The sequence below is a fragment of the Cyprinodon tularosa genome, unplaced genomic scaffold (genome assembly GCF_016077235.1).
Source record: "Cyprinodon tularosa strain WSP-4 unplaced genomic scaffold, ASM1607723v1 ctg770, whole genome shotgun sequence".
Lineage (NCBI taxonomy): Eukaryota > Metazoa > Chordata > Actinopteri > Cyprinodontiformes > Cyprinodontidae > Cyprinodon > Cyprinodon tularosa.
This window is the reverse complement of record NW_024039530.1, coordinates 1-107500: the sequence shown is the minus strand read 5'-3', so window position 1 is coordinate 107500 and position 107500 is coordinate 1. Positions and strand designations below refer to the sequence as shown.

At 38.5% G+C, this 107500-nt stretch overlaps 2 protein-coding genes across 5 annotated transcripts in view; both read right to left on the bottom strand.

Annotated features, from left to right (window-relative positions):
- LOC119773607 (multiple C2 and transmembrane domain-containing protein 2-like) overlaps positions 1-3960 on the bottom strand; it is a 93074-nt gene extending 89114 nt beyond the window's left edge. For both annotated transcript variants that reach the window (XM_038270663.1, XM_038270664.1), the window contains exon 1: positions 3821-3960. The gene's annotated coding sequence lies outside the window, so the exon portion shown is untranslated. The remainder of the gene's footprint in view (positions 1-3820) is intronic.
- A 12386-nt stretch (positions 3961-16346) lies between these two features.
- LOC119773602 (myocyte-specific enhancer factor 2A-like) lies at positions 16347-78990 on the bottom strand. Of its 3 annotated transcripts, none has more exons than XM_038270658.1 (10): positions 78792-78990; positions 78203-78391; positions 61101-61304; positions 30674-30808; positions 30273-30462; positions 28133-28186; positions 25108-25268; positions 22255-22381; positions 19904-20000; positions 16347-16708 (listed from the first exon to the last, which is right to left on the bottom strand). In XM_038270658.1, the coding sequence occupies exons 2-10, from the start codon at positions 78254-78256 to the stop codon at positions 16366-16368; spliced, it is 1365 nt and encodes a 454-aa protein (XP_038126586.1). In that variant the 5' UTR covers positions 78257-78391; positions 78792-78990; the 3' UTR covers positions 16347-16365. The 3 variants fall into 3 exon arrangements, with proteins under 3 accessions (XP_038126586.1, XP_038126585.1, XP_038126583.1); XM_038270657.1 differs by having other exon boundaries at positions 78797-78990; XM_038270655.1 differs by having other exon boundaries at positions 78203-78388; positions 78797-78990.
- Between the last annotated feature and the right edge of the window lie 28510 nt (positions 78991-107500).

Below are 107500 nucleotides of genomic sequence, written 5' to 3'. Positions count from 1 at the left end.
TCAACCGTTGCGTATATTAGCTGCGACATATGAATCAAGATGCTATGACCAAAAAAATTTGATTTACAGATGACCGTTGATATATGATTGGCCAAATTTAGGTGTTCAACCTGTCGTATAACTAACTGGCCTGCAGAAGATGACGGGGGAAAAAAAACACATTTTTTAAATAGAAATTTTCTCAATTTTGAGACAATATGATCTGATAAAGAGTACATTTATATATATTTTCAAGCCAGAATGATTTGACATTAAGTAAGATTTCCCCACAACTTTTAAAGCCTAATGCTTGTTTAACATTAGAAATAAAATGTTAAAAACATTTAAGTCTTTTGTTTTTGAGAAACAATTGTATTGGATCAGATTAGATTAGATTAGATTAGATGAGCTTTATTGATCTCACAGTGGAGAAATTCACTGGTCACATATTAAAGAAGGTGGAAAAAGGTGCATAAACAATATATACACTATATTGCCAAAAGTATTTGCTCACCTGCCTTGACTCACATATGAGCTTAAGTGACATCCCGTTCCTAATCCATAGGGTTCAATATGACGTCGGTCCACCCTTTGCAGCTAGAACAGCTTCAACTCTTCTGGGAAGGCTGTCCACAAGGTTTAGGAGTGTGTTTATGGGAATTTTTGACCATTCTTCCAGAAGCGCATTTGTGAGGTCGCACACTGATGTTGGACGAGAAGGCCTGGCTCTCAGTCTCCGCTCTAATTCATCCCAAAGGTGTTCTATCGGGTTGAGGTCAGGACTCTGTGCAGGCCAGTCAAGTTCATCCACACCAGACTCTGTCATCCATGTCTTTATGGACCTTGCTTTGTGCACTGGTGCACAGTCATGTTGGAAGAGGAAGGGGCCAGCTCCAAACTGTTCCCACAAAGTTGGGAGCATGGAATTGTCCAAAATGTCTTGGTATGCTGAAGCATTCAGAGTTCCTTTCACTGGAACTAAGGGGCCAAGCCCAGCTCCTGAAAAACAACCCCACACCATAATCCCCCCTCCACCAAACTTTACACTTGGCACAATGCAGTCAGACAAGTACCGTTCTCCTGGCAACCGCCAAACCCAGACCCGTCCATCAGATTGCCAGATGGAGAAGCGCGATTCGTCACTCCAGAGAACGCGTCTCCACTGCTCTAGAGTCCAGTGGCGGCGTGCTTTACACCACCGCATCCGACGCTTTGCATTGCACTTGGTGATGTATGGCTTGGATGCAGCTGCTCGCCCATGGAAACCCATTCCATGAAGCTCTCTGCGCACTGTTCTTGAGCTAATCTGAAGGCCACATGAAGTTTGGAGGTCTGTAGTGATTGACTCTGCAGAAAGTTGGCGACCTCTTCGCACTATGCGCGTCAGCATCCGCTGACCCCGCTCCGTCAGTTTACGTGGCCTACCACTTCGTGGCTGAGTTGCTGTCGTTCCCAAACACTTCCATTTTCTTATAATACAGCTGACAGTTGACTGTGGAATATTTAGGAGCGAGGAAATTTCACGACTGGATTTGTTGCACAGGTGGCATCCTATCACAGTTCCACGCTGGAATTCACTGAGCTCCTGAGAGCGACCCATTCTTTCACAAATGTTTGTAAAAACAGTCTGCATGCCTAGGTGCTTGAATTTATACACCTGTGGCCATGGAAGTGATTGGAACACCTGATTCCAATAATTTGGATGGGTGAGCAAATACTTTTGGCAATATAGTGTATATATATACAGTATATCACCGTATATATATTGGATGGGTATAAATGTTTGCACCAGATCAACTGACTTCTGGAAATTCAACACAGATTGTATAATGACAGAGTTTGGGATATTAGCAAACATCATGACATCACCCAAAAAAGAAAAGTAAACACCTTTTAGCCTGGAGAGACTCGCATGGAGAAAAGGAGCCATACGATTGGTTGCAGGTGAGTTTTCGAGAGCTTCATATCCTGATTAAAACTATGATATATTGATGTTTACATTAGGATTGTTGTGATGCAATATTTTCATTTCCAATAGTGCAGCTTTGAGTAATGGTGATAACAATATTGAACAATACAACATCAGCACATATCCTCCATACTTATTTTGAATATCAGGAAAAAAATTCTTGATCAAGTCATATTACCTAAAAAGAGAACGAGTCAAAACAAAACTAACCCGTATTCTATTAAACAATGACTAACATGAACTTAAAGCTTAAACATTAGAATATTTTGCAGCTAGAATAATATTAATAAAATGGAAAAAACTTGTGCATGACATGTTTTTCCCTCAGCTGATGTTGTTGAACTCTGAACGGATACAGGTGTTGATGGATAGAAATGCTGAAGCGGACTAATGACGGCGAGGAATGCTGCTACCAGCTTTGTTGTATCAGAGACTTCAGATGCAGCCCAATTTAATCAGATATCTGTTTGTTTTTGCAGATATCAGACTTATTTCAGGGCATTCCCAGTTTCCTTAAGTGGTTCCGTTTTCTTTAATCAGTGCATTCTCATCTAAGAGGCCTTTTGCAGTAGGACTAATACAATTAAATGCATCTGCTGAAACATGTTATTTGTATTTTTCTACGTTGCTAAGAGGAATCTGACAAAGCAGTTCAAAGGATTTAATACTCCTGCTTCGACATGCAGACATATCTGGTATCGGATTTGCAGGAGAGCCTGAGCGTGTTCTGCTCTCCTTCCTAAATCAGGTCACCGTTATTGGATAAAAAGAACAAAAAAAGCCCCACAGAACACAAAGAAGAAATAACAGCGTTTAAGGATGATAAAAGTACAACAACAAAAATCCCTACAAACCACAAACAACGGATGACAGCGTTTCAGGATGATGCTGGGTTAATCCTCTGCTGAACATCAAAGCATTTCTGTTCATCCGATCAGTTTTAAACTTCTTACTTCATGTTTTATTCCATACTGTGATCACACTGCCTACTATACATTTTAATAAAAGAATGCAGCTCCTACTTAAATTAATTGTTTGCCTATATATTTAGTTTATTTTGTCAAGTTAGACCATTTAAAGTAGATTAAGTTGGGCAAACTTAATCAGATTTATCAAAGTTGGAGCTGTATTCTCTTTTTAGAGAGAATTACAAGCTGCAATACAAAGTCTAGGAAAGCAAGAAGTGAATAATGTGAAGCAAAGACTGGTTTCCCCTCCTTCCAGCCTCTGGGTTGAGAAACTGCATCACCACAGTCTTGTCAGAACAAGACATAAAGCTATTTCCTGAAAGTGTTTCAAAGTCTGTGGTTCCTTCACACTGATATGAAGCGAAACATGTTCACTGATGAGATGATGTGCAGGAAACTGGGACTAAAACAACCAAAGCAACACATGTGAGAAAAATAGGTCTGTCTATGAGTGACATCATTTAAATGCCCAGTGGCACCTTTAAAAAGGTGAAGTCCAGTTTTTATTTTTTATTTTTTCATCCTGTGCTATAAGAAGCTGCTTCTTTCTTTAGATTTAGGACTAATTTAACAGAAAGCAGAGACCATAGAAAACTAAACAGCCTTTTAGTGAATGATTCAAGGAGCAACAAAGGAGAGGAATTACTAAATGTGACCCAAATATTTACGCTAGAGATGAAAAACAGATAAAATGCAGGAAATAAAGTATCTAATAAGGCGATTTGTTTTGTTTGTTTGATAAATGAATGACCTTGTTTTCCTTTAGTGAGTCGTCAGCCCACCCAGCGGGGCGTTTCAGGTAAAGCTCACCTGGCCAAACCCACCGTGACCCACACAGGTGACTTTCCGCGCTATAGAGGAGACCTGAGTGGAGGAAAGTCCGCAGTAATGGTTCGGTTGTTACCTTTTAACGCCGCTCACAGCAGTTCCTGGATCACATAACGCCCGGACAGCATCGTGTTTTCAGCGGGGAGCAGAGCAGCGGCAGGTCAGACATCGACTGATCACACTTCCTCCTCCTCCCGCTGCTGCGGTGCGTAAAGCGCGCGCCGCCGCAGCAGCGGCCCTGAGCGCGAGCTGCTGTAGAAATAAAAGTACTTCCTGTGGCAGGATATTGATCCCTCACAGAGAAGACTTCTTCCTTTTTTAGATCAGTATAGTCGGATAAATCCATTTCCTTTTTCCTTTTTTTTTTTTTAAGAAAGTCAATTAAATTATTTTAAAAGTACCTTTTTATCATAAACTTATCTCTCAAATTTGTTTTTTTGTTTTACTTTCTTTGTTAATTTCAAAATAAATCCATTTGGTATACCAATGACTGAATTAATGAATAGGAATTAAATGAAACACCAATTTCCATATCAACTAAATTCACTTGAACATAAATAGAAGCAAAACCCTCCACCAAATAAACCTGTCTGTATATTCAGCCAGAGAAAATACATCGATTAATGGAAATTTTCTGAAAAGGGGTATGAAGAATCCTGAGCCATCTTAAAAGTTAAGCTGCTATAGGCTTAGATTGCTGGAGGACATAGGGACCCCTATTTCATCATTCTATCTCTATTCAGTTCAATCACTAACGTTCTGCTCTCTCTGCTTTTTCTCATAGTAGCTTCATCTGTTCTGTTCCTGTTTGGCTGTGACTCCATCCTGGAGAGAAATATCAGCTGTGCTGCTGCCATCAACACCTTTGTTTATAGATGTTAAAGATCGCCCTGTTTTTCCAGTGTGGTCCTATTTCTCTGACTGTGACTGACTGGATGTGCTCTCTTCATCCTCTGACATGGGAGCTGGCTCGGAGCTCGTCTGCCTGGCTGTGGCTGTGGCTGTGGCGGCCCGGCTCCTGGACCGGGCCGCCTTTTACAGTTGCTTATTGTTTCTCTGCTTCTGTTTCCTTGAACCCCAGTCGGCCTCAGCAGATGGCCGCTCACACTAAGCCTGGTTCATGTTAAAAGAGAGTTTTTCCTCTCCACTGTCGCTGCAAGCATGCTTAGTGTGAGGGATTGCATCCAAGTCAATTAGTCGATGCAATCAACTGGTTTTCCTTAGATAGAAAACTTTAAATCAATTAGACTGTATGATCTGGTTGAACTGTAAAGTGCCTTGAGATGACATGTGTTGTGAATTGGCGTTATATAAATAAACTGAATTGAATTGAAGAAGTAAAACTTATTTTTCATATCCCCTCTCCCTCTAATTGCACTTAAATTAACATAAGGTGGAGTAACCTTCCTGTTAAACTTCTGTTTTTTTAGCCAATATTCACACACACACACACACCTAAAAAAATTTATTATATATATGATTTATTTTAAGAACAATAATTCTACTTCTTTTGGCAGACCATCTTATTTTCCTGCTCAAATTACGGACAAATGCATTTATTTTAAGAAACGATTGCTTTTTTTTTAGTTCAGTTGTTGCTGTGAATACACTGACAGACAAAAATATAACAGATTACAATTTACTTTAACATTTATTTAGAAAATACTATCAGCTATAGGCCTCGGGCTGTTATGATTGCATTGCAGTTTTCCTCTGTTAGATCAGGAGTTACTAACCATGTGGTTCCCTCAACATACTAAACGATGTTCTCCTGCTCTGATTTTCTTTTTTTTTTTTTTTTTTTTTGCATGTGTTTGTTATTCTTTTGTTCTTTGCCCCCATCATAAACCTTGGCCCCACCCTGGGATATTTCATCTAGAACCACCACTGCCTATGTTCTCTGTATTTATTCTATTGAGATTTATAAGTAATTCTGGTGTTTTAAAGTCTAAAATACAAAAACATTAAACAAATAAGAAAATTAGAGAACAAATTCAGGAAGAAACATTCGATTTTATAAATGCAAAATGTATGAAGCCAATAGAAGTCATTAAAGACTGAGACAGTGAAGACATTCTTTGCAGTTTACTCTCTAAATTAAAGATGCTTTGCATTATTCACAAACCAAAATTTTGAACAATAAACCTAAATCTATGTCCCTGTTACTAATATACTATTTTTTTTTTATTGTAAATTGTATTACTATTTTTTATTTTAAATTTGCTATAGCATTATTACAGAGTTATTTGTATGTTTTGATCAGATCATAATCCTTTATATGTTCTTAGATGAGTGGGCCTTCAAAAACTCAAACAGATCTATCACAGGATAGACATAGGAAAAATAGACAATCTTTGAGCCAGTTGAGTTTATTATTATTATTAGAACTAAAAAAAAAAAAAATTAACAATATTATATACTGCTATAAAGCTGCCATTAGTACCCTAATATCTACTTGACAAATTGATGCTACTATGACAACTAAATGATTGCATCTAACAATATAATTGCATAATTGATATTTTTATTCAATAGATGTGCATTTTTTTGGTAAGACTATGGACAACATCACACATACATAACCCCCCTGTCCCTTTGCTTACCTGGTTAAATGAAAAATGTAATAAAAAACTAATTTAAAAATGTTAAAAGGCTTCTTTTTTTTAAATCATTGTCTGTTTTATGTTAATAGCCGTATAAAAAAAGAAAAACTAAAGTTGCTAGCAGACCAGGGGGAAATAGATACATCCTAACATATCAGTCAAAAAAAACTTAGTCAATTAATAACAGTATGATAAAAAAAAAAAAAAAAACATCCTCCAAATGCATTCAGTCATTTGAACAGAAAGCTTCAGTCTTGCTACAGATTCTCCATGGATTCTTTACTTTTGATTGGACCTCTCCATCACATCATTCTGCCTCTGTTGTCCTGTGTTTAGCTCCATCCACACTCCCATCATCTTTTACTGGTTCCCCTGTGTATTTCAAAGGAAAACATCCTTTAAACCAGGGGTCTTCAACGTTTTCAAAGCCAAGGACCCCCAAACTGATGGCGAGATGGAGCGGGGACCCCCTACTTATATATATTGTATGAAATTGTATTATATCAAACTGGTCCTATAGTCACTCTATTACATATGGAGTAATGTAACCAAAGTAATCCCTCCCTGGGATTATTAAAGTATTTCTGATTCTGATTCCTGGTTGATGGAACAGGTGTTGTGAATAAAACGGTGCCCAGCTTGAAAGAGCTCCTGTGTGTCTCTGAATGTGAGCATTGATGACTGAAAGACATCTTCTGCCTCCAGTTATCTGTTCAATACAGTGTGTTGAATTCATGTTAATGTGGATTTAAAGACATTTTAATTAGTGCAAAAAATTGCTGGAGGGAATATAAAAAAAAGTAATCAACCAAGACTTTCGCGACCCCCATGCAGTACCTCCGCGGACCCCCTAGGGGTTGCGGACCCCCTGTTGAAGACCTCTGCTTTAAACCATTTTTCACAGTAGGGGTGGCGTCTTCATTTTTATTTCACAGCAGCATATTTTACATAACGGCCAATCAGTTCAGCTTTAGCCTCATCTGATTGGAGCATCTTCTTCCTTATGTTTTGTGTTTCCTCTGCAGACCTGTTTGCAAATGTTGAGCATGACTTTAATGGATTTCTATTAACAATTTTTTTCTTACCATCTTCCATAATAGCTAGTTTGTAAATTATGTAGCTAAAAGGTGGCTGCTCACTGTGCTAATCATTGTCTGGCCTGTTAGTTTAGGTGAAAGTGACGTGTTGCTGAGGTTGCAGGAGGTTATGATTATTATTTGGAAAAACCTTTATCATTTGTCTCACATTTTACAGTTATTTTGTGTTCATCTAGGCTATCATATATAATTCCAGTAAAAAACAGTGGTGTAACTCGATAAAGTGTTAAAGATTTCCACAAGTTTTTGCAAAGTTCTGACTGTTAAAGATACATTGACACAGAAATCTGATTAAATAAAGTATGTAAAACTAGGCAAACCCCAGATATTTTGTAGTAAAAGTACAAAAATGCCATATCTAAGATTATTAAGGTGTGTAGTAGGATCACGGGTGTTCAACAGAAAAACATGACTGAAACGTATGAAGATCAGGTAATCAGGAAGGCTGAGTCCATTTTTGGATAATTATACCCATCCCCTACATAACGAATTTCAGTTTCTACCCTCTGGTTCCTGTTTTAAATTCCCACCAGTTCGGACCAACAGATACAAACACTCCTTTATTCCCTCTGCTCAGATAGCCATATGTTGCATGCATTCAGGTCTATGCTCTCATTTGCACATATTTATTTACTTTTTTTTTTTTTTTTTACATTTCTGTCTCTTGTATCCACCATTTAAATATTTATGTGTTTCTTGTGCTTCTTCTTTTATTTTTTATCTGATTTGTGAAATGTGAACATGTGTGTGAAAGGTGAACTACTACTGCACAAAAATTGCCCATACTGGGACAAATAAAAGCTACTGAACTGAACTGGAGGTAAGTAAGCAAATGGTGTTTATAAAGCGCTTTGCACAGATAAATATCTGTAAATGTACGAAAAATAAACAGAATAGACAACATGGTATGAATTACATACCGTAAACAACCTCTCTCAGAGACCTTGTAGCCTTGCAGCTCTGAGGCCTGAAAGGATGAAACTCAGCAACGATAAATCAATGTATGTAAAAGAAAATTAATAGGAGAGAGATTTCTTCCCAACACACTTTGCACAACAGGGTTTTCAGTTGCCTTTGAAAACTGACCACACTGTCAACCATATGTAGAAACAGAGGCAAGTCTTTCCACAGTCTGGGAGCTAAAGCCTGATTTTCTAGAGCGAGTTTGGGTCGAAAACAAGGTTGAAAACACAATGCAACAAAATTATGTACACCACTATTATTTTCCAGCACTTGAGACATACTTGGATGGTCCAACAATTTTAATCTCCCTTATTTTAGTGAATCTAGACTAAGTACTAACAGATTAACCCAATGGCGCCACCCGATGGTGGCAATGCCCTGGCCATCACACTTGCCGGTGTAAATTGTAGTTTAGCATTTCATCCCATTATGCACAGCTAGGGACATGACATTAAAAATCACTCAATAAACCAAGATGTGAGTAGGTGTTTACTTCAGTCAGTTTACCACAGAAGTAGATTCAAACCCTGAAATTATGGCTTTTAGATTTTTATTGGCCCCCGTCTGGCCACCCCTGTGAAACTATCTGTAGGCGGCACTGATTAACCCCTCAGCCTCTGCAGCACTTGTACCTCTGTTTTCAGAAGACGTCTTCTGGATGCAACACTGAACATGTGCAATGTCTCAGGTTAACCATGGATAGGCTTGTTCTGAGGTTTGAAGACAAGTGTAAAATTATTGTGAAAAATAAAGAAAAATCGCTAGAAACGCCTTTAGACACCCTGATTTTTAAATATCAACATTGACTATAAAAAGCCATCGCAACTAAACTATGAAATAGATTGTGATTTATTTCTTTTCTTTTTCTTTTTTGTCAGTTTTACAAAATATGACCAGAAAACTGTAATGCAGGGGTGTCAAACTGATTCCAGAAAGGACTGTCTGGCTGCAGATTTTCGTTCCATGCAAACAATAGCACAGCAGACTTCATTCATCTCATGAAGTCAATGGCTCTGTTCGAAAACCTAGGACGGGTCCTCCAAGGACGCGGTCTACCTAGACTGGATCCTCCGAAGTCCTTGAAAATATGGAGACCGGAAGAGTTTAGGCTGTAAATTCGACCAGGTCTACCCTTTGGCGGGTTTTACCGCCGTATGCTCTGTTGCTTAGCAACCGTGAACGTTGACACACAAAGCAGGAAAAGAATGAACACAGAAGTTTTCAAAACTGTTTATTTATTTCTTTTTTATTGTGAAGTGAACAAAGACTACACTCACAAGAATCCAGAGTGGAATAAAGGTTCCAACCACCGGGAGCAGGAACAAATAAAATCAAATGTAATGATAGAAACCTTAGTCAGTTAAATAACCTGCTGCTGTCATTCTGCACATCTCTGATGTTGCTGCTATTTTCAAATATCCATTACTGTAAAAATGTCCATAGCTGCATATTGGTTATTTATTCCCCAGTTTTATATTGTTAAAACACTTTACAGTATTTTATTGTTTATAATTTAACTCTTCCCTATTATGTTATTCTTATACATTTTTCTAAGGTCCACATTTGTGTGACCACTTTGAATAATCTTTCTGCTGCTGTAAATTTTCCCATTGTGGGAAAATAAAGGGATTTTCTATTCTATTCTATAAAAGGGGTAGAAAGATATAAGTAAATCTAAACAATATATTTACAAAAAATATATCTGCAAAATATCTAATATTCAACAACAAAAAATACAAAGTTAAGCATATTGTGCAAAATAGCAATAAAAAGATAAAAATCCTATCAGATTTATAGTATATATATATATATATATATATATATATATATATATATATATATATATATATATATATATATATATATATATATATATATATATATATATATATATATATATATGAGTCTGCTGTGCTATTGCTTGGATGGAAAGAAAACCTGGAGCCACATGTCCCTTTCTGGAACCAGTTTGACACCTCTGCTGTACTGCATGTGTATGCATATGTACCCCCCCCCAGTGAAACTGGTTGCCGTTTATGTTTTTCCCCTCTGCATCATCCCACAGCAATAAAAATAGTTTTAGTAGAATAAAGAGACGAGCTTCTGTACCTCTTCTGCAGCTTTTGCACCATTTACCACATTTACCACCCTGCATCCTCCCACATTCCTCCAATTTCTCAGTTTGGCTTCAGTTAGATGATGACAAAAACCAAAATATTTCCATAGAGTAAGTGCTGAGTGGGTGTTGGTCTCATTATCGATACATTTAAGGCAAAACAATTGCTCTGTAACAACTTCAGTAAAGAAAACTTTAAAATAAAGTAAAAAAAACTTTTTTTTGCATCTTACAAATCAGAGTTAACCTGAGTAAATTCACATGTTCTTATTTCTTCTAACAACATTAGAGATTCCACTCTATGTAAGATTGTAGAGTTAGATATGAAAGATTAGATTATTTATGTTTAACTTTGAAGCTACTTGTAGCATTTCTACCTGACTTAAAGCACATTTCTTTGCAGACCCAAACCCCTCAAGGATTATTCATTTAGGTATTTGAGTCATGATTCATCCATAAGTACAATGTTTGCTGATAAATAAGTGGAAAACATCTTAAAGTACAGTAAATGTATTTCCTTAAGAGGCATTATCTTACACATTATAAAAATCTAACTTTAGTACAGCACATTTACTCTGTAGGTTTAAGTATTTTTAATTTACTTAAATTTAAAATTGTTTTTCTTTCATTTAAAGCCCTAAATAAGCAAACTTCATCTTATATCTGATTATTTCTTTTGTTCTTAACAGAGGCAGATATTCTAGTTATCAGGCCTCTCTCCTGTGGAACCAACTACCAGTTTTAGTCTGTTTTAGTTTTTTGAGAAAACTTTTAAGGCTAGGCTTAAAGCTTTCCTTTTTGATAAAGCTTCTAGTTAGAGTGGTTCAGGTTATCCTGAGCTATCTCTATAGTTTACTACTATAGGCTTAGACTGCTGGAGGAAATAGGGACAATTTTTCCTCATTCTGCTTCATTCTATCTCTATTCTCCCATTCAGCACATTATGCAGAATTTTTGTAGTTCAACCTCTAACTTTATGCTCTGCTCCTTTTCATCATAGTAGCTTAATTTGGTCTGTTTCTGTTTGGCTTTAACGCCATCCTGGAGGGAGGCATTAGCTGTGCTTCTGTGTCAAACAACTTCCATTACAGGTCATAGGGCCGGATCTATCAAAGGTTTGCGTGTATTAAAACGTGAGCTATTTCACTGCGCACGCTAAAAAATGTACAAACTGATCTATCAACAGCGTGCTAAAAGGATTTGGTCTTTAAAATGTGCTAAATAGCGCCTCTTATCCATTTAGTACTTTTTCTGCAATGAATATGCAATATGGGGCGTTTACACGCAAAAGTGCGTCTTGTGGGAGAACATGTAAATATATTAATTTAGCACTCGCAAAGTGATTTATCAAACCTGAAAGCAATTTTGCTAACGCTATCTGACTCTATATTTAACACGTTTCAAAAGAAGGTGCAAATGGTCTGTATGCGTAATTGCGCACACATGGCAGCGGTTATTGTCGCAAGAAGGAGACATCGAAATGAAGCAAGGAGACGCAGAGAACGCATTTTTTCACTCCGTGTGAATATTTTTGGAATGAACGAGGAAACGATCATCAAAACATATCGTTTATCCAGCATTGCCATTTTGGAGCTGCAATTCCAGTGATTTGCTCCTCACAGAGCGTCAGCTGTACTTGTTCCTCAATGCTGGTCAGAGGCATCTCATCTACTGTGCCCCCTCCTGTTTTGTTCGCAGATGTTTTGTTATATGCCAGTTTTTCTTTGGTTCGCCTTCTAATATCCTGGTATCTTCTTTATACTTCATCCACTGTTCGCAAGGTTTCACCAACAGCGTTTTCTTTATTACAGATTTGTTCACATATATCGTTCCTCTGTGTGACAGTCACAATTTTTTGCTGTAGCTCACTTAAATGTTTGTTGGCTTCATCCACCAACCATAGGCGGATCTACTGGGGTGGCATAGGGTGGCAACTGCCACCCTAAATGACAGCCTTGCCACCCCTGCTGCCACCCTAGTTGGCTGTAGGGGTGGCGAGGCTTATAAATTATGGATCATTTGAGAATTACGGCCGCTAATTTCCAATGTCGGACTGCAGTGAATGCAGCACGAGATGACGCGAGAGCGACTGAGACTGATTGTTTTGAAAACCGAATGGGGCAAAGCGAGGGAGCCAGGGGTCATGGGGAGAGGAGACACGGGATGAAACAGGTAAAAACTGATTAACTATCTATCGAGGAATGAAATCATAATGAAAGCACAATGTTGCTAGCATAGCTGCAATGCTGATTTACAGATGATAAAAATCAGGTTGCAGAACGTTATTTCTCTAACTATGATGTTAGTTAGGCCTGACGTCTCAGGCTCATAAAGACATATTTGCGGTCAACTATGACAGAAAAGAGACGATCAAGTTTGGTTAAACTCAAATCAAAACGCACAAAGGTATTGGATCTAAATAAAGTTGTGAAGCGTTTTGCTGAGCAACATGGAAATCGCCGCATTCAGCTGTTATAGTCATGTTAACTTTATTATGCTCTCTGGTGAGCCTTTACAGAGCTGTTACATTTTGCTTTGGCACCTGAGAAAATCTGATATTTCCTTTAATAAAACCAAAAGTGTTAAAAGTTAAAAATGTGATACTGGTGTAAATCCTGCTTAATATGAAGCAGTGTTGTTGTTTCTTTTTTTGTATATATAGTATGAAACTATCCAGAAATGACCCGTATGAACCTACTCACAAGCAAAATGTATTTGTATGTTGCTTCTTTTCAGATTTGTGGAGATTTTGATGTAACATACAGAACCCGCCTTTTTGTTGATTTGTTGATACAGCAGTATGGAGGACCAACTCTGCCATATTTAAAAATAAATACAGAAATAAATAAATGCTTAATAAATAAATAAGCATACAATTAATTGCCACCAAAAATACAAACAACAAATAAATGTAAGTAGAAATTAAATTATACAGCTAGTCATAAAGGTATATAACTCTTTTAATTGGCTTCTTTATTTCTTTGCCTTTTTAATATTTACCTTATTTATTTTTTTGTCATTTATTATCTTCAACTTAATTTTTTAATTACTTATATTTTTAAGTATTTATTTATGTGCATGTTATCATATTTTTGTCTGTTTTATTCTTCCTTTGTATTTTTTTACCCTAGTTATTTCTTCGCCGCTATTTCTTTCTGCCTGCCCTTTTAACATTTCTGCCTGCCATTATAATATAATTTCTAATTACATTTATTTGTTGATTGTATTTTTGGTGGCAATTAATTGTATGCTTATTTATTTATTGAGCATTTATTTATTTCTGTATTTATTTTTAAATATGGCAGAGTTGGTCCTCCATTTACAGCTCTATCTACAGCATATTTACATGCATGAAATGTCCCTTTCATGTTGCCTTAACTGCTGTATGTCAAGTTACTGAGGAACAAATGGGGTAAATGTGTGTTCAGAGTAAACAATACATGGATGTCTGGTACCTTGTTTGGTGCTTTGACCCTTTTATTTCTACTGTGTAGTTCTGCTCACTTTAGTCCAGCTCAGTCCATAGATCTCTGATGGGGAACTTTTTCTTTCTATCGTTTCTTCTTGGTCAAATGCTGCAAAGCTGCCTCTCTGACAGTCAATCTCACACATCTACTACTCAGCACCTGTGTCTTACCTTAATACCTTTCCTGTCATAATGCCCCCCTAGAAGTAGTGTTATCATTCTTCTATCTCCTATTAGGTGAGATCACATTGTACGATGTATTACTAATATGAACTGTTTCACATGAAACACTAGTACTGTACATACAGTACTATTCTCACCAAACTGTGATAACTGTGATTAAATTAAGTGTAAACAAATGCCATATGTTGCCACCCCTAAAAAATTCCTGCCCCCCTCTTGCCACCCCATAAATATTTTTCTAGATCCGCCCCTGCCACCAACACCTCCATTTCCATGGGGTCGAATTTCCTTTTGCGCCATCTGCTGTCCAAACTTGCCATGCCGCAAACCACCAAACGCGCAAAACCATAATTTAAATAGGGCGTCTCCAACAGTTTTGCACCTGCCACCAGTTACGCAATCGCTCTTGTTAAATCACCCGCAAACCATGGTTCAGCCCCTCGCGCAAAATTCCAGTTTGCGAGCGCAAAAAAACACAATTGCATTGTCTTATTTCAAGTGCATTTTATCTAATTAACTAATTTTAAGAGTAAAATTACTCATTTCATTGGCAAACTAGCTCATTTACCTACTCAAATTAAGGGTGAATACACTTAATTTAAGAAATTTTTCCTTTTTTGTAGGTCGGTTTTTGCAGTGTGTCTTCTGTATTCTGTTCTCCTCTGATCTCATTACGGACTCTGAATAGTTGTCATGGTTGCTGGTTGTAGGGGGGCTGAATATGGAAGTAAATGGGACATTAAATATATCTAATCTGACAGGAAATATACACTGCAAAAAATTGGAATCTACATCAGTCAATTTTTCTTAAAATAAGTGTCCTTTTTCTTAAATTGAGGAGGAACGAGACAATTTACATTTAAAATAAGAAAGAACAATTGTATTGTCTAATTTAAAAACGCATATTATCTAATTATCTTATTCTAAGAGTGAAAATACTCATTAGATTGGCAAACTATCTCATTTACCTACTCAAATTTAGGGTAAATACACTTAATTTAAGAAATTTTTACTTATTTCTAGATCATTTTTCCAGTGTATTGCTGAGGGGCCTCATCGTTAATATTTTGTATTTTCAAATATAGCATAATTTTATACTACAAAATGAAGAAGTTTGCTTTGGAAAGATGATGATGCTTTTCAGAAACAAAGACTTCAGCTCCGTTTAATAAAAAGCAGAGCTGAATTATTTTGTGGAACATCCAAATATTGCCTAAAGTGCGGGATCGTTTTCTTTTCCAAAGGCCCTCACTGGGGAAAATCTTTTTTTCTTAAAATAAGTGAATTTGTTCTTGGATTGAGGAGGTAAACGAGACAGTTTGCCAGTGAAACAAGACAATTGACACTTATAATAAGAAAACACAGTTGCATTGTCTTATTTCAAGTGCATATTATCTAATTATCTTGTTTTAAGAGTAAAAATACTCATTTCATTGGCAAACTGTCTCATTTACCTACTCAAATTAAGGGTAAATACACTTAATTTAAGAAACTTTTACTTATTTCTAGGTCGTTTTCCAGTGAAACCCTTGTTAAAGTGATGACATAAACTGTTGAGAAAACTATACACTGGAAAAACAATCTACAAATAAGTAAAAATTTCTTAAATCAAGTGTTTTTACCCTTAATTTGAGTAGGTAAATGAGACAGTTTGCCAACGGAATGAGTATTTTTACTCTTAAAATAAGATAATTAGATATTATGCACCTGAAATAAGACAAACCAATTTTGTTTTCTTGTTATAAGTCTAAATTATCTCGTTCCATTGGCAAAATGTCTCTTTTACCTCCTCAATTCAAGAACAAATGCATTTATTTTAAGAAAAAAATGACTTATGTAGATGCCGATTTTTTCTAGAGTATGGAAATCCGGTGGGATGTAACTGGTTTCTGATCACTGAGATTATCCCAAATGTGGCTTCATCTATGGAGATATTGTTCACCAGAAACCAGATAAATATTATCTTACCACCTTCCAAGCCTGAGTTTGTTGAGTCACAGGCAGGACCTCTGACTCTGAATGATCTGGACGATCTTTAACATCGGGGATAGCTGTGTTTGTATCATTATGCTGCTGCAATAAGAACGCTTTTTGACACTTCTTGATCAGGGAGGCCATTTAATTTGTCTGTCACCATGTGACTGAGCAGAAGACGGACACAGGAACCATCTTTCAAACTGTCCATGTCGTCTTTTATGTCACCCAGCTGTCCATTCTCATCCGTTTCACCGTGGGGCTTTCCCTGCCCTCTGACCGGCCTGCAGGGAGCAGCAGGAGGTCTGGACGTCGTCTCTGCTGATGCTCCTCTCGGTCGCTGCCGTCCTCGTGGGAGCTGCAGGAGGAGCTGACGCTGCCGGTGGGAGACCTCCCTAAGTCAGCCCGGGTGGATGAAGAGGCAGAAGAAGAAGGAGGGGGAGGAGGAGGTGCGGCGAGGTGGGTCAGGTATCCAGGCTGGGTGAGGTGGTCGCGTGGAGGAGAGATGGGCTCAGCTTTGATGTTGATGTTGGTGTGGACAGAAAGATTGGAGCCTGCTGATCTACGAACACACAGAGATGGAAGAGGCAGTTGTGAGAGCGCCACCTGGTGGCAAACATTGCTACACGTTCTGCCCTGTTTGATCCGACTTGCTGAAACTCTGAATGAATCAAAGCTTTATCTAGTCAGCATAATTTTGCTGTGGCTGCTTCAGAAAATATCAGAAATGTATATTTTGGATAAAGTTCTACATCAACTCTAAACCAAATAGTAAAGCATTTCCAGTGGTGTTAAAAGTTCACACATTTGTTACTTAAGTAAAAGTATAGATACTGCAGTTTAAAAACACTCTGGTAAAAGTTGAAGTATCAACTTGACCTCTTTACTCAGTGTATTCTCATTATCAGTTCGTATGAAATCGTACGAAAAGTTAAGCACAGTAATTTCATACGTTTTTGACGTTTTTTTCGTCGTATTTCGTCGTATTTTTACGTCTTGCCTCGAGACAAGATATCCTTGCGCATGCGCATCTTACGCACCATTCAATAACATAGAATTTAACATAGAATAAACCCTAACCCTAACTCTAAGATACAAAACAGCAAGCAACCTAGTGAGAGACATGATTGCACTGTTTTTCCCAGTTTTACGTCCGTCTGCGGATCTGCTTTTTTGGTCTGTCTGGCTGCGCACGCGCACTGATCTGTTTTTTTTCTAGGAAAAACGTCCAAAACGTACGAAATACTGTGCATAACTTTTCGTACGATTTCATACGAACTGATAATGAGAATATGTCGCTTTACTTCAGTAAAAGTGAAAAAGTATTTGCTCCAAAAACTACTTAAAGTATAAAAGTATAAAGTAACCTTTAAAAAAAACAGCCAGATGCCACTATATGAATTGAAAGCTCAATTTTTCGACTATTTTGAACAATTCTTTGAGATAGGGCCAAGGATGGGGGAGGTCTTGTTGGTCTCCGTCTCCCGATACGCTCTCGCCTGTGTCCGAACTTTCAGACATTTCGACATCTTTTCGTGAATCCCACATTGTAGCATGGCATAGACAATTCACGTTAGCAGTTTGAAGAACACCTGCTTGCTTCTGATGGTTTCCTTTAGCTAACCAATGAGTGTTTGCGTTCTATGACTCATCCAATCACACTAGTTTTCACTAGATGTGGATGGAGCCAATGATCTGCATTGGATGGAGCACATGACGGGAAATAAATATTTATAGACAGTAAACCGAAGCCAAGAGTAACGAATAACGTTTGTTTTAAAAATGTAAGGAATAAAGCAGATATCTGTCCCTTCACTCAAGGAACAGCCTCAGTGTGGAACAACCCAAAAATAAAACTAGAGGGGAAAATGATCTTTTGGAGGAATTGGCATACAAAAGGGATTGACAGTATAAACTGCTTCTTTCAAAATGGCTCCTTAATATCATTTCAACAATTATACAACCTAACTCACACAGATTTCTGGAAGTTTTTACAAATAAGGGACTGCCTCATGAAATAAAGAATCCCGGGGTAACCATATCCATGGAATCACCAATACACACTATGTTTAATAAATTGAAAGACTCTCCAAGACGAGTAAGTCATATTTATAACTACTTGATTGGAAAGAATTGCAACATTAATAAAGGACTTAAGGTGTGGGAATCAGAACTAAACAAAAAGTTCCCAGAGGAACAGTGGAGTGCAATAGTCAAACAAATGTTAAAGCCCATAAGGGATACAGTTCAAAATTCTGAATCGTTTATATTGGACACCAGTTAAACTCTTTAGAGCTAAAATAAGTAACTCGGATATGCTGGCGATGTAAACAAAGTCGGGGAGACATGCTTCATATGTTCCTCACGTGTCCAAACCTGATTTCTTATTGGCAGGCGGTTATGGGAAAAATCAACAGCACCCTTAACTCCAATTTATTTTTGACACCTACATTAGGACTTCTTAACTTCTTAGATTATGAGGTCAAAATAGGAACAAAAAAAACACAATGGTTCAAAATAGCCCTTACCACGGCAAGGCGAGTTATATTAAGACACTGGAAGGATCAAAACACCCCCCTACATATTCAGAATGGTACGCAGCACTAGGCTTGTCCCGATCCGATACGTGGATCGGATCGGGACGCCGATATTGGCAAAAAAATGCGTATCGGCAAAGCATGTAAAATGCCGATCCAGTTTAAAAAAAAAAATCGGGTCCGTATTTTCCAGTTTCGCCGATTGAAACGATCCATTCCACTATTTTGCGCCAGTGTTTCCCTGTTTTGCATTTTTATTAAAACTTACAGTAATACTTGCACCTTTAACTGTTTACGGTTTTACTGTTCACTGTGCAATTTCAGATTGCTATTCATAATTTTGTCCAGTTTGTGTTTATCTCTTAATAAACAGGTAAGTTTGTTGTTACCAATCATTGTGTTTTATTCAATCTCACCTAATTTAGCTGGCTAGATGTTATCAAGAGTACTAAAACCCTTTTCAACATGAGTCTTACAACTAAGGCTAAATACTTTAACTTAAACTTAAATACATGCTCGGATAGGCTGGTATCGGCCAGTGTCGGTATCGGATCGGAAGTCCAAAAACAATATCGGTATCGGATCGGAGGTGCAAAAACCTGGATCGGGACATCTCTACGCAGCACTTTTCGAGACCGCCTCTTATGAACGACTCATACACAAAATAAACGGCCAGATTGAGGCGTATCAAAGTACATGGGAATCGTTTTTAAAACCAGAGAGGAAATACTCAAACACTATTGATCCAGAATAAAGATGCAGTGTGTTTTTTTTCTTCTCTTTAGTCTCATCTGCTGGCGGAGGTGGGGGGAGTACGGGAGGGGTTCATGATTAAATGTTTAAAAACCCAAGTCCTTCTCTGTACAATCACTCAATGTTGAACACTTTACAGTACTGACACTGTCATCACTGGTTGTACTGTATGTTTTTGAATTGTTGAAGGATGTAATAAACATTCAAATTGAAAAAAAAAAATGTAAGGAATAGAAAGTACAGATACTTGTACTGAAAATGTAATGAGTAGAAGTCAGAGGTAGGAAGAATAATAAGTAATGGAATAAAGTACAGATACCTAAAATGTACTTAAGTATTTTTACTTTGTTATTTGACACCTTTGATATTTTCTATTTCTTCATTTCAGCTTAAAGCCAAACAGTTTGCCTCAAAACTGATCTGTTTAAACCAACAGCGGTTCAGGTAGGAAGCTCTGTGTTACTCACCCCAAGGAGCTGAGCTGGTGCTGCTCCCAAGCTGTCATGGAGCCCAGGCCCGCGGCCGAGCTGAAGCCGGCCATGTCTGCACTGCTCAGGGAGTAATCTGGTCAACAGAGGGATAAAATGATAAATACTCTCAGTCAGCCGTTTTATTTTGGTCCAAAAGCTTTTCAGAATATATTTTTACTCCCAGAACTCCTCGTTTTATCCCATTAAAACAACAAACCTTAATGTGTTTTATAATGACTTTATGTAAACAGGACAACACTGAAAAGACAGTAAATGTCAAATATATTTGACATATTACTTTCACAATGGTTTATATAACATCTTTAAAGATGCTAAGTCCATTTCTGTCAACCCCCCTTTTACTCTTATAACCCTAAATAAATTATTCAGAGGGCATCTAACTGGACCAGACAGTGAACCTGTTGGTAAATTAATGTCAGACACAGACACAAGCTTCATGGGGTTCAAAGAATTCAGCAGAGGGTCCAGGGGGGGGGAGAGGAGAAGTCTAAAGCAGGGTGAGATCCATCAGAGCCAACTTACAGTACAATCTATCATCTGGAGGAGGAAAGAAAAATGGCACAAATGCAAACTGACTTGGATATGGTTATTTCTCTAAACTAAGAGGCGAGGCAGGAGCATAGTTAATCAGAGAATCAGAGGTTCCTTGTTACTCTGGAGGAGCTGTAAAGATCCGGAGCTCAGATGCAAGAATGTAACCATACGAAAATCGTCAGTTTTACAAATTTTTTTAAATTAAGTGTATTCATTCTTAATTTGAGTAGGTAAATTTGATAGTTTGCCAATGGAATGAGTATTTTTACTCTTAAAATAAGATAATTAGATAATATGCACTTGAAATACGAGAATTCAACTGTGTTTTCTTATTTTAAGTGTAAATTGTCTTGTGCCATTGGCAAAATGTATCTTTTACCTCCTCAATTCAAGAACAAATGCACTTATTTTAAGAAAAAAATGACTTATCTAGATTTAGATTTTTTGCAGTGCACTCCACAAATCTGGGCTTTATGGGCGAGTGGTGAAGGGAAGCCATTGTTGAAAACAAGCAGGGTTTACAGCCATCATGTTATCCTTGCTGTAACATGATGGTGGCAGCATCATGCTTTGAAATATTTTTTGTTTTTTGGAAGAGACAAGAAATGAGTCTGAGATAATAAAAAAATGGAAGGAGCTCAATACAGCGCAGTCCTGAATGACAAACAGAAATATTGACATAACCCTTTAAACAACTTTAAACAGCCGGATCAGACCATGTGTTTGGATGGATCTAGACTTTCCACTTAACGGTTCCTATAAATGAATCTGTTTAAGTTGCTTTCTAAAGAAGATGGGAACAAATTTCCGCCTTTAGACGTTCAAAGCTAGTAGAGAACTACTCAAACAGACCAGCTGCAGTCAAAGATGGTTCTTAAAAAGTACTGAATATTTCATTGTTGACCAAAAAGAGTTGGAAAACATACAAGAGTTTCTGGTATTTTATGATCATGAGCTGCTTTATATAGGTCTATCAATAAAAATATTTAAAATATAACAATAAAGATTGTGGAAACCTTTTCAGCATGTCTACGTCTAAGGGTAGGCTGAAAACTTTCCTTTTTGATAAAGCTTTTAGTTAGAGTGGCTCAGGCTATTATTAGCTATCTGTTCTGCTGCTATAGGCTTAGACTGCTGGAGGACATAGGGACCCCTTTTTCATCATTCTACTACATTCTATCTCTATTCTCCCATAGTAGCTTCATCTGGTCTGTTCCTGTTTGCCTGTGACTCCATCCTGGAGAGAAAATCAGCTGTGCTGCTGCCATCAACACCTTTGCTTCTAGATGTTGGAGATTGGCCTGTTTTTCAGTGTAGTCCTGTTTCTCTGACTGTAACTGCTCTCTTTTATCCTGCGATATGGTGGCTCTGAGTTTTTGCAGTTGCTTTTTGTATCTATGCTTCTGTCTCCTTGAACCCCAGTCGGCCTCAGCAGATGGCCGCTCACACTGAGCCTGGTTCTGATGGAGGTTTCTTCCAGTTAAAAAGGAGTTTTTCCTCTCCACTGTCGCTACAAGCATGCTTAGTGTGAGTCGATGCAAACAACTGTTCTTTTTTTTTTTTTGGTAGAAATGTTTCAACCAATCTGACTGTTTGATCTGGTTGAATTGTCTCTGTAAAGTGCCTTGAGATGACGAGTGGTTTGAATAGGCGCTTATATAGATAAACTGAATTTAATTTAACAACTTAAGTAACCTTTAATAATGTATAAAAGTGAAGGTAGCCTACATAAATGATTATTACTACCAGTAGGAGGCACAAATGAAAAATGAAAAACCCAAACAAACAGGTACCGCTGTTGTAGGCAGAGCTGATGCTGGAGTAACCCAGACCCTCATGGGCCAGACTGGGAGTGGTGATGGAGACCACTGGGGTGGACAGAGGCTGAGTGGTCTGACTGCTGCTCAGCCGCTGATTATTCTGGGGGAAAAAAGAATGAGTTGGTTCCACATGTTTCTGTTTACATCCTTGCTATGCAAAGTTTAGCCACAGTATGCAATGCCCTTTTTCAACCACATGGTGTCAGTATAAACCTATGTTTAAGTACAATCATGCCTGCTGGCCTCCAGTCAAACTTCTGTTAGCTTGTTTAATGGCATGTGTGGCAGGTTCTTCAAAGCCAAACTGGCTTACAGACCACTTCATAATGTTCAGTTGTTCCTCCCTGAGCTGCTGGCCTCCCAGCCTGATAATGTGACCAATGACATCATCCCAAATGATCTCCTTCTCTGCTAAATAAACATACCGGTACACACACATACACTACAGAAACATTTAATAAAAATACAGCGTTATTAAATGTAACCCAGAGGTATTTGCTGGAGACTGAGGTGTTTTCTGCTGCATCTGACCTCAACTGACAGCGAATAACCGGTTTATCAAACATTGTCATGAATCAGTCACACATATGAAGTAAGAGAGCTCAGTTCTCTCTGTGCATTGCTTCGGTGAACCGATAGCAGCTCTAGTCTGTGCAGAACATGCATGCATGCATAAAGGAGGGAAGTGAGAAGCAGCTTGAAGATGATCTAATCAAGGAGCCGCTTCTTAAATCAGTAAAAAATTTCCATCCTGTTTGTTATCGCAGCGTTGCACCAGAGTCAAGCCAATAAAGCTGGCATTTAACCACTAAGCTGTGTAAATTAGCCCAGTCAGAGGCCCCGGATATAAGCCAGGCTGTTTGAGGCATTTGCTCCACAGGAGTTAGGAAGTTGTCAACATTTGATTAGAAAATGCAAGACTCTAAACTTCCTTCAGAAAACATAGATAACAGTCAGCAAACCTCTCACCTCTCAGGAGGAGAAATGGTTGGATAGACAACTTCTATTAAAGGAAGTCTTTATTTTGGTACATTTACCCTGATAGCTGGATAAATTTCACTTTCTTTAAAAAGGGGGATTAATTACTAATTATGCCTACTTTTCTCGTTACTGAGATGTTCCATCAAATACACGTTCCTTTCCTTAAGACAACTTAAAGTTACACTAATCCTTAAATGTGGCTTTTTTATTCAACATTTTTCCATCAAAACATCAGATTTTAGGACCGCTTTAACAACAGAATAAATAGAAAACCCTAAAAGAGGCAGAAGAATGGATGTTCTGGGGCAATACACGAAAAAAACACTTACAGTTGTCAATTTGTTCCAATCATTTCATTATCTTACATCATAATAGATCAAGGTGAACAAATAAAGCAGAATATCACTTGAACCTCAATTAATTTAAAATGAATTTGAAAGCTTAACACCCGGGTGTGACACAGATACTAAACTATTTTAAGCTTTTTACTCTGGGTTAGAGTCAGGTAAACGATTTTTGCTTACAGCCAATAAAACCGATTTGATTGTTGAAAAATTAAACAAAACCAACAGAAAATAGTAAAACTAAAGGTACATCCCATTTCCTGAGAATACCAGTGTATAGTGATACTTGAAGCTACAAATGTATCCACTTTTTGAATATCCCTGGTGTTTTCGTTTCACAATGTTTTCCTTCATTCAGCTTTCCATGAATAAGAAACCACTCTAAGAAACAGCCTGCTTCATTAGAAATAGCTTTTTTCAGGCTTCTTTTATAACTTTGATTGAAAAATATTTTCTAATCTGCAAAATTTCTGAGATTAGAATCTTAGATTTTCAATAACTGTAAGCTATAATCCTCTAGATCAGGGATCTTCAATGTTTTCCAGGCCCAGGACCCCCAAACTGATGGTGAGATGGAGCGGGGACCTCCTAATTATATATATTGTATGAAATTGTGTTCTATCAAACTGGTCCTATAGTCACTCTATTACAGATGAATCAGTGTGATGACAGTAATTTCTCCCTGGGATTATTAAAGTATTTCTGATTCCTGGTTGATGGGACAGGTGTTGTGAATTAAACGGTGCCCAGCTTGAAAGAGCTCCTGTGTGTCGCTGAATGTTTGCATTGATGACTAAAAGTCATCTTCTGCCTCCATTTATCTGTTTACTATGGAGGATAAAAAGTGCCAAAATTAAATAAATAAATACAGCGATAAACAATTAATTAAATGTGTAATTCATTAAATAAAAAAGGAAATAAATAGATAAATGTGTCATTAATTTAATAAAATACGTCTTCATTTTATTTTAAAAATATATATAATTATTTCAGTGTGCATCAAAGTTAGGGGGCGGTTATCTAACACCTGATTGGTTACCCTGCACATTAAGGCGAAGCAAATCGATTACAGAGACTCGATTCGCGCTAACCCCGCCCCCTAACTTTGATGGGTGAGTTTGACAGATTCTTTTAATGGTTTCGATGCACTGCGACACAGGACCATGAAATAATTAAATGCACACTAAAATAATTATATATATTTTTTTAATAAAATGAAGACATATTTTATTAAATTAATGACACATTTATATTTTTAATTCATTATTTATTTAATGAATTACACATTAAATTAATTGTTTACTGCAGTGTGTTGAATTCATGTTAATGTGGATTTAAAGACATTTCAATTAGGGGGAAAAATTGCAGAATTTGAAGACCTCCTCTCTAGATTATTAAAGAATGATCAAAGCATTCAAAATACACTTAAGGTAACCTGGCCTAACTTCACATTTATTCAAGAGCGTATCGGCTGGAGGTTAAGAACTCAGGTGATCCGTACCAGCATCATTCCTTTGCAATGAGGGATGACCACTCGGAGGTCGGTTTTGCGGCTGCTGGGGATCAGGCTGCTCCCTTGATGTGGAAGAGAAGGAGGAGACTTTGTTGGTCCGATCTTCCCCAAAATGCTGCTTCCATCACTGGACCCCATGAATCCATTCACTGAATAAAAAACACAGCAAAAGTGATGGAAAGAAGATCCCAAACAGTCTGCTGACAGCATTAATGATTCTTAAATCATCCAGTTCTTTATTTTGTTTTTTTATTATTAATAAAAATGGAGAAAAGACTTGGAAACTGCATTTTATATCATATGCATTCCCACGTACCGGACCCATTATATATATATACAATACAAGAGAAAACCATAAATACTTTATTTGATCTCTCCAACGTTATGTAATGGCTTCATTTCTAGGATTATAAGCAAATTTCTGGGGATAAAAACCAACCCCAAGAACAAACCCTGCTAGTGTGGATGGAGGACAGCGTCATCGTTACGTCCACCCTGACTGACACCTGGAGTCTGATCCTGAAGAAGGCCTTCATTTACAAATTCAAGATATGTTGCTCTCCAAAAAAAACACTCTATGAAGACCAAGAAAAGCGTCCTTAAAAACAATCGCTTAGCACAACTCTGCCCTCTTCCCTTAGTCTGAGACAGAGCCTAGAGTTCCCTAATGGTTTTGAGCATCCATAAAAGTTCTACTGCTTTGCTATTGTCGTGGCAGAATGTCAGGCTCCTGGATGAGAACGGTGGTAGCAGTGGCATTTTATCCATGAAGTCAGGGACCAACAAAAGAGCAGCGCTGGGCTCATGCCAAGGCGAATAGCTCATCACACTCTGGCAGCGCTCCAGGTACGTTAATGCACTGCTTTTGCCACGGCGTCCTCCTTCCAATGGTCTGCCTTCAAACAAAACTAATCACACAATGCTCTTATAAGTAGCTGCAATGGCTCATCCACACTGTCAACACATCAATGAGTCCAGATACTCTGGAACACAGGAATCTATATCTGAGGCTAGCAGCTCAAGAGGAGAGCGCACACCTCCAAATTGTGTCCTTTACTCTCAGACTACTGCATTGAAACTGCTGTGAGCAGCTGTGTAGCTCAGAGGTTCCAAAACATTTCAGTCTGTGACCCAAAAATAACAGAGGAGAGTCTGGAGACCCCCTAAAAATACTAACTCACTGTATGTGTGTATGTGTGTATGTATGTATGTATGTATGTATGTATGTATGTATGTATGTATGTATGTATGTATGTATGTATGTATGTATGTATGTATGTATGTATGTATGTATGTATGTATGTATGTATGTATGTATGTATGTATGTATGTTATGTATGTTATGTATGTTATGTATGTATGTAAGAAGGTAAGTAAGTAGGTAAGAAGGTAAGTAAATAAGTAAGTAGGTAAGTAAATAAGTAGGTAAGTAAGTAGTTAAGAAGGTAAGTAAATAGCTAAGAAGGTAAGTAAGTAGGTAAGAAGGTAAGTAAATAGCTAAGAAGGTAAGTAAGAAGGTAAGTAAGTAAGTAGGTAAGTAAGTAGGTAAGAAGGTAAGTAAGTAGGTAAGTAAGTAAGTAAGTAAATAAGTAAGTAAGTAGGTAAGAAGGTAAGTAAATAGGTAAGTAAGTAAATAAGTAAGTAAGTAGGTAAGAAGGTAAGTAAATAGGTAAGTAAGTAAGTAAGTAGGTAAGAAGGTAAGTAAGTAAGTAAAGAAGTAAGTAAGTCAGTAAGTAAGTATGTATGTCATTTTAAATGTAATTTTTTTTAACTGATGGGGCAATAAACTATTTTAAGGTTCATTTTATGATTTAATACTATATTCAATATTTAAATCATGTTTTAGATAAATAAAAAAACTTGAATGAATTAAACAAATCTGCTAATTTTAATGTACATTCGCATGTATGTATTTCATAATATATTTTGGCCCTCCATATACCTCAGGGATCCCATCACAATGATTATTTTAAAAAACTCTGGATCTCGACTTCTTTCTAGGGAAGCCCGGATGTACCCCCATTAGCAGCAGCTTCTATTTTAACCTTAGACTCTTTGGAGAACAACGTGACGCCATGATACTTTGAAATTAGGGCTGAAACAATTAATCAGATTAATCTATTACTTATTTAAATAATTTTCAACTAATTTGGTAATCAATTAAATGTTAACTGAGTATAGAGACTGTAAAATATGCTTTTAGCTGTCAGAGCAACCGATTCAGAGCTCTAAATATATCAAAATGGTGAAAAAATATATAAACATATTGCATTTAAGATAAGGAAAATATATATCTTTGCTTGTCAATATGCCTTATTAAGAACTCCTCAAGTGGAAAAGTAGGAAGGAACCTTTGGCTATCTGATTAGTAATCGATTAATTGAAAAATAATCGACAGATTAATCAATTAGCAAAATAATTTTTAGCTGCAGCCCCAATTGATCCTTGTTGTTCACAGGATTCCTTTTAATCCACCAGGGTATCTACAGACTTCTCTCGTTTAACTAAGAAGCTGATAGAAGATAAAATGTGTTTATAAGCTGTAAAGTCATGCCGCTATATTTCAGGGAACTCTACAGATAAGGCTAGATTTGCAGCAGTAGTTTGTGTTAGTGTAGCATAGTCTGTAGCTCATAGCTGCATGATGATGTGAGCAGAGAGTTGTGCCAAGTGACGACTAATGTTGACATTACAAAATGGCGGCTTCCCAGTTTTGCTTCGATTCAGCCAGATTCTTCTTCTTCCGTAGAGCTCAGCGCAGCCTAAACCCTGATTACTCACTTTAGAGCGATAGACTGAAGCAGAAACTATTTACACTGACTCACAGGTCCCACCCTGGAGCTAAGATGTGAGATACTGCAAAGTGGAGAACTAATGATGTCATCAACAGGACAGAACCCAAAGCCAACAGCCTCAAACCTCACAGACATTGACTTTAACAGACTATGAGAAAACAAAGTGTGTGTTTGTGTAAAGAGCTGCATGTGTCAGAGCATGTTTCTAAGAGCCGTACCAGCTGCTCCAGATCCGTTGTGTAGAGCCAGATCTGAACTGGCCTGCAGGCCACCTGATGGTGAGCAAAAACACAAACACACAGTTATTAAGGACTTCTGCTTATCCAGTGCACATCCCCCCCCCCCCCCCCCCCCCCCCCCAAACGTTTTTCTGTCCTTGAAACTTTTCATTTCTTTAGAGGAATTTCAAGTTCAGTCATATGTTTCACTTCTGAGGTGCACAAAGTGACAGCTGGTCACTCTAATAAAATCAGTCTGTTATCAAAATAGCCTTTTCTCCAAATGACTGTTTAAAATACGTTTCAAATATTTGCTCCAAGCATAGTTTGTATTGATGTTCAAAATGTAATTCCATTCATGTATGGATACATTTTAAGCCCTAATCTTTAAAGGTTCCAAACTAAGGGCGCAATCAATTAGTGGGCGTGTTGCGGGGCATCTGCAAAGAGTGCTTGTGCAAATGTGAAGACCATCAAACTGGTTCGATTCCTTCCTATCCAAATAAGAAAACAGCATGTGCTTTTGGCAGTTTGACGGTGGCTGTTAAAAAAAAAGACAAAAAGTTATTATAAAAAAAAAAGAAAATAGCAATGATAAAGTGCACTTGACAGAGGTAGCCCATCTCAAAGTGCTCTGACCAAAAGTAAAAAAATAAAATAAAATGGTAAATGCCCTGTACTTATATAGCGCCTTTATTCAAGTCAGGAGACTTGACCAAAGCGTTTTACATTACATTCATTCACCCATTCACGCACACTGATGGTGGCAAGCTACATTGTAGCCACAGCTGCCCTGGGGCTCACTGACAGAAGCGGGGCTGCCGTACACTGGCACCACCGGGCCCTCTGACCACCATCAGTAGACAATGCAGGTGAAGTGTCTTGCCCAAGGACACTGAAAGTCGGAGTCGGGGCTTGAACCGTAAATCTTTCGATTTCAGGGCAAACTCCTACATCCAACGCCACTATTTATGAAAATATAGTTAAAAATATCAAATACCTATTCCACCCCCCCTCCACAGAGAAGGAGCCACTGTCAGGAGATTAGACTCCAAAGAGCTGGATTCTCTGGGTTAGAGTTAGGTAAAAGATTTTTGCTTACAGCCAATAAAACTGATTAGACTGTTAGAATATTAAACAAAACCAACAGAAAATAGTAAAATTAAAGGTACATCCCATTTCCTCAACCTAAAAGTGTGTAATGATACTTGAAGCTACAACTTTATCTGTCAGGTTTCCTTTCTCCATGTTTTATAGTTTTAGTAGTTTAATTATTATTTTGTTGTTATTTCCAGTCTTCCAGGTTTCTATTTGTTGTCCTCTGCTGCCCTCTTGTGTTCACCTTTTTCCCTAGCTCTTTCCCTCTCTTGTTCTGTGTACACCTGCTCCCAGTTTCATTAGCCCTCTCTTTGTATCAGTCTCCTTTGAAAAGCCCTCTCTCTTCAGTTCTTCTTTGCTGGGTCCTCGTCAAACACCATCAAACATGCTCCAACTCCTTCTCTCTGAGCCTTCCTCCTTATGATAGTGATTCCCCTGATGTCTCCATGGTTTCTGGTACGTTAAGACTAGTTTTCATGTTTTGATTTTTGGATTTCTGGACTCCTGGATTCATGTTTGTTTGGACTTTGTTTTCTTTTTGGATAACCTTCCTCTGTTTTCTGTAAACTCATTATTTAATCCACAAGAGATTCACCTCTGCCTCCCTGCCTCTGCTTTTGGGTCAACTAGCCATAGCCAAATCGTGACATTATCCACTTTTTGAATATTCCTGGTGTTTTCTTTTCACAGTGTTTTTTTTCCATTCAGCTTTCCATGAACATGATAAAACCCAGCGCTCTGAGAACAGCCTGCTTCATTAGAAATAGCTTTTTTTCGGGCTTCTTCTAAAACTTTTATTGAAAAATGTACCTCCACCACCCCCTGCATACTGCAAAACAGTAAAAAAACAGGTTAGCACCAGCTGAATCATATATGGAAGTCATTTTGCACTTTCTTTGAAAATCTGCCCTGCTTGTAAGAAGTTTGCACCGATTGAAGACTCACAACCCTTCTAAAGATCAGACCCTTAGTGTCAATCTGCATAAAAATGTCTTGATTTGAATCCTCACATTACTTTAATGTCACCAGTTTAAACACAGACCTGAGTTTCCGGTGCTGGGAGGTCTTTGTGAGGAGTTTGTGTGCCTTTGAGGATGTGTGTGAGGGGAGCAGAGGATCCCGCTGTCGGACAGAACCTGGGAAGTCACTCCTCCTCCTCCGGCTGCACCGTGACAATAGTTTGTGCTGCCTAGCGCTGCTTGCATGAAATGCTGCTGCGGCTGACCTGTGGACTAGAGGGAAAGCAGAAGAACAGCGATCTTCACATCAGCTCAGACTGTAATATTTAATAGGATCAGTAAAACATGCGGTTATTTGGCCACGATATCCATTTCTTCAGCTGTCTAATGGATTTGGTAAATGGAGCTACTCAGAGAAATCTAAAACAGAATCATCCGTCCTTCTGTCCAAATGTAAAATTAATAGGCAAAAAGAATTGCTTACTATTTTATGACTTTTCATCATGTTGTCAAAGTCCTCGTTAATCTTTTTATATTTCTCCTCTGTGCTCGGGGTGAGGACGTAGGTGCTCTCATTGTCCGGGCTGTCGCAGCCTCTGTGCTCCTTCTTATTCAGGGCCTGCGGCAAAAAAAGGCAAAACAGAAAAGCATAAAGTTGAGTAAAAATAAGCACAATATTTCCTTTTTACGTGCAAGAAAACAGCATTTTCCTGCAAGTTGGCAGTAGACACACTGGAAAATTTATCTAGAAATAAGTAAGAATTTCTTAAATTAAGTGTATTTATCCTTATTTTAAGTAGGTAAATTAGATAATTTGCCAATGGAATTAGTATTTTTACACTTAAAATAAGATAATTAGATAAAAAAAACACTTGTAATGAGAGAATGCAATAGTGTTTTCTTATTTTAAATGTAAATTGTCTTGTGCCATTGCCAAAATGTCTCTTTGACCTCCTCAATCCAAGAACAAATGCACTTATTTTAAGATAAAAATGACTTTTCTAGGTTTCCATTTTTTCCAGTGGACATAGAAAGGTTTTTAAAGCTGAATTAGAAAGCATTAAAAACCACTTTGTTAACGCCTTACTCTGTTTTCATCTGAGGTCAGAGGTCACCGCTGAATAAAAGAAAACCTTTGCCTTGTAGGTGAGAGTTTTGAATCCTCCTTTAGTACAAGGAGAACATTGTGTACAAATGAAACCAATGTTCATAAGAAGCTATGAAATATAATAAATTTTCACCAGGTCTATATTACACTGTTATTTGAAATAGTGCACAGATTATTCCCTTTATATGAGCTCGGTGAACTTCTCTGCTCGTTCCCATTTTATCAACAGCAATCCATCTACAGGTTTTATTTCCACTGCAGCTTTGAAAATCGATTTGGATTTAACTTTGTGTCTAAGCTTCAAAATATGGACTCCTCTCAGACTGTCGTTAGATGAAAGACTGTCTAAATAACACAAAAAGGAGGCAACAGAGAGGTAATACGAGTCCTAATGTTGTTAAAGTGCCTTGGAAAAGAATTCCTATTAAAATACATTCATATCATTTCAGCCACAGAAAAAAAGGGGAAATGATGCATGTTTATTTCAATGTAAATGCAAACTACATTTACCCCTCATACTTTGATACCTCCAAAAAAATAATCGCTTGAACTAACACGGTGTAACGTTTAGTCAATAGAGGTTCTAGACCTTTAATTTCCAAGTTTAGCTCCTCTTAAACCAGCTCTGCACTGTTAAAAAAATGCAACAGTCTCACTCCGTGTTTTAAAATCTGATAAGAGATCATTTTGTAGCAGCAGATTTAGAAGTCATGAAGTTACAAGGAAACATTCATCCTCTAGATCACGGATGGCAAAGTCAAAAACACCGAGGGCAAATAACAAAAAATTTGCAACAAGCCAGGGGTTAAATGGTTAAATGTTTAATAAAACATATTGAAATGAACATAGCCTATTGACCTGGACCTAAAACGTTGTTTAAAAAAAAAAAATATATATATAAATATCAATATTATTAATGCACTTTTATTATATTTATAAACTTATTAAGATAAATACATAAATTAAAGTGCATGCTTTATAAACCGAAAATGCAAAATCCTGTCTGCATTTTTTCCTGAGTCCATTCAACTGAAAAATATGAGTAAATAAAATAAAATATCAAATGTATGGCACACAGATAAAACAATACTTAAAAGCTTGTACAAAGAAATGTAAAAATTTTGTGATGAATCACGGAGGCGGATCCAGAATTCAGCAAGAGTTTCTTTAAAAAAGGAATTTATTAAACAAAAAGCAGAGCAATACCAAAAAGCACTGAAGAATCAAAAAGACTACAGACTACAGGTGTCTGCGGAGGCTGATTGAAGCCAAATAAAAGGAGCCTGGATGGAGGGAGGGGTGATAGAGACGCACTGCACACTGCAAAAAATTTATATCTACATAAGTCCTTTTTTTTCTAAAAATAAGTGCATTTTTTCTTGAATTGAGGAGGTAAGTGAGAAACTTTGCCAATGAAATGAGACAATTAACACTTAAAGCTGAAGTCTGTAAGTTTTTAAAAATCACTTTTTTGTCATATTGGCTAAAACTGTCCCTATGCCCAGATAGCAGTACATGTGATATGTAACCTGTGAAAAAAACTGCTTCAATTGGTCCCGCCTACTGCCTGTATTTCAATCTGGAAAGAATAATTCGGGACGAGTCAAAACAACCAATCACAGCCAGAGGAGCGTCTGCTGGAGTGTCAATCACAGCTCACACACGCTGAATTCCCCCCCCCCTTCTTGTCGCATGCGGTAGCCGCGCAGATGCTGTGAGAGGGGTGGAGCTTGGAGGTGGGGCATGAGTGAAGCAGAGAGGGTGGGGGAGTGGCGTGAAACCTGTTTTTCTTCAAATTTTCAGTCGAAGTCTGCTCTCTCCTCAATGTTACAGACTGCAGCTTTAAAATAAAAGTCTTATTTTAAGTGCATGTTATCCAATTGTCTTATTCTAAGACTAAAAATACTAATTCCATTGGCAAACAACCTTATTTACCTCCTCAAATTAAGAGTGAATACAGTTAATTTAAGACATTTTCACTTATTTCTAGATCTGCATGCCAAGCAACTGATTGAAAAATGTGTAAAAAGCATAAAAAGCTATCTGATTGCATAAAATACATCACTGTTTGCAGATAAACAGAATTTGACTTTATCAGCTCTGGATGGTTTTAGAAAGAAAACAGTATTTTTCACAACCTGGTTCCACCTTATAGGTCCGAGATTTTTATCCTGAAAGTTTCATAGCTGTATTTGGTAACAGAGGTGGCTCAGGGCTGCATGGGACTGTTTTTACAGCTTGGAAATAGGTGACAGACAGCGATGTTATAAACAAAGCATGATGTCACACACATATACACACCGAGATGCTGCCTCAGAGGCAAATCACCAACAGGGAAACTTCAAGCAGCTATTCTTACACTTTATAACACGACTCAGATGCACGACTAAGGCAATTAAAGAACGGCTTAAAGGCAGGTAAGAATTAGTGCTTCATCTTTTAAACTGTAGCTTCCTGGTTTAAATAATGGAGTTGGTACAATCAGATTTTTGGAGATTAGGTGAAGAAAAATAATACAGCGAAAGATGGATAGATGGGAAATAATGGCACCTGCACTGGTGGACGCATCAAACTAAAAAGGCTTGACCATGACAGGAGTTCTCTGGTATCCATCATCTCATCCTTCTGCTCCTCTCATTATAAGCCGTAGCATGAAGAGGACGGACTGACCCACCGACACATGGCCTCTGCATTCCCAGACGCTGCTAGTTACCCCAAAGCTTTAAAAACACTCACTAGTCTATATTCACCACAGACCTTGAAGGAGTCACACGCTCAGCTCTTTTGAACGCTCCTGTGAACGCCTAAAATAAAAGCAGATGAGTTTCTTTCTCTAATCTGGTGAACCTGCTTTTATTTTGTGTTTTTACAATAAAACCCCAGAGAAACAGGTCCAAACATGGTCTGACAGTAGTAATGAAATGTGCAAAGGCTTTTGTTACAAACCAAATTTTCTATTTCCACGACAACCGCTCGAAGAGATCAGCTTTATCTCTTCATGATTTTGGGGTATGTTGATTTTTCTCCCTGTGCCATGAATGTTTGAGGTTCTGACCAAGACAGAGGAAAGGTGACGGTTGCTCTGACTAGTCATGCTGTGCTGAAATGTAAACAAAATAGCACCTAATAGAGAGAAAAAGAAGGGCTAATATAATCCAATAGAAACAAATCTAAAGTTATGTGTCATCTTAAACTGAATTCGATTTTACTAAATAAAAATGTAAGAGAATTAGATTTTCCGTTCCTCCATAAACTGTATAATTTTTTTATATCACTTAAACTTTATGAACGATGCATTAAATGCTACAGTAGCAGCCATTCAAATGGCCCTTCCCAGTGAAACGGCAGCCAAACGGCAGCCCACCTCCCTCAGCAGATGGCCGCTCACACTGAGCCTGTTTCTGCTGGAGGTTTCTTCCTGTTCAAAGGGAGTTTTTCCTCTCCACTGTCGCTACAAGCATGCTTAATGTTAGGGATTCCATTCGAGTCAATGAGTCGATGCAATCAACTGGTTTTCCTTACACTGGAATAAAAAAATTATAATCTATACAAGTCATTTTTTCTTAAAATAAGTGCATTTGTTCTTGTATTGAGGAGGTAAAACAGACATTTTGCCAATGGAACAAAACAATTTACACTTAAAATAAGAAAACACAACTGGGTTGTCTTATTTTAAGGGCATATTATGTACTTATCTTATTTTAAGAGTACAAAAACTCATTCCATTGGCAAACTATCTCATTTACATACTCAAATTAAGGGTAAATACACTTAATTCAAGAAATTTTTACTTATTTTTAGGTAATTTTTCCAGTGAAGATAGAAAACTTTGAATGCACTGGAAAAACGATCTATAAATAGGTAAATTTATCTTAAATTAAGTGTATTTACCCTTAAATTGAGTAGGAAAATGAGATAGTTTGCCAATGGAATGAGTATTTTCACTCTTAAAATAAGATAATTAGATAATGTGCACTTGAAATAAGATAAGGCAATTGTGTTTTCTTATTTTAATGTAAATAATTTTGTTTCATTGGCAAAATGTGTCTTTTACCTTCTCAATCCAAGATCAAATACACTTATTTTAAGAAAAAATTACTTATCTAGATTCTATTTTTTTCCAGTGTGAATCTGACTGACGATCTGGTGAATTGTAAAGCTGATGCTATATAAATAAACTGAACCCTGTACACACAGGGTGTATACAAAATGACATTTCCTTCAGTACAGCTCTCAATTTCCATTTCTTCACTGCAAAACATTTGAATCTTTATAAGTCTTTTTTTCTTAAAATACGTTCATTTTTTCTTGAATTGAGGGGGTAAGTGAGACACTTTGCCAATGGAACAAGACAATTTAGATTTAAATAAGAAAAAACTATTGCATTGTCTATCTTATTTCAACAGTAAAAATACTCATTCCACATGCAAATCCTCTTAATTACCTACTCAAATTAAGGGTGAATACACTTAATTTAAGTATTTTTTTACTTATTTCTAGATTGTTTTTGCAGTGTTAAAGTGATCAAATGTAAACATAAAAACTGATTTACAGTTTTTCCAACATCAGTTTTTTTCCTCTCATTTTACTCAACATTCAGCTACTGTACACTACAGACTTCTACATCTATTGGATGAGGTTTGGAATATGCAACTAAAATACATAAAAGCTATGAGTTTATTAACTAAAACGGTACATTTTCAAATGAATACTTAATTTCTTAGGATTTGACTCAAAGTGGCATCTTTTCCTAACCTGACTCCGCCAGATGGATTTGCTCCGCATATCCATCTGGAAACCTTCCGTTGAAGTAATTTTGGGAAGGGGTGAAAATACTGGTTAGCTGATTGGCCTATGTTGGTGATAGACGGGCCAAATAAACCAATCAGATCAACGAAGTATATGACGTACTAACAGAGCGACGACGAAAACACAACTACAAGCCAGGCTGCTCTTGCCAAAACCAGTCGGGAGAAGAGCAAAAACATCTTTTCCTCTGAGAAAAGCCTCCAGAGCAGTGTTTTGCTCTTCTTTCAGTGAAGAAATACTCTGTAATTCTGATAAAACTTGCTGGATAGCCACGCTAACGCTAGTTTCATCGGCTGAAGCCGCCATGTTCTTTAGACTGAACTGTCGCGCTTCTCGTTGCCTCACACCTCAACCCGCCTCAAAGCCAACGCTGATTGGACGTTGGTTTGGTGAACGGCTCCAAATTTTCTTTAACGGAGAGTCTCCAGACTGATCTGCGAGTGAAACCTTGAAAGCTCGCGAGATCAGGATGGTCTCACGAGGCTAATCTTTTCCTAAAAGAGTGAAATAATCCTTTTTTTAGTACATTTAATTTCAATCAGTCGGCATTTTATTTCATATTTGCAAAGAGAGAACAAGACATCATACAGCCCTTATTGCATGGAGGTGCAGCTTGTCTTTTTTGCTAAGTTAGAGAAGTGTTTCAGTACTTTTACAAGCCTTGCACTTCCAAAACTTTGGCTGCTAAAAATGTTTGCAAAACCGCTGGAGTTCAGTCAGACTGAATCCAGAACAAAAGTTTCTAAAACCTCCCATGGCTTCCAAAAACAACCTTTTTGGATGGATAAGGGGAGAGTGTTATATAAATGCTTTATATTACAGATGTTCATATTTTCTCACAGCCTCTGCCAGCTGATCCTCATCCATCACATAAGTAAGGAGCCCAGCAAGTGTCAATGGGTGAAAAACAAAACGAAGCTGGTAGAAATCTGTGCTCACGCTTTAATAAACTGTGCTTCTGGTTTGTCAATCTGTGCGCGCAGATCTATGACATTTATGCAGATGATGGACGCATGGCCCGCTGCACCACCAATAAATACAGTGGATCTGTTGTCATAAATAAACTTAAAACCACCATGTTTTAACAAGCTTAATTCACAGCTTGTAACATGACGTCATGCTAAAATATAAGAAGGGTCACAGAATATGGTGTAACAAAGTCACACCTAAGGGGGAAAAAATCGACATGTAAGCGGAAATAAAAAACAAACAAGTAAATCAAACAATTGAAATTTGCAAAATTTTTATGAAAACAATGAAATATGGTGAATAAACCACAGAATATGGTTTAAAAGCATCAATTTATAAGAGTTATAGTGAGGTTTATCCACTGTTTCATTCATTTGTGAGATTACTGTGAAGCTAGATGAGTAAATTCATTTTACTTCAAATGACTAAATGGATGTTTATGCTGAAAATATCGGATTATAGAAAAGAACTAGCGTGACTAAAAAGATATAAAAACCTTTGTAAACATTAAAACATTTTTAAAAGACTGCACAGTGGAGCAGTGGTTTAGTACTGCTGCCTTGCAACAAGAAGGTGTCGGGTCTTATTGCACGGAGCTTGCATGTTCTCCCAGTGCATGCATGGGTTCTCTCCGGGTACTCCGGCTTCTTGCCACAGTCCAAAAACATGACTGTTATGTGAACTGGTTTGTCTAAATTGTCCTTAGGTGTGTGAGTGTGTGTGTGAATGGTCCGGGGTGACCCTGCCTCCTGCCCGTAGACAGCTGGAGATAGGCGCCAGCACACTGGAAAAAATCCAAATCTAAATACACTATATTGCCAAAAGTATTTGCTCACCCATCCAAATTATTGGAATCAGGTGTTCCAATCACTTCCATGGCCACAGGTGTATAAATTCAAGCACCTAGGCATGCAGACTGTTTTTACAAACATTTGTGAAAGAATGGGTCGCTCTCAGGAGCTCAGTGAATTCCAGCGTGGAACTGTGATAGGATGCCACCTGTGCAACAAATCCAGTCGTGAAATTTCCTCGCTCCTAAATATTCCACAGTCAGCTGTATTATAAGAAAATGGAAGTGTTTGGGAACGACAGCAACTCAGCCACGAAGAGGTAGGCCACGTAAACTGACGGAGCGGGGTCAGCGGATGCTGACGCGCATAGTGCGAAGAGGTCGCCAACTTTCTGCAGAGTCAATCACTACAGACCTCCAAACTTCATGTGGCCTTCAGATTAGCTCAAGAACAGTGCGCAGAGAGCTTCATGGAATGGGTTTCCATGGTCGAGCAGCTGCATCCAAGCCATACATCACCAAGTGCAATGCAAAGCGTCGGATGCGGTGGTGTAAAGCACGCCGCCACTGGACTCTAGAGCAGTGGAGACGCGTTCTCTGGAGTGACGAATCGCGCTTCTCCATCTGGCAATCTGATGGACGGGTCTGGGTTTGGCGGTTGCCAGGAGAACGGTACTTGTCTGACTGCATTGTGCCAAGTGTAAAGTTTGGTGGAGGGGGGATTATGGTGTGGGGTTGTTTTTCAGGAGCTGGGCTTGGCCCCTTAGTTCCAGTGAAAGGAACTCTGAATGCTTCAGCATACCAAGACATTTTGGACAATTCCATGCTCCCAACTTTGTGGGAACAGTTTGGAGCTGGCCCCTTCCTCTTCCAACATGACTGTGCACCAGTGCACAAAGCAAGGTCCATAAAGACATGGATGACAGAGTCTGGTGTGGATGAACTTGACTGGCCTGCACAGAGTCCTGACCTCAACCCGATAGAACACCTTTGGGATGAATTAGAGCGGAGACTGAGAGCCAGGCCTTCTCGTCCAACATCAGTGTGCAACCTCACAAATGCGCTTCTGGAAGAATGGTCAAAAATTCCCATAAACACACTCCTAAACCTTGTGGACAGCCTTCCCAGAAGAGTTGAAGCTGTTCTAGCTGCAAAGGGTGGACCGACGTCATATTGAACCCTATGGATTAGGAACGGGATGTCACTTAAGCTCATATGTGAGTCAAGGCAGGTGAGCAAATACTTTTGGCAATATAGTGTAAGTCAATTTGTTCTTGTATCAAGGAGGTAAAAGAGACACTTTGCCAATGGACCAAGACAATTTACACTTAAAATAAGAAAACACAATTGCATTGTCTTATTTCAAGAGCATAATATCTAATTATCTTATTTTAAGACTAAAAATACTCCTTCCATTGGCAAACTATTTAATTTTCCTACTCAAATTAAGGGTTAATACACTCAATTTAATCTTTACTTTTTTCTAGAACATTTTTAGGGATAAGCATGATTGAAAATGGATGGAAACAATTTTAGATACTGAAAACATTTTGTTTAAATTTTTTTATTTTTAGTATTTTCATATAAAAGATAATAAAAGTAATATAAAATAGTTACATTTTAAATAAATATTTTAAATGTTTTCATTCATAAAGTAAGACATAACAAATAATGTAAACAATAAAGGAACATTTAAAGGTTTGAAGACTAGAAATGAGTCCAAATATATATTTTTTTAAATTAACTGAAGTGTAATGCTGAATAACAGAATATGATGATGGGAAAAAAAATTATGATTAGTGGACAAACTGAAAAAACTAAAATGATAGATGCGTTTATCTCTGCCCTGCAGCGGGGATCGGCTCAGCAAGCAGCTGAGGTGGGAGGACAGCAGTCAGTGACACGCTCCGACTGGGCATTTATTGTTACATAAAGACGCTGCTGCCATCGTAAACAGTCTTACATGAGGTTAAAACTATGATTAGACAAAGTGAATGAAAAAAAAGGAATCATATCCTGTGGTGAAACGGTGACTGAACCTCCCGAAATAAAAAGAACTGATCTCTTATCTTCACAAAACCCTTTTTACGTTCACTTCTAAGATTATCCAAGTTTTAAGCTCAACTTTCAAAGAGCCGTGCAGCTCTTCTGTTAACCGGATGGAGACCAAAGCGTGCGGCCACTCCTCTCAACGTCACGTGGCTGCACCTCTATAGCCTCTTAATGCATAGCTTTACTTTAAAAAAAATGCATGACAAAGCTGATCATGGATGACAGAGTTGAACGAGGACATATGGGTCGAGCAGGGTTTAGTCCGAGACCCACACGGTTAGATAATTCTCCATAGATGGGAGTCTAAAGCACTGCATCATGTCTGGTCTCTCTGGACTATCTCTAAGAGTCTGTTAGAGGATCTGAGGGACTGCGCCTTCTTATCATCTCAAATGTCAAAGCAGGCTTTAGTGGATCTCCAAAGGCATCTGGATCATTGCCACCGAGAGGCATGAGCCGCACTGCTGAGAATCATGACATTCGAGGGTGATGTCTTGTACTGTAGCTCTTAAGGCTGCATCAAAGATAAAATAAAGCCTCCTCTCCCCCCCCTGCAGCGAGCCTTTTACAGACAAGCAACTGCCCCGTGAGCTAAGAATAGGACACAATACTCCAGATTTGATCTGACACATCACTGGGTAGAAAAAAAAAACTCTGCTCAAAAACTTCGAAAGGCTGGAGCGGACCCTCACATTCCCTGGAAACGACTGCTGTATAAAACATGCAGTCGATCCAAAGGTCCAAACTAAAACAACAGCTGGGCTGTGCAGCAAAGTTTCAGCTTTCACTCCGCCGTAGATTTCTGTTTCTGTCTAACTTCTCATTCATCTAAGCTCTCCGCAGGCTGACGGGACTGGACTGCATACCTTGGACAGCCTCTGTTGTTGCTGAAACTTCACTCTGCTGGAGCCTGGGTCAATTAAAGTGACAACAGCAAACTGTCAGGAAGATTAACAGACCAGCGAGGTCGTTTGAGTTTGTTTAAAAAGGCGAGGAATCATCCGCTTCTTACTGGAGTTTAGGGGTGTAAATCACATCTATCATGGCGATTCGATTCAGTATCGATTTCCTGACCCAACGATTCTATTATTTTCGATACTCAAGAATACACCTCGATTCGATTAATCGGTTAATTGTTTTTTTTTTTTTTACACCTTACAGGCTAAACAAAGTTTCAAGATTTAAATAAATTAATGAAAGCTGTAACATCGTTATGCATTTTTTTTAAACAACAGCAAATAACAGAAGTAGAAAAGTTGCATCAAAAAATACTGCAGAAAATCAGTGCAATGAGTGCAATGCAATACCTCGGCTCCAGACGTCCCGCCCCCTCCACAGACGCTCCGCTGCTCCTCTCCCAGATTGTAGCTGACCGCAGACAGGAGGCCGGCTTGTTTTGTTTTTATGACCGAAATAGCGGAAAACAACTCGTGAAGTTTGACGCGCTAGAAGAGCGAGCTGTGCAAGAACGCTGAGACACTTTTTCCACCTGGATCGCCGCTCTTTTTGGCCCTCATGTCCCTCCGTCGTCGGACTAAACTCGTCCCCACTTCCTCGCCACCTCGGCCGTTTCTAGACCCACAGGGTGTAGCACAGACCACGCTTCAATATTGGGCATAATTTAAAAATGTCTGTGTCAAGCTCACTGCAACACACTGCTGTAAGAGTATAACCAGGAAGCGAGGTAGGAGGGCAAAATAGGTTTAGCGCCACCGCAGCACGGGAGGGAGAATTACGCCCAGGAGCAAATTATAAAAATGAACATGAATCGATTCTCTTGCGGACGTATCGATGCATCGGATCGTCGGCTGTTGGATCGATGCATCGATACAAAACGATTATTATTTACACCCCTACTGGAGTTAAATCTTTAAACTGTTTTCTAACTATTTAAATGAGCTAGAAAGAAAGCATTAAAACATACAGAATACACTGGGAATGAGTCTTCACCTCAGTTTTTTACTTCTTTCTAAATCTCCTTCTCTTCTCTCCTGCTCTCTGGGTCAGATGTTTAGTGATGGGATTGTATTTGAGTCAATGCAATCAACTGGTTTTCCTTAGATAGAAAACTTTGTATCAATTTGACTGTATGATCTGGTTGAACTGTAAAGTGCCCTGAGATGACATGTGTTGTGAATTTGGCGCTATATAAATAAACTGAATTGAAATTGAATTGATTCCTCTGCCTCCTTTAGCGATAATGTTATGTGTTATAAGTGTGGTAGACATGAGGGACCAGAGACAAAGGCTTGCCAGGGGCCAGAACAGGCCATATCAAATCCTACCTTAAACTGCTGGCTAAGGATAATGTTCAATACAGTAAGATTGTTATTCATGCTGCCGGTTACGCCGATAGAAGGTTACTAAATTTAGTGTTGCTTCGGGTTGTAAGTTTTCCAAAACAATGTAGAACTCCAACATTGGATTTTCTCTGGGCTTCTACCTGATCCGACCAGTGATGAAATGTTTAACCGCATGTCGTCTGGTTGTCTAGGTGGTGTCCTGAAAACAATGTGAGCTACACTGATAATTGCAATCTTAGTCCTTGAAAACCTGGTCTGATTCATAGAGATGGCATCAATCCCCACTTTGGATGGTGCAGCTCTTCTTCTAGGAATCTGGATAAATTTATTAGTCCTCCAACACATCTATCTGCAGCTTCTCTTCTGCTACGCACTGATTACTCCATCAAGACAGTGTCTTGCCCACGATCAAAATCAAATAAATTAGAAAACAATCCTAAAGAAGTAAATCATTACAATCTAATTAAAATGATTCCAATTGGGGAAAAAGTTCAAATGATTAAATGTGGTTTATTTAAAATAAGATCCCTTTCTCCAAAAAGTTTACTAGTTAAAGACTTTATCTGTGATAATCAAATTAATTTGTGTTGTCTTACAGAAACTTGGCTGGAGCAAGAGGATTATGTGATTATAGGTAACCTCTTCCAGTTATTTACATTCTCACATACCCAGAAGCTCTAGGTAAAAAAGAGTGGCAACGATCTTTCAGGCTGAATCAATTATTAGTCCAAAGCAATTTAATAACTACAACTCTTTTAAATATTTAACCTTTATTTTTCCTCATGCAGATTGCAAAAGCAACAAAACCTTTTCTTTTCTTTTACTTTGTATCATCCACCAGGTCTTTATTCTCAATTTTAAGATCAGATTTTAGAGTTCCTATTTAATTTAGTGTTAAATACTGACAAGGTCATTCCAAAAAGAAACATGCAACTTGAACCTGACGAGTGGGTCCGCCCCTCTGGAATGGGGGTCGTTATGTTTCTTTGTTAGCCTTTAATACCCGAAAGCTGTCTATGTCTATGAAAGGGGGGTCGTTAAAGGGAACTGTTGGCCTGGCTGAAGAGGCCTGTAATGGGGTAGGGGTTGCGATGATAGCGGGAAGGAATCAACTCATTCGTTACATTTTCGTTCTTTGAAAACTGAAATCGGAGTCCATCCCCTCTGTTTAAGATTGGTTTTTCTTTCTTAATAAAGAATTTTTTCCTTTCATAAATTATTGATTTTGTTGATTCCGTTACTAGTTCTCTGCATACTGCCTTAGACAACCACTTTGAAAATGAAAAACTTTAAAAATAGAAAGATGGCTCCCTGTCTTAATACAGAACTGTGCACTATGAAGCAAATAATAGGAAACTGGAGAGAAATTGGCACTCTACATGCTTATAGGCATCCTCCGTAGTCTGAAAAAATAGTTTACTGCTGTATAAAATTACCCTTCGTAAAACCAAAGAGACATATTTATCCTATTTAATAAAAATAATCCTAGATTTCTTTTTAATACTGTTGCCAAACTCACCCAGAGCCATAGCTCTGTTGAACCATCCATCCCATCTGCCTTTAGCAGTAATGACTATTAAAAATAAGATCATTAGCACCCCTCTGTGATTATTTATTTCTAGAGGGTAGGCAGCAGCAGAGGTAACTATAGAATCTGAATCTTGTTTAGACTGCTTTGATACAGTTGAACTTTCAGAGCAAGGAAAACTATTGTCTTCATCTAAGCCTTCAGCTTGTATGTGAGATCCACCTTCAACCATGTTATTTAAGGAAGTATTCCCTGATTTACACCTCTATTTTAGAAATTATTAACCTTCCTATTACAGGGATATGTACATCAGGCTTTCAAGGTAGCTGTATATATTCCTTAACTTAACAAACTGTCTTTTGACCCGGATGACTCGTTCAATTACAGACCTATATCAAATCTTCATTTTTTTAATATAAAATTCTTGGGGAAAATAGTTGCTTAAAAACATTTAGAATAGTTTCAATTTGGTTTTAGAGCTCACTATGGCACTGAAACAGCTCTGGTCAAAGTCACAAGTGATATTCTCATGGTCTCAGACAATGACGTTATATCTATACTTGTCCTGTTAGATCTTAATGCTGCATTTTATACAGTTGATCATAATATTCTTTTACAAGACTTGAATATTTGTGCAGGAATTAAGGGAACTACGCTAGGTTTTTTTTGGTTCACGTTAGATTTGTTCACGTTAAAGGTATGGTGAAGGTTTTTCGCACATTTTTTAAAAGACCCACCCACCCTTGCACCATGTGCAAGAGCATGCAGAAGACCATTTCTCCTTGTGCACGCTCTATTTAAAACTTGCTGTTCTCATAGCTCATACGAGCTTCCTGTGTGAATATACAGCATGGACTATATAGTGGATTTTATAGCAAACTCAGTTAACTGACCATTCCGACAGACAATCACTGCTGTTTACCCTGTTGGTCATGTAACTCAATGCGGTGCCTGTGCAATATTTGTTGTTAGTCGCAGCTGTCGGGTAGCGACAGCCTATAGCTACAGCTGTGACCGCAAATCCCATAATGCTTTGCGAGGAGAGCTCCTCGTGCAAAGCATTCTGGGATATATCTGTCTCTTCTGAGGCCTTTCTTTTCTTCTAATACACTCACATCTAAAGTCTTAAATGACCAAACTCCATCTTATATCAGACATATGATTGTTCCTTATGTTCCTAACTGAGCACTTCCCTCTCAATCTGCAAGTTTACTAGTGGTTCCTAGAATTTCTCAAAGTAGAATAGGAGGTAAATCTTTTAGTTCAGGCTCCTCTCCTGTGGAACCACCGGGTTTAGTCAGACACCCTGTCTACTTCTAGGGCAAGGCTTAAAACTTTCCTTTTTGTATAAAGCTTATAGTTAGAAATTCTCAGGATATCCTGAACTATACTTTTCATTATGCTGATACCGGCTTAGACTGCTGGAGGACTGGTGACCACTTTTCATCATTCTGCTTGATCCTAAATTTATTCCACCATTCTGCAGTATTTGTTTGTTCAACCTCTAACTTTATGCTCTCTCTGCTTTTTCTCATAGTAGTTTCATCTGGTCTGTTCCTGTTTGGCTGTGACGCCATCCGTATGTGAAATATCAGCTGTGCTGCTGCCATCAACACCTTTGTTTATAGATGTTCGAGATCAGCCTGTTTTTCAGTGTAGTCCTGTTTCTCTGACTGTGACAAACTGGATGTGCTCTCTTTCATCCTGTGACACGGGAGCTGGCTCGGAGCTCGTCTGCCTGTTTGTGTCTTTCCTGGATGGGGCCACCTGTGGATCTGGTTGACAGCTCCTTTCTGTATGTCTGCTTTTGTCACCTTGAACCCTAGTTGGCCTTGGCAAATGGCCGGTCACGCTAAGTCTGGTTCTGCTGGAGATTTCTTCCTGTGAGAAGGGAGTTTTCCTCTCTGTTGTTGCAACATGCATGCTTGGTGTGAGGTATTGCTGTCAAGACAATGAGTCAATAGAATCAGCTGGTTTTCCTTAGAAAACTTCGAACCAATCTGAATGTATGATCTGATCAAATAGTCTCTGAAGGGCCTTGAGATGTCATGTGTTGTGAACTGGCGCTATATAGATAAACTGATTTTAATTGATGTAGATTTATCAGATTAACACAGACATCCAGGCAGCATTGTGCGTAGAGCTGGCTGTGATATCATAGAGATTCACAGATTTATTTTGTTCCTAAAAGCAGCTTCAGGCAGAGAGTAAATTAATTGCTGATTAAGGTCAGCATCAATTAATGGGGGTAAGAGCCACAGCGTAGTTAACAGCTGGAATTAATAATAAAACATTTTTTTAGAAGCCCAACGATCTGGTGAAACAACACTATGAGGTTTAATATGGGTGTAATATTGTTTTCCTAATCCTTCATTGATTATTTTGAATTTATAATAAACGGACTATAACATGAAGCCTCTTCCATTTTCTGCCCATATTAAACATGCAAATGATTACCTATATATCAAAAATATATTTAAAATTCTATATATGTGACAGATTGTTTACGGTGGAGCCATATTTAGTAGTTGTTCCAGCTGAAGTGGAAAGACACAGACACAGACACAGTCATCTGTACTGATTTAGAACTGCACTCACTCAGATTTGTGGCCAGTTGTTAATGCACAAGCAGCTTTCTTATGGCTCCATCACAATATTTCCTTTTGTATTATTCATTAGGAGACTCTTCAAAATGCCAGTTGGTTTAATGTAGCACGCTAATGAACAGAACCAGTTAAGGTAACACCAGTGTCTGCAGGCCCACTGAAAAAAGGTATAAAGAATGAGCTTTGTGAGTGAGTCCATTAAGCTTATTTAAGGTTCATCCCAGCAAGTCAACACAACCTGCATACAGAGGACCTCCCTTTTATACAATGGCTTCCTCTTTCTGATGCAACCAGTCTTGGTACGAAGGTCCAGACTCGCCTTCCTACACCTAGGAGAGACGAACCTAACACAGGTTAAGCTACTTAACAGAGATCTTTTTCATATAACTACCTCAGAAAAGTCAGACTTTGATGCCCACTTTTGACTCAAATTAGGCCCAAAATGTTTATCTGTAAACTCCATAGCCATAAATAAATTCTACAATTAAGCAAGTTGTTTTCATATTTCTTTGTTAAGTTGCAAATAAATATTTGTTTATAACTTTTACTGTAGTTAATTTGATGATATGTAGCTTATAACTTGTTGCTCTATTTGATGACTTTGGGACTAATGTCTCAGCATGATCTGGAAAAACTAATCCATGCGTTTATTTTTAGTCGACTTGATTACTGCAACGGTGTTTTCACAGGTCTGCCCAAAAAGTGGATCAGACAGCTGCAGCTGATCCAGAACGCTGCTGCCCGTGTCCTCACTAAGACTAAGAAAGTAGAGCACATCACCCCAGTTCTTAAGTCCTTCCACTGGCTCCATGCATCTCAGAGAATAGACTTTAAAATACTTCTGTTAGTCTATAAATCTCTGAATGGCTTAGCACCTAAATACATCACAGACTTGCTATCAGTGTATCAACCCTCCAGACCACTCAGGTCTTCTGGCTCCAGCCTGCTCTGCATACCTAGAACCAGAACTAAACATGGAGAAGCAGCATTTACACTGCAAAAAATGGAAATCTAAATGAGTAATTTTTGCTTAAATTAAGCGCATTTTTTCTTGAATTGAGGAGGTAATTGAGATACTTTGCCAATGGAACAAGACAATTTACATTTAAAATAAGAAAAAAAACATGCTTTGTCTTATTTCAAGTGCATATTGTATAATTCTCTTGTTTTAGGAGTAAAAATACTAATTCCATTGGCAAATTGTCTTATTTATCTAATCAAATTAAGGGCAAGTACACTCAATTTAAGAATTTTTTTACTTAATTCTAGATGGTTTTTGCAGTGTAGTTCCTATGCTTCACTGATCTGGAACAAATTTCCAGAAAACTGGTAAAAGTACGGAAAGCCTGAGTTCCTTTGAATCAAGACTAAAAACACATTTGTTTAGGATTGCCTTCAAACAGTTCAACTAAAACATATTTTCTTTAGTCCAACTGTTTTAATGTTCTTTTTTTTGTTTCTGCATTTTTTATATTATTTGATTTATTTATTTTTAAATTATTTCCTACTTGCTTTGATTCTGTTTTATCTTCCTGTATTTTAATCATGTAAAGCACTTTGCATTGTCTTTGTACTGAATTGTGCTATACAAATAAATTTGCCTTGCCTTGCCTTTGCACATTTTGGTCAAATGATGGTTCTAATACTGTTTCTGAGCCATAATGTGAACTAGGTCAGATCTAAACCTGGTTTCCACAGAGTTTGAAATAGTAACATTTGCCATAATAATGAGTCAGATTGAGAGTGAGCCAGCTTTATAAAACTCAAATAATGACAAAATAAGTCAGACTTGGCCAACTAAGCCTGGCTTACTCACTAAGTCAGTTTTCAGCCTCTATGGTTTCCTTTAACCCTTTTTAAAGCCTGATCCAAGTATAAAACAAAACAGAAAATAACTTTTTTTTTTTTTTTGAATTCTTTATTTGCCCTTTTAACAAAATATGTAAAAAGAAAAAACAGAAATATATTTTTGATATTAATAATTTATTACAATGCGATAAGTCAAGATTATTTCTTGTGTAGTCTTCTGCCCTCTGTTATCAGGTATATCTGATTGTGTACAAGAGGATTTTGAGCAAAGTTTTTACCATTAAATTATGCAAAAGGTGTCAGACGCAAAACATTTCAGAAACCGTATGTATCAAATATGATACATTTGGCATTACAGGGTTCATTTTCTAACTCAGAATAAAACAATAAAACAATAATGCATGGGAGCTGAAGTTGGAAGCTCTGTAACTCTTCAGCAATCTCACAACAACAGCTCTGTTTCCAGCCAACTCTCTCAGGCCCCGTCCACACGAAGTCAAAACGAACACGAAACGCTGATATTTTCCAAAACGTTTGCCGTAAAGACGGAGACGTAAAATAAATGTGAGCGTCCACACGAATGCATGAAAACGCTGCAAAATGTATGCCAGTCCTGTAAGTGGCGCTGTGGTGCCAAAGCAAAAATAAGCGACGAAATGTTGGGCATGCGCACTAATATTTATACATGGTTGCCCTGCGGGTCCATTTTCGTGGTTAAGTCAAATTCAGGTGCTGAACTATGTCGTCGATATTGCTCTGTTCTTCCTGGAGATATTCCAGAAGAAGAAGATTCTGTTGTAAGCCCGGCAGCAGGGTGAGTAGCATTAGCAGCAACGGCGCCATTGTTGTTGTGATACTGGTCGCGCATGCGTGTTTAGAGGCGACGCTATGACGCATGCGTGTAAAAAAAAATATGCGGTTAGAGCGTAAAGATGGAAACGCGAAAACGGCATTTCAGAATCTTCCCACTCTGAAGGCTGAATAAAAAAAAGATCGTTTACAGACCCCCGAAACACCGGCTTCGTGTGGATGAGAGGCTGGTTTGGTGAAAAATTTGTGCGTTTAAGCCAGGGAACGTCTTCGTGTGGACGGGGCCTGAATGAGCTTTAAATGTCATTCTAGCTGATGTCACTATTGAGTTGCTGTTATCTAAAATATGAGCCCAAAAAGAACAGCCCTTCTCAGAAATTGAGTACAGATTAAAAACTGCTCTGTCACTTCGGTTGCAGCTACCAGAGATTTTAAATACTGATTAAACTTTCGAAAAACTATTTTAAAAAGCATGAAGATAAGGCAAGAAGATAGAAAACCACAAACAATGACATGTACAAATATGTATTTTTTAAATGTTTTTAAAAGTAATATTTAGTAAACCTTTAAGTTCTTCCAATATTTTAGCAATGTGGTTTGTAGAAAAATCTGTAATTTGCTTGTTAACTTGTTAATTAATTACATAGAATCATTTTTAAATAAAATCTTACAGTATATAGTGAAGAAAAAATCAATTAGAAGAAGATCAAGCCTGTTATCAGAATGGAGAGGATTTAAACTGAAAACACAGAGTGGTTGTTGTTGCCAGATGGGCCAGTGGATATTTCTTAAAGCTCAGGTTTACCAAGAATGTGCGGGAAAAAAACAAAACATATGCTTGAGCTGCATTCGTCTGGATGAAAGTGTTTGGATGATGCTCTAATTCGAGAAGGTGAGTCGAGACCAAGGTATGCAGAATACAATATCTGACAGCAAAACATGTGGGAACCTTGAAGCAGATGTGCAGGAGAACAAAAAATAAAGTGCCTCTCCAACAGGAAACGGATGCTACAGTTTACAGATCCTCATTCAAACCAAACAGTAACAGAATGGAAAATCTTTCCCTGATTTAAAGAGGCTTGAGTTCAGACGGCAGAATCAAAGTGTGGTCGAATAAACATGAAGAAATGAAATCATGTTGTAGTTTAGTTTTACCAGCTGATTGCAGCTTAAAGGAATAGTACACCCAAAACATGATTAGCCTTCATTTTCTACTCACCCCCATGCTGAACAACTCCCTGGAGTACTTTTTTGATATCTCAAATGCATCTGGAGATCTGGGAGGCTTCTTGCTGTCTGCTGACATTCAAATAATGGAGGTCTATTGTGCCTGAGGCAGAAAGGTCCATAAAAGTCCACAAAAAACGTGTCAATATTCCTCCATACTGCTCGTCCAATGTAATCCAAGTGTCCTGAGTGGGTAGCGTCCATAATTTACTTGAAACGAAGTCATTTAGAATGTTTTTAGAACATAAACAGTAGTGTATAGGATTTCCTGTTTTCCTAGAAACAGGATCAAGGAATCTCTCTTTGGTGGACGTGTTTCTGTTGGGAGGAGTTTATTGAGTCATAAGGAACCAAGCAGGAACTGGTATCCATCAGAGCAGAGCTCTCTAACCCTGTGTGATTTATATTTTTAGGATTTGGGGAAAAAAATGGAAGAAAGTTTCCATCCCTGCATCAGAGCTCTACCTGTTCGATCTGTGGACGGTTTTCCATGCTTGCAACAAAACTAGCAGCAGCAGTGGAGTTTGGAGATGCAATCCACTTCTTAAATCTACATTTGCTCTCCTCTAATTTATCAAGAAGTTCTGCAATCACCATTTTTCTTCAGCTTGGTTGTTGGCTTCATATTTAGCCTTCACTGGAAATGTCTTTCCAAATTTTTATTTTTATTTTTTGCCGACCTCATTACAAAGCAAAAATGCAGGCAATCGTTCTGCATTGATAATGAAATAAAATGATTCGGCCCATCCTTTGAATCCTCTTTTCTCATCAGCTATCTTCCTTTTTTCCCCTTTGGGATCCATCGCTCTGAGACACACCCACCGCTTTGTTTGCCTGGCATCGCGCCACACTGGTTGCAAGTTATGACACCTGATCTCTATGGCTATGATGCAAATTATTGTTTCAATGTATTTATTATACAAATTTTTACAGCATTGGAAAACAATTGTTTTTTGATTGACCTCCTGCACTCCATATTAAAACAAAAGAAAAAAAAAAAACTTGATTTTCAGAAATGTTTGAAAAAGCTCCAGGGAGCCGCAAGGGGAACGCTAAAGAGCTGCATGCGGCTCCGGAGCCGCGGGTTGCCGACCCCTGTTCTAGCTGCTCCATCTTCACGAGTCGTTTTCCACAATGCCGATCATACAAACAAAACAAGCCGGTAAGATACCAAACAGGAAATACGCACCGTGTAGTGCGGATGTAGATTTGACCAATCAGAGGCCTCCTGTCTGCGGTCATCTACAATTTTGGAGAGGAGCAGCAGATTGTCTGCGGACACACGCAGACGACCTGGTTTCTGAGGATAAACCAGCCTTTAAACTCCTTTGTCACACCTACAGCACCTCGCCACTGTCTCACAGCTCTCATACAGTAACCTGCACCACTTTCAAAATACTTCTGTGCTACTCCAGAGTTACACAAAACCTGACCATCTCTCTCTGCCGGCTTTCATCTGCTTTCTTTAGATCTACAGAAACACAAAGTAGAATCCCCTGACCCTCTCTGTACTTCTCTATCAACATCCTCAAAGCAAATACTGCATCTATAAGACTTTTCCTCGGCATGAAACCTCAGAGATGCTCACTTCTAACCTCAGTCTGGGTTTCACTACTCTTTCCCAACACCTTTCTTTCAGAGGTGGAAAGAGTACTTAAAAAATTGTAATCAAGTAAAAGTATCTTTACTTTGCCTAAATTTTACTCAGAGTAAAAGTAAAATTACCCATCTCAAAATTTACTCAAGTAAAAATACAAAATAACTTCATTTAAAATGTAATTTGAGTAAAAGTTACTTAGTTACTTTGAGTTTTTTAATGCAAAAAAAGGATGAGTCATGAATCGAATTGAACACAAGGTGTTTTAATTGATTTCAAGGCGTATTTCAGTGGACATCCACATTTGCTAAAGATCAGCTGGGCTAAAGAACATACTTCCTCATTAGCCTCGTGAGACCATCCTGATCTCGCGAGCTTTCAAGATTTCACTCGCAGATCAGTCTGGAGACTCTCCGTTGAAGAAAATTTGGAGCCGTTCACCAAACGAACGTCCAATCAGCGTTGGCTTTGAGGCGGGTTGAGGTGTGACGCAACGAGAAGCGCAACAGTTCAGTCTAAAGAACATGGCAGCTTCAGCCGATGAAACTAGCGTTAGCGTGGCTATCGAGCAAGTTTTATCGGAATTACAGAGTATTTCTTCACTGAAAGAAGAGCAAAACACTGCTCTGGAGGCTTTTCTCAGAGGAAAAGATGTTTTTGCTCTTCTCCTGACTGGTTTCGGCAAGAGTAGCCTGGCTGTCAGTACGTCATATGCTTCGTTGATCTGATTGGTTTATTTGGCCCGTCTATCACCAACATAGGCCAATCAGCTAACCAGTATTTTCGCCCCTTCCCAAAATTACTTCAACGGAAGGTTTCCAGATGGATATGCGGAGTAAATCCATCCAACTTCCTCACAGCACAAGGACAGTCATAACCTGAACCATAAAGTGCAAACAAATTTCAAACCTACTGTCCAACAGACAACACCATGATAGAAATAAAGAAATTTAAACTACATTTTAAAGTTTTCAAAATGCACACAAAATTAAATGCCCAAAAGATACCAGAAATCAAACTAAAACGCAACAGGATCCCACTGTTATTAACAAGCTCCTCATTTAATGATTTTAACTGAGACTTGTTTTACTTTAATAGTGATTTTTAACTGACACTTGTTTTTACATCAATTGTTTATATGTTTGAATTGTGTAAATAAAGTGCTGTTAAAAGTCAAAAGTCTTCTCCTATTGTTTAATGGCAATTATGTGTCGTTTCCGTGACACAGGGGTTTAAATTTCCGGCCGCATTTAATTTTCATCATCAGTATTTTTTATTTTATTTTTTATTTTTTATTTTTAACAGTAACGTGAGGGGGGTTTAAATGTAGCAAAGTAAAACTACTTAGGTTAAAATTTACCTGGGTAAAAGTAAAAATTACATATTTCAAAAACTACTCAGAAAAAAATTACTCATAAAAAGTACTTAATTACAGTAATGTGAGTAAATGTAATTCGTTACTTTCCACCCCTGCTTTCTTTATTGTAGTTGCCAAAATTCTGAACGTCTCTCTTATTTTTATTTTCTATTATTTTATTATTTCCTAAAAAAATGGCTTTTAAAGCAAATATCTGAGGTGGGCATCCCTCTGTGGGCTGAGGAACAGCTGATAATTAAAGTATGTCTTGGAATCTACAAACATAACCTGAAACTGCTCCTTGCAAATTATATATAAAAAAAACAGATCCGATGCCCAGTACTGCAAAAAAAATGGTTTACATAAGCTCAAATTCCATCTAAATTAGAGAGGCAAAATAATATAAAAAAGGAAAAAAGTGTGTTTTTTCTGTTAAACAGAAATTGGTTTCCTCAGCTCTCACATTTGAAGAGGAGATGATGCAACAATAGCTTCAGTGTGACAAAAAAAACTGGAATGTTTAGTTTCCATCGTCAATGAATCAAAGGGAGCTCCCTGTTGTTGGACCTGCAGTATCTGACATGGGACGTCCGTTGTTGCAAGAGGGGCTAGCCCTTTAAATATAACCAAATGTCATGTTTAAATGTTGCAAATAAACAGACCAACATGTAAAGGAGCCAACTCTTATATTTCAGACGTTGCCTTTGCAGGCCTGTTTGTCTGCGTGACATTTATGGCAATAAACAAAACACGGTGGAGAGAAGGCAAATTCTGCTTGGCTAATGGCTCACAGAGCATCCCAGGTGTCCGACTGTGGTTTTAAAGCAAGAGAATTTACACAGAAGCTCTTTAGTAATATCATTTGAATTGTGCATGTATATCATCTTTAATGCTGCCATTTTACATTTTGAATCTCTTTTACCATACAAAGGGGCTTTTAAGAGTGACAGTTATGTTATTGGCACAGTAGAAAAAGAAAAAAACGCAAGTCAGAATGCAAGAAGAATAAAATAGATTCAGAGTGCTGTTCAAGATCACAACAACACACAAAGAAAGACAAAGATAAGTTTGATAACTTGGGTTATTTTGCTATAATTTTGGTAATTTTGTCTCAAAAAGGTTAAAAAATACCTTCAAATTTGGCCAAACCTTATTCATAATAAATGCAAAAAAATTGTAATACATATTCATGTCTTTCGCTGTATCTGGTCTTGTTTATTTTTTTAACATTGAAAAACAATAATTCTACCCTTTTCAATTGTCATGTTTGCTTCCCTGACCTCACTTCACTCACCTGCCTAACCCTCCCCGGTTACTAATCATCACTCATCTTATCCACCTGCTCCTGCTGCTTCTTATACGGCTCAGCCCAGCTATCAGGGACAGATCATGGAGGATGTTTGTTTGTTACGTTTTTTTGAGTTTTAGTTGGAGATTGTGGTTAATTTCTATGGTTCATGTTTTCGTTCTCTGAGGCCAGTGGTTAAAGAGGGTTGTTAGTGTTGTCTTGTTGTTGTGGCTCATATCTACTGAACATGCAAGGTTCCTGTTTTGGCTCAGTGGGGGGAGCAAGTTTAAAGTTCTGTGGTTTTCTTGGTCATGTCTTAATCTGCCTCTCAACTGCTGAGCCTTCCTGTTTCCATCTGACCATGTCTGCCTGAACTCTCTGCTGAACTCATGGAACCCTGAACCTGTATGAACCCTGGATCTGTCAGTTCTGATCGGACCCCCTTACCCCATTTACACTACCCTTAAAAAAACGATCCATGCCGAGACCGGTCCGAGCTCGGATCAGTTAACCAGTCCGAGCTCGGTTCTGAGAACCGTTTACACATCACGCTATCTTGGTACCTCAACTCCTCGCCTCCTAGTGACGATCTGTGGTATTACTGCCGGTATTGAAGGAGGAAATCAAGCAGTTGGTGGCGGTAATGCACCAAAAGTTGTTTGTCAACCGCCATAAAACATAAGAAGAAGAAGACGAAGGAGGCGGGAATCAAGCAAATCAAAATGGCGGCGCCCTTCACATTCAGAAAGTTATTGTTTAAAATGCCATTATTTAAAATGTTGCGTGGAGAAGATTTCTATTGTTGTTTATAGTTGTTCTTCTTCCGGAGGGGCATTACCGCCAACTACTGGAATGGGGTGTAAATCCGGATATGCAGCTAGACGGAGATGACGCGTTCTGCTCATGCGCTCTTGGACCGGTCTCGGCACGGTTTTTCAAGGGTAGTGGTAATGGGGTACCTGACCAGGCTAAGGACTCCTGGATCTCAGAACTGGCTCGGACTCATGCCTGGTCACTGGGGCTGCTGCATCGGGGACACTCTAGGCGGCTCCCACCGCATCCCGTTTGGCAGTCCATCGGCTGGATCCTACCTCATTCTGTGTTAATCCAGGTAAGTGACTTACATGGATAATCATCTTCCATCAGATTATCGTGGTCACGTACCTGTTTTTCTCTCCCTAAACCAGAGTGCCAATGATGGGCGGTGCTGATCCTCCGCCGCAGCCGCTGTAGATCTCCAGCTTTGCGTTCCGTTCCGTCTCACCTTGAATTCTGTGTCCTACATTCTGAGTCATTGACACTAAATAATTCATGTAAAAATCTGTAATGGCTTAAAAGCTTTTAACCCTTCTTATAATCTATGACCAGCCTTTTGTCTTTTGTCTGTTTCCTCAGGTATTTTCACTATCATTTTTAATATTAGCTCCTTGATTTGGGACAACGCAGTCTGACTCCCAATTCGTCAAATATTGATGCTTGGTCACTGTCCTATCATACAGTGACATGATGGAGGAAACCCCCTCGACATTTTTTAACATGCAGGGTCCACGTTGGCCTCATGAGACCATCCTGAACTCGCGAGCTTTCAAGGTTTCACTCACAGATCAGTCTGGATACTCTCCGTTAAAGAAAATTTGGAGCTGTTCACCAAACGAACGCAACGAGAAGCGCGACAGTTCAGTCTAAAGAACATGGCGGCTTCAGCCGATGAAACTAGCGTTAGCGTGGCTATCGAGCAAGTTTTATTGCAATTACAGAGTATTTCTTCACTGAAAGAAGAGCAAAACACTGCTCTGGAGGCTTTTCTCAGAGGAAAAGATGTTTTTGCTCTTCTACCGACTGGTTTCGGCAATAGTTTGATCTATCAATTGGCTCCTCTTCGTCGTCGCTCTGTTAGTACGTCATATGCTTCGTTGGTCTGATTGGTTTATTTGGCCCGTCTATCACCAACATAGGCCAATCAGCTAACCAGTATTTTCGCCCCTTCCCAAAATTACTTCAACGGAAGGTTTCCAGATGGATATGCGGAGCAAATCCATCTGGCGGAGTCAGGTTAGGTCCACGTAAGGCCGTGGAAGGAACCTGCAAAACTTTTCCTTAAACTATAAAAGCAAAAAAGGAGCACTATCCAATCCCTTACCCTAAACCTAAAGAAACACTTGTATACATGTTAACATGGACTCATACAGCTACCAAAAATAGGTTTGTGGACTAAAATATATATTTTTCAATTCGTGTGTCATGCGGTGCAGTGTCCACAAACTGTAATTTACCCTTCCATCAATATATGATGAGATGTATCATATACTGACTGTGATAGTCTGCTGTCACACTCTAAAGCTGTGTGGTAACTTTTATTTTTTTTTTATTTTCAAAATGAGTCACACATTTCAAATATTCTCATTAGCCTGACATTTAGTTAGCTATTTGCAGCGCACACATTTAGTTAACTTTATTTGTCAGTTTGTTATACTTTGGTTAAAATGCAATTGATGTCATGATCTGGCCTGTTTGCTCCTCCTTAATTAGTAATTTCTTTCACCTGTGGTTTTCCCTCCCTGCCTCAATTATAATTTATTCCTCTCACCTGTTTCCTCTGGGTTATATTCATTTCAGCCTGAGCATTCAATGCCAGATCATTCACTGTTTTTCTGTTAGTCTGTCTGTTCAGTTTATTTTCTTGGTTCATGTCCTGGCCAGTGGAAAGAGGGTTTTTGTGTTTGTCTCGTCTCCTGATCGTCCACTGTTCCTCCCTTGCTGAGTCCTCTGGGTTTTTGGCTCTATATGTGGGGAGGTTCAGTTTTTATCCAAGTAAGCCTGGCTCCAAGGTGGAGACCAGTTTAAAGGTTGTGCATCAAGTTCTGGTTCCACGTCCTGTCTCGGCTACCCTCTTCCACTGAGCCTGCTCATCTGCACCTGATCCTGTCTGCTCCTGTGCGTGACCGCCTGGTCATGCTTCTGGTCCCAGTCAGACTCTGAATCCTCCTGGGAGCCTGTGGATACCTGGAAGTCTGATCCTGCCACCTGTTTCTGTTCCTGTCTGTTCTGGATCCCTGACCAGGATCGGCTTCCAGCATGTCCTCTGGGACTGCAGCACTTGGGGACATTCTAGGACTGGACTGTTAAACCAGGTAAGTGACCAACTCAGATAATCATCTTCTGTCAGATGATCGTGGTCACTTACCTGTGTTTCTCATGCAGAGTGTCTGTGATTGGGCGGTGCCCCGCCTCCCTCCTGCAGTGTCCGCGAGCCAAAGCTCCACTTTAGTTTTTGTTTTGTTTATTAATAAATGTTTTGAACTTTCCTACTGACTGTCTCTCCTTGAATACTGGGTCCCTCTGTCCTCGGTCCATGACAATTGATTTTCTTTGAGTTAGTGTCTGGCCATTATTTCTCTGTTTAATTAAGTTTATTTGTTTTAGTTTGTCAGTCAACAGTGATTTGATCAGCCACTATTTAAGTTTCCCTCATGTCTTGTTTGATAGGTCAGTTTGTGCTTGAGTTCTTTGTCTTTATTTGGGCCCCACTTTTTTTTTTATTTTTATGAATTGTCCTTTTTTGAAAATGTTCAGTGGTTTTCTGAGTAGTTTGGGCAAATCCCTCATACCGATGCATAGGGGGCTTTGACCAATTTTCATTATTTAACCCTGTAATGCCAAATGTATCATATTTGATACATACGGTTTCTGAAATGTTTTGCGTCTGACACCTTTTGCATAATTTAATGGTAAAAACTTTGCTTAAAATCATATTGTACACAATCAGATATACCTGATAACAGAGAGCAGAAGACTACACAAAAAAGAATCTTGACTTATCGCATAGTAATAAATTATTAATATCAAAAATGTATTTTTTTTTTCTTTTTACATATTTTGTTAAAAGGCCAAATAAGGACTTCAAACCAAAAAAAAGTTATTTTCTGTTATGTTTTATTCTTGGATCGGGCTTTAAAGGGTTAAAGTGTGAGAATGTGTTGGTTTGGCAGTCCTGTCTACCATCTCCTTCATCTTTAGCTCTTTCTTCCTTTTCTGTATTAAAAAGATGAAACCTAAATCTGCCAGAGGCATAAAAGAAACTTTGGTCTTTGCTGTAAGTGTCTATGAGACTCAAATGGTTCATATTTATGGGCACAGTAGACGTATGTTAAAGCCTTAAAATGTCTTTTATATTTATCTAGAATCACACAGAGGATTTGCAACCTTATTAGAGACAACCACAACATCACTATATACTTTTATCACTCAGTTGCATATCAACCTTACAGTGAACAGGAAGATAAGCTGCCTACGATCATTAGTGCTCTATCATCCACTCTGATGCTGCAGCATGAGCAATTTCATTACAAGCTTAGTCTAATTTTTGGAAACAATAATTTCCAACCGATGACAACTCTGAGAAACCATCTAAACTAATACACACCTGCACTAAATGTTTGAAGCACCTACTTTCTTAGTCATTCAGTAGGTGGACCACTATTTGGCCACCTATCCCGCTCTTTCATCATAGGCTGGATCATTTAACTTTTATTTTTCACTCATTAAATATAGAAAATAAAATAAAAAGATGGTAATATACAACATCTAGAACAGTCTGACTTTTTTCACCTCTTATCCCACAAATTTATGGGGAAATAAATGTGTTTTTTATCATACATGGTAATATATTTAGATGAGAATGAGAGCATCTTTAGGGACTAAAAGGGGACATAACAATATCTGATCAAATGGGCAGAATTTAGGAAATGAAACTAACTCCCCTAACAGTTATTCATATCTTCATCTTTGCCCTGTAGGAATGTATGCACTGCATTTTCAATTATGTGCATTTCACTTCCTTATAATTTATAGAGAAAAAGACTTAGGCAAGAACTCCTAAAAATGTACTCCACGCTTAGTTTATCAAGAAATTCCCCTTTCTAAAATGCATCATGCTGTCACTTCCTTCCCTATTCTTGGATGAAGAATACGTCTGTCCAGCAGAAGGCAGATCCTTTCACTCTTTATTGGAAGTATAAAACAAAAAGTACCAACTATTACTCCATAACTGTGCCAACATTTCAGGAATACTGATGCAAAACAAGCTGTGTGGAAAATGATGCATATTTGCATACTGTTTCCGCTGCAGGCGTTTAATCTAACTAATGTCTTCTCAGTAAACAGACCTCCACACTGGAAAAAATCAAAGTCTAGATAAGTAATTTTTTCCTAAAATAAGTGCATTTGTTCTTGGATTGAGGAGATAAGTGAGACACTTTTCCAATGGAACAAGACAATTTACACTTAAAATGAGAAAACACGATTACAATGTCTTATTTCAAGTTCATATTATCTAATTATCTTATTTTAAGGATAAAAATACTCATTCCATTGGCAAACTATCTCATTTACCTTCTCAAATTAAGGGTAAATACACTTAATTTAAGAAATTTTTACTTATTTCTAGATTGTTTTTCCAGTACAAAGGAGACACTAATCCCAGGAGCAGTGTTGTGCCTGAACGCATTCATTGAACGTAAGTTCATGAACTCGTTCATATTTTGGGCGAACGTGAACTGAACGTACTGCATTACTGCCTGATGAACGTTATTGTGAACTCGTTCATTCTGGTGTCTGTGAACGGCACGCTCTCTCAGTTCAACTCCGTTCAATAGGTTGCCAAATTTCTATAGAGCCCTCCAGGCAAAACCCCGGCTAAATCACACCGTAAACAGGCCTTAATATGTAGCGGGAAAAACACCCAATCTGGCAACACCAGCTACCAGTAGCCTACAGCCGCGTGCGTCATCAAAACAAAATGCATAGTGGGAGCCACAGCAGCATGGAGGCGACCGTGGAGGCGACAAAGCAGCAGTATGATCACTTAAAACAGTTTTATGACCAGGTGGTCGGTGAGGATGATGGCAACAATCTTACATTTCTCTGCAAACTTTGCCCGCCGGCTTTCAGTAAAAAAATTCGCACTTCAGTAACCTTAAATTCCTACCTCAGCCTGGTCCCTCAGTTTGTGTTAGTAAAATGTTCTTGAGGGTTTTAGTATTCATGTAACTTGTTAAACCTGCCTGGTATAATTTTCCAGGATTCCAGTATTCCTTTTTAGTATGTACAGAAATGGAATTTCAAATTGAAAAAGTTACTAAAATTAAAAAAACATTTGCACCTTAAAAACTACTTTCCTGTTTTTCTTTTAATAATTCCTCATAAAAAAGACCATTCTAGCAGCACATTTTTCCTGATGTTTTTGAGAATATACTGTAGGGGTGAAAGCTGCAGCTGCTACTAGTGTGAAGTGAATGGACAGCAACAAAGCATTAAAGCAACAATGGGGAAATGCTGCTCCCTCAATGCTAATGTAAACCCTGGTTGGATAAGGATTCAAAACTGAATATGAAGATGAAATCTGACGCACAGTTTTAGAGTTACAACTGATAAAATAATTGCTGTCTGTGGTTCTACAGTAGGCTATGGTGTAATTGAGCAATACATGAAAAAAGAACTATGAACTAGTTCATTTTTTGGAACTGTGAACTTAGTTCAAATTTTGAATTATGAATTATGAACTGAACTAGTTCATTTTAAAATGTGTGAACTGAACTTTGAACTAGTTCACATAGAAAGAGAACTTTCCCAACACTGCCCAGGAGTCAGCATCACCTACCTCTACAATGTCAGAGTTGGTTCTGCTTTCGTGGGGTTCGTTGTACTCCGTGTACTTCAGCAGGACTTTGTCCATGTCGGTGCTGGCGTACTGAAACAGCTTGTTGGAGCTGTTGAAGATGATGAGGGCGATTTCACAGTCGCAGAGAACACTCAGCTCGTAGGCTTTCTTCATCAGACCAAACTTTCTCTTCATAAAAGTCACCTGGAGAAACAAAACAAATGCAAACTAACCAAACAGATTGAACAAATCCTTTCATGGAACAATCGATATAAAGTGTCCCAGGACCTCTGATCATTACTTGTTAAATGAATCACTGAAGAAAAAATGAACATATGATCACTTTTCCTGTAACTCATGTAGTACAGTAGCGGAAGACAGGATTATTTATCAACGCCTTCATATATCGTTTGAAGTTGCTGCTCTTAACAGCTGACAAATATCCCATAACTAAGCAACAGGTCATGCGCTGATCATTCTTTCTCATCCCTGTTCCAGAAATCAGTTTCCTCCTTGCAGTGAATCACTTTTTGAGTGTTCATGTTTCTATGATCATATCCTCCTGAATCATAACACAAAAAAACATAATCATAAAATATATTTCAACATTTTCTTTTTTCACATCACATATCTGATGGAGTCCTTGATTCTTCCTCCTTTTTTTTGTCAAACATGCTCTCTCTTTATGGGCAGTTTTTGTTGATGGATAAATATTTTTTCTAGGCTTCAGTTTCCCTAATCCGTAAAGTTTAAAAATAAACATAAAATAATTTTGTTAAATTTAATGTAGCTTTTGCTATAATGCTCTATTTCATACACATATCAAGGGGAGAGGAGGAGAAAAGAATAAAGACAAAGAAGGATAGAAATAAAGTACTGCTTTACATTGGCAGAAAGAGGAATAGGGAGAATAACATCGATAAACAACTTAAACCTTTTCTAATAAAATGAAAAATATCTTTAGAAATCTGCAAAAAATTTAATTTCTTGCCACAGCCATCATCAAGGATTTTTTTTTCATATACAACAATATACATATGTATGTATAGATGCTTAAAAATATACTGGTCAGACTGAAATGGCTAAAAATAAAAACAGGCCGAACAATATTTTCATCCATAATACCATAGTAGGATTTAGCCGTTTATCCGTTTCCTCCTAGAATAATATCATAATATTCCCACAACAGAATACCACTAAAAAAAGCAGTTACACTATTCTTTAATCTATTTTTTATTTTATTTTTTTTTGCAGTTGGGTTGGGAACTCTGGGCTTTTTTCCCCCTTTTTTCAAAGGTTTCATGTTTTTAGTTTATAACCTAAATATAGGAATATTGTATTGGTTCTCTTAAAAATGGCAAGATATTTTTTACAGTGAATAATTTTAAAATATACCTTTTTTTAAATATACAAAATTCCTACTATCACCTGAGTTTTAATAAGCTGGGCTGAGGTCAAAAATGGCTCATTGGGTTGTAAATGTATATATTTTGTACTTTTCAAAATCAGAGGTGGAAAAAGTACTAAAAAAGTACCGTACTAAAATATCATATTCAAGTAAAAGTACCAATACTTGGATGAAATACTCAAGTACAAGTAAAATTACCCATCAGAAAAATTACTCAAGTAAAAGTAATAAGTAGCTAATTTAAAATGTATTTTAAGTAAAAGTTACTTAGTTACATAAAAAAAAAAACCAGTTGAACGGGGCAGGGGATCTCTCCCATGTAGTGAAAATAGGACAAGGAGTCATGAATCCAAAACTATTTCGTTTTTAATTAAAGAAAAATCTATACAAATGTATACACATGTAATGACAAGATAACACATGTCACACATGACATGATCCTGATCCACCTTCATCTCGTTCCCAATCTCCTACAGAAAGACTTGGCGCCTGGTAGCCTAGATTTACCTGCTGATCACGTCACTCGCTGTAGTGCTTCCGGGCCCGATTTTTTGACCTCCTTTCGGTTTTCCAAAGTTTTTTTTTTACTCAGTAACGGATGGGATTTGTAATGTAACGAAATACAATACTTCACTCAAAACGTAATCAAGTAAAATTTAAATTACCGATTTTAAAAACTACTTGTAAAATACAAAATACACAAAAAACCTACTCAATACAGTAACTTGAGTAAATGTATTTTGTTACTTTCCACCTCTGGTCAAAATATATTCATACTCATTTACAGGTGCTGGTCATAAAATTAGAATATCATGAAAAAGTAGATTGATTTCAGTAATTCCATTTAAAAAGTGAAACTTGTATATTATATTCATACATTACATACAAACTCATATATTTCAGATGTTTATTTTGTTTAATTTTGATGATTACAAATGACAACAAATGAAAATCTCAAATTCATCATATCAGAAAATTAGAATATTGTGAAAAGGTTCAAAATTGATGGCCCCTGGTGCCACACTCTAATCAGCTAATTAACTCAAACCACCTGCAAAAGCCTTTAAATGGTCTTTCAGTCTAGTTCTATAGGCTACACAATCATGGGGAAGACTGCTGACTTGACAGTTGTCCAAAAGACGACCATCGACACCTTGCACAAGGAGGGCAAGACACAAAAGGTCATCGCTAAAGAGGCTGGCTGTTCACAGAGCTCAGTGTCCAAGCACATTAATAGAGAGGCGAAGGGAAGGAAAAGATGTGGTCGAAAAAAGTGTACAAGTAAGAGAGATAACCGCACCCTGGAGAGGATTGTGAAACAAAACCCCTTCAAAAATGTGGTGGAGATTCACAAAGAGTGGACTGCAGCTGGAGTGAGTGCTTCAAGAACCACCACACACAGACGTATGAAAGACATGGGTTTCTGCTGTCGCATTCCTTGTGTCAAGCCACTCTTGAACCACAGACAGCGTCAGAAGCCTCTTGCCTGGGCTAAAGAGAAACAGGACTGGACTGCTGGTGAGTGGTCCAAAGTAATGTTCTCTGATGAAAGTAAATTTTGCATTTCCTTTGGAAATCAAGGTCCCAGAGTCTGGAGGAAAAGAAGAGAGGCACTTCATCCACGTTGCTTGAAGTCCAGTGTAAAGTTTCCACAGTCAGTGATGGTTTGGGGTGCCATGTCATCTGCTGGTGTTGGTCCATTGTGTTTTCTGAGGTCCAGGGTCAACGCAGCCACATACCAGGAAGTTTTAGAGCACTTCATGCTTCCTGCAGCTGACCAACTTTTTGGAGATGCAGATTTCATTTTCCAACAGGACTTGGCACCTGCACACAGTGCCAAAGCTACCAGTACCTGGTTGAAGGACCATGGTATCCCTGTTCTTAATTGGCCAGCAAACTCTCCTGACCTTAACCCCATAGAAAATCTATGGGGTATTGTGAAGAAGAAGATGCAATACACCAGACCCAACAATTCAGAAGAGCTAAAAGCCACTATTAGAGCAACCTGGGCTATCATAACACCTGAGCAGTGCCACAGACTGATCGACTCCATGCCACGCCGCATTGCTGCAGTAATACAGGCCAAAGGAGGCCCAACTAAATACTGAGTGCTGTACATGCTCATACTTTTCATGTTCATACTTTTCAGTTGGCCAACATTTCTATAAATCCTTTGTTTTTATTGGTCTTCAGTAATATTCTAATTTTCTGATATGATGAATTTGAGATTTTCATTTGTTGTCATTTGTAATCATCAAAATTAAACAAAATAAACATCTGAAATATATGAGTTTGTATGTAATGTATGAATATAATATACAAGTTTCACTTTTTAAATGGAATTACTGAAATCAATCTACTTTTTCATGATATTCTAATTTTATGACCAGCACCTGTATACACAATTTTTTTGCATCACTCAAGACATTCTGTGGATTCACTTTTTTGACCAAAATACACAGTAAATTCCAAAGAGATAAATATGTGGTGTGGAAGTACATGGATTCTTTTAGAGTTATTACAAGAATTGGAGTAAGATATACATGTAGAGAGTTAATTTAACATTAATTCAGAGTAGGACCACATCCACACTGTTTGGTGTTGAATTTAACTCTTAAAGTTATACTTTACCACTTCAAAATTTACTGTGTAGTTGTTGCAACTATTTAAATTGAATAACATGTGATGTTTAACTCTGATCAGAAAAGGCTATATTTTTAAAACACACAGAAAAAACAACAAAATAAACATGAGTTACTTTTATAAGTAGAATTAAGACCCAGTATGGATTAGAGTAAATCCACAATAGATTTAATCTTGTGTTCCCAGTTCGACTTTTAAAAAATCTATTAAAGTTGTATGTTATATAATCAATCCATCCTAGAAAAGAACAGTGTTGGGCACGTTACTTTGAAAAAGTAATTAGTTATAGTTACTAGTTACTTCTTCCAAAAAGTAACTGAGTTACTAACTGAGTTACTCCACAATAAAAGTAGCTAGTTACTAGTAAAAGTAACTATTGCGTTACTTTTGCGTTTCTCGCCCCCGTAACCCTCACCACCCAGCCCCCACCTTCTCACCATGTGTTTCCAAAGCCAGCTGAATAGTGCGGACGACAAAGACAAGAACCTGCAGAGAGCTTAGCATTTATTGCAACTCAACGTAAATGACATCAGGGGGGAACGCCATGTGAAGTTTTATAACAGGACATTCAGATCCGGTGAGTATATGAAATTAATAACTGATCTATCTATCTATCTATCTATCTATCTATCTATCTATCTATCTATCTATCTATCTATCTATCTATCTATCTATCTATCTATCTATCTATCTATCATCTATCTATCTATCATCTATCTATCTAGATGTATACTCTGTGTGTGACATAAAATATGGATCTCCATCCCTGCCACAAAGGCCATCAAATAATGTTTAAAATAAAAAATACAGTAGGTTAAGAAGGCAGAGTATCCATCCATCCATCCATCCATCCATCCATCCATCCATCCATCCATCCATCCATCCATCCATCCATCCATCCATCCATCCATCCATCCATCCAGATTTCTCCCTTTCTCCATATAGGCTATCATTTCTGGCTGTTGTCAGGTTCATTTGATCCTTCACGCTCTCCATAGTTCTCCTGTGGCGCGAGCACAGGGCGACTGTTGCGCGCCTTTAGCGGGCATGCGGGTTTCCTGTCGCTTGCGCGGTGACTCTTGCCGCCTGCGCTGTGTGGAGATGCAGAGGAAACCGTTATGTGATGGGGAAACGCAGCTCTACGTAACATCAGCCATTCTCATCCTCCCCTCTCTCATGACAAGGCGCGCACCTGTGGATGACCTAAAAAAATAATCTTTAATATCTCTTAAACAAAAGTAGCACAAACAATATTTTTTTCTGCACAAATCTGTACTAACGTTGCACTAACCATTCAGTCTATTTGCAGAGTTTTTTGACGTGGGTGGGGTGTCAGCTTCACGCAGCTGCGCACGAGTCCTATCATGAAAAAAGGTTCACTGTGCGACCTGAGTAACGCGCAGTAACGGGGTGTCTGCAATGGTAACTGCGTTATAGTTACAGTCAAAGTAATTAGTTAGATTACTCGTTACTAAAACAAGGTAACGGCGTTAGTAACGCCGTTAGTTTCAACGCCGTTAGTCCCATCACTGGAAAAGAACATTTCAATCCCTCCTGAAACGTCCTAAATTAATATGAATATTCATCCCTATGATGAATGTTATGTAAACATCTAACCTGCTCTGGACATATTGTAAATAACAAACGCTGTCTCTAAGTATATGAAAAGTGATTCCTAATCCATCATGACGACCAAAATAATACATTAGCTTGTGTTTATAGTGGGGATGGTGTGCTCCTGACCTAAATTCGGAACATTGTGGGTCGATGGGAAGAGTTCCTCAAAGACTGGTAGGACTGAGGAGGTCTGAGGAAGCGGAGCCTGGGGACTTTGGGTGGGGCTCCGAAATCTCTGGTGCTGAGGTCACAGAGGTGATTTAAAAGCTTGTCGAGGGAAGGGCCCCCCGGGGGTGGGTGAGAGTTAATTAAGGATGTAGATATTGTGGGGTTGTATTGCTTAGCATGATTCTGCAATATTACATGGACCATGGTTTATACAGGAATGAGTCACTCTAATTTAATGCTCTTAGAAATAATGTCATATATATATATATATATATATATATATATAAGGGGTGGAACGGTTCACAAAATCCAAGGTTCGGTTCGGTTCACGGTTTCATGGTCACTGTTTTTGGTTCGGTATATGTTGATTGTTAGCCTGACATGTTGGTCGTGTTGCTGTTAGCATAAACAAAACGTGTTGCACAATGCTTGCACACTGTTTTTATCCACAGCTTTCTTTCCGCCGTCATCGTAGGTCACTCTAAATGCAAAGTGGTCCCATAAAGCAGACCTATAAAGTGCTGCTGGCACGTCTTCCAACTCCTGTTCTTTCCCACTCGCCATACCCACACAATTCTCCACAACAACAGATTTTTTTTCCTTGCTACACCCAGCTACGCTGCTTCGCTTCTTCTTCTTCTTGTTTACTACTGGTGGTTGGCTTTGGTCGCAGTACCGCCACCTTCTGTACCACAGGGATCAGTGCTAGGACCAATTCTCTTTACTTTATACATGCTCCCAATTGGTAGAATTATTAGACAGCATGGGATTAATTTCCACTGTTATGCTGATGATACCCAGCTATATCTGTCTATAAATCCAGATGAAGCTAACCCATTAAATAGATTACAGGCATGTCTTGAAGACATAAAAACCTGGATGACTCTTAACTTTCTGCTTCTGAATGCAGACAAAACAGAAGTTATAGTCTTTGGACCAGAGTCTCTGAAAAAGAAGCTGATTAGCCAGTCACTTCATTTGGATGGGATTAAACTGATTTCAGATAATAAAGTAAAAAATCTTGGTGTTATTTTTGATCAGGACCTGTCATTTAAATCCCATATCAAAGAGGTTTCTAGAATTTCCTTCTTTCATCTGAGGAACATTGCAAAAATTAGAAATATCCTGTCCAGGGGTGATGCTGAGAAACTAGTCCATGCATTTGTTACTTCAAGGCTGGACTATTGTAATTCTTTACTATCAGGAAGTCCACAAACTGTAGTTAAAAGCCTTCAGCTGATCCAAAATGCTGCAGCCAGAGTTCTAATGAAAATGAAAAAGAGAGATCATATCTCTCCTATCCTGGCTTCTCTTCATTGGCTTCCTGTTAAATCAAGAATAGAATTTAAAATCCTCCTTCTCACATATAAAGCCTTAAATGGCCAAGCTCCATCTGATATCAGAGATCTGATTGTTCCTTATGTTCCTAACAGAGCACTTCGCTCTCAATCTGCAGGTTTACTAGTGGTTCCTAGAATTTCTAAAAGTAGAATGGGAGGCAGATCTTTTAGTTATCAGGCTCCTCTCCTGTGGAACCAACTACCAGTTTTAGTCTGTGAGGCAGACACCCTGTCTACTTTTAAGACTAGGCTTAAAACTTTCCTTTTTGATAAAGCTTATAGTTAGGGTGGCTCAGGTTATCCTGAGCTATCTCTATAGTTATGCTGCTATAGGCTTAGACTTTTGGAGGACATAGGGACCCCCATTTCATCATTCTGCTTCATTCTCTCTCTGTTCTCCTATTCTGCAGAATCTGTTAGTTCAATCTCTAACCTTCTGCTCTCTCTGCTTTTCCTCAGAGTAGCTTTGCCTCGTCTGTTCCTGTTTGGCTGTGACGTCATCCTGGAAAGAAACATCAGCTGTGCTGCTTCCATCAACACCCTTGTTTATAGATGTTGGAGATGGGCCTGTTTTCCAGTGTGGTCCTGTTTCTCTGACCATGACTGAGTGGATGTGCTCTCTTCGTCCTCTGGCATGGGAGCTGCCTTGGAGCTCGTCTGCCTGGCTGCGTGTTTCCTGGACGGGGCCGCCTTTTACAGCTGCTTTTTGTGTCTCTGCTTCTGTCTCCTTGAACCCCAGTGGGCCTCGGCAGATGGCCGCTCACACTGAGCCTGGTTCTGCTGGAGGTTTCTTCCTGTTAAAAGGGAGTTTTTCCTCTCCACTGTCGCTACAAGCATGCTTAGTGTGGGGGATTGTATTTGAGTCAATGAGTCAATGCAATCAACTGGTTTTCCTTAGACGGCACTTTGTATCAATTTGACTGTATGATCTGGTTGAACTGTAAAGTGCCTTGAGATGACATGTGTTGTGAATTTGGCGCTATATAAATAAACTGAATTGAATTGAATTCTGCTCTGGAGTGTAAACGCTTCCCTATGAGAAAAAGGAGCAGCGCATGAACCGAACGAAACACACGTGAATCGAACCGAACGGTTTGGAAGTTTTTCATAAACCGTTCCATCCCTAATATATATATATATATATATATATATATATATATATATATATATATATAAAGCTTTTTCTCCGCCTCAAGCTTCTTTTCTGAATACACAGCTTTACGATCAACTGGAAGCAGTTCCGCGCAAACACGCAAAACCAGTTATATCTGATATAATATATCTGACGAAATTGTTTTTAGAATTTTTCACGATAATTACATTTAATGAATTTTAATGCCAATTAAGGCCTTAATTAAAAAATAATAATAAGTTAATGATATGTTCTGACCCGCGGAAACCCTGTGGACATCTGGGGGCAGATCCCCTGGACTGGCAAACTGGGGTGGTGGCTCCCCTATCCAAAAAGAGGGACTGGAGAGAGTGCTCCAAATACAGAGGGATCTCACTCCTAAGCAACCTAGTAAGGTCTACTAGGTGTTCTGGAGAGGAGGGTTTGTTAGAGATTCAAACCTCAAATTCTGGAAGAGCAGTGTGGGTCTGTCCTTATCATAGAACACTGGGCCCTAGAAAGGAGCTAGAAGGTTCATGAAACTTTGCCCAACCAGTGTCCCCAACCACATGTGCTTTGTGGACTTGTTGACGGCATTTGACCATGTCCCTTGGGGGTTCCTGTGGAGTGCAATCTGGAAGCATATGGTAGCAGACCCTTTGATACAGCCTGTATGACCAGTGTCTGAGCTTGGCTCACATTGCCGGAAGTAAGTCTTATTTATAGTGAGAGACTTTTCATCAATTTTGTTCATAATAGTTATAGGCAGAATTTTTTGGCGGAAGCAAGGTGTGGAAGGGATCGTTCTTCTGTGGCATTAAATTGTTCCTAACCTTTTTACAGATTATGTAGTTCTGTTGGTTTCGTCAGGTTGTGATCTAGAGCTCTTGCTGAAGCAATTTGCAACAGACTGTGAAGTGGCCGGGATCGGTTCCTGCAAATCCGAGGCCAAGTGGAGGAGTTCAAGTATCTTGGGGTGTTGTTCATGAATGAGGGAAGGACCGGGAGATCAATAGGCGTATTGATGCAGCATTTGCAGTGAAGCAGATGCTGTATGAGTCTGTCGTAGTAAAGAGAGACCCGAGTCAAAGGCCAAGTCTCAATTTATCAGTCGATTTAATCTGTGGTCTTGAGCTATTGTTGGTGACCGAAAAAACAAGATCTCAGACGCAAGTTTCCGAAATGAGTTTCACCCACAGTGTGTCTGGGCTCTACCTTAAAGTTAGGGGATAATCTCAGTCACTCAGGTGGGAATCACATTAAAACAGCTGATTTTCCATATAGACAGGAGCCAGTAAAGGTAACTCAGGTCAGGATGCTTCCCGGTGAGGTGTTACAGGCACATCCCCCTGGGAAAAGACCCAAAGGAAGACCAACGACACGCTGGAGGGAGGATGTTTCTCGTCTGTAATAATATGCATGTATATTTTTTATTTAATTGCCTTTCATTTTACTAAAATCTATTTAAAAATTCAGATCTTCCTCTAAGCAAATGTTTCAAAACAAACATGGCAAATAAAGTGCCTTTCTGTGAAGCTAACCCATCTAAACCTTTTAGGACAATGTCCTCACAAGAAACTGAAGTAGATTTTTCATTTTATCTGATGTTTTTTTTTTTGCTTAAGGTTAATTACTTGGGGCAAAGTATACAACAGCAGAGAACACGATTTGATCCCCAGAAGTCAGTCAAAGGGACATGCCCTATGCCAAGGTGCATGATCAGTCAGAGTGAAAGGACCCCCCCACAGTGTCACACACTGATGACCACATGAAAAAAGAAAGACTTGAGAAATGTCTTCAGAATAAACTCTATGCATAAAGAGGCGATATCTCTCTATGTTTACGTGATAAGACTGTCTGATTAGTGCTGCATGTTTTAATGAGCAGGTGAATTTTGTAGGTGTTGTTTGCAAATTATAAAGAGATGTTCAAGCTCCCATCGTTACACTTCAATCTTCATACTACACTTCAATTATGGGGGAAATGCGGCCTAGTGGTTAGAGCATAGAGCTTGGTATCTAGAGGTTCTGAGTCTAAGCCCCACCCCCACAGACTGCCGCTCTGGCTCCCTGATCAAAGAACCTTAACCCCACACTGGTCGCCGCACAATGGCAGCCAACTGATCGTCAAGGGTTGATGCAGAGAGGGAATTTTTCTTGCTCTGTGCTTGTGACAGTGTAATGACAATAATACGCTGCAAAAAAGAAAAGCTGGAAAATATAAAATAAAAGGTTTAGCAATGACGCCTATTTGTTTATTTCCAAGTCAGTTTAATCATATTTGACATCGTAAATCTCCAGCCTTTTCATTTGTTAGCACAAAAAAATTTTTGTTAATCTTTGTCATGCCTGAAAGTAAGTACTCATACTTTAAATAGATAGTGGTTGTGTAAAAATACTAGATGAATAACCGATAACTGATTCATCATCAGTTGCAGCCCTAAATGAAACAATGCCCCACTTTAACAATAGAATAAATGCTTTTAGTAAGCACTGGTACCCGACCCCTATCAGTACACCAGGATTTGCCTAAAGTGTTTTGTTTTTTTTCACCACCTTAAAGCCTGTCAGTTGAGCAGACGGTTCTCGGTGCGGCCCAGAGCGCGTTTGCATACTCGCCCGACCGGCACAGAATGTGGTCCGTACGGACTGAATGCTGCATGCAACCAATCAATCTGTGTTTGGAAGACTACATAACTGGCTGCATCACTAAAGCTACCCTTATATTGTAGATGTGAAGGATGTTTATGGTGTTTAATTGTACTTTAAAGTCAGAGCGAACACCTTAAGGTGGACGACTACCAGTTCCTACACATCCCTGAGAAAAGACTGAAATAAAAATGAAGCCAAGTCATTGCTTTTAGCAGATAAGCGATAGCGGTTTTTTTACTCCAATTTAGTGGGAAGATAACATCTGGTCTTTCAGCCTCTTATGAATACAGAAATTGAAACAAATTCGTTATCAGGCCGATTCTGATGTAGGTTGCGCACACCTACATCCTCCTTTAGAGTATTGTCACCGCTATATATGTGAAGCAGAATGTGTAAGAGAAAGATAAAATGAAAAAGCGGAAAAGTGGCTAAAAACAGATGATGTGCTTGACAGATAAAGCAAAACTGCAAGCCAACTTCCTAAAATAGAGTCTGGGAACTAAATATAGAAACGGCTCCAGTGATAGCGCACACCAGACAGCTACAGTAGTGTCCTTCTGAAAGAGCTCTGACCGAGACAACCAAACAGCAAATGTAAACATCTTCCCAGATATTTATTTTCCAGCCACATCCCTATTTCCAGAGCCTGCGCCCTCCTTCCTGACAGGCTGGTATTTGTTGTGCTGTTGGGGGTGATATATATAGAGGAGACAGACAGCGAGGGATTCCAGTGGGCAGCGGTGTAAGGAGACGTGAGGAGAGAGGGCCACTGTGTGTCCCTGACGCTGACCCACCCTGCTAATGACAGGGTGCTGTCCGGGTGCAGCTAACCAGAAATTACTGCCCTGGCCACCAGCTGTGTACATTGCTCTCTCCGAAGTGAAAGGATGAATAAAAGCTTCAGGAGCTCCTCTGAACAGAAGCAAAAGGGTCCTTAATGCGTCGTCTGAAAGGAGAACCACTCATTCACATAATTATCCAAACTCTTGGAACTTTTCCCCCTTTTCATCCAGTTGCAACCACAAGATTTATTTTATTTTCTAATAGGATTTTATAAGATAATTCAAAAACAGAGTCAAAATTACATGTTTTAAATATTCTTACAAATAACTATTTAAAAGCTGGATTTGAAATTAATCAGTTGCAAAACTACTTGAAGCTATAAATGTGACAGTCGTATTTCATGATACGACTCTAGCAGTTTAGCAAAGGATAAATCAGACCACTGACACTCGTGTAATTTACCGTAGGTCTGGACTTTGATCGGGCCCTTCAAACATGAGAAAACACCCAAAGGTTTTCTTCTGATAAAATAACCAACTCTCGTCTACTCTGAGAGCTTTCCCATCCTGGCAGAACTAAAGCTTCCACACAGCATGATACTGTCAACCTCGTGCTTCACAGTATTATCTTTTCATCATATATAGCACTTAGTATTTAAAAACAAAATGTATGTATGTATATATATATATTTTAGGGATGCATGATATAATCGGCCCCTTATCGGTATCAGCCTGTATCGGCCTTAAAACTGAATATCGGACATCGGCCACCCCACCGATATTTAACCCGATATTTGATCAGCTTCTGAGTTTCTAAAGTCTTTAAAAAAAATAAAAAAATACTACTACTTCTTCCTCAAAAACTTCTTTTTTACAGACTTAAAAACTTCTAAAGACGAGGGAAAAAATATTGATACATTAAAATATCACAATATCTTCATATGCTGATATATTGCCATTTAAAAACACCATATCAATCTCTTTTACTAATGAAATATTGCTATTTGTCATCGTTATGCTACGAAATACCCCGAAAATTCACGAAATGTTGCCATATTTTTATATGTTGATATATTGACGCGGTATCGATCTATTTTACTAACAAAATCTCACAAGAATTTGCAAAATATCACGAGAGTTTGTAACAGAACGATGAAATTTCACGAGATTTTGAAAGTAAAATAGATCGATACCGCGTTTTTAAAAATCAATTTGATATCAGCATATGAAAATATATTTGAGTTTATTATTTTTCAAAGTGTCAGAAATGGATAATAAAACTGCTATTTTCAATGACTACTTATTTTTGTCCAGCTTTAACATCGGTATCGATATCGGTTATCGGCCACATGAGTTTTAAAATATCGGCATATCGGATATCGGCCAAAATCCCAATATCGTGCATCCCTAGTATTAATTAAACATGGGTTAACTTGTCCCTATATATATATATATATATATATATATATATATATATATATATATATATATATATATATATATATACATACATACAGGGGTTGCCCTTCGGGCAAGTGACTTTCACATTTAATTTGCCCAGAAACAATTTTTATTTGCCCAGTATAATGTTTGATAAATATAGTTCCTAATATTCATTTGTGTATAAATATATATCTATGAAACATGTTTGTTTTTTAAATGTTTTTTTGTAATTCAGTAAGTTTCCAGGTTCCTGGTGTGTATCTCCATGCGTCAGATAATGAACTCAAGCCTACATTACCGTGTTAACATGCTTTTCAATCCTTCCTGCACATTCTTTTCTAACTAAACTTTGCTTTAAACTGTTGTGTGCTTGGAAAAATATAAATTGTAATGTTAAAAATCTAAAAAAAAAACTTTGCATTTAAATGCACCTCTCCAAAAATTTAATGACCTGCATCACTGTACAGAAGACTGGCATATGATAGAACTATTTACACTGTTCGCATACAGTTATTATTATTATTTTCCTAATCCCTGACTGATCATTTTTAATCTAGCGTGTATTATAGTATAGATTACATTCATCACCCAGCTGCTGCTCTGCAGAATTCTCTCCCCAAGAGCTGAATCACGCCATCTAGCGGAAAATCACGCAGCTAATTTTGAGTGATAAATACATTTTTTTTGCGATCATATATATATATATATATATATATATATATATATATATATATATATATATATATATATATATATATATATATATATACTGCAGCTTATCAACATTTACTACAGGCCCTTTGGCTATTCCTCCAATAAATGCTCTCCTTGCTAAGCCTGTCTTCTCAATTAAACAGCCATGTCTTTTAGGTTTATTCATTGATGACCTTTTATTAAATAGAATAAAATAAATAAAGATCAAAATCTCTTTTCCAAAAGGGACCTGTCAAGGCCATTAAAAAAAGTTCCAAAATGAATTTTAAAAATAAAATATACACTTATAATAAATGAAAACAGCACTGAAAAAAATAATGCAACCGTTTTTGGCATTTATTTATCATATTTAGTTATTTTAACACAATTGTTTAGTGTTAGCAGTGGAGGACATAAAACAATTGTGTTAAAGTAATTAAATATGATTAAGTAAATTTCTACTGGCCCTTCGATGATATTTTAAAAGCGTCTTAAATCCCCCAACAGTCAGCAGCATGGCCAGTTTCAGATCCGTTTAGACTTCATTCAAAGCAAAGAGGGGGACATACAGGTGCTGGTCATAAAATTAGAATATCATGAAAAAGTAGATTGATTTCAGTAATTCCATTTAAAAAGTGAAACTTGTATATTATATTCATACATTACATACAAACTCATATATTTCAGATGTTTATTTTGTTTAATTTTGATGATTACAAATGACAACAAATGAAAATCTCAAATTCATCATATCAGAAAATTAGAATATTACTGAAGACCAATAAAAACAAAGGATTTATAGAAATGTTGGCCAACTGAAAAGTATGAACATGAAAAGTATGAGCATGTACAGCACTCAGTATTTAGTTGGGCCTCCTTTGGCCTGTATTACTGCAGCAATGCGGCGTGGCATGGAGTCGATCAGTCTGTGGCACTGCTCAGGTGTTATGATAGCCCAGGTTGCTCTAATAGTGGCTTTTAGCTCTTCTGAATTGTTGGGTCTGGTGTATTGCATCTTCTTCTTCACAATACCCCATAGATTTTCTATGGGGTTAAGGTCAGGAGAGTTTGCTGGCCAATTAAGAACAGGGATACCATGGTCCTTCAACCAGGTACTGGTAGCTTTGGCACTGTGTGCAGGTGCCAAGTCCTGTTGGAAAATGAAATCTGCATCTCCAAAAAGTTGGTCAGCTGCAGGAAGCATGAAGTGCTCTAAAACTTCCTGGTATGTGGCTGCGTTGACCCTGGACCTCAGAAAACACAATGGACCAACACCAGCAGATGACATGGCACCCCAAACCATCACTGACTGTGGAAACTTTACACTGGACTTCAAGCAACGTGGATGAAGTGCCTCTCTTCTTTTCCTCCAGACTCTGGGACCTTGATTTCCAAAGGAAATGCAAAATTTACTTTCATCAGAGAAGATGAGTTTGGACCACTCACCAGCAGTCCAGTCCTGTTTCTCTTTAGCCCAGGCAAGACGCTTCTGACGCTGTCTGTGGTTCAAGAGTGGCTTGACACAAGGAATGCGACAGCAGAAACCCATGTCTTTCATACGTCTGTGTGTGGTGGTTCTTGAAGCACTCACTCCAGCTGCAGTCCACTCTTTGTGAATCTCCCCCACATTTTTGAAGGGGTTTTGTTTCACAATCCTCTCCAGGGTGCGGTTATCTCTCTTGCTTGTACACTTTTTTCGACCACATCTTTTCCTTCCCTTCGCCTCTCTATTAATGTGCTTGGACACTGAGCTCTGTGAACAGCCAGCCTCTTTAGCGATGACCTTTTGTGTCTTGCCCTCCTTGTGCAAGGTGTCGATGGTCGTCTTTTGGACAACTGTCAAGTCAGCAGTCTTCCCCATGATTGTGTAGCCTATAGAACTAGACTGAAAGACCATTTAAAGGCTTTTGCAGGTGGTTTGAGTTAATTAGCTGATTAGAGTGTGGCACCAGGGGCCATCAATTTTGAACCTTTTCACAATATTCTAATTTTCTGATATGATGAATTTGAGATTTTCATTTGTTGTCATTTGTAATCATCAAAATTAAACAAAATAAACATCTGAAATATATGAGTTTGTATGTAATGTATGAATATAATATACAAGTTTCACTTTTTAAATGGAATTACTGAAATCAATCTACTTTTTCATGATATTCTAATTTTATGACCAGCACCTGTATTTAAAAGCTCTCTTCCTAAGTTAACTGTTTCATGTTAATTTTATCTTAGATGATGGCTTAAAGTAGAGGTAGAGCAGTTGTACTGGCATCGGCTGTTTTCTGTGATTCATTGGTGCATTCGGCAGCCTTGTCTTGAGATTATGTGAAGTTCAGGGATTGCATCTCCCTCCATTTGTTATCCAATCCTAATGTTTTGCTTTTGTTGCTTAATTTTTATCTATTTTTTTCGTTTAAGATAAGACGTGTAAGATTTAGTAATCATGCCATATCAGCCTAAAAAATTGGCAGCAAATATCAGCCGTCTTTTAGATTTATGCCAAAATAATGAAATATTCGTCAAATAACCAATTTTTAAGGGTTGATCTCTAGAGTGACAGTTCTAGTTAAAAGTTTGGGAAATTGTTTTCTAACTTAACTCTGCTTTTAACGGCTCCACATCTTCCTTCCTGAACTCCTCCTACTGATGAAGCTTCAATGTTTTCATAGGACAGCAGCATTTGTTTGAGACTAACTTAAAAATTAAAAACAATTGGTAGCTTTGAATTTTATTTAAGGGTATCAGAGCGAAGGGGAATTAAAACATAAGCTTTTTCATTAGAAAATATTAAGTCGAAAACAAACTTTTTCCATCCACTCTACATCGATGCGCTGGATTTGTAGATTTGTCATAAAAACTCTATATAAAACACAATTAACTTTATAAATATTTAATAAAAATCTCTTTATTTCTTGTTTTTTGTTTCGGCGTCACCTGACTGAATTAATGACTGCTAATTATATAACATAAATCAATTTTAAATCAACATCAGCCAAACTTCACACGTTTTTAGCTAGTTAGATTTTCCTGCATAATTAGAATTTCAGTTTTACTTGTTTTTCTCTCTAATTTAGATAAGTATATCCAATATTTTCAGGAGAACTTTGACACCACCTCATAATGCAGCAGGAATTTGGAAATTTAACTAAATCAACCCAATTTGCAACTGGAGCCGTTTCTTTCTTCTAAAACAGATATAAATGCGAGACATAGATGAAGACGACAGACAGGGAAAAAGACACCAACCTGTCTGTTCCTCTCATCCACAATGCGGGTGATCTGAATCTTCTTCCTCCCCATGGCTGAAACAAACTCCACTAACAGCCGAAGAGGAACACCAGTGGGCTCAAGGTGGTTAAAAATTCAACAGGCACTCCTTAACACATAGTCCCAACGTCAGCTGCTGTTATGCTGCCATCAGCTCGCCATGGCCTGCTGAGAGAGACAGTCAGAGTCAGACGGTTCCAGCACATGTTCATCTTATGATGAATTTACCAGACTATCATCAGCTAACAGGGTCAGACACATTTATTCAAGGCAGAAAAGCTCATGATAGTTATAGTTTGGATGGAATGTTGTTACTCAGTATTTAGTCACAGTAAAATAAAATAAAACAGCTTCTTCTCATTACATAGGAGGAATCTTTCACACCGGAAAGCAGAGCATTCAAAGGAACTCTGTAAGGACTGAGCATGCAAAACATTTCCATTTCTTTTTGTTCGGCTATAAATTTGCAACCACTAGATTTTGCGTTAAACAAAGCAGCAACATGAGAAAATGAGCAAACACATTAGGAGAAGAAACCCAACATTTGTTTGCCTACTGCATGTCAAACCTCACACTCTAAACGCTCCTCCGTTTGCAGGAAGCATTCAGATCCATCATCCCGGCTTCAGCCCTGTCTGCTCTCTGCTGCTTTCTCCTCCTGCAGCAGCGCCCACCTGCTCTGCTGCGTTCCTCCTCTCCTCAGGCTCTGCCTTCCCCCCCCCAAAGAGCTCCTTAACACATTCCCTAATCTCATCTGATCCGGGAGGAGGCACAGAGTGAGATGAAGCCAAGCTTAAGTCTAACCCTTTCCTGGACGTCTGCAGACCATCAAGCCATTCAACTGAGACATCCCACATTCCTACTTTCAGAGATGGAACTAATGTGATGGTCCTTCATCAAATCATCACCGTTTTACCACTATTTGCTGATTTGCATGGAGTTTATGTTCTATGGAAGGTATTAAAGCAGAGTTGCAGTTACTTAAATGCCATGAAAATAATCAAAATGAGATAATTTATGATGCATCCTCTCTTATATTTGCCAATGAATCTCTAAGCATGCTGCTGTTTGATTCCATTTCTGTGATTAGTTAATACCCTCCATGTTTTTATTATTTCTTTGTTTATTATAATGCATTATTGGGATTTGCATATTTGGTTTGTGAGATCCTGCAGCATTCAGCTGAACCCAGAAGCCCTAACCTGGCACATCAGCTCTGAGCACAAAGGCTCCTTACATATTAGGGATTTAGAGATCACGAGGATTCATGTTTCTTTTTTTTTTTTTTACAATCTGGATGATTAGATGGCGAGATCAAAACATTTAGAAGGAGAGTGCAAAATAAATTTCCTTTATCTATTATATCATCCAACCCTGCTGCACTTCCTTCCCTGTGTGCTTGGTGAGATGATATCTTGGAGTCCCTGCTGGAGAAAGAAAGACTACTTTGTATCACTCTGATGCGGTGTGACAATCTCTGAAACACAAACGGCCCTTTCAGCTGATATTATTGCAGTAATCTGCTAAACATTAGACTGTAAACTTAATCTCAGGCGGTTTAATACAGAGAGGAGGGAAAGAGTTTTGCAAAGGTATTCAAACATCTACAAATTACTCACATTATGCCAGATTAGAACCTAGATCTTAATAGAATAGAAAATCTATTTATTTTCCAACAATGGAGAAATTTTTTGTGATTACAGCACAAGAAATTGTTAAACACTTATGTATAAGAATAACATAATAGTGAAGAGTTAAAAGATAAACAATAAAATTCTGTACTGTACTGTAAAATGTTTTTACATAATTTTAATGTAATAAACAAAAACAAAGTTCTGATCTTTCTAAAAGAAGGGAAAACATTACGTATTAACACTGTTATATTGCTTTATTATGATATTATTATACATATTGTGAGCAGTGATGGGAGTAGCTACCTTTTTTTAGTAACGAGTAATCAAAATGATTACTCTTACTGTAACTATAACGCAGTTACAATTGCCGACACCCCGTTACTGCACGTTACTCAGGTCGCACAATTAATCTTTTTTCATGATAGGACTCGTGCGCGCGTCATGAGAGAGGGGAGGATGGAGAGTGAGGAGGACTCCAGCAGCAAAACAGCACTTAGGCTACGTTCACACTGCAGGCCTTAATGCTCAATTCCGATTTTTTTTGTGAAATCGGATTTTTTTGCGTGTCCGTTCACACTTCCAAGTATATGCGACTTGTATGTGATCTACTGTGTGAACTGAAAGCGTTCACACAGTAGAAGTGTCCCGCATGCGCACTCGAGGACGCGATGACGTCACATGTAGCAAGCGTCCTCAGTGTTTGCGGAAGTAAACATGACTCGTAATACCGCAGCGTATATTGCGTTCTTTAAGTTCTTCTCCAACAGGAGCAGGCACATTACGAACAAAATCTTTTTAAGAAGATCAAAAAGAAAGAGAGCCAGGTTCCGGTAAGACCCTTCGAGTTTGGTCTGAATCGAGCTATCTTTCCAAATATGAATTAAGTCAGCAACCTCACTTTCTCTCCATTGACTGCTCTCTGTGTTATCTTCCGCCATGGTTGTTAGTTTTTCCCGCCTCCGCTTAGTAGGACGCAGATTAGTAACGTTTAGTAACATTTGTCAAGTATCAATGACGTGTAGGTCGGATGAATGCGACCTGGCCGTACAGACAGAGGTCGCATTTGAAAAGATCAGATACGTGTCGTTCAGACTGTCATAAAAAGATCAGATACAGGTCACATATGGCCAAAAAATTTGGAATTGTGTCACTTCAGGCTGCAGTGTGAACGTAGCCTTAGATGGAAATACTGCTGTTACGTCGAGCTGCGTTTCCCCATCAGATACGGTTTCTCCTGCATCTCCGCACAGCGCGGCGGCACGATTCACGGCGCAAGCGACAGGAAGCGCGCATGCTCGCGCCACAGGAGAACTATGGAGAGCGTGAACGATCAAATGATAGCCTAAATGGAGAAAGAGAGAAATATTGATGGATGGATGGATGGATGGATGGATGGATGGATGGATGGATGGATGGATGGATGGATGGATGGATGGATGGATGGATGGATGGATGGATGGATGGATGGATGGATGGATGGATGGATGGATGGATGGATGGATGGAGCTACATGTTGCAGTATCTATAACAACCCAAACACAGGATTTCAGAATTAGACATCCCCAGTTATTAATTTCATACACTCACAAAAGTAACGCAATAGTTACTTTTATTACTAACTAGTTACTTTTATTGTGGAGTAACTCAGTTACTAACTCAGTTACTTTTTGGGAGAAGTAACTAGTAACTATAACTAATTAAATTTTCAAACTAACGGGTCCGAGCTTTTGATAAAACCATGACAGTCAGAAATGTAGCCATTCATTAACTTACTTATCTCCAGTTTGGGATATAAAGTAGACTCATTAATCCCAATATGCACCATATTGTGGAGTTCTTAAAAAAATGTTTGAGAAACCTTTAGTCTGGTGGTAACAGGAGAGCATTTTCTTCCTAAGACTTTAAAAAAAGTAATATAAGTCTGATCTGTCAATCCTAGGCTGGAATACTCTTCACTGGTTAAAAGTTCTTTAAAACACACTTTGAAATGTTTCTGATATTTCTAAAGAAAAAAATATTCAATGCTTCTTCCCACAAATATCACTAAATTCTCATATTGTCTTGTTTTTGTGTGAATCTAGTTTAATGTCTCACCTCATCTTTATAGTTGAGTGTTAAAAAAACAAAAACTTAGTATAAAATTCAAATATTCATATACTAAATAAAAAAAAAAATTAGTATATTAAAAGGATGAATCGATGCACAATTGTTTACATCTGATTCAATTCCTATACCTTAGTTTGAATATGTGCTTCCTGAAACATTCTGATCCCACAGTTCTCATGATTTCTCAGTCATAAAATCCTCTCCACAAGCAAGTATATGTATGAATAAACACGTGCACATCCCAAAAGGCAGCTTGATATTAGTGTGAGGTCAGAAAGGAAAACATAAAAACAATGAATGATGTTAAAAGGACCAAAGTAGTAGGCATTCAATATTTCCTCGCTTTCCTTGATGGGCGGATCCTTGGTTGGTCCTTGGCTGGTCCCCTACAATTCCTTTTAAACATCAATGTTTGTAGTAAAATATTGTTTCTGTCATGATTTGTGGGCATTGAGATCTAAAGAGAAGAATCATCTTTTGGTCAGACCGTGTAATTCAGTGAAAGGTGGATTTTCGCTGGGAGTTGGGGGGAAGTGAGCTGCCATTCGGCTGGTGTTTGACTGGAAAGGGCCATTTGGAATGGCTACTACCGTAATTCCATCTTAAAAACAAAAACGTATCTGTTAGGGCTAAAATTAACTTAATGAATTAAATCAAAAAGAAGTGGAAGAGTTTTCTGATTTTTAAGAGATGTTTAAGCTAACTTAGATTTCTTAGACAAGAGCAGACTTCAGCATGTCATCCGGTCTGCAGAGAAGGTGATTGGCTGCAATCTCCCATCTCTCCAGGAGCTGTACGCCTCCAGGACTCTGAGGCGTGCAGGGAAGATTGTGGCTGATCCCTCGCACCCCAGTCACAGATTTTTTCTTCCCTCTGGCAGGAGGCTGCGGTCCATCAGGACCAGAACCTCCCGTCACAAAAACAGTTTTTTCCCATCTGCTACCGGCCTTATCAACAAGGCCAAGAGCCGCCCGTGACACCGGACAATGTTTCTCTACCCCATTCAGGATTTCTGCATTACATTAAAGCACAGTCTACTGTGTGTATATAGCTTCTGTGTTAATATATATATATTCTATCTTATTTTGTTTTTTGTCTGCACCAACAACACCATGTGAAATTCCTTGTAAGTGCAAACCTACTTGGCAATAAACTTGATTCTGATTCTGATTATAGAAATAGACGAACAGATCTGCCCCTTTGGAATGGACCCAATCTGAATTCTATTTAAATATCGGGCCAATACAGTTATTAATATTAGAACGCTCCCTCTGTAATATCAAGCAGATGTGTCATATCTATGCATCTAAATGGGGAATTGATCAAAATCACTGATTCATTCTGGATCTTCATCAACATCTTTATCATTCTTGGCTAATCTAGCTTCAGCATCAGTGAGATCAGATTAAATGCAGATTACAAAGAGTTATCCTCAACAATTTTCCAACAGAAGAAACAAAACAAACAATGATTACCTTACAGTCTCACCATGCCGTAATCAAAGGGAGGACCAGCTGTTTAAGCAGAGAATAATGAAACACAAACGAGACATTGATAACTGAACTCCTCCAAACAGCCAGCTTCCTGTTAACGCAGTCTACTACATCACTTCCTGTGTTGTGAACTGTATGACTCTCTAGTAGCGCTGATATCATCTGTCCAACCACAAGGCCCAACACACCACCCAGATAACATTGTCTACCTCAGCTGTGCATCATGTGTTGCAGCTAACAGTCACCGAGCGTGAAGGCAACACATCAAACCAACCAGAAGCAACCGATGACATCCTGAGCGTAACATTTGCAGCTGCATCAATAAGTGCTCAACATAAAATAAATACCATAGTTATACAGAGCCCTCCACCAGCTTTAGACAGATACATCCTTCTAGAGTATACCTTGTCAGTTTGGTCATAATTGGCTCCATTTTCCACCAATATATCCTGTTTATCACTGCACCATGTAACAATCTGTGGTGGCAGATTACACCTGCAGTGACAGATGCTGTATTTTCTTTCTTAAGTTGGGTTACAAGAAGATTTTATCCAGACCGAGAGCTGAGGAAGAAAACTGAGATGATAGTGCACTGAATGTGCTTCCCGCAAAGTGTTGGTGCAAAGAAGACTTTAAAAAGACACATTTCTACTGACTGGGAGTGTAGGAAAAAATTATTTCGGCCAAATATTTAATTATACAATATTTATAGTGATTAAAATACAGCCAAATTTATCCTAAATGTATAAAACCTTTATAGGTAAACCTCATTGTCCTATTGTTTTGTAACTCCTAGCCACTAGTTGGCAGCACACTGCCTAAGAGCCGGTCATTTAGCTGCTCAGCACTAGCTGCAGCAGAGGAACAACACCTTGGCATGTCCGAATATCCACCCTAATTACTATATAGCGTACTATTAGTGATGGTGAGATGAAGCCTCATGAGGCATTGAACCGTTTGGCCAAATTGCTTCAACGATCCCCACAGTTCATTAAGGCTTCATGTGAACACATGACCACCTACTGGTGTAAAGCAGAACTACAGTTTGCAATAAAATCTGTGATTTTTTATTTTTTTTGCAACTGTTCTTTTTCCCCCCTTTTAGGTTCCTTTGAAATTGTTAATGGTTGGTGTGTATAATAAAATCTTTTGTAATTTTTTTTAAGTGTAAAATTTCTTAGAACAATCATTTAAGGTGCACAATTTTTCTGCCATTTTTGTGAAATAACTCAAGCAGACAGTGAAAGTGTTTGGGCAAATAAGGCAATGATGAGCAAAATGAAAGGTGTTAGTCATTTTTATTCAAACATGATTGTTTTTCCACGTTTTTTGGTTTTATCAGGTTGGAAGTTGTGTTCAACCAATCTTTTGGCTAAACCGATCTAATTTACCCAAACTATATTTTTAATCGGGCAAAACAATACAAATTAGGCTCATCAGCCAAAATAATTAAGTTTAATCGCAACTTTCAAAAGACAAAGACAAGTCTTGAACCATCAACCTCTGGAGTGAGAGCCTCTTTCTTACAGATGATGCTACTTATATAGATAACTATAGTAGGGAGAAAAATACTAATTAATAGTGACGTATTAACACTGACTTTTTCCGGTGATTTCCTTAGATTGTGATCATTACATTGTTTATTCTAACAAAATTAGTTTTAACCAACTAGATTGGTTGGAAAAACAACCAATCTATTCTTAGAATCTATCCAAACTTTATCCAGCTGACAGCAGCTCTCCTCCAAACTCCCGCATCTTGACTGAACACTGAGGCTGTTTAGATGCCTGTCAAAATTCTTGCGCTTCCCGAAGCGGTCACGTGGTATCACGGTAGCGAGGCCTCGGACGTCATCAATTTTTGCCCCTCCCCTAAATGAATCACGCCTCGACACGCGCTTCGGGGAAACGCCACCTCCATTACTCGACACACGCCTCGAAGCCTCGGCTCATCTCATAACATCACTAGGTACTATATACGCCATTTTAAATGAGTTTCTGAACGTCTAGCGGATGAAAAAGTAATGGACTCAAAATTTCACACAATGCACCCTGAAAAGTAGTAATCATTCATGGTCATTAGACAAGCAGATATAGCTCGGAATGCAGGGCTGTCAACTCTCACCCACTGGGCGTGAGACTCACGCATCTCAGCGTCTTCACACGCTCTCACTCCATATCCCCAATATTTCACGCTAAAAATGACCGTCATTAAAACTCGACTCCATTCCATGAATTTATATATAAAAATACCATGGTGACAAAAATCCGCTCCGCGTTTTCAACACAACCTTAGTGCTAACACAGTATCCACTGACAGAGAAGAAAAGATGGATCTTCTATTTTAATCATGTAAAGCACTTTGCATTGTCTTTGTACTGAATTGTGCTATACAAATAAATTTGCCTTGCCTTGCCTTGCCTTGCCTTGCCTTCAAATCTTGAGTAACTTAACAAAAACATTAACAAACATGCTCCTGTTTATATGAGTTATGCAAACTATCATGATCTTGGCTCTGATGACTGGCTTAATTACTCCTTTCATTCACCTGTCCAACTCTGCCCGGTTTCTCATTACTGCTCACCTGATCCACCTGCTCCTGCCTCTATTTAAGCTGCCTGCTTCCAGTCATCAGTGCAGATTATCTCTTGAGCCAGTGCGGGAGAATGTTTTTATTGAACCTTAGTCTTTCTGATTACCTGGTCCTGCTCTGCATCTCAACCACTGAGCCTGTCTGTTCCTGTTCTGATCTGTTTGCCTGACCTGGCTTTAGACTCCTGGACCTCTGAGCCGGCCTATTCCTGTTCTGGCCTGGCTTTGGACTAGGGGTGTAAATAATAATCGTTTTGCATCGATGCATCGATCCAACAGCCGACGATCCGATGCATCGACACGTCCGCAAGAAAATCGATTGTTTTTTTTTTTCCTCCGGTCTATTCTTATCCATTTGCTCCTGGATGTAATTCTTACTCCCGTGCTGCGGTGACGCTAAACCTATTTTTCCCTCCTACCTCGCTCCTGGTTATCTTCTTACAGAAGTGTACTGCAGTAAGCTTGACACTGACATTTTTGATTTATGCTCAATATTAAACTGTGGTCTGTGCTACACGCTGTGGGTCTAGATACGGCCGAGGCGATGAGGAAGAGGGGGCGAGTTTAGGCCAAAGACAGAGGGACATGAGGGCCAAAAAGTGCAGGGATCCAGGTGGAAAAATGGTCCCAGCGTTCTCGCGCACCTCGCCCTTCTAGCGGGTCAAACTTCAAGAGTTGTTTTACACAATTTCGGTCATAAAAACAAAAGAAGCCGGCCTCCTGTTTGCGGTCATCTACAATTTGTGAGAGGTGCAGCGGAGCGTCTGAGGAGGGGGCGGGACGTCTGGAGCCGAGGTATTGCATTGCACTCATTGCACTGATTTTGTGCAGTTTTTTTTTGATGCAAAGCCTTTCAGAATCTATAACGCAGGGGCATTATTATTTTTCAGTGAATGAAGTTTTAATAGAAATAGGTGGAGTGCAACTTTTCTACTTCTGTTATTTGCTGTAGTTTCTCAAAAAAATGCATAACGATATTACAGCTTTCATTGATTTATTTCAAATTTGAAACATTGTCTAGCCTGTAAGGTAAAAAAAAAACAAAAAAACAACAACAATTAATCGAATCAAATCGTATCGTGGTGTGTTCTTGGTTATCAAAATTAATCGAAACATTGGGTCAGGACATCGATACTGAATCGAATCGCCATGATGGATGTGATTTATACCCCTACTTTGGACTCATGCTTGTTCTCCGGGGCTGCAGGATCTGGGACATTCTGGGCGGTGGCGCTTCACCCTGTTGGCAGCCCACCAGCTAGATCCTACCTCTTTCTCTGGGCATGGATTGAACTTGTAAACCAGAGTTTCCTTTCTTAGATGCCCTAGCTGCTGCAGCTGGTGAAATGCAGATTAGTTTTAAATAAACGCTTTTTGACTAATCCCATTGTCTGTCATGCCATTAAAACTCTGTTCTGAGTCATGACACAAACAGCTTATATTAGTGCATCCATATATTTTAGTTGGGCCTTGCTCTTCATTTTTTTTTAACCTAAAGAAACAAGAAAATAAGTCAGTGTGCTTTACGTAACTATTCAATTCCAGAATATCTATGACATGGCTGTCCGCATAAACTAAGCTTGGCAAGGAAAGCATCAATCAGAGAGAAGACGGTGCAAAGATCTGCTAATAGGACTGTTTACTGATACAACTCCTCAATGACTGATATAATACTGATATTGCAGCTTTGTCTATTGAATGATATTGACCCAATTTTTTCAAGGGTGGCATACTAGAAAAGGTTTGACCAAGAGACATCACCCAAACAGAAAACAACAGTGAGTAACATCAGAAACAGAGTGTCTCTATCTTACTTAAATCGTATATTTTAGAGGCAGGCTGACATTTTCTGATATTAATCTTTTTGGGTCGATATCAGAAGGATATTGGACTGGGACATCCCTAAATAGAAGCAATATCCTTCAGTTTAAATCACTCCCCTTCCTGTTTTTTGAAAGTCGCAAAAAGCTGGATTTCTGAAAGGAGATAATATCTTTACACAGTTTTCCACAAGTTATGCAAGGGCCACAGGAAGCATGTGAATGGTGAGTCCAGAGTTAAACTTTTTCACAGACATTTACAACTTGCACACCGTAGCTTTGTAGAGGCAGGGATGTTGATGGGAAAATCTTTAAGCTCTAACCGCATTTTTTTTCTTACATGCATGCGTCATAGCGTCGCCTCTAAACACGCATGCGCGACACAGTATCACAACAACAATGGCGCCGTACTGTGTTGAATGGTTGCTACTCACCCTGCTGTCGGGCTTACAACAGAATCTTCTTCTTCTGGAATATCTCCAGGAAGAACAGAGCAATATCGACGACATAGTTCAGCACCTGAATTTGACTGAACCACGAAAATAGACCCGCAGGGCCATTTTCCCGTTTTCCGGTTTGGTTGTTGTACAAATATTACTGCGCATGCCCAACATTTCGTTGCCTGTTTTCGCCTATTTTTGCTTTGGCACCACAGCGCCACTTACAGGCCTGGCATACATTTTGCAGCGTTTTCATGCATTTGTGTGGTCGATCACATTTATTTTACGTCTCCGTCTTTATGACAAACGTTCTGGAAAATATTAGCGTTTCATGTTCGTTTTGACTTCATTTGGACGGGGCCTAATCTTCTCATCTTTTCACACACCCACTACCTTTATGTGTTTTTCACTTTATCTATTTATTTCATTGTTGGTCTTCAATATGCATATCTTAAAAAATGTGCAAAAAATTAGTCTCTCAACGTGCAAAGCTTACACCCATAAAAAGAGAGAAGCGTCCTGTCAGCATCAAAGGTACCCTACACAACCAGAAGCATCTGACACTGGACTGTTGATCCCAATAAACCCCAATTGAAGGTGTAACAATTTCTAGAAATCAGTTCAAGCACCACTCTCCACATACACCCACACACACAGCCGGGTCTTTACAACATCGCTGTTGTTTTTGGTGTAAAGTGCCAGAGAGTAATTGGCAACCCTTTCATCCCCTTTCCTCATTAAAGACCTTGGGTCGATCTCTAATTGGGATGACCCAAACACGATCTCTACACCAATCTCTCCAACAGTGAGTCAATGAAGCCTGAAACAACCACGCACCACTAGTTATAACCCCCACCCCACCCCCAACCTCAAATCTTCTGCTACCAGTGGAATAAAGATGTCTCTGTCTCCAAAATGTGAGGGACAGTACAGTGTTTTGTTTCAGTAAATTACGGAGGTGATCCTGGCAGTCAGAGCGGAAAAGCCGTGGTTAGACTCAGAGCTATTTTCTGGGAGATAAAAGACGTACCCTTTATTTTTATTTTTTTTAACCGTTTGCTGAGCTGCTACAGAATAATAGCTGACATTCAATTCCTTATTTTCAGCTTCCCTGTCCTCGCAGCCCTGCTCATGGTCCTGCTTCCTCCTCCTTCTCTTTAGGCTCAGGCTTGTCCTTCCTTCTTGCGGCAGCTTATTTGCATTGTATCCATAGGAGAAGTGGGGAAAGAGGAGCTTTTTTGCTAAAGGCATAAAGACATGGGTTGATAGAAGTTTCCCCAGCTCATCAAGCCTGGGCAAGCTTTGTAGTTACGATAAATGGAGTTTTCTGTGGAGTTCTTGGAGGGACTTATAGATGGTAAACAGGCGGTCTATGTGGTGGACCAGAACCCTGAGGGAGGCAGAGGGAGATCCAGCTTGTTTTAGTGTTTTAGAGGTCCCTGTTTATGCTACTATCTTCTCTGCATTTCTGGTTGTTAGTCTGGGTTTTTCTTTGAAAATTGAAGATTTTTTTTCCTAAATGTGACGACATTAGACCTACTCAAAGGAGGAAACGAGGAAATTAGTATTTGCTAATGCAAATTATGCTTTTCAGGAATACACAATATCAGGCAGAAAGGGAGAACTGCTGCACATGTGAAGCCAAAAATGTGCTTCAATATAAATCTACTCAATCACAAAGAGTAGAAAAGGAAAACATTCAACTGCATTGTTTTCTAAGGCGCCAGCAAGGCTGATCTATGTCCTCACTTAATTATGAGTCCAATTTTATTCTCTTAAAAAGGAAATGCTTAAGCAGTAAAGACTCTCACTGCAGTACATGACTCCTTGATTGGGCCTGAAAGCTAATGGCTATTAAAGCGGGAGCCGAAGACTGAATGGGACCCCTACTGTCTTAAAGGAGTAGAAAATAATAATAACACCTAAAAAAAACCTTGTTATTGATACATTAATGGCCGATGATGAAGGATCATCATTAATAGTCTTCCTCCTAGAAACATGTCCTTTGAATAAAACATTTCAAATGTTTTAAATTAGGCCAATTAAAAAGCAAACAGACTGATATAATTTGAGCAGATGATATTTTATAAATTTTATGGTGCCTCATTATTCTAGCCGGTAGGACCACAAACACCGCTGATGCTCTATTTTTCAGCAGGTGTTTGACACAAGAAGGTTATCAAGGCCCTGTACCACCATTTCCTGTGAAACTATTGTTGGTTGAGTCTAAATGACCAGTGAATGCTAATGCGGTTTAAACTAGAGCTGCAAAATACATAGAAATGCAGTTAATATGCTGTTTTAAGTCAAGTCCCATTTATACACACTTTGCATGCCAGTTATGTTTTCAATCATTTAAATTAGCCTGAACAATTAATTTAATTGGAAAAGGAGAAACAGCAGCACTCTTGATTTTTTCTGATTGTTCACCTAATATTTCAGGTTAAAAACCTTACTGTCGACACATGAAAGAGTGTTTTACTGGAAGGACAGGTCAACAGCATTTCTACAATTGATAAAAGAAATGCACACCAGCAGCTGGTCACAATGGGAATCAAATAAAATCATAATAACATAGGATTATGTTCGTCATCTACCAATACTAGGAGTAGGGTTTGTCATCAGGGGAGGGGATAAAAACGTAAGATTTAAGTTTATGCCCACTGTCCTTAGGTTAACCTAAGGTATTTTTGCATTTGAATGAATTTTATCGTCAAAAATATAAAAAAAAACAGTGTTTAAACATCTCTACAAACAGAATTAAAGGGATATTTATCTAAAAATACTTGTAATTGAGTATAAATTAAAAGTTTAAATTGCCCTAAGTTTTGAAATAAAATAATTGTACGAAAAAGATTTACATATTTGGACAAATTAACCAACTTCCAGTGTGCACTTCCTGTATGTATTGTAAAACTCGCAGCACCTTTTTACCCCTGCAGAAGAGTGCCTCTTAAAATAACAACGTATCTATTCCCACACCAAGTTTCTAGTGACTCCATGATGCAGCTACCATCCAGAAACCAGCTTCCAAGAGCTCAAGAAAACAACCAATCAAACTGTAAGCAAGGCTCTCTCACTGTTCTGGTGCTCGTAAAGAGAGGGCAGTTCCAAGACTGAAAGTAAAACATTTTTCAAAGTTTTCCTTTAAGGTTTAACAGAGATATTAGAATCAGAAGTAATCCACTAACCCTTCCTTCTGATTATAATCCAGTTGAACATTTATGACCTGCTCATTAGGATCTACCGTAATTTTCGGACTATAAGCTGCGACTTTTTCCCCATTTTTCGACCTTGTGGCGTATATAACAATGCGGCTTGTCTATAGACTTTTACAGCTAATGGCAACTAGAGTAATACGGTACCTAAATCTAAGGATTTTACCATCCACCATGTTGACGTCACATTTGCTTCAACACACAAGTAGCCGAGCGCGCGGGAATGCGGACGTCCTCCGGAAGCAGACTCCGAGAAAGACGGACATTGCGAGCGCAAGACAGTTTGCGTGACGCCCTCATTATGGAAAACAAACTTTGAAATGCATATGATGCAGCTTTTAAGTTAAAGGCAGTCAATTTGACAGTAAATTAAGGAAATAGAACCGCTGCACGTAACCTTGGAATCAATGAGTCAATGGTGAGACGTTGTAACCTGACTCCTCCAGATGGATATGCGGAGCAAACCTTCCGTTGAAGTAACTTTGGGAAGGGGCGAAAATACTGGTTAGCTGATTGGCCTATGTTGGTGATAGACGGGCCAAATAAACCAATCAGATCAATGAAGCATATGACGTACTAACAGAGCGACGACGAAAACACAACCACAAGCCAGGCTGCTGTTGCCGAAACCAGTCGGGAGAAGAGCAAAAACGTCTTTTCCCCTGAGAAAAGCCTCCAGAGCAGTGTTTTGCTCTTCTTTCAGTGAAGAAATACTCTGTAATTCCGATAAAACTTGCTCGATAGCCACGCTAACGCTAGTTTCATCGGCTGAAGCCGCCATTCTTTAGACTGAACTGTCGCGCTTCTCGTTGCGTCACACCTCAACCCGCCTCAAAGCCAACGCTGATTGGACGTTCGTTTGGTGAACGGCTCCAAATTTTCTTTAACGGAGAGTCTCCAGACTGATCTGCGAGTGAAACCTTGAAAGCTCGCAAGATCAGGATGGTCTCACGAGGCTAGAGACGTTGGAGACGTCAGCAGGAAGAATTGTCTCAATTCAATTATGTTGAAATGTTAATAAATAGGAGCTTCCCCAAACAGTTGCCTCTTTTCCGACAATCCTCTCTGTGCACGAACCATATGGTAATTAAACATAAAAAACCTGCAGCTTATAGTCCGGTGCGGCTTGTATATATACAAATCATGCAATTTTGCTTCTGTGGCTTATATTCAGGTGCGGCTAATAGTCCAAAAATTACGGTAATCCTTTTAAAGGTATACTATGAAACCGGTGTTGATTTTCCAGCGAGGCTCCCCCCAGAGGGCGAAAGTAAAAGTGCACTGTCGTATATATGCTCAGCTGTTCTCCTGGTTTCTCCGTCAAGCCAGGCGTGGTTGTTTTGAGCTTAGCAGACAGGCGAACGCAACGAATGACCATGTCTACTGCGGTAGAGAGCCCTTTTCCTCTTTCTTGCCTGCTCTGACATGGGCTTTCGCTGTTTTCTTGCTGGTTCTGCCATGATAACTGCACAAATATCGCCACTGCGCTAGCAACGAGCATGCCTTTCACTGGGGGCGTGTAGCAGTTCTCACCGTAAAGCAAACCGACTCTCACGATGCACGAGACTTCTGAGCCTGTGGGTGCGGGCCGAGGGCTCCTGCAATTGCAAGTATGGTATTTCCCCTACAGACCACCAGGGCGGCCGAGAAAACCTTTGTTCGACCTGAAATGACTCATTTAATCATCCAAAATGTTATGGAACACATTAATTAACTGAAAAATTTTGCATAGTATGCCTTTAATGACTATGAAGACAGTTAGTTGTTGCTAGTTGATGCTTTAGAGTTGATTCGATAAATTCTCCAGGTCCTTCTAATGAAGATCACTCCCTCTGGAAATGAAAGGGAACCAATACTTCACTCTGACAGATTCTGGCTAATGGGTTTATGAAAGTTGTGTCACAGGGCTTAACATTGCTGCGCCATTTTAAAGTCAAAACGTTCTAAAGAGAGAACAGGTACAGCGGTTTCTGCTGCAGGAGAATGCACTCTGATCATCCACCTACTGTCATACAATTAGCCACAGTATCAGTGCTGGGTTTGGGTTGCTTTGCAGGGCAATAAGCTAATTAATTCTTAACAGGTCATAAATAAACCCAGCCTGGTCATGTCAGGATGAAGCCCAGATAAATCCAATGTATTAAACCTCAAATCATCTGCTGTGCCACCTTAAAGAATAAAGACATAATGTGGTTTCATATAGAGAGGAGTCAAACATGAACATACATTTCTAAATTTCACAGAAAACAAGTAGCCTCAGAGCCACACAATGTTCCTCCGTAGCGTTACTCACAATCTTCCATCCTAGTAAAAACCTCCAAGACAGCAGTCTGCTCATTTAATTACTGACCCACCGTGATGTCATTTCATTATTGTGTTGCCTTTATGGCAGCGGCAGTGTGCTAAGATTTTCCTGTCTCAACACAGAGACACTGATGTCATGCCTGTAACAAAGATTGAAACTCAAGCTGCACCGTAAACCACAGCAGGACTTTCATTCTTCTTATTTGTTCAACGCGAGCCGAGAAGTTCAGCTCAAACTGTTAAAAGTTAATTCCACTGATTACACAAAACTTCAGGGCAGATGCATTATCTGTCACAGCGTTGAGCGAGGTGAGCTTTCAGACATATGCAAAGAAGATGATAAAATATTGAAAAAACCTTATTCCACATAAATCAGGGTGCTGTCTTAGGTTTATACCGGAGCTTTTTTCCTTATATTTGCTATATTTTACTGCCAAAACGACATCATTTTACTAACCATACCATACCATACGAACCAATATTTAAAAAAAAAATCATTAGAAACATCAAGACAACTAAAGACACACTCTAAAATAACTTCCACTCTCACCAGCTCACTGTTCAGGTGACTTTCATGGTTTAGTTTCAAGTTAAAGTTTTCCCACCCTCCAAAATTGTTCTGCACCACGTTTGCCCTTCATGCCTACAGTGCAAACTGGACTTACTGAGGCTTTCTTTTTCACTCTATATCTTTTGATGACAGCTTCTCTTCAGGTGCGGATCGCTGTCCTGTCAACAAACCTTTGAAGCCTCATAAGAATTCGATTAAGTTCAATTCAGTTTATTTCTATAGTGCCAATTCACAACACATGTCATCTCAAGGCACTTTACAGTTCAACAGACGATCCAGTCAAATTGATTCAAAGTTTTCTATCTAAGGAAAACCGGTTGATTAAGTCGACTCATTGACTTAAATACAATCCTTCACACTAAGCATGCTTGTAGCGACAGTGGAGAGGAAAAACTCCCTTTGAACAGGAAGAAACCTCCAGCAGAACCAGGCTCAGTGTGAGCGGCCATCTGCTGAGGCCGACTGGGGTTCAAGGAGACAGAAGCAGACATAGAAAAAGCAGCTGTAAAAGGCGGCCCCGTCCAGGAAACACACAGCCAGGCAGACGAGCTGCTCAGCTCCCATGCCAGAGGATGAGGAGAGCATATCCAGTTAGTCACAGTCAGAGAAACTGGACCACACTGGAAAACAGGCAGATTTCCAACATCTATAAACAAAGGTGTTGATGGCAGCAGCACAGCTGATATTTGTCAAGATTTGTTTTGGCTAAAATTAAATTGCACAAATAAATCCACCTTTGGTTACTTCTAAACATCAATGGCTGAGCTGGACTGACATAAGCGGTATTAAGGCAAAAAGTGACGAATGGAAAGGAAGCTAATTTTCTGTTTGTAATAACTTGTGTAATTTTCCTTCCACTTTACAGTTGATTTAAAATATAATAATAATACTGACACTGATAATAATTAGTGCTGTCAAAATTATCGCGTTATTATCGCGTTAACGCGAGGCCATTTTAATGGCGATAATTTTTTTACCGTGAGATTAACGCTATGTGGTTTTATGGTACAATTTTCCAAGTACATCCCGCTGCAGCCTGCGGGAAGGCGGGGCTATTTTCCCTATTTTGGTAGCAACCTGAAATACGCTGAGAAAACAGATTACTGAGGTGAAATGGAATCTGCTACGGCACTCTTGCTGTCTGTGTACGCCACAGGTCAGTATCGCGCGTGTGTGTGTGTGTGTGGGTGGGTGTGTGTGCGTTCTCATTTTTGTTAAGAGGCTGAAAAGTAACTTTCTAGAGCATAGACTACCTCCATCTAGTGATGTCGGTCTATTGATTTTGATGTATTGATTGAAAATTGTTCATTATTATCTTGGTTAATTGACATCTAATGTTAACTGTACTACATTTTATAGCAGTAGGGTAAAATGCTTGTCTTTGTTCAATTCAATTCAATTCAATTCAATTCAGTTTATTTATATAGCGCCAAATTCACAACACATGTCATCTCAAGGCACTTTACAGTTCAACCAGATCATACAGTCAAATTGATACAAAGTTTTCTATCTAAGGAAAACCAGTTGATTGCATTGACTCATTGACTCAAATACAATCCCCCACACTAAGCATGCTTGTAGCGACAGTGGAGAGGAAAAACTCCCTTTTAACAGGAAGAAACCTCCAGCAGAACCAGGCTCAGTGTGAGCGGCCATCTGCCGAGGCCGACTGGGGTTCAAGGAGACAGAAGCCGAGATACATAAAGCAGCTGTAAAAGGCGGCCCCGTTCAGGAAACACACAGCCAGGCAGACGAGCTCCAAGGCAGCTCCCATGTCAGAGGATGAGGAGAGCACATCCACTCAGTCACGGTCAGAGAAACAGGACCACACTGGAAAACAGGCCGATCTCCAACATCTATTAACAAGGGTGTTGATAGAAGCAGCACAGCTGATGTTCAAAAGACTGCATTAACTGTAAAGACTGTCTTTTACATCAGCCTGTTTTCAGGGCCTTTTTTTTGGCTACATATTTGTTATTTTTTGCTACATGCCTCCCCATCTTCTTGCCATATGTTTCTATGGCATAAATCAGTGTCTGTGACCTGTTTTCATTTTTAAAAAAAAACATTGGCACAAACCTAGCCTGTATGTATTTTTTGTATGTCATCGAGAGTATTTAAATGATTTTCAATCAGAAAAAAAATGTGTGATTAAAATGCGATTAAACGCGAGTTAACTTAGGCATTGATGCGATTAATCGCGCTTAAAAAAATTTAATCGATTGACAGCACTAATAATAATATATGTATATATATATTTATTACTGTTTATTACTGTATAAAATAGAGATCATACAAAAATTAATGTTGCACTAATGTCATTTCAGGCCCCCATACCCGATAGCCTCATGGGACCATCCTGATCTCGCGAGCTTTCAAGGTTTCACTCGCAGATCAGTCTGGAGACTCTCCGTTAAAGAAAATTTGGAGCCGTTCACCAAACGAACGTCCAATCAGCGTTGGCTTTGAGGCGGGTTGAGGTGTGATGCAACGAGAAGCGCGACAGTTCAGTCTAAAGAACATGGCGGCTTCAGCCGATGAAACTAGCGTTAGCGTGGCTATCAAGCAAGTTTTATTGGAATTACAGAGTATTTCTTCACTGAAAGAAGAGCAAAACACTGCTCTGGAGGCTTTTCTCAGAGGAAAAGATGTTTTTGCTCTTCTCCTCACTGGTTTCGGCAAGAGTTTGATCTATCAATTGGCTCCTCTTCGTCGTCGCTCTGTTAGTACGTCATATGCTTCACTGATCTGATTGGTTTATTTGGCCCGTCTATCACCAACATAGGCCAATCAGCTAACCAGTATTTTCGCCCCTTCCCAAAATTACTTCAACCGAAGGTTTCCAGATGGATATGCGGAGCAAATCCATCTGACGGAGTCAGGTTACATACCCGATACCTGGCTGTGAAGTATTGGCCGATAACGTTAACATGTTTGAAATTGAAGTGTGTGTGTATACGTGAATAACGTGCATATACTTGGATGTAAAATAATTGCCATCATAGCTTTGTCAAACTGCTGCCTACCTTTGTGAAGCAGGAAAAAGACCAATACAAAGTAGAACCTTTTATTGCCTACCTGGTATAGTTGACAATAGTTGAATAAACTTTTGGCTCTCAAAATGGTATCGGGGCCCTATTTGTTGGTACTCGCCAATACCGATACCACCATTTTAGTGCTGGATCGGGGCCCCGCCCGATACTGGTATTGATATCGGTGCAACACATTAAAAGTTATTGGTCCTAAAGTAGAGGAAGTGTTATTATATCATCCCTTTTGTCATCAGCACACAGATGGTTCAATGGTCATCATGTATATTTATTCTAATATTTGCACCAGTGAGGATGTTCTAAAAGACACACAACTGTGAAGCATATTTAGCATCAACCCGAGCTTTTCCTCTGAGAACTATCCATCCATCCATCCATTATCTGACACGCTTGTCCCAATTGGGGTCGCAAGGGGTGCTGGTGCCTATCTCCAGCGGTCAATGGGCGAGAGGCGGGGTACGCCATGGACAGGTCGCCAGTCCATCACAGGGCAAGACAGAGACAAACAGGACATACCATTCACACACACCTAAGGAGAATCTAGAGAAGCCAATTAACCTAACACACTGCATGAAAAGTGAGATTTTCGTCCCCGTAAACCCCCGTAAACTCCCGCAGATCTGCCTGATTTTCGTCAGTTTCCGACAATTTGCAACCCGTGCTTGTCCGCGTTTGTCGTGCCACAAATTGTCGGAAACGTACCGTGACGTATGTGGAGAGCGATCAGCTGTACTAATGGCCCTAATTAGCATATGAATACAGCAAACCCGCGCGGCTGGCCAAGTCTGGCTTGAATAACCTTCTCAGTATTGGCTGAAACCACTATTCTCAAACAAGTAAAATCGCTCGTGATTGGCAGCAAAACCACACGTGGCCACGCCAGGCTTTAATTTTCTTACTGAGTATTGGACGGAACCACTTCTTTTTAAACAAGTAAAGTCGCTCGTGATTGGTTGGCATATATATATATTTACATATGAATTTACATATATATATATTTATTCATATATATATATATATATATATATATTTATTCATATATTTATTCATTCATATATTTATTCATTCATATATTTATTCATTCATATGGTGTGTATTTATGTTATCCTACACTACTACACAATTATCATGCTACCATCAAGGACATGAATGAATTTATACAGGAAATGAAGATTTGCCAGGAAGCTGTTTATGCAAAGAAAGAGCTTTATTGAAACACAACTATATACAACGCGTATCCAAACACATGCGTTTCTAAAAATTAAAACTCCGTGAACGGTCCGTTTGCTTCCTCGGGGTTGGAGGTAACTGGCAGCATTCCCTCCGAGGCAGGTCCGATGTGCAGACGCCTAGTGTGCGTGGCCCTGTACTTCGGCATCGCTTCTAACCGGGACTGCAGCTTAACACAGAGTTCAGTGAGATCCGGCCTACGAAATGGCGGCGACCGTACAATCCATCCAGAGACACCGCCGAGGAAGGCGGACTTCCAGAGTTCCACTTCCTCATCTGCTAGCACACTCTGCCTCGCTTTCAGCAGCTGAAAAAAAAAACTATGAATCAGCGCACTGCGTATGGACACAACACATCTATTAATGCACCTGAAAAATAGTCACCAAATAAAGTCTTACCCTCTTTCTTCTGGCCCGACTCCGAGCAGATAGCCTCCGCACGCAGCGTGTGGCTGGCTGCGTATATCTGAAGCTCCTGCGTACCGTCTGAAAATACGTCTTACAGGCAGCTGGAAAACAATTAAATGAGAGTGGTATAAATAAAAAATCAAACGCAAGTCACAGTAACAAGGAAGGAGAAAACATTAAAACAAGTCACTTACACACAATGTCGTCTTTATCAACATCGTGCAAATCTGGACTTGCCGAGATGGGAGGTCTGTGAAAACAAAATGTAAAAGCTATGATCGGTATCCATCCGTATCCATTTCCTTTTACCGCAGAATGAAAGCATATTCTTTAAATCTTACCCTTGCTCCGGTTCATAGCGCCTGCAATTAGTCTCCGAGTTGTGAAGACGGCGTACTGCTTCCTGTGAATCACAAAAAATACACTTTAATAAAGCTTATTCTAGCAAGGCTACTATTAGCCGCTATTAGCCGGTAGCTTAGGCTAGGCTGCTTTTAGCTTAGCAGGCAGTAATCGAACATATATTTACCGCTAGCATCTCTTCTTTGAGTTCGTCTTGTTCGATGCAGAGTCGCCATCGCGTCCAAGAGGAGTTTTACCCCGAAATCCAGAAGCTCCAGACCGCTGCACAAAGCAAAGCATACATCCTCCACTGTGGCTGCACACCGCCGTTCTGAGTTTCTTGGAGATCGTAGGGAGCATGCGCGAGATGAACCAGGGTGTCCGCGGATCAATAAAAATAATTAAAAAATCATTCTTTTTTTTTTTTTTTTATCAAGGCCTTAATTGGCACTAAAATTATTTAAATATGTTTATCGAAGTATTTATAATTCTTTAATAAAAAATGCTTATAAAAACAATTTCGTCAGATATATTATATCGCTCCAGGCGGAGAAAAAGCTAGAGGATATATATATACGTATATATGTGTGTGTGTGTGTTTACATACATACAGGAGTCATGGAACTCTGCTTGCAGCTCCTTCATATTTCATGTACACTAATAACTTGTGTACATGGTTCTTGATGATGGCATTAAAATCATTTCAAATAGCATTAAAATAGCATTAAATTAGAGTCACTCATTCCTGTATGAACCCTGTGAGTGCTTAATTTAATATGACATATTAAAAAAATCCCACCATCATCCAGCATATGTTCAGTTTCTGCCCAAATATATATATATATTTTTGTAGATTTTTGTAACGGGGATAAGGATAATTCAAAACTGCTTTTTTTTTAATGAACTTGTTCACTACTTCCAAACTCAGCATCTCTTTTCATTCCTGTAATAAGAAGTTTCTTTTGAATGGATTTGATTAAAGTTTGTCCCTCGGTATAAAATAAATATTTTGATGGAGATGAGAAATCTGCTTCCTCGTTGGTGAATAACCAATAGTTTGGATCCAATCATTTAAATAAACGGTGTTAGTTTTTTATATATATATATATATATATATATATATATATATATATATATATATATATATATATGTATATAAGAATTGTGCTACATTTCTAGTCACCGATCTGTTGCTGCTATATTTTAATTTGACGAACCAGAATTTGTCGATGTTCTTTTTCCTGTTTGGTGCGATTGCAATTGCGGATCTTGACCTGGCCGGACCTTATGACCACAGTGTACCAATCTTCTCATGGCTACTTCCAACAGGATAATGCGCCATGTTATAAAGTAAATCATCTCAGACTCATTTCTTGAAACTTTTCCACTTAAGTAATTGTGAATTGAGCATATTGACAGACAACATTTTATTTTTTATCTTAAATGCAATTTTTTTTTTATAATTACTGCTCTAAATGTATTGCTCTGTCAGCTAAAGATCTGTTTTGGTCTCTATACTTTAATTAAATAAATCAATTCAAGCTAAAATGTAAGAGGCTATACTAAGCCTGATATCTTTGTATCAGAGAATTTCTTACCCAGAAAGATGTCACTTGGGGTAAAACCCCCCCTGCAACCCTGGTTTGCATTTGTATAGCTCACAGCATGTTCATTTACATGTTAAAGCCTCCCCTAGAATTCCATGGGGGGGAGGCATGGGGGGAGTTTTCGGCGAAGCCTGCAAATTGTCGTAAACTGCCGCTAACCTGAAGTTCCACGACAATCTACAGTGCCGCATATTGACGAAAATCCCACTTTTCATGCAGTGACAGTCATGTTTTTGGTCTGTGGGAGGAAGCCTGGGTACCCGGAGAGAACCCACGCATGCTCAGGAAGAACATGCAAACTCCATGCAGAAAGACCCCGAGCCGGGAATCGAACCCAGAACCTTCTTGCTGCAAGGCACCACTGATGAACTATATTTGATTAAATTCTTTAACCGTTTTGTTTTTTCATGGTCTCGTTTTTTATTCTGTGCTTTCAGCAAAGTAAAACTTCCTTTTACTGCTAGGAGTCAAATCTCAAGCAGATTTGAAGCATTATAATTAGAGACCTTTAAGCAGTTCTCTTCTGTTGAAGCTGTTCTGTCCCTGTTCTTCGTCACAGGTTTCAGTAATCTAGCTTGTTTTCTCCTAGACTGTTACAGTAGAAACAATCCCATTCATGCACAGGACTGGAGGAGTTCAGAGGTCCCATCACTGTAACACAAGTGTGAGTTTTGAGGGGGGGGGGTTTCCTACATGAGCATCCCTACAATGCAGGACCACAGCCAAATGGTTTTGGAGCAGCTATGCATTAGTGTAGAAGCTCCTGTTTACGTAATCTGGCAAAGCAGCAAGGCCTGAATTAGAGGAAAACCCCTAAAAGTCAGAAGCACTCCAAGTAGATGAAAGTGGGGGGGGGGGGGTAAATGAAGGGTTTCTAGAAGCAGAGCCTGCATTAATGAAGTGTTTGAATCATTAAGACCCGTGCCAAAACCCAAAGCAGGCCCAAACCGCACTCTGGTCTGGACTTAAGCCTTTCAAATCAACAGAAGGTTTTACTAAGAGAAGTCGCTTCGCCTTATCCCGACATGCCTGTTTCAACTGGCAGAGCAAACGACAACCTATTTACTGCCATCGACAAAGGCAGGTTTATATAAGTGCCTCAAAGTGGACGGCTAGGCTAATATTTGGAAGTTGTTTTGTTTGATTTCTGTATTTATTGAGAGTCATTTCTGAGCCCCTCTGTTGCATTTTTAGCTTCACAGGGGCGTGTTTGAGGCCCAGCGGTCAGAGGCAGTCAGTGGTCTGCCGAGTGTGGAAGGAGCGTCTCAATTAGAACAGGAAGAGTCTTCATTTACAACACATCAGAACGTTTCCAGGAAGGGGAAGGAAGCACATAGTAAGGCATGTTGCACGGAAGGCGACATCAGAGCTCTCTTTGAAATAACTTCACTTATTCTGCATTCCTTTCATTCAGAATAGTTAACTTCCAAACATTTTTTTGAGCTATCAATAACAATCATCAGAAATTAATTCAACAATGTTTAGATTTGCAGGTAATGCCTTGCAAGACTTTTTATGACAAGTTTTTCTCATTTTGTGAGAGTTCAACCACAAACCTCCGTGTTTTCATCTTATTTTGTCATAGATGACATGATGTATAATAATCTTTAGGTAATAAAGCTAATATAGTGGTGCAAGAAGTTGGATATTTTATATATAGAGTCCACCATTGTGTCATGCAAGTATAAATACAGATGCTATATGCAGGAAAGGAAGGTTTGTTAGAAAATGTTAAAGACTAAAGAACACACCGAACAGGATATATACGTTTTATATTGCGCTGCGATTTTAAAATGTTCAGATGGATTAATATATCATATGGATTTATATATGTTAGAAAAATCAAATCAGTTTTTTTTATTATTTTTTTACTCCTTTAAAGCCTACACATGTTGTAATTAAGAGAAAACTAAAATTGTTGTTAAAAGCTCTAACAAATGCAAAAAGAAAAACTACTCATCAATTTCTAAAACGTTAAATTAGATGAGTTATTTGTTTCATCTGTGACACATTAGGTATTTTTGTGTAATTTAGGAAAGATTTTCTACGGAAGAGGATTAGGGCCACTGAAAAAAAAGGTTAACAGATTTTTTTATTTTATTTCAGTATAGTATGGGAGAAAAGTCAGAAATCTGTCTTTTTTCTCAGAAGTCTGACTTTAATCTCAGAATTCTGACTTTTTTCTCAGAACTCTAACTTTAATCTCAGAATTATGACCTTTTTTCTCAGAACTCTGACTTTAATCTCAGAATTCTGACTTTAATCTCAGAATTCTGACTTTAATGTCAGAAATCTGACTTTTTTCTCAGAAGTCTGACTTTAATCTCAGAATTCTGACTTAAATCTCAGAAGTTTGACTTTAATGTCAGAATTCTAACCTTTAATCTCAGAATTCTGACTTTAATGTCAAAATTATGACCTTTTTTTTAGAATTCTGACTTTTTTCTCAGAATTCTGACTTTAATCTCAGAATTCTGACTTTTTTCTCAGAATTCTGACTTTTTTCTCAGAATTCTGACTTTTTTCTCAGAATTCTGACTTTAATCTCAGAATTCTGACTTTTTTCTCAGAACTCTGACTTTTTTCTCAGAACTCTGACTTTAATCTCAGAATTCTGACTTTTTTCTCAGAATTCTGACTTTTTTCTCAGAACTCTGACTTTTTTCTCAGAACTCTGACTTTTTTCTCAGAACTCTGACTTTTTTCTCAGAACTCTGACTTTTTTCTCAGAACTCTGACTTTAATCTCAGAATTCTGACTTTTTTCTCAGAATTCTGACTTTTTTCTCAGAACTCTGACTTTTTTCTCAGAACTCTGACTTTTTTCTCAGAACTCTGACTTTTTTCTCAGAACTCTGACTTTTTTCTCAGAACTCTGACTTTAATCTCAGAATTCTGACTTTTTTCTCAGAATTCTGACTTTTTTCTCAGAACTCTGACTTTTTTCTCAGAACTCTGACTTTTTTCTCAGAACTCTGACTTTAATCTCAGAATGCTGAATTTTTTCTCAGAACTCTGACTTTAATCTCAAAATTCTGACTTTAATCTCAGAATTCTGACTTTAATCTCAAAATTATGACTTTTTTCTCAGAATTCTGACTTTAATCTCAGAATGCTGAATTTTTTCTCAGAACTCTGACTTTAATCTCAAAATTCTGACTTTAATCTCAGAATTCTGACTTTAATCTCAAAATTATGACCTTTTTTCTCAGAATTCTGACTTTAATCTCAGAATTCTGACTTTTTTCTCAGAATTCTGACTTTCATCTCAGAATTCTGACTTTTTTCTCAGAATTCTGACTTTAATCTCAGAATGCTGAATTTTTTCTCAGAACTCTGACTTTAATCTCAAAATTCTGACTTTAATCTCAGAATTCTGACTTTAATCTCAAAATTATGACCTTTTTTCTCAGAATTCTGACTTTAATCTCAGAATTCTGACTTTTTTCTCAGAATTCTGACTTTCATCTCAGAATTCTGACTTTTTTCTCAGAACTCTGACTTTTTTCTCAGAACTCTGACTTTAATCTCAGAATTCTGACTTTTTTCTCAGAACTCTGACTTTTTTCTCAGAACTCTGACTTTTTTCTCAGAACTCTGACTTTTTTCTCAGAACTCTGACTTTAATCTCAGAATTCTGACTTTTTTCTCAGAATTCTGACTTTTTTCTCAGAACTCTGACTTTTTTCTCAGAACTCTGACTTTAATCTCAGAATTCTGACTTTAATCTCAGAATTCTGACTTTTTTCTCAGAACTCTGACTTTAATCTCAGAATTCTGACTTTTTTCTCAGAATTCTGACTTTCATCTCAGAATTCTGACTTTTTTCTCAGAACTCTGACTTTTTTCTCAGAACTCTGACTTTAATCTCAGAATTCTGACTTTTTTCTCAGAATTCTGACTTTTTTCTCAGAACTGACTTTTTTCTCAGAACTCTGACTTTAATCTCAGAACTCTGACTTTTTTCTCAGAACTCTGACTTTTTTCTCAGAACTCTGACTTTAATCTCAGAATTCTGACTTTTTTCTCAGAATTCTGACTTTAATCTCAGAATGCTGAATTTTTTCTCAGAACTCTGACTTTAATCTCAAAATTCTGACTTTTTTCTCAGAATTCTGACTTTAATCTCAGAACTCTGACCTTTTTCTCAGAACTCTGACTTTAATCTCAAAATTCTGACTTTAATCTCAGAATTCTGACTTTTTTCTCAGAATTCTGACTTTTTTCTCGGAATTTTGGATTTTAATGTAAATGGGCACCATGACGGAAGAGATGTGGGAGCACTCAGCTTCACTGACAAAGATGTGAGTTGTTTCAGAATTCACCCACCTGATTCCTAGGTGGGAGAACTTGCAAAACAGCAGGATGTTGAAATACTTATTGTCCCCACTGTATATGATTTAATACCACTAAACATATCTTAAAAAAAAAATGTTAATCTCTGAAAGGAGACACTTTATGCACAGCCTTACTGTCATAATTCTCTTTTCTGTATTAGAAACAGAACTTTAGCTTCTGTTTAATTTCTGTAACATTTCTAAAGAAGTTTTTCAAAGGAAGTTGCATAAAATGGGTTTCTTAAAAAAAGCTCAACAATTGTCACATTTAAAGGAAAATTCCGGTTTTTAACACTTTAGCCCATTTTCTGTAGTGTCCAGGATGAAATCGAATGATCGACACCAAAATTTTGACAATTGGTCCTGTCTCTGCTTTTTGGCTCATGCAGAATCCCCCCCTGGCTGCTTCAGAATGGCTTCCATTGTGCATGTCCGATAATGTCCTTAAAACAACCTTAAACGTTCTTTTTTTTAAATATGCTACTCACCGGGTCGTCAGCGCTGTTCAATGACGTTCCAAAAAAAGTTTCGTAAAGAAAAAACGTTCCTGTAGTGTTTTATTTAGCATTTTGTAAATCCCATTGAGTTCTGTTGGAATAGTCAATATCCGTCCGCCACCAGAAACGGAAATGGGGCCTGTTTACGCTTAGTTGTAGTCTTTTCGCTTCACTCTGTGTACTCCAACGTCGAGGTGCTAACGTCTCTGTTAAACACTTTAAAAAACTCTGAAAATGGAATACGAAAGGTGGATTCTTGAGGAGGACATATTGGACTTTGAGTTTGACGGTAGAGGATACCGTTTTGAACCGGAATATACTGAGGAGGAGTATATAGAGACATTGTCGCCAACTAGTGGTCTGGAGTGTGCAACGCTTCAGATTCGAACGGGAAGCGGAAGTTTATAAGCGGTTGTGATGTATCGGAAAAAATAGTTCTGGGATTTACAAAATGCTAAATAAAACAAGACAGGAACGATTTTTTCTTTACGAAAATTTTTTTGGAACGTCATTGAACAGCACTAACGACCCGGTGAGTAGCATATTTTAAAAAAAGAACGTTTAAGGTTGTTTTAAGGACATTATCGGACATGCACAATGGAAGCCATTCTGAAGCAGCCAGGGGGGGATTCTGCATGAGCCAAATAGCAGAGACAGGACCAATTGTCAAAATTCTGGTGTCGATCATTCGATTTCATCCTGGACACTACAGAAAATGGGCTAAAAGTGTTAAAAACCGGAATTTTCCTTTAAGCAATGATGGTAATAAATATTTCTATTGCTGTGCTCATATATTTAATAAATAATTTAGGAGGAAATGTGAATAATTGGAATTCCTTATGTAACAGGTGGCACCAGTAGGTGTCACTCTCCTTAGCCTGAGCTTCTATAAAAGGGGAAGCAGGAAGGGTAGTAGCCAGAAGTTCACTTCCTGTGTCTGGGACCAGGGGTGTGGTGGATCCATGCTGTTGGCTGGCTGGCTGGGGTATGTTGGGAGGTGAATTGTGTTTTGAGTTTATCCTCTGCAATAAGTTGGTGGTGATTTGGTGTTTTTTATACAGGTCTGCATTATTGGTGCTCTGGCAGTAATTTTACCAGGGCGTGTGATTGTTCAACGCCACAGGTAGGCTTTTAGCTTTTACATTTACTGTTTTAAGTGATGCAGGTAAGCAGTGTTTTAATATTGTTGTACTTTTTTGAGTGTTTTAAAGAGAATTTAGTATTTGTATTTTTGTTTTGACAGGGTTGTAACTGCTTCCTGCTGTCCTTTAAAGTTTGATTTTTTTTTTCCCCTTTTGGTTATTTTTGTAGTCCGCTCAGGTTGAATTGTTTGAGTACCTGTGAGGGTGGACTAAAAACTTTCCATTTATTTTGTTAGTTTCTTTTCACTTCCTGTATGTTACTATTTCTATTAAAGTTTAGATAGTTGTATTTTATTTATATACAATAAAGATTGGAAAATTAACTCTGCTTCAGTTTTCTTTTCCTCTTGAACACAGCAACCATAAGTCTGTGTTGTGTAGAATTAAAGTTGTATTAACAGGAAAAAAAAACAATCGGACCTGTAACATTTGGCGTTGCTGGTAGGACAAGTACGGGAAGTGTTTTTTTTGTTTTTGAGTTTTTTGTGT

What these genes read in the sequence shown, in the direction of transcription:
- LOC119773602 (XM_038270658.1), bottom strand. Translation starts at nt 78,256, where the DNA reads ATGGGGAGGAAGAAGATTCAGATCACCCGCATTGTGGATGAGAGGAAC. An exon ending in TGGATGAGAGGAACAGACAG is followed by an intron (nt 61,305 to 78,202) that starts GTTGGTGTCTTT and finishes TTGTTTCTCCAG; the next exon opens with GTGACTTTTATGAAGAGAAA. An exon ending in CAGCTCTGCCTACAACAGCG is followed by an intron (nt 20,001 to 22,254) that starts GTACCTGTTTGT and finishes TCTGTTGACCAG; the next exon opens with ATTACTCCCTGAGCAGTGCA.